Source organism: Ixodes scapularis, unplaced genomic scaffold, assembly GCF_016920785.2.
Source record: "Ixodes scapularis isolate PalLabHiFi unplaced genomic scaffold, ASM1692078v2 PGA_scaffold10__122_contigs__length_95168666, whole genome shotgun sequence".
Taxonomy (NCBI): domain Eukaryota; kingdom Metazoa; phylum Arthropoda; class Arachnida; order Ixodida; family Ixodidae; genus Ixodes; species Ixodes scapularis.
Genome location: NW_024609836.1, coordinates 37,458,695 through 37,567,569, shown reverse-complemented (window position 1 = coordinate 37,567,569; position 108,875 = coordinate 37,458,695). Strand labels below are relative to the sequence as shown.

The window sequence follows — 108,875 nt, the reverse complement described above, 5'->3', positions numbered from 1 at the left end:
GAACCCCGGAGCGGTCCACCAGCGAGGTCTGGAGCAAGACCGGTGGAAACGGCGAGCCCTGGCCATATGACCTGGGCTACGACGATCCCGGGGTGGTTCCGCAGCGAGCCTCGGGCTGGCTGTCCCGGGCGCTGCATAGCCCGGGACAGCCAGCCTACGCAGCGCTGGCGTGGGAAAGGCGATCCCTAGGCCTGGACAGGGACTCCGACTGTGAGCTCTGATCGACGGGTGACAACAAGGGTCGGCGTGCCTGGACTGCCGGCTCTCGACGACGGGCAACCGGGAGGTAGAGCAAACCCAATCGCTGTCTTCTCGTTGTGTTATGTCACTCCCTGGGTGACGAGCGGAGCGCATACCGATCGGGCGACGATTACTAGTAGAGGGATCTCTACAAAGAACCCCACAAACTATACCAAACAAAATGATCTCGGAAAAACTGCTCTCGGACAAAATAATCCCACATAAAATGGCCCTTGAAAGATTGTTTCCTAACAAACTTGCCCTGGACAAAAAGGCCCCAAACAAATTTGTTTCATCAAATACTCTGAAAAGAAAGATTCCGAAATAACTGTCCTGAAAAAATTCAGTTCCGGACAAAATAATCCCGAACAAATTTACCGTGACGAAATGGTTCCTGGACAACAACGTCCCGGACAAAGTGGTTCTGGTGAAAGTGACCCAGAACAAAATGTTCCTGGAAGAAATGGTCCACGCCAAAATTGTGTTTGACAAAATATTTTATCATAAAATGGCTCTGAGTTCATCGAACAAAACGGCCTGTTCTATAAAAGACAACATGAATTTCAAAGGAAGTTATCAACTGTCACCCAGGTATTCGAGGCAACTCATTATTTTGCATCTGTGTTGAATAAACGTGAGCAGGTAGATGTGATGTCAATTCAATTGATCTTTCTAAAGAATTTGACCGAGTCATGCACTCGAAGCTGCTAAAAAAAAGCTGTTGAATATAGGGATAAGTACACCCATTGTATGTTGGGTCAACTCTTACTTATCAAACAAATTTCAATGGGGGAAACTTCCACGTTACTGCCAGTCACTTCCGGTGTGCCTCAGGGCCCTGTTTTGGGGCCGATTCGGTTTCTTCCGTATATATATGATATTTCAACTATCTGTTGAAATCCTCCACTTTGCAGACGATTGTCTAATGTACATAGGAGTTAAATCACAAAGCGACCAAATGTTACTAAACGACTCGTTAATGGCAATGCACGACGGGTGAGAAATGGGATATGAATATACATCTTGAAGATACATTTGTCACAACCACAAAGAAGAGGTCGCCTAACAAACTTTTGTGTTCTCTTAATGGTGCACTTTTGCAATAATCCGAAACTTTTAAATACTTAAGGGTCACAATTTCTAATGATTTAGATTTGAAGGTACATATTGGAAATGTCTGTAGTGCGGATATATCAACTTGAGCGAGTAGATCAACTTTAGCGATAGATCAACTTGAGCGTATTCAGAGTTTCACCGAACGGAGTCGGTAAAAGAACTATTAAAAAAACGTAGGGCTGCCAACCTTGGGTCAGCGGCGTAAAATTAACCAGGTTAATAACCAGCTTCAAAGTCAAGCCGTATTTCCCAAATCTCGATGTTTTAAAATAGATAAATGGGCTAGTTGGCACATCATTGAATGGAAAGCGCCGAATGAACAATGACGAAGAAGGGGACAGAGACGAAACGCACTCACAACTGAAGGTTAATTGAAAACAACATTGACTGTTAACACCGCGAGAAATACACGAGGCATTCCGCATAAGAGAGCAAAGGGTCTGTGTATTAGTGCGCCGTCACTGCGCTTAACTGATAAAGAGTTTTTCTTTTTGAGCCAACACCCCAATAGACGGTATTAATAGTCAATGTTGTTTTCAATAAACCTTCAGTTGTGAGTTCGCTTCGTCTCTGTCCCCTTCTTCGTCCTTGTTCATTCGGCGCTTTCCATTCAATCTCGATGTTTTAAAGTACGCTTTTGTCGTTAAAACCGTTGAGGAGTGGAATGGTTTGGATAGAGACCTCTTTGTTGGGATTGGCAAAGCCGATCAGTTTAAAAGTGTATTAATTGTACTCAAATTGCTGTATTGTGGATTTTGTTTGTTCTATCGCTGTACACTCTTGAGACAGCTCGAAAGGGCTTTCAATATTGTAAATAAAAAAAATTAAAAAAATATTTTTAATTTAAAAAGTTTTACTATCTTCAGTTTTACAGGCATTTTGCAAAGGAATCTAAAAAAGCTATCGCACCGACCAAAATAATCCCTTCCTTCCTTTTTCAAAAGAATGCAACGGTTCCATATGACTGAATTGCTCTACTAGGCCTCCTTAGTTTGTGGAAATGCAGAATAATTGACAGGAATACCAAACCACAACGCACAACAAAGTCTATATCTGTGGAGCAGATGGCTTAACTTCGCAGCTTTTACACAACACCACCGGCTGACTGATTTCCACTATTGAACTCATGTATAGGTCTGCCTGATCTCTTATTGTTTTATTTTGTGTGTTTCTCTGTTTCAATCCCACATTTCTTGTGTAAATGCGTCTATCAAACTGAACGAATACCTTTGTTCTGAAAAGTATTATATTTTAAGGATTGTGTTTGTATTTGTATGCCACTACCTACAGAATCAATTGTCGAACTGGGAAATACACCGATTTACTGCCGAATGCATGTGTTTCTGTATAAAATCGTTTTAGAATGTATATATAGAAATACGTATGTCTCTATTGATGTGATATTTTGCGATATAAATTTCATGTAACAGTTTTTTTTTTTTGTACTGATTATTGAAAAATTACGCATGCGCGCCGCTTTTGTTGTGGAGATTGAGAATTTCTGGGTTCAAATCATTATCATTTATTTCTCCACTTCTATGTTTTATTACAATTCTAATCCACAATGATGTTCCACAACCGCATTCCAGAACGAATGCGAGCCACGGCGGGACGAGCAGCATAATTACGATGGTTAACAAACGATGGTTGCCAGTGGAAACCGATGGTTACCGAACAATGGTTACCAATGAAGGAACTCTATCGCAATCACGTGATGTATTGGTATCTAGCTAATACAGGAATACCAATAATAACCCAACGATTTGACGCTCCCAATTCAATATTTCAAGAATAAATGCCGCCGTAGGGTGCCGCATTGTCGTTTCAGGTAGTCCGAAAAACGCGATTTTTAAACACGGTTTACACAATGGAGAGGGAATATTTCGCCATAATACTTAGGAATCAGCGCCTTTGGAGTTTCATGAATTTAAAAAAATTTAAATATTCCAAATACATTTTCGTTCTCAACTATCGCAACTATGCTTTTATGAAACCATATTTGTGATATTTTTTCTCTGGCGCGTGCGAGTTTGAACTGTTTTTTTTTTTTTTGTGTGTGTGTGTTTTTTTTTTTTTTAAGCTCAGTAGTTCTAAATCCCGAATGTGGGGCTTTCAATGATCCATCCGGTTTCATTCGCATCAGACCAGATGCGCGCTGCTGCAGCGAGATCGCGGTCGGTCACGCAGCTGCCTGTACAGTGTCAGTGTTCTATGCTTTACCGCAAAGAGTAACGAAATAGATTACTCGTTTTTTGCAAATAAAAGGAACGCGTTCTCAACATACGTTATTACAAAATAAAAATAGCGCGTTACCGTTACCGCTAACAAGTAGCGCAGGTTACTTTTGCCTCACTCTTTCATCTATGAATTGAAACGTTTTCCTGTTTTGACGTTACATGTATGCATACGCGCAACATTTTCAGGAACACTATGTCCATGAATAAACTTAACAAAAACGTTCAGCCTTTCCATTCTCGTGAAGAAGAAAGACCAGCGGAGCTGTACTCGATACACTGTGTGCTTCTTCTTCGTCGTCGTCTGTTTTTCGCGCTGTTTCCTACGATGAAATCCCACCAACGCGCCCAACTATCCATTCTTCTATTATAGCTGAAAAGGTTGCCGCCATCTACGAGCGAAGGCGGAAACCATATTGGCTGAGTGCTTGCCGCCGTTGCTTATAGATGGCGGTAGCTGTCCAGGTAGGTTTGCGTCGACATACACGGACACGATCCTGGGGAACCTAGTCCTTAACAGCTCCGCTGTAATACCTTATATGTTCTTACGGTTCCACCTGAATATCCACGAAGAAAAACGCGAACGTGTATATTTAACTGATTTACGACACGTTCGCTCGGAACTTGGAAGACGAACCGGCCTCCCTGTTCTTCTGTCGTTTTTCGACACCTCCCAGTGTCAAAAAAGTGCGGCAGCGTTTTTTTGTTTTTTTCTATTTTATTTTAGTTTAAGTAATATATACCACATTAGATTGCAGGGACGCTGGGTGGGAGCAAAAATTGTATAAATACTCCTTTCCGATAGGGATTTTGAATTTCTACGCGAGCAACCTGATAGGATCTATAAATAGTATTATTTTTTTCTCTCAATAAAAACATTCATATGAAAAGCGAGCTTCGCGTTGGGCCTCTCTCCTTTAGCCCCTGTTTTACGGCGCATATTGTTTAAAAAGTCATGTACCACCTTGCCCATCTCTTCATTTTATGGCCGATGGATGCGGGATTATCTCCCGGCCGTTAAAATTTCCGCCAGGATTTTGACTCCACGTGGCCGACCCCGAAAGGAAAGAATGCCTCGCGTTCCAGCCGATTCCTGTGTAGCGGACGTAGCCTTTGCCTCTCGTTTCCTTTCGAGCTGGCACAACTGGCTTTTTTTATCTCACCGAAATGCCCAGCCACTGAAATTGGTACTAAAAATTTACCCAAACTGCTACGTTTTCTGTATAAAGATCAATAACCTGTTTTCCGACCGCAGGGGTGAGGTCAAACGTACGAAATTAAAGGAAGAAAAAAGTTAACGTCTGTAATGGCTGCGTCCATGCGCAGCTGTTGAAAAGCGTCAAATGTCAACGACGGACTCGGCACCACGGAATGAATTTTCCTGAAGATGTCGTTCTTCAGTATTGCTTCACAACTTAACAGATAGCACGAGGTGTCATAAAAGCCCCTAAGGAACCTGCAGCTATTGTAATTGTCGCTGACTTTAAATGAAACTGAGCAACGTTCATTCAAATCAGAAGATGCTAGTTTGTAGATGCGTCCCTTGTTTACACTAACATTATATACCCAAAGGTAAAATAATAGATTGATATCGTGTGTACAAAGAAACAGTATTTTTTTTTTCAAAGCTTAAACATAAAAAAGAGTAAGCGCGAAATTTTAGAAGCACATAACGATATGCAAACGAGCATATATCTAAGTTTGTCTGCCAGAAGTTCGGACACCTTGAGCTGACTTCAAACGGCGGTGCAGATGAACTACGCAGTATTGTTTCCCTATTTTTGCCACTTTCGTTCATTCTCAGGGCAGTCTTACACCAAACTTTGAGCAGCGATCTTGATGAAAGTCACTACACATTGGTTAGTTATACGTATCAATAACTGCTCAGACGTAAAAGTCAAGCAGTTGTCGAGGAAGTCGATCGCGTATTTCCTCTTATGAAGTCTATTTGACAAGAGATAGAGCTCTCAAAATAAATTGAAAACAAAAACAATGACCCAGGATAAGCAAAGCAAACTCTCCTTATCTACAAACCTACGAAAATGTAAACAAATCGCTCCACGTGTAAACTCTGCCTACATAAGCGAAGGCACAATCTCTATTCGGTCACGGCTGTCTCAAGGGCGGTGGAGCACAACACTCGGGACGTCAACCGGAGACTCAAGACGTCAACCGGAGACTCGTGTCGGTCTTTTTTTTTTTTTTTTTTTTCGTATCTGTTTTTGAACAAGGTCACCGAAGCAGAAAAGCTGAATGCTGCCCGACCAACATGTTAAATACAATCTGGGCCATGGAGAGAAAATCGCAAGTGAGACAGCCCAAGTACAGGGGCAAAGTAAAGAATTAAGGAACATTTATTTATACATTGCTCGCATCTGACCTTTGCTGGATTCGGATAGTATTTTCCACGGACTCCACTGGTGGTATCTGTCGACTTGTTTATATTTCCCCTCGAGTAATGTACAACAAACGTAAGCGAAGGTGTCTAGCCCGTTATTAGTCCCTTGGGCTCTAAAATCGAGATTTTAGCGAAATGAAATTTTCCTAAAGCTAAAATGCCAGAAGCTTTTCTCACGCAAACGTGCACCCTTGACAGGTTCCACATTTCCTTCTATTATTGCAGCATCTACCACTGGACAGTAGTGACAGCAGGAGAAACCGGTTTTGAAGATAACCGGTTATCCGGTTATTCGAATTAACGAATCATTCGAAGTTGAAAACCGGATAACCGGATATTCGAATAACCGAATAAGCTGCTCAGTTATTTGGTTCTGCAAATATCCGAATATTGTATTATTCAATATTCAGTAGTGGAATCGAGATTGTTCAGTTATTAAAATTATTTATCAAATTAGCTTTACGCCTTGAGGGTTTCCCTGTCTTCACAGTAGGATACCTATTGTGAAAATCAACGGGACTAAAATGAGAAAATAAGTGTTGCATTTCGGACAGGCTGGTTGTTCTCAGGTCAGTACTCAAAAGCTTAATCTTGGTCCCCGGTGAAAAAAAAAAGAAAAACTTTTACACCGGAGTGGTCCGTCCCCCGGTTTCTCAATGGCGCGAACATAAACAAAAATAAAGTTTCCCCGCTAAGTTTGACGGAAAACATAATGTCTGTGACCTGACATCACGGGACCTAATAATTCAGGTTCCCCACTAAATTTAGCGGAAAGCCTTACGTCAAGTGACCTATGCATTATTTCAGGTTCCTCGCTAAATTTATCGGAAAATAGACATCACGTTACCTATGCCCAAATTCAATTTCCCCGCTAAATATGGCGGAAAAATGAACGTCACGTGACCGGACGTCACGGGACTTACAGACTATTCAAGTCCCCCGCTAAATTTGGCGAAAAAATTGACGTCCCGTGACCTTTGCACTAATTCTGTTTCCCCGCTAAATATGGCGGAAAAATTAACGTCGCGTGACCTGACGTCACGGGACTTACAGAATATTCAAGTCCCCCGCTAAATTTGGCGGAAAAATTGACGTCCCGTGACCTTTGCACTAATTCTGTTTCCCCGCTAAATATGGCGGAAAATTTGATGTCACGTGACCTTACGTCACGGGACTTACAGACTATTCAAGTCCCCCGCTAAATTTGGCAGAAAAATTGACGTCCCGTGACCTTTGCACTAATTCTGTTTCCCCGCTAAATTTGGTGGAAAATTTATGTCACGTGACCTGACGTCACGGGACTATCAGAATATTCAAGTCCCCTGCTAAATTAGGCGGGAAAATTGACGTCCCGTGACCTTTGCACTAATTCTGTTTCCCCGCTAAATTTGGTGGAAAATTTATGTCACGTGACCTGACGTCACGGGACTATCAGAATATTCAAGTCCCCTGCTAAATTAGGCGGGAAAATTGACGTCCCGTGACCTTTGCACTAATTCTGTTTCCCCGCTAAATTTGGTAAAAAAATTGATGTCACATGACATGAAATCACGTGACCTTCAGAGAAATTCAGGTTCCCAGCTAAATTTATCGGAAAAATTGTCATCGCGTGACCTATGCATCAATTAAGTTTCCCCGCTAAATTTGGCGGACATATTAATGTCATGTGACCTGACGTCATGGGACTTACAGGATATTTAGGTCCCCGCTAAATTTGGCTAAATCAGTATCCACACTAAATTTAGCGGAAAGATCGACATCACGTGAGCTATGAGCCAATTCAGTTTTTCCGCTATATTTGGCGGGAAAACAGATCACGACATTAAAATCATTTAGTCATCAACAACGTATCGACACTAAATCAAGGCAACATCCTTTCAATATCAGATCACCGTATGACTCAGGATCGGCGCAATAAGAATCGATCGTCATCGACATATCGTCGCATAAGCAGCACAACTGACGTGCTGCTTATTATTCGGCTCGCCATTGGACTAGACGTTACAGCGTTGTGATGAACGAAAGTTATCGGCACATCTACCATATTTTATTATTCCGTGGGAAATTCACGTGTAAGAATTGTTTCGTGAACTGATATACGACACTGATATACAAACGCGACATCGGTGGTTTTTGTATCCTTAAAAACGATTTTGGATGACACTAAATATTTTGGTTTTGATTAAATCGCGAAGTCATTTCTTTTCACCACTCAAGTGAATTTAATAAAAGCCTTAATAAAAAGAAGAAAAGAGAAGATCCGGCGATTGATTGTTCGCGCTAACAATGTCGCGCTCTGTACATTTCGGAGTCACGCGGTTTAGAGAAGCTCGTTTTAGTAAATGCCCTTTTACCGACCCCAGTTTATCAAATTCGTTTATAGAGAAACCCAGTTTAGAGAAAATGTCGATGAGCCTCCTTTTAGCGGATTCGGCTGTCGCGAAGTGGCGTGTGTGGATAAGTCAGCTGAGTTAACATTTTTGTAATGAGCCGCCGCAGACTGCCGCCGCGAAGCGGCGGGAGCGCAGCGGGGGACTTGGGTTAACACGCGCGCCAGTGATACACGCGCGAAGTAGAAAACCCTTTTTTCATTAGCGTCCCCTTTTCGATAAACGGCATTTGTCTAAACTGAGACTCTGCTTTCTCTAAACTGTGCTTCGTTAAGACGTGCCCCTTCTCTAAAACGTGCTTCGACGAAATGGCATTTTATTAACCGTAGTAAACCGTACACTTGACATGGCAGCAGACGTGATTGTTTCAATTCTTTTTTTTCTACGGTGGCGACTCGATTATTTACGGCCGCAAAATGACTATACATTTCCAAGGGGAGTATCGATTGTCGACCGCTTGCCAGCAAAATCGCCTATGTTCAGAGGTCGTGCTTTTGTTCGATCGGATCACCTGCAAAATTAAATGTATAAAAGACTTTTTTTCTCCAATTCACTTAGCCCATTACGTGTAAGAGCTTCTCACTTATTTTTATTTTGTTTTCTTTTGCGAAATATGCATCGATGCACAAAATCCCCGCCCGTTCTTAGCAGTGTTAGTTGACGAGCGTCCGGTCTGCCGCGTTAGCAGACGAACTTCCGTTTCTTTGCTCGCGTTCGCAAACAAACCTCAATTTTTTTTTTTTTTTGCGTTAGCAGACGAATCCCAGTTATTTTTTTATCGCTTTAACAAAACAAAAACTCCGGGGTTTTTTTTTTTTTTTTTTCTCCGCGTTACCAGACGAAGTGTTGCTCTTCGCTCGAGCAGACGAATGCACGTTATTCGCTATTGTTAGCAGACGAACTCCCGTTTTTCGCTCGAGTTAGCAAACAAACCCCCGCATTTTATTCGCGTTATCAGACAAACCTCCGTTTTTTTTGCCCGCTTTAGCAGACAAAGCCCAATTTTTTTGCTCGTACTACTATGGTGCCTGGATCGCGTCTTTGACTGGTGTGTTTAGCGTCCTATCCCGCCCATACATCAAAAGTGGTCCCGATGTGGCAACAAATGACGCGATGTCATGCTGTTGCCTGTCGGGATCCTGGCGGTTGGCCTTAGAAATGCTGGCGAAAAGCACGAGCGAACGCGAGTGTCGCTGTCGTCATTGCGTCCCTTTAGGCGTCCCAACTCCGGCTGCTCTGGCTTCCGTGAACTGTCACAGTAGAAAGCGACCTGCAGCAGAACAGGCATTTGCCACATACACCACAGCTGTTGGAACGCCGCCAGGGTCGCGACCGGCGACAGCATGACACTTTTATGACGTCATCAGGCGGAAATCGAGGGACCACTTTTTTGGCCGCGGTAAACGCACCAGTCGGAGACGCGTTCCAGGCACCATAGTACTACCAGACGAACCCCCGCTCTTCAGTCCTGTTAGCAGACGAACGCCGGTTCTTCGGTGGCGTTGTCAGACAGACATCACCTGCCATTGGTATTCCAGCTCGTTTTGAGACAGCGAGTTTGAATTTTCGCTCTGACCAAAACCAAGCTTGGTCCCTGGTAGTGATGGGCAAATTGCGAAGCTGGATATGGCAACAGGCGACAAGATCTTTGGACGGCACAACGGCGCAGTTCAATATTTGTGACGAGATTTTTCAAACTAACATGTCTACGTCGTCCGTCGCAATGCACCTGTCAGAGGAGCATGGACTTCAAAAAACAACAACAAAACGTCAATTGTAAGTAACAAAACACTACTTGTGAACACAATTGTATATTGTTTCGAGGTGCATCTTTTAGGTTCTCATGAAATGCGACACGATCGAATCAGTAGCGTTAAAAAGAAACTGCTAATAAATGACCAACCGGTTTCGGGCGCGCAGTATTAACCTACACATCGCATAAAGGCGAAGTTACGCGAGAGTGACCAACTGGTGGTGATAAAATGCAAAAGTTTTAAAATTTCAGCTCATCACATTATCTAGATGAAAGGATGATACTGATCATCGAATTTTATTTATGGCCGAGCCCAGCTACACCCAGTAGTGCTTAAACCGTAAAATGGCATTCTTGGCGCTGGCAGCATTTATTTCAGTGAGAGAAGGTCTGAGAAAGAAAGAAAACAGTATTTACTTTTTTGCTAACATGATTTTTTTTTTAAAGTGTTAGTGAAGACCATGGTGTCCTTTCTTTGTTTGAAGAATAATAATTGGTGGGCGGCTGCCCATAAAGAAATGTTTAACGTAATTTATGCTTCAGACAACGCCATGACCTTAAACTTTCAATATTTCTAACCAGCGCTGGAATCACATTGGGAGCAAGTTCGATCTTTATGCGATGCACAGCTTATTATTGCGGGTCAAAAAACAATGTATCGATTTCTCGATCAGACTCAGTAGCTGCAATACTTAATAAACGAAACTACGCGGCGGGCTAATAAAAAGAGGAGGGAAGAAAATCTGTCTGCTTCTTGAACGCAGGATGCGGTGATGTCGGAGAGCTGAGCTCTCATTAAAAAGTAATGAGTGTGGACACGAAGGATGGCGGGCTTTCTATCTAGTATCGTCCGCTTCTCGTGCAGAGTGGTGTCAGGGTCAGGCGTTTGGGCGCCGAATGCCAGCTTCATCTGCTAGTCTTAACAATGGTTGCCTTCATTATTTTTGGCTTTCCGAAATCGCCGGCTCTTAACGGGCGAAGACCTAGTCTTCAAGAAAAGGAAGAAGAAATGCCGCGGAGAGTACGCTGCTTGCGTCGGCTAACAATTAACGGCCAGACGCGCTGCACAACGCTGAACCCACCGCGTAGTAAATGTCCTCTGGAGACCGAAAAGCAGCTGGTAGGCCGGAGCTTCGTCGCGCACGTGATTACTAACTCTAACCGTACCTTCTTTGCTACTCTGCATTACTTTCGCCGTGTAACTAACTTTTATTACCCGCAAGCTGAGTTATTCCTGAAGTAGGCTCTTGATTAACTATGTTTTGTTCGTCATCGGTAGTTAAATATGGACCTTACTTTTGATAGCATTAAGTTTACTATTAATAGGTGTGCACCACTTCTTGTAGATTTTTGGTAATTTATCAAATGAGACAAACATTCAAACAAGGTAGTCATAAAACAAGATTTGCATAAAACAAAATTACTTCTCGATGAGGCGTTTATGACAGCTACGAGCATCTCGAAGCTTGACTTTTTAGTCAAACTTCGGTTCTGTGGTTCTATCGGCGCTTGGTTCACTCGAAAGTAACTCGGTGACAACTTTAAAAAAGTTAGACGTGACGTGTTCATGCGAGTACTGTAATTTTGAGCCGAATATTCTTTTTTTTAATTTGCTTTTATTATTACCATAAGCGAAGTAATTTTCGGTTATTGAGCATTAAAAAAATGAACTGCTCGAAAAGTGCTGTACATGGCAGTAGACATGCGATCTCACTTCATAATTGCCAAGAAGAAGGTAATTGTCAATTCCTGATTCAGGTTCAAGTGAATGTGCTTAAAATATCCACCTGTCTCTATTAAGTATAAAATGCCACTGTGTAAATAAAGATCTTGCAAAACTGTGTACACAGGCACGACTTGACATGCTGACTTTGTTTCTTGTAGCCAGCCTACCCTGGATGAGAGAGACACCGACGAGTCTACTACTGATGACCCTCCTGGCGGCACCGAGGACACCAGACCTGCAACGTCTCAGTCATCAATCATGCATAAACCAAGAACAAAGCGAACAAGATGCACAGAGAGGCAGGAGAAGATTGACCAGGCGCTAGCAAAAAATGATAGCTGTCAAACTGTTGCCCCTGTCATTCACAACAAGTTCCGGATTCAGGAACTTTATGGAGGTGGTCGAGCCAAGTTATAAAGCACCTTCAATAACTACGTTAAAAAGCCGTATGAGCCTGCTGCATGAGCAACTAAAAGAGAAGGTGACGTTTCAACTCAACTCGGCATCTGCCGTAGCACTCACCTCTGACTGTTGGACGTCTAGGGCGCAGGACTCCTACATTACAGTGACTGCGCACACCTTGAACTATGACTGGAAACCGCAATCCTTTGCATTGGCAACAGAGGAGATGGATCAGCGACACACAGCAGAAAACCTTATGATGCGCATGCAACAAGTAATCTCGCATTGGAACGTGGACTGCAAGGTTACAGCTGTAGTCACAGATAACGCAGTCAATGGAACGAACGCGGTAGAAGGCCTTCCGAGCCTTTTAGAGTCGAGGGATTTGCCTTGTTCAGCACACAGTCTTCATCTAAGCGTGAACAAGGGCATGAATATCCACGAAATGGAATCCCTCTGCAGAAAGGCTATGAAATTGGTGGCTCACTTCAAGCACTCAACAAAAGCCAGTGACGGGCTCAGTAGAAGGCAGGAGCAGCTTGGATTACTCCCAGAGCGCTTAACACAAAGCTGCCCTACGAGATGGAACTCGACGTACCAAATGCTCACAAAACTGATCATAAATAGACCAGCAATTCAGAGCGTGCTTGTTGATCGCACAGTCGTAACAGCGAAAGTAGCACAGAATCTTGAAAATATCTGAGCAGGAATGGGACACCATCCGCGAACTGTGTGACGTTCTCGAGCCACTTTACTTAGCTACTACAGTACTGTGCAGCGACACCGCACCCCCAGTGTCCATGGTTCGCCCTGTGATGAAAGCACTCATGGTGAAACTCGAGCCCCAATTTACAGATGACCCCCTGCTAGGAAGGTTCAAGGAAGTTGTTCGGTTAGAGATCATTCGCCGATTTTCCATGGAGTGGGACCCACGGGAAAGCGCTGTGTGCGCTCGTCAGAGAGCTTCGTTTTTAGATCCCAGGTACAAAGACCTGCAGTGTGAGGAACCCAGTGCCAGGCAACAAATCCGTACTAACATTATGAACTTGTTGAGAGACACGACACCTTCGGTCGGCGAAGACGGGGCGAGCACGAGCCAACAGCAAGCAACTGCGCTCGACAGACTTTTTAACACCCAGCCGTCTTCCAGCGACCTTTCGGCCCAGTTCGAAGCTTACCTGTCCGAGCCACAGCTGGGGCACAACTTGGACGCTCTCAAATGGTGGAGAGACCACGAGTCCAAATTCCCAGCAGTCGCGCAACTTCGATGAAGTACATGTGCATCCCTGCCTCGTCCGCGAGCTTCGAGCGCGTATTTTCTACAGCCGGAAATATAGTTGCGGCTAAGAGAAGCTGCCTTCTGCCAGAAAACGTCAGTTCGCTGGTGTTTCTGTATCAAAATAGGTCGTACTTTGACAGCTAAAATGACGTACGGCTCTTAAAAATCTACAACATTGATGAAGAACCGCTAAGACTGTTTGAATACGTTTTTAATCATTTTTGTCGTAATATTCACGCAAGAAGATTTGCGTCCTTTTTAATAATTTTGTAAAATGCACAAGACATTTCATGAACGAAATAATTTGTTAAATTTGTTGTGAGTAAGATAAAGATGGCGTTATAAACGTTTGCTTACGACAAATCGGCACAGTTCATTCCGCATTCAGTCTAGCTATAAAGATGCAGGCGACTTCCAGCCGCTCTATGAGAGAAAGTACCCCATGTACGTCTTTTTATCAAAGGGATACTAATATTCAGCATTACGGAAAAAAACAACCTAGGAACCCACAAAGAACAGAAAAGGGTGACACAGTATGTGTTCTCTTCTCTGTCCTTTGTCGTGTTTTAGCGGTGTTTTTTTTTTTTTTTTTTTCATTTATAAGTTATAACCAACTCGCGCATCTTTCAACAGTGATTCAACTTAAACTGGCACTTGTGCATCAAGCTTTTTTTTTTTTTTGTACATATCGTAATTAACGCGATAATTACACAAGCTATATTCGTAGTGTAATTATGTTCATCTTAAGAGGTTGGATATCTGATTTTGTGTGTGTGTACGATATTGGGTCGATATTAAAAATTGAGAAAACACGGAAATGACGTACTGGGTGAATGTATAAAAAAATGGATGTTTTGTTTTCTATTTGAGCTTACCAAAAAGCTCTGTCAATAAATTTCCATCGCAATATCACCGTTCTCTCCAGGAACCTGAATGGTGTATTAGAGATATTCATGTTTCAGGTAGGCATGACTTTTTTTCAAAACTGGTGCAGAAAACGCGGCTGGGACACCGTTTTTTTATTGAACGGCACAGGGTAAACCGGAATATTATACAAACAAAACATAGCTCTTACTTGTTTTTTCTTGTGCAATTTTGAACGGCATGGAACAAAACTGGCAGTTAGCTCTACGGCCCGCTACCTGTATAATAGCCACGCCTTCGCAACTAATATCTGAAAGGCCATTTCGTAATCCCCAAAAGAGTTATGTAACCTCTAAGTTTTTTTAATGAATGGACGAACTTAAGGGCGATTTCTAGGACAACCTTCAGGGACTTGAACCATAGAGGTTGATGTGGGATCAAGTAATGTCAATTTTTCTACTAAATTAATCGGGGAAACTGAATTGGTATGTAGGTCCCGTGACGTCAGGTCACGTTGCATCGAATTTCCCGCTAAATTTAGCGGGGAAACTGAATTAGTACTTAGGTCATGTGACGTCAATTTTTCCGCTAGATTTAGCGGGGAAACTGAATATGTGTGTAGGTCCCGTGACGTCAGGTCACGTTGCATCAAATTTCCCGCTAAATTTAGCGGGGAAACTGAATTAGTGCTTAGGTCATGTGACGTCAATATTTCCGCTACATTTAGCGGGGAAACTGGATTGGTTTGTAGATCCCGTGGCGTCAGGTCCCGTGGCATCAAATTTCCCGCCAAATTTAGCGGAGAAACTGAATTAGTGCTTAGGTCATGTGACGTCAATATTTCCGCTACATTTAGCGGGGAAACTGAATTGGTGTGTAGGTCCCGTGGCGTCAGGTCACGTTGCATCGAATTTCCCGCTAAATTTAGCGGGGAAACTGAATTAGTACTTAGGTCATGTGACGTCAATTTTTCCGCTAGATTTAGCAGGGAAACTGAATTGGTGTGTAGGTCCCGTGACGTCAGGTCACGTTGCATCAAATTTCCCGCCAAATTTAGCGGAGAAACTGAATAAGTGCTTAGGTCATGTGACGTCAATATTTCCGCTACATTTAGCGGGGAAACTCAATTGGTGTGTAGGTCCCGTGACGTCAGGTCACGTTGCATCAAATTTCCCGCCAAATTTAGCGGAGAAACTGAATAAGTGCTTAGGTCATGTGACGTCAATATTTCCGCTACATTTAGCGGGGAAACTGAATTGGTGTGTAGGTCCCGTGACGTCAAGTCACGTTGCATCGAATTTCCCGCCAAATTTAGCGGGGAAACTGAATTAGTGCTTAGGTCATGTGACCTCAATTTTTCCGCTAGATTCAGTGGGGAAACTGAATTGGTTTGTAGGTCCCGTGACGTCAGGTCACGTTGCATCAAATTTCCCGCTAAATTTAGCGGGGAGACTGAATTAGTGCTTAGGTCATGTGACATCAATATTTCCGCTACATTTAGTGGGGAAACTGTATTGGTGTGTAGGTCCCGTGACGTCACGTCACGTTGCATCAAATTTCCCGCTAAATTTAGCGGGGAAACTGAATTCGTACTTAGGTCACGTGACGTCAATTTTTCCGCTAGATTTAGCGGGGAAACTGAATTGGTGTGTAGGTCCCGTGACGTCAGGTTACGTTGCATCAAATTTCCCGCTAAATTTAGCGGGGAAACTATAATTAGTACTTAGGTCATGTGACGTCAATTTTTCCGCTAGATTTAGCGGGGAAACTGAATTGGTGTGTAGGTCCCGTGACGTCAGGTCACGTTGCATCAAATTTCCCGTTAAATTTAGCGGGGAAACTGAATTAGTACTTAGGTCATGTGACGTCAATTTTTCCGCTAGATTTAGCGGGGAAACTGAATTGGTGTGTAGGTCCCGTGACGTCAGGTCACGTTGCATAAAATTTCCCGCTAAATTTAGCGGGGAAACTGAATTAGTACTTAGGTCATGTGACGTCAATTTTTCCGCTAGATTTAGCGGGGAAACTGAATTGGTGTGTAGGTCCCGTGACGTCAGGTCACGTTGCATAAAATTTCCCGCTAGATTTAGCGGGGAAACTGAATTAGTACTTAGGTCATGTGACGTCAAATTTCCCGCTAAATTTAGCGGGGAAACTGAATTAGTACTTAGATCATGTGACGTCATTTTTTCCACTAGATTTAGCGGGGAAACTGAATTGGCGTGTAGGTCCCGTGACGTCAGGTTACGTTGCATCAAATTTCCCGCTAAATTTAGCGGGGAAACTGAATTAGTACTTAGGTCACGTGACGTCAATTTTTCCGCTAGATTTAGCGGGGAAACTGAATTGGTGTGTAGGTCCCGTGACGTCAGGTCACGTTGCATCAAATTTCCCGCTAAATTTAGCGGGGAAACTGAATTAGTACTTAGGTCATGTGACGTCAATTTTTCCGCTAGATTTAGCGGGGAAACTGAATTGGTGTGTAGGTCCCGTGACGTCAGGTTACGTTGCATCAAATTTCCCGCTAAATTTAGCGGGGAAACTGAATTAGTACTTAGGTCATGTGACGTCAATTTTTCCGCTAGATTTAGCGGGGAAACTGAATTGGTGTGTAGGTCCCGTGACGTCACGTCACGTTGCATCAAATTTCCCGCCAAATTTAGCGGGGAAACTGAATTAGTACTTAGGTCATGTGACGTCAATTTTTCCGCTAGATTTAGCGGGGAAACTGAATTGGTGTGTAGGTCCCGTGGCGTCAGGTCCCGTTGCATCAAATTTCCCGCTAAATTTAGCGGGGAAACTGAATTAGTACTTAGGTCATATGACGTCAATTTGTCCACTAAATTTAGCAGACAAATTGAATTGGTTCGTAGGTCCTCCGACGTCAGGCAATACCACCTAGAAGACAAGGCCTGCGCATGACGTTTCGTTAGTAGATCCCCGACCCGCCCCAAGCGGCAAACACCCCGAAGCTTGACGAGAGTATATATGGGCCGCTTCAGAACTACGGCTGCGTTCCAAATCTTACCCAAACGGATCCGAGTTACTCCGACGGGTCGTGTCACGTGACAAGACAGATATTAAAAAACGCTGGACGCGAATAGGTTTTAGAACGCCAAGGTATAAGCACTTTGTCCTGGAGTAAGATCGAGTAAATTTTGGAACACGGCCAACTACGTCGCATTCACTTGCGGCCACAGCTGCGTGCGCGTCTGCTGAGCGCGAGCTGATAGCGACCTTGCAGGTCACTTGTAACGTGCATGCGAACACTCCCTCGGCCAGAAGCGCCGGCTAGCACGCGCTCCTGGCTTTGGGACGAGCATTTCTCGAGCGTGCGCTCGTTCTGCCGAAGAACGCTTAAAGCAGCCACCTCGAGCTCTCGTGCTTCTGGCATTGGCTGCGTTCTCTGCTTAGGAATGAACGGAGTAAGAACAGCGCCCTCAAAAATGGCGTCCAGTGCCAGCGTCCAGCGCCCAGCGGAGGGCTTTGCGGCCCTTCGCACAGCAGTAAGGCACTTTCACTCATGCATTTGACGCTTCACGTGAACGTCTAACTTCATCGTATGCTATAGCAAAAGACACTCGGCATGAGCATCTGTTTCATTATCTGCTAAACAAACCACTGAAGCAGTCAATGGAGCAGACGATGTTGCAGACGATGTAGCAGACGATGTTGCTCATCCGGGCTAGCTAGGGGGCGCTGAGGGGATCTACTAGTGATGATGTTTAGAGGAGGAAACGCGCAGGCCTTGTGTTCTAGGTGGTATTGCGTCAGGTCACGTGAAATAAAATTTGCCGCTAAATTTGGTGGGGAAACTGGATTAATATATAAATCACGCGGCTTCAAAATTTCCGCTAATTCTAGCGGGGAAACTGAATTGGTGCATGGGACTACAATTTTCCCCCTAAATTTAACGGGGAAACTGCGAATTAGGAGGCCGGAAAGGTCGGCCAGAAAGGTTCACGATATCGGGGGGGGGGGGGGGGGGGGGGGGGGGGGGGGGGGGGGGGGGAGGAGCTGAAAAATGTTATCGCATTAAAAAAATCGATCTGCTGAGTTTTCATTTACCAAAAATACAGGGCGCGAAATGCTGTTTCATGTACTGGTCATCAGGATACATGAAATAAAACCGATTAACCGAACAACCGGTTCGCCAAACCGGATATTCGAATTCGAAAATCCGGTTAACCGAATAACCGGCTTTCGTAACCGGATTCGCTCTCCTCCGGTTTAACCGGATAACCGGTTTGACGAATATTTTCATGCACTACTGGACAGCCGTTCCAACGCTTGCTGTTCCTCCTGCTTGCTGTACTGTCAGAGAGTCCAGCTGTAGGGAATTGGAGGCTGAGGAAGCTTTTGGGGACCTGCAGCAGTGTCTCTTTTAATTGGAAATGACAATTCAAACTAAACGGTGTATTTTCCGAGTACCCAGGGCTGGAATAAAGAAAGAATGCCAGGAAAAAGTATGAACATTCCAAATTGCAGTACTATTGCAGAACATTCCAAATTGCAGTACCTCCGTGTCAGTACCCGGTGACCTACACACCACTCCCACCAGAATAGAGGATAAAAAAGTGCTTAGGTACACCTAAGCACTTCTTATAAGTTGTGAATGCGAAAGCGTGGAAGCCGCTCGTCCGCTCCCTTATTTCGTCTGCTGCGTGCTTGTCGTCGCCGGTCAGCGCGCGCGCAGCGCCATGGAGTAGCTGGGAGCTGGCTTCACTTGGAGAAAGGATTTAAGGTGCCGTTTGGTGCGGCTCGATTCACGAGACAGTTAATGCTTTCGCATTAAAAACGATAGTGTCATTCATAATACTACCCCGTAGCAGTTCGCAGCACGGATAATTATATGCCTCTTTTCACAATTATAGCAACCCTCCCCCTTTTAAGGACCAATCTTTACGTGCAATTTTGTGCGTTATCAATTTCACAATCGCAAATACTATCGCTTAGCCATGTATTAGTTATCCTTAATACATCGGGTTCGAATTCGGTCGTTTTACTGTGTGTATGTTTTTTTGTTTCTTTTAGGTTCATTTTGCGAAGTTTCTTGTTTGTTGTACAGACGGCGCCTCTCACTGACACATTGACTGAAGGAACGAAATGTGAAATTTCTCGCGCAGACTGTCAGGTACGTTTCTGATGCGTATGAGCGTTGAGTGGAACCCTTGCATTAGCAGAATCGTCCCCAGATAAAGGCTTGCGCATTTACTTTAATTTTGTCAAAGGCAACAACCTTGTCTTCAATCTTTTTTTTTTTAATTCTTTAGCGCTGTTCCAAAGTGTTTATTTCCTTATCTGCTGTACACGTGGCGAGAAGTCTTCAGAAATGCTAAATATGGAACCTTTTACGCGCTTGCAATTTCTCAGTACTGCTCTCTTCTTCCTCTCTCTCTCTCTCTCTCTCTCGTCGAGAATCTTTAAAATAACTGGTATTTCAGGTCATCGGCCTTGCGACTTAGCCTGGGTATTCTTTCAATTCCAAAACTTTTTTATTCCGAGAATGTCTTCAAACATGTCATTTTTGACACACGCCTTCAGACAGTTTTTGCTTTGATCATCCAGTTTGTCGAGAAAGAAATTGACTTTTTTTTCGTGCAGACACGATATTCTCGTGGAAGGCTGCTACTAAAGATATCATATTGATATTTCAGATCTATCCTTTCTTTAATTGTTGCCGACCTAGAGTTTGCCTTTGCAATCAGAGCGTGCGCTGCTGTCTTGCATTTCTTTGTCTCCTTTGCATCAATTGCAATGGCCTAAAGCTGCGCCATTATAGCTTCAAGGGTGGATCCAGGGCTAGTTTCAACATCACCACTTAATGATAACAGGCTTAGCACACCATGGCAAGCTCATAGTGCTTTTCATAGTAACCGTAAAAACCGCGGGCACGGCAACTCAAATCGACATACTTTATTGCTTTGGTACGAGTAGGAATGGTTCTCACTTACCTGCACAAAAAAAAAACATAAGCGGGGTTTGGGCGACATTGCTCAGACAGAACGCCGTGTGCCCTTGAACGATTTTGCTTTTATTGCCTGTTCTGCCCGGGAAGTGACTGCCTGAACAATCGTGGCGTGGTCGTCGGATACACCACGATCGTTTGGTGATGCTGGAATACGGGGGATGACTTGACGCTTTTTCGTAGGTTCCGATGTTCTGCGCGCACTTGACAATGCTGGAATGGCCGAGCACACCATCAGGACCTGTACAAAAACCAGAGGCGGGTTTCTCAGCGACATAACTCGCACGGAGTTGCAGTGCCTACAGCTACTCTTTCCGAGCGCTGCTGATAGCCACCGTTAAATTGTTGACGGTATATCAGATCGTAGCATGATTGTGTTAGGGCTTTGCCTACAATAGCTCAATTGAGGCGGCAAGGAAATATCGAGGTTTCAGCAGAGCAGATGAAAAATTATCTTAGATTTGCTCGAGTTTAACTTTTGACAGGTTTGCAGGCATATCAACCTCTTGTAACTCTGATGTAAACCAACTATGCCACTTAATCCATGAAACACTAAAGACTTGTTTGGAGGACTTTAGGCGTGTTCGAAAAAAGAGGAATAGGTAGAGAAGCCATTGGGCGACGGGGGAGGTTTTACAACTAGAGCGCCAAGAATAAGACACAAAAAAGTCTAAAGATAAAACTAAGGTAGCCGTCCTGCGGAAGAAATTTAGATCTTTATTGAAAAAAAAATGTTTGGCATCAGTACTATAATATAAAAATAATCACCTTTCTTCTTAACGATCCAGCTAAGTTTGAAAGTACTTCTAGGTCCGGAGGCTACATTTAGTTAAGTTTGAGTACTGTGAAAGAGAGGTTGTCGAAAAAACAGTTATAGCAGAAGTTTTTCAAGTTGCTTTTCGTCCGTGTTCATAATTACTGACGGCTGTCTACCTGAGTACACTCAGGACGCAATAGGGGTACCAGACATGGAGGTGCCACTAGGAAGTATTCACAGGGCGCTCTTAAATCTAAACACGAAAAAGACCAGTGGTCCTAAAGATATACCAAACGCGTTTTTTTTTTTTTTTTTAAATATGCCTAATGGTGTTTTCAAACAACGTTATTAGAACCAACTCAGTTCTGGAACTCCACTCCGGAGAGGGGTCCCTTTGCGTGGCGCCTGTTAGAGGGCGCGCGCTCCGCATTAATACTCGCTATCATCATCATTGACGGCGCGCTTGTGGCCGTTGCCATAGGGATCGTACATGGCCGTTGCATCTGGCCTACTGAGCTTACGGATGTTAGTGGCGCTTTTTCTGACAGTAGCAGACGACTTTCAAATTGTTTCTGCTGCAGTTGGTAGTCGTCGGCACATCTACTATTACAGTATGTACAAACTTGCCCTGATTGTAGCCACCGGATTGTGGCGCCGACGAATTTGGGTTGTTCGAAACGCTTCGCGCTGTCAGCACAGCTGAGGCAGCAGCATTTTACAATTGAGGAGTTTCAGCGAATATAGGGGGCGCTCCGATCGATCCAACATGGCGGACAAGAGGGGGATAGATTTGCGACGCCCGTAGACCGGTAGCGTATAAATTAAACAAAGCGTGTCATTCTCTGTTTGTTGCCGCGCTCGAGATGATTATCACTTCAAGCCAGACCTACGGTGATGCTACAAAGGAAGTGTTCAAGCCAGTCGAAGCCAAGAAATCTTGCCATATTCAAGATATGTGTGCAAGTGTTTGACGTGGGCTTTCTCACCCTGGTGCTGGTGCATATTCAAGATATGTCTGCAAGTGTTCGACGTGGGCTTTCTCACGCTGGTGCAGCTGTCATCAAGTTGAACTGAAGGTACGCGGGTCCAAAGAAAGGCACATATCAACAATGTTGGCGAGTTGAAACTATGACGCGTACTTTATCTAAACCGTAATTTATCGGTCTGCGGCTACAAACATTGTTGTTGACATTGCTTAGATGATGTAACCATTCAGGCCTCGCAGTAAACGGTGTGGCGAACTCTTCGGTGTTGGTTCTGGTTAATTACGCTAAAAAGCTGTTGGATAAAAAGTCTGACAGCTACAGCATACAAGAGACGATCGAGGTCTTCATACTGCGTTCTGTGCCTAAAAGTCGGTATTCTTGGTGTTATATTGCGATCAGCTGGTCGCCGACCGTCCTGTTTTTACGCATAATGTAAACAAGCCCCGGAAGCGCCAAACACATTTCATTGTTTTTGTGCACTCCTGCAAGCCTCCTTCTGGCTCTCGTGGGAAGCTTTATCGCAATAGCAAGGGCCTCATCGGTCGTTCGAGTTGCATGTGCCACGGTGATATCTGCTGTGTATGACCTGCCGACAAACTAAAGTCTGTATTAAATGCTAGAAGAACAAAGGTAAAGATTTTTTTCTTTTTTTTTACTTTTTTTTTTTTACAAAACAGTGCAAAGCTGCTCAGACAAAAGCAACTTAAGCTGATATTTGAGCGTGCTCAAGAATGAATGGAAAAAGGTGGTTATGCTAAATGGTAGATGTGCACAGTTGATTTTCTTTTTGCCTCTGCATTATAAATTGGGAGATATGTATCAGCAGAAGACACATGTCCTTTTAAAAATGTCTTTTATTAGGGCAAAAATAGGTTTTCACACAAACACACACACTGAATATTAGAAACATGTCAGATAGTATATGTTCAAGGATTTTAGGTCTCTGTTATTCAAATGTATGCTTTTGTTACAGAGTGGACACACATCTAATTATATGAAGGTTAAATATAACTTCTAGACAAGTTTGGCAGAGTCGCGGGGTCAGGGAACCCACCACAGCATTTGTCCCGGGGTTATCTCCTTACTACCTGACCTTTTTATTTTGACAAGAAGTTGCTTTGTATAGGTTGTAGATTATAAACATCCCCTAAACATTTTTCCAATGCTTCTTTTGAAATGAAGATTCTCTCAAGAGAGGGGTTTTTCTTTTTGTGTGGAACAGACATAACATGAGGTAAAACTTGGCAACGGAATATATTGTGTTTGCAAAAGCTTTTGACTAGAAAAACCCACATAAACGGCACACTCAAAACTAAAACCAAGCCGACGTAATGGAGTGAATACCATTGCAAGTGAAGATGTCTCATACTTAGATCCACACGCAGCTTGAGTAAAAACCATTGCTGTCATGTACTACGGGAAGGTAATTTTGTAAATTGTGTGGTAAGGGGTTGAAGGGGTACTCCGGCGATATTTGCCTAACAATATTTTCGAAATCGCCATCTTTTGCTCTTTCCGGTATGCTATTTAGTACCGCGAAATTCAAAATAGTTATTGTGAAATCGGCAAATGAAGATGACGCCGAAACCAAGATTCGGATATACCTGCGCCTTTCATTGCCGTGACGTCACGGGATGGCAGGCTTGCGGTTCCAGCGGGCTGTCTAAAAATGAACTATGCCAAGCATTTGTTTTGCGCTGCTGCGTGGAAGCTGGAGCGACCTTCCAAAGCATTCATTTGATACCACGAAACTGCTTGTAATCAGTTGGGAACAAAGTCTACAGTCCAAAGAGTGAACCCCTGCCTTCCCATGAAGTCACTTTTTCAATGTTTCCAGGAGAGTTTTTTTGCTTTGAAAAACACGAGGACCAATATTGTAAATTCTATAATTTGGAGAAAAAAAGTCATTTTGGCCAAATATTTGGGTTACTATTTCAGCTATGTTTGTTGGTGTTTAGCAAATTTTTAAGCAAATCGGGGACTATGAAGAGAACGCCGGAGTACCTCTTTAAAAAAGCGGCAAAGCATTTTTAGAACTTGTTTTCAGCCAGTATGGGGGATGATAAGTTCACAATGCCTGCTGCAACTGTCATCACGTCACCCAAAACAGGCACCAGTGTCCATGGGACAGTCCCCTTAAGCAGGAGGTATATCTTTAAGCGAGCAATAACACGTTCCACGTGAACCCGTGCACAAGCGATGCTTACCGTCCTTGTGGCATCTTCTGCAGAAAATTGACTCCTATTGCGCAAGTAAGGAGGCTGTATAATTTCTATCCCTAACTTGTTACATTCGTCCTATATGTAAAAACCCTTATCAACCATGACGTCATCACTGAATGCATCGAGCTTTTCTAAGATGGTTGACTTTTGCACTGTAGCCTTATCTGATGATCTCCCGCCGAACCCATCACTCAAGAACGTGATCAGCCCTGTGGGAGAAACGCCAACTAGAAATTTTGCTGTGTGCCTTCCCTTGTAGTGTGAGTATGTCCATATTCTACAGGCCAGGCATGCTGCTTTTTCGATTTCGATCTCCGTGCCATCAAGGACGACACTTACATTTGCAAAATTTTGAAAACATCTGGGTAAGTTATTGACGACCTCGTCTTTGCTTGGCCATGGCAAGGCTGCTTTCATTATTTGACTGAGAATTTGCAGTATGGTGTGGAAGTACCGACTGCTGGATGCTTTGCTGATTTTGAAATTCATGGCTAAGCATGCGAAACTTAAATTTGTCTTAATTTTTGTAAGTACGAGGATCACCTTTTCTCTCATAGTGAGCTCAGACGTTTGCGAACGAATTTTCTCGGCACACCTTACAATGGCATTGAGTAAACCATTGACTCTACGCCAGTGTAAGCTCTGACAGACGCGTCAGTGGTTTGCAGGTCGGACAACCTCTGGTTTTGCACTGGGGCAGTAGAAGTGTCGATTTGCACTGCCTTGTCTTGGGCTACTTCTCTTTGAGCCAAGGGTTCTTGAACAGGTCTGAAGTAGAAGTAGCAGAATCTCTGCTACTTCTAAGTCTTCAAGTGTAGCTTTTGCACTGGTCTCCACTTCTGGAGAATTGCAGTCGCTGGATGATGGTGGTGGTGGTGGTGGTGAATTTGTAGCAAGTTCTACAAGTTAGAAATAGAATATCTTAACTATTGGCATGGAACTACATTGGTGCTTCAGCGAAACCTGAAGGAGAACATGCTATATAATAGATAGTGATTGCAAAGACTCACGAGGTACATCCTGTCGTGTTGCAGCCCTCCTCGCTCTGGCCTCTTGTGCTCTTAGCTGAGCAGCGCCAGCTCTTCTCTCATGGGTTCGTACTGGCAAGCACGTTGAAGGGACAGCTCCCTTTTTGAGCCGTTTTTTCTGGGGTGACTGAATCGCTGAAAATAGTAGTTTGATAGTTCCTAAAGTTCGCACTAAATGAAATCACGAGTGTCATGATGTGTATCATAAGAGAGCCACCAACCATTGGATATAATATTGAACATTGATTAATGCTTACATATTTCTTGAGTGTATTTGGCTAACCAGGCGGTCTTAATCATCGGAAAAACTAGCTCCTCACTGTCAACACTCCCTAGGCACATAGTGGCATGGATGTAGTTGAGCAACCCTTCTTATTTATGACAAGAGGTAGCTATAGCCTGCTGTTGTGACCTCATATTTGTTACACTGACAAGTGTGCTGAACTGGCATTACTTATCGATAGTGCTCCAAAAAAATCTGAGCGGGTGAAATGGCGGCTACACACGCGGATGGACGGTGTGATCGGCTTGCCGATCCGCAACTTAGTTTGCCAAACCTTCTTCAAGCGGGCGTCCGAAGGGAAGGAGTGAAGGCTTGTACTTCCTTTCAGAGCCCGGTTGTCACACTGTGGCACAGAGCACATCTTGTGGCTCCGAAACTTTACTTTCGCCATTCTTCACGCTTCTCCCGAGAAACCAGAACCTGCGGAAAGCGCGTAAATCGCTCTTTTCGCGCGCGGAGAACGCTACTGAAACCGACCGCTAGATGGCAGGGGCGTTGCGCAAGTTTTGAAACCTGTAAAAAGTGCATTAATTTTTTTGTATCCGCTAAATGTAAACCTCAATATAGATATTCTCAAAAAGCTAGTGCTCGATTATACAAACTTCAGAATCTTAAAGTGATAGCTATGAAGCTACTGATTTATATGCCGAGTTTCATGTCTCCGTCAGTAGATGGCAGTAAAAAAACACGCGGCCATTTCGGAGTTTCGGTATCGTTCTCCTGCAGTGTTGGTCGGCTTTTTATAAAGCATATTTGTGGAGATACATGTAATTAGTATATATTGATATAATGCAAATCGTTGGTATATTGATATATAATGCAAATCGTAAAACCTAAAGTTAAACTCCTAAAAACAATTGCCAACTAAAAAAAAGAAAAGAAAAAAAGTGCTAAAATGCGTTACATTTCCCGCTTTTCCCAAAAGACATGGCTCCGCCGTCTACTCTTGATTAGGTTGACATTTTAGCATATATTGGAGACCACAATGATGAACGCGAGGCACCACATCGCCGACGCTGTCTTGTGGAAGGCGAGGCTGTGCTGAATGCTAAACATCTGATGCGTTGCGGCATTGTGTCCCGCGACGACGCTGGCGTCAAATTATTCGCACTAAGCGTGCAGACAAGCCAGGTCAAAGCGAAACTTCATACAATCGACGTCAACCTTTCGGAAAAAATAAATGTAAGTCACTACTTCCACATTCTTAACATTTGCTGCATGTTCCTTCGAAAATAATTAGCTATATTTTGTAATGTACTAGGCTGACTGACATGTTGAGCGACTCTAACTACGCGAAGTAAAACAAGATATATTCTTGATTACGCACTCACACACCTTTATTTCAGGCAAAATGCTCTTGTAAGGCAGGCCTTTCAGGTACCTGCAAGCATGCTGTGGCTGCATTGCTGTTCATCAACAGGTATTTAACTTTTGTAGTTATGAAAGGCAGGCAACTTAATTAGTTTCACAATATTTTATTCACGAACTTGACAGATGTGGTGAGCATGGTGATCAATAATGCAATTTTGATCTTACTGTGCGTCATGTTAAACTAATGAAAGTGACTAATTTGACGTCTTCCTCTCTCTAGGACTGGTATCGATAACTTAGAGGGGCTGTCCTCAACAGATTCGACGCAGTGTTGGGGAAGGCATCACACTGCTAAGCTCTACGAGCCCAGGAAGCTTTCCGAACTCTGCCATGTGAAACTTCAGAAGCAACCTTCCCTTCTCAATGATCTGCTAGAGGAAGTACGTCTTGAACTAATCAATGCAGCACCCCAGTCGGCTTTGGCACGTCATAGTAGGGGAAGAGCTACCAAAAATTGTCAAACTGCACGAGTCATCACTGACCACAAAAATGATTGATTTGTACGACCATATCACACCCTGCTCTGGAGTGGTAGACTACATGGAGATGAAATGTTTCTACAAAGTAACAGTGTCAGATTCAAAAATACGGTTAGTTGCATTCTCGATGGACTCTCTGACTCCTGAGCAAAGACTATTCTTTGATACTCATATTGCAGTCACAAAGCAAGCAGCTATACAGCTGTGTCAAGTCACGGTGCTGCAAAATAACACACGCTGGCTTTTCGAAAGAAGGTTTCGCATAACGGGGAGCATTTGCCGTGGGCTGTTCACATTCGAGCCGTTGGATGAGGCAGAGTGGGAATTTAGGATAGAAAATCTTTTATCAGGTCGTAAATTTAAAGGTAACAAGCCTATGAGAAGGCGTCGGAGCCTGCAGCACTCGAGATGTATGAGGCGAGGACAGGCAATACACCAGAAAGGTTTGGCCTTGTTGTGAACCCTAGCATCCCATGGCTTGGTTACAGCCCGGATGGAGTTGTAATGAAGGATGGCACTCCTCTCATTTTAATCGAAATCAAGAGCCCTACTCGTGGTGAAACTGTATCCATCAGGAGGCTTGTCAAAAAGAAAAAGATCCCCTACCTCGTCATGAGGGGCAAGAAGCTTGCGCTGAAGGAGAATCAATCGTATTACTCGCAGTGCCAGCTGGGTCTCCGGCTATTGAACCTTGAGGTGTGTGACCTAATTGTGTTTTCAAAGGTACGGTCAGCTGTAATTCAAATAGAACGAAATGAGAGCCACATTACAAGTCTCGTGAGAAAGCTACATTACGTGTATTTCAAGCACATGCTGCCTTGACTGTGCGAGATGAATGACAGACACTAGGCAGTACATGTACAAGAGTACCGTAAATTCCGGCCTATAATCCGCAACAGGCGTATAGTTTACAGAAGCCAATTTGAGCCTAACATTTTTTTGTTTTGTTTTGATAGTTTACATTTGATGCATAATCTGCAGGGCCTGATTTCCGCACCCGGTGCATAGTCCGCCAAGCTGGTGAATTCTGTTTTCGTGCTTTTTTCCTGGGTGACATTTTCTTCAAAAGTTCTTCGGCGAATGCCCATATCCTCTCCCTCGTCTCATCATCCGCTGCCCTATTCGACTTGACCTCTTGTGCATACTATATTACACACACTTTAAAAGCTACGGTAAATGCTCTTTGTTTTTTCGGTGGAATCGCTACCGTATTCCAGAATGACTGCAGAGCCACTTATTTTTCTGAAACAACTTTTTTACAGTAAAAGCTATTGGCTGTTTGGGATTCCTTTTTTTTTCCCAATCACAAAGCTCCTACACAAGGTCATGCCTGTCCCCTTGGGGGCAATGTGTATGTCACCGCGGTCACCCATGAGTGCAGAAAGGTCAAGGGAAAGACAGTGCCTGCATGACCCTGTGTTACATTTGCAGGTCAAAACAGCGTTATTTCAGCGGTCCCACATGTCTGGTGATATTCGTAAGGTATAAACGATTCTGAAAAATAAGTCCACCCCTGTAAATAGTCCGCACAGCATAAAACTGAATGATTTTGAAAAACCATATCCATAGTCCACGCCTGTAGATAGTCTGCAGAGCCTATACTTTTAAACATGTATCGCCCGCGGACTATAGTCCGGAAAACATGGTAGTAGCATTGGACCAGAGTAAAGCAACTCAATTCCATGAACAAAAAAGTTTTTGCGATCCAAGGCTTTAATCTAATTAAGCATTGTATAAATCTAATTATGCATTGTATATCCACTGCTGTTTGTTGTGGCTTTAGACTGCCTTCCTGTAATGATGCAGAGGGGTCAACTAAACCTTGAAATAAACATATTTAAGCACATCTAGATGCAATGTCCCTTGAAGCCACATGGTCAGGGAAAAGGTGTGCCATTACCTCATTTGCAACAGCACACCAATGAGCACGATCAAAACCCACCAAGTCAATGGTCAGTTTTCCACCACAATATTTATTGCCGTGTAATCACCAATTCGGCTCATTAAAACCTTGAGGCTGTAGCCTATAGCACGCCCATTCTGAATCTGCATCATCACATGAACATGTTTCTTACCAATCTTAAACGTAAAACGCTAGTAATGCAACGAAATTCCCATATCGGCTCATTTTCAGCAAACTGAATGGTCCCACCTGTTACACTTTTAGCTTTGGAAGAAAAACAATTCACAATACCACCAGTTTAACTAGGGAAGCTAACCTAATCGATCCTGTTGATTAAAGCACCTAGATACGGGGGAAATTATAAATAAAGAGGTCACTCGAAAGGGAAGTTTTCTCGCTGAACATACATGGCTTTTTATTGGACGTTACGCAATGTAAGGCCGATGACATTGGGGAATTGTAGTAGACCGTTCCCGCAGCCCGCTAAGCACCCGGATAGCGCTCCGTAATCCGCCACAAGACCTTGAACTATGCAGACAAGGCTGGCGGCGCGCAGGCGCAGCTGCGGTATTTTCTTCAGGGATACCGTATCGGAGGAGAAAAACGGTCTACTACAATTCCTTATTCACTCCGTGATCGGTACAGCAGCACTTGCTTAGTAGACGGTCATGCGTGATAAAAACAACAAAAACAAAGGTGGATTAAAAACGCGATAGATTCGCCTTTGCACGGAGTACTTACGCTTAAAATCCTGTCAACCTAAATCGACTAAGGCCCACCTTGCTAGCAGCAATCTTAAAATTTACCTGTGTAGTCGTCCCACCCACCAACCGAGAGCGTTGCTGCAAGTCCCTCCGCCGTCAACCTTGAGTCGCTGTTGAGCCTGAAGAACTGCTCTATGAGGCCCATGTCCAGCCACTGAACACACACACAAGCACAGGAAATAAGTCGGTGCCATACACAACCGAAGAACCTGGGCGGAAAGCCCTGAATACCAAACGAGCAGCGTCGGGGACGGCGACTGACTGCGTAGTACACAGGTCGCGCTTCTTCGACGCCTCCATCGCTGCGGAGGGTGGTCGTAGCAGATCGTGTCACCTCCGTTGCTCATGAGTCGTACCAGAACACCAGAGCCGCGTAATATTCTTGCTGACAAAGTTTATAAGCCTACGTTCGCGGCCAACACACATTACGCAAAGCCAACGCCCAGCGAACCTATCCCCCTCGTTCTCTCTCGGCGACCGGCCGCCAGGGTGGTGACACCGTCGCTGAAACTCCTCAATAATGCAAAGCGTATGCCAAAACGATCGTAGCGCTTTTCATGCTCAAATTGTAATTTTTTACTGGCGAAAGGACAAAAATTAACCAAAAACCATGCTGAACCTCGAGAGGAGTCGGGACTCGCAAGCAGCCGCGGAGCAGTAGCAGACGAAAACGCGTGGAATAATGCGCCGGCAGCGCATTATTCCACGCGTTTTCGGACACGGTTTCGGACCCCTTCCAATGTGCAGCGTCTATGGGAAGTTCCATAACTGAGTTGATCTAGTAACGGTGGTTTTCAATTTCCCTTTTTGTTATATTTAATGAAGTAATGGAGCAGTTTATTGTACGTGACCAGGCGAAAAGGAAAAAAATGATAATCCGTTTATCAAACTGTTAATATACGTCAAGTGAGCAATTACAGACCCGTTTTCCTGCTTGGTTCATGCAGCAAAGTTCTTGGACAGCTTTTATGCCCGCATCTTATGACTTACCTAGGAGCCAATAAGTTAATATTTGATCGATATCATGGATTCCTGCGTAGTTTCTGGACGGTTACACAACATACCGTAAATGAGTTTGCGAAAGTCATGGAGAAGAGGGCGGGGGCACATTGATGTTATCTTTTTGGATTTTGGAAAGGAGTTTGATCGTGTATCACATTAAAAGTTCCTCATCAAACTAAGATTGTTACTGAGTAATGAAAACTTGTGCGGTGGTTCGATTCCTACCTGAGCAATCGTCATCAATTTGTTGAAACCGGAGGACTAAATTCCGCGACTGTCCCGGTTATGTCACGCAGATATCGATTATCTCAAAAATTCAGTAAGAGTACAGGGTCCTTCAGACAAATATAAGAAATCTTACTGACGACTGTGTGATGTCATCTTGGAAGAATGCAAAAGATACAAATAACAACGCGAGATCAGCCATTTTTCTGTTGCTATCCGAACTTGCCATCGTGCTCCTGAAACTGACCATGTCGAATAGCGCCATGGAGATAGTATTCGGAGGAAAAACTACAAAGACACTTAATTAAGACTGCTAATGTGGAGGAATGTGAAATCATTCCTATACATAGCGTATTCCTCCAAGCTGCGCACCGCGCTGAGCCCGGCCGGGCGACCTCTGCGTATGCTGCCCGGGTGGGCTTTGCGGCCGGCCACTCTGCACAGCCCAGCCAGGAGAATGCAGCTTGGCGGTTCAAACGAGTGTCGCTAGAGGCCGACAGCGTCTAATTTATCCCCTGGTGGCGGTTCCGCCCTCGATATTTACATGAAGGGTTCACGCATCCGCCGCTGCGCGCCAAAAGTCTGCGAAGGTGCTGAGGTCGCGCCGACTCTTGCCGCCGTTTCCGGCTTCCGGCGAGAGCGCGCGGGGCGTCTGGCGTCTGCTCGTCTGCTCCTCGTCCCTGCCAACGGCCCAACAATCATCGTGTGGCGCCCGTACTGTTTTGGTTGTCTGTTAAAACTAGGGTCGAACAATGCTTCGAGAAATGTAATTGAGCTTTCTAATGTGGATGCTTGGGCAAGTTGGTAATTCGTTCTTGGATGGAACAGCGTGGATGAACAGTCACACTCACATGCACACAAGAGGCAAACAGACTCGCAGCGCTGACTTTCAACTCCAGTTATATATTTCTTCTTCCTCAAATCTTCAACTTCTTCTCCTTTGCCGTTAATGAGAACAATTTAAATTTTTACACACCAGAGACCAAATAGCCAACACACCTTAATAAATAACTAATTAAATAAATGAAAAACAACTAAAAAAAATTAAAAATTAAATTAAAAATTAAATTTAAAAATTTAATAAAAATAAAGCGAAAAATTTCTCATCACTATTGGTGCTTTGATGATATCTCTAGATAATCCAATTTTTTCTTTGACAAAGTTAAGGATGATACACTAACTCATTGTTTGTCCCACCTGGCTATTTTTTCAGCTTCGATGATCTCTCGTGTAAGCTGATTACCACTTCTGGCAATGACAGTGCAATTACTCAGGTCCGCTGAACACCCGCAATCCCGGCAATGGATGCCTAGATTCCCTGATATTACTCTGTTTATGTTTTAATGATGCTCTCGTAACCGGCCATTGAGACACCTCCCGGTCTGCCCGACATACTGTTTTCCGCATGAGAGGGGAATGGCATAAACCACTCCTTCAGAGCATGGAACAAAACAGGAGTGGTGCTTTTTGGTACAACCTAAGGTCCTATCGGACAAAGAGTTGACTTTTTTTACATAAACTACAGAGCTTGCAGGGAGCAGAAAATACTACGTTAACGTTTACGCGGTTGCCTATCTTTTTAAGACCATGAGAAATATGGTGAATATAAGGCACAACCGCTGGCCTTTGGTTTCTGTCCCTCTTCTTACATTGGATTAAATTGGGATTTTTGATTTTCTGAGGGAGTTTTTCTGCGACAGATATTAATACGTGATTAGGGTACCCCCCTGATAGTAGCCTAGCTATCTGCGCGTCAAATCTGTTTTTTACTGTATGCGGGCATGACTTTGTGATGGCATTTTTAAGGCACAGGTTGACTACACCCCTCTTAACTAAGTTGGAGTGAGCCGATTGATAATGGAGGAGTGGCTTTTTCCCCCTCGGAGCGTATGTTCAACAAGTATGATGAGAAAGAAAACGCAGTCTGAGGTCTAAGAACCTTAGGGACTCTTCAACCGGAAGTTCGTGGCTTATGTCCAAAGAATTCAGAGTTCTTAAATATCGAGAGGACATTGGACACGGTACTTAAAGGGGCAGTCAAGTGGTTTTTGAGTTCGTGCTTTGATAATGACAGCTGAATTTAGACGCCTTAAGTATACCTAAAAACCAAAAAGTATGGTCATACGGTGATTATTTCTTTAATAAAAATGTAATTGAAGGCCGCCAAACCTCGGATCCATCCGAAAACGAAACCACTCTCATTGGTCGTCGCACGCTTATCAAAAGGATCTCGGGCCAATGGCGTTGGACGACGTTCCGTCGCGCAGTGATCCCGAGGTAGCCGCATCGGCCGAACCTCTTCGTCATTCGAGCTTCGATCATGGCGGAGTTCTCTACGCTCGAGGACCTGACGCCGTTAGAGGTTGAAGTTCTTCAGCGGACAGCCGACCTGGGGATGATTTCGTATGACGCCACTCCGACGTGCGATGTGGACGATAGCAGTGCTTCGGAGTCATGTTCGGGTTCCGAGGACGACGAAACGCAGACCTTTTCGGGCGTTCTTCGATTTGCGGTTGGGGCAAGTCGTAACCAAACCAACGTTTGACATCGCAGCGTTACCTCTGGTGCGTGATGTCAAACGATGTCGCCACGTTGACTTTCGCCTCGGGAGAACGTGGGGAAGGCTGGTTCAGACATGTGCATCGAGCGCGTACCTACGACGGCGTCCGTTGCAACCGGAGCGACCGGAACGACCGCACTGCGCCGCGCGTACACACACCTGTAACCACTACAACAAGCGCAGCGGGTCGTCAGCACGGCGACCGCTTCTGTACGTCGCCGTCAGCTGTGTCAGCGGCCCCTCTAAAAAAGGGGACGCACTGCTACTCAATGCCGTAACAGAATATAGACAGACAGTTTTCTAGTCTAAAGCTTTATTATTTTTTCTTGATAGGCTTGCAGGGTACAGCGAATGAAAATATAAAATAAAAAGATGCAGCGTCGTCTTGGACGATCACGACTCTAATACACGACATTGCAATAGTACAAATATCGCCACACGCCTTTTCTACGATTATAAAAGACAATGTAATCTTAGCAGCGAAATATAGCAACGTAGAAATATGATTTCGTGATCAGATAGACGTTGCGAGCGTTCAGGATTGCTAACACTAATCACTTTTCTCCGGTGATGAAAACGCGTGAAAATTCGCATCCTTCATACGGTACGCGCCAGTAATACCTTGAACTTGAGCACACGCATGAAATGCGCCAAATCAGAAATCCGGGCGATGTTCGAGGACACAAATGCTTAGAAAGCACCACTGTAGTCGAAGTAAACAAACACGACGGCACGGGCGTTTCTGCTGTCTTGAGAGTGCCGCCACGACATCGCCGCACGAGTAGGTGGATGTTCCCTTCTAGTACGTGCTGGGTTATCATAGCGAAACACGACGAAAATTCACAGTCAAGGATAGCGCTTTTACGCGGAACGATGAGCTTTCACCAGGCCGTCCATTCCGACGATCACCACCGACGCCACGTTTGCGGATAGAAGGAGCCGGCCGGCCCGCGACCGGCACGACCGGCCTGCAACGCGCGGAGATACGTGCGCTTCCGCGCATCCCTGGGGAACAGGAAATTCACCCCCCGCGGAGGAAGGCAAATAGAAAACGTAGTCCCTTGTTTGTGAAACGATAATTGCGCTATCGCGTATTCTAAACTAAAAATATTTTACGTCTTGTGAAATTATCATGCACAACATATTTAAATGAACTGAAAATTGTTTTTTTAACGAAACTTTAAAAAGACCGCCAAAATTTTCAAACATACGATAATTTCATTGGTCCTCGCAAGTACAGAAAAGAGTCCGCACGTATTTTATTCCTGCGTGATTAATAGGCGTTTCTGCCTTCTAAAACAGAAGATACTCATTCACTGACATATAATCGGCTCCAGATCACGTGGCCGCTTGTTCTGGCTGCGAGTTGAGGGGTGAACGTTGCTCGTTTTTTTTTTTTTTTTTTTTTTTCTGCGACTTCGATTGCGTGTGGTGAAAAACTAACGGGGGTTTCACATGTCATTAACGTCAGGGATACGTTCTAAGCGGTATTAGCGCAAAGTACAAAATCGTTACATCGTCCCTTTAAAAATTTAAAACATTCTCATTAACGGCGAAGTAGAAGAAGAGGACGATTTGAAAAAGAAGAAATATATCACTGAGTTCTTAGTCCGAGCTGCGAGTCTATATCCGCGCTGTTCCATCCAAATTGATGATGGCAGCAATGGAAGGCAGTGACGAAGGTTAGTGTTCTTTTTATATGTAGTGCTTCGAAATGGCGGAAAGCAGTGAACGGCAATTTCGGCGGGAAAGTGCCGGCGCGTAAACGAATGCTTCGAGCTCATCAACTGTGCAAAATTAGACTCGATAGCAAGGGCATCTTCCTCGCACGAACCGCAACCGCCACAACTGCCACAACCAACCTCGGCGGCGTGTTTTTCTCCTGACTCCGATAAAGTTGGATATGTGCCGTACCATAGTCCTAGTCCAGACAATGGAGAGGTCGACCTACCGCTTACAGCCTTTGGATTAGAAGACAATTCTCTGCTCCAACATGAGTGCACCAACGTTGGCGCCAACGATTGTGCAATAAGTGGTTGGGGATTCGATGACCAAGACTCTCTGCCGCTGATACGGCAGAGGCTGCAAACATGGGCAGTACAGTCTCGATCCTCTCACTCCGCGGTCACATCGCTTCTGGCAGTGCTGCGCAGCCACACATGCTTTTCTTCACTACCATCTTCTGCAAGAGCCTTGTTACAGACTCCAAAGAAGTCATCTGGTATTGTGAAGCTGTGGGGAGGCGAATACTGTCATTTCGGCGTTGAGGCGGGGCTTCGTCAAATCCTGAAAGACTGTGCGGAGTTACCGACTGAATTGAGCCTCAGTTTTAATATAGACGGCCTCCCTATATCCAAGAGCTCCAAGAACCAGTTCTGGCCTATTCTTGGGCGTATCAACAACTTTGAAGACGAGGCACCATTTGTTGTGGGTATTTTTTTTGGTGGTAGCAAACCTCAGGACGCGAATCAGTTCCTGCAGCAGTTCGTAGATGAACTCAAACTTCTGATCACTGCAGGCTTCATTACTGACACAGTGACAGTTCGTGTGAGAATTCATGCCATAATCTGTGATGCACCAGCTAAAGCCTTCATACTGTACATCAGAGGCCATACGGGCTATCACAGTTGCACAAAATGCACTGTTAAGGGTGTGTATTGGAAAGGCAGGGTGTGCTTTCCAGATATGACCAAGCAATTGCGAACCAATCAAAGTTTCCGCTGCAAGTCACAAAAGCAACACCACACTGGTCAAAGTATTCTAGAGGTACTTCCGATAGATCTCGTGAAGGATGTACCGTTAGATTATATGCATCTCGTTTGTTTGGGTGTAACACGCAAGCTGCTCCTTCTTTGGGCTCGTGGCCCAAAGGAAGTAAGACTTGGGAGCAACGTATTCAGTGAGATGTCGGAAAGAAATCAGAAGCTAGCACTGTTTGTTCCTTCTGATTTTAACAGAAAGCCACGAAGTCTGGCAGAGCTAGAACAATGGAAAGCTACTGAATTTCGTTTTTTCTTGTTGTATGGAGGACCTGTAGTGCTGTTGTCACTCCTTCCCTCACACATGTATGACAATTTTCTTGTCTTGCATGTGGCAATCAGCCTACTTGCAGCACCTGGGGCCACCACAACTGAAATTCAGTATGCGGGAGACCTGCTGAAGTGTTTTGTTAGTTGCTTTACTGAGATTTATGGCCAAGAGCATGTGACACACAATGTGCATGGACTGTCTCATCTTGCATCTGACGTTCAGCACCTGGGATGCTTGGATGATTGGAGTGCGTTTCCGTTTGAAAATTACGTGGCAACTTTGAAGAGGATGCTTCGAAAGCCAGAATATCCTCTTGAGCAGCTCTGTAATAGGCTGTCGGAGCAGGGAGTCGTTCTGGAACGGCAGCAGAAGGTGACACGTTACCCATTGTTTACTGCACCACACAACTCTGGGCCGCTTATTGAGGCCTGCCAATGCCCACAGTTTTTTAAAGTCACATTGTCAGCCAACGTTTCTCTTACAGTTGGCAACAAAAACAGCTGTTGCATACTTTCTGATGGGTCAGTGATCATAGTGAAGAACTTTGCTCATTTCCCATCTGGAGCTCCATGTGTTATTGGAAGGAAGTTTCTTCAACGGAGGGACCTGTATTCGTTGCCATGCCCATCAACGATGCTGAGGATTTGCACAGTTTCGCAACTTTCTTGTTTGCGGTCATGGCCACTGCACTGTATTGCTCAGAAGTGCGTCAAAATTATATTTAAAAGGGAGACCATTGTTTTCCCTCTTCTGCATGCTAATGTGTTGTAAGAGATGGCAGTGGCCAGTTGTTCTTGTAATTGTGAAGCACTCGTGTAAAATGGTATGCTCATAAAAATGTTTTCTTGCTTTTAAGGTGGTCTCTACGTCGTCGTTAAATTTCCTGAAGAAGATGACTCAGTGGCCATTGTTCATAAAAACTGGGTACATGAAGACTACTGCATGTGGCCTCCTGAAAGGAATAAAGTGCAGAGCCTGCTGAAAGCGGGAGCAACGCCAGGGCCTGACTGGATACCAGTGCCCTGCACTGCAGTAAAGGCATATGGTAATACAATTATGTACGTGGGCTTTCATGGTATCTTAGGCACCTGTTGCTGTCGATGTCAAACTACATTTATGCGATATTTAGATTAAGTAGATCAACAGAACTTTTTTCAGGTACATACGAAGAAGCACGACAAAGATTGAGAAGGGCGGAAGACACGGATGACTTACAAAGTGAAGTGGATCTCGGAAGGGGGAAACGAAAAAGAAAGACAAAACGAGTGTACAGCTCAGATGATGAGGACGACTTGCCATCCCCATCACCGCCGCGGTCCATTTTTAGAAGTATATTGTACATTCTTTCTGCACTTGCAACTTCCCGTTATATGTATTGGGTTAGGTAGGTAATTTTTTTAACTGGTATATTTATCCATACACTTGAATACTTGATGTCCCACAGACCATTCGAGAGACTACAGGTTGGGCACAAAAATGCCATTGGATTTGCTTCATTCCCAGCTGTCCAGACACAATGGTACGCTTCCCAAAAAGCTTTGTGAGGCATAAATATGACATATTTAGCATACATGAAAAATCTGCAGGACAAACAATGTAGCAGTCTATTTCTATGAAGAGCATGTTGCACGCTTATAGCCCTCTTGTATACACAGTTGTTCACAGTTCCATATATAGTGTTGCAGCATGTGTGTGTGTGTCGCTGTCACTAGCAGGGCAGCCACAGCATATGTAGAATTCTAATGCCTTTTCACTTCAGTGGTTGTTGACAATATGCACCCTTCCATTTGCGTTTCCCATAGTGTGTATTGATGTTACAACCAATGTTGGTCCACAGAGAGAGCCACATTATTTACCAATAAGCGAAATTATGAATTGGATTGGTCACTATTTGAAATGTCGCACACTTTTCTGCAGAAGGAAGTGGTCATGAGGGGTGGGAAGGCACCCATCACTCTAGAAGCCCTGGTCGTTCGATTCCAAGCCCACGTGAGTTGGACGAGACTTGTGTACAAGGCTATTTATCGATTTGCCACGTAAGTTATGGCGTGCATGCTTTCATTCTGTAATAGGATATCCAGAGTACCCTTCCAGCTGGCCACGACCGGGGTCCCGGCCTCCAAGTGTGCGAAGGGCACCACGTAAGTAGAGTGGTTTTGTCGCATTCTCAAAGCTTACTTTCAGAAGTGAAATTAACCGGCTTTGTTTTCAAATAGGCTCACAGCCTCATGGCAGCCGTGGGGTTCAGAACGCCACAATCTGTTCCCCACCCGTGACGCTGTCAAGGCCTGAGGCTAGTCATTTCCGGCCGGGTAAGCTTTTAAGAATGTGATTTTTGATTGGTTTATTTATGCCTTGATGACTTGCAGCACCCCAAGCAAGGTCTGACGAGAGGCTTCACACTTCATGCCCTTCAGCTGCCAGCACTTCCAGACTTTCTGGTAAGCATAGGGAAAGTTACTCTTAGTTGATACTTGAAAACTCTAATTTCTGGAAACTTGGTCCATTTTGTCTGTTTATTATTGCATGTTGCCTAAAAGAGGATGAATGACAACTTCATGTGATTCATATCTTAAATATGTTTTGTTCTTTACAAATCTTCAGAGTTTGAACAACAAGTCATGAGGACACTGCACACAATACAGATGAGGGTAGAACACCAAGGGAGGCAATTGGATGGTATCGCACGACTGCTATGCAATGGTGTCCCTCGGGCTTTAATTGCAGAGGAGGAAGTTTTGAAGAAGCCATTCGCCGACTTGGAGGCATTTCTGGAGTTTGACTCCAGTCTATCTTCGGATGAAAGGAAAAGAACGCTTCTGGTGTGAAGGATTCTCAATCTTGTTATATTTTCTAACCTTTGACTTTATAAGAGCGTCCATGTGATCCAATATATTCTTTTTAGCTGCATCAGTTCACTGGCCTTGGTGGCAGATCCATGGGGTCTGCTACCAGGAACATCTTGGAGGTCCTGCTTAGCCAGAAAGTGGCTGTAAATTTCAGCTGGTTAGGCCAAAAAGGCAAAGAAACGTTTCGGGATCTCAATGTGGCAGACATCATTTACAGTAAGACACTTTTGTTTGTCGTGTGCGAGTCATTTAATTTATTCACTAAACTAGTTATGTAAAGTATTGCACAGGGGCCTTGTCGGGTTCAGAGCTAGCGTCAAATGCAGATTGCATTGAATATCCTTTCCCTGATGGTAAAATTAAGTAAGACTGGTTTTACACGAAAACCGACAAACTAACCTGACTCGGGAGTGGGAGAATGATACAATTTTCTGAACATAGTTCTGTCTAAATAGGTGAAACTTTTGCTGTGTGGGTCAGATAGCTATGTATCGTTGTGCGTTAGCACTAAGGGACGTAATTTCTGAAACATCTATTTTTATTGACACTAATTGTGATATTTTTCTAGACCATCTTAGTTTTCTGCTGTGACTGTCATCACAAATCAATGTTTCAGGGGCAGTGAAATCAACTGTTGAGTCTGCAACCAAAGCTGACGTGGAGAGTATCATCAAAGTGTGGCTGCGCCACGCTGGAGAGAAGCTCAAAAAGCTGCAGTCAAAAGCCAGAGATGTTCAACATGATGGTATTAAGTTTCTCACATCACCTGCTTTTATTAATAATGCTTATGGAGTTGATTTTTTTTCTAGATCCCGCTGACTATTCAGACTAGAGCTGTCAAGATGCGAAGCCAAACTGCATGTCTGGTGCAGACATTGCAAAAAGTCATATGTATATAACATTTGCTCTCCAATAAAGTATTTCTTGAACAGTTACCTTTATTTGCAATAACGAATGGCATGATCACGCTCATAGTTACAGGCTAAGACCAGAGGGCAAGGAAAGATGCAGAGGAGAAAGCAGGCGGGATGCTGGAGAGAAGAGGTTTTCTTCTCTCCTCTTCAGCATTCCGTCAGCTTTCTTCCCCTTTTTCCTTGCCCTGTGTTCTTAGCCTCTCAATGACTAGTAATCTAGAATTAGTGTGTGAATTTGACTTTAAAATAGTACACAACAATGAATTAATTTCTGCAGGCAGCTCTTGCAGGTATGTTCAGGTACAAAATCCAGTTGGAGAAAAACTAGAAACAATAAAAATGAAAGCATCCTAAAGGTCCGTTCACACTCTTGCAACCGAGTGCGACCGAGAAAGACCAGACCGGTTTTTAAGCCTTTTGCGACCTCTTAGGACCAGCTCCGCTGCAGAGCATCCGGTCCTAAGAAGTCGCAAAAGGCTTAAAAACCGGTTTGGACTATCTCAGTCTCACTCGGTCGCAAGAGTGTGGACGGCGCTTAACAGCTCAGTGAACAGCTGCACCTGCAGTGCATTGTCCTAAAAATGTACTAGAAACATCCTTGTCTGCCCTTCTGAGGACGTTCTGAGGATGTCCTGAGGCTGGACAATAGGACGTTTTTAGGATGCTTCCAGGATCATTTGAGGACATCCTCAGGACATCATAATGTCCTCAAACAGCTGTCCTGAGGACATCCTGGGGATGTCCAAGCGTTGTCTGGGCACGTGCACTGGGTTGTGAAATGATTGCCCTTTTTTGGGAGTAACCGAACGAAGGTGGCGCAACGTGAGACCGCACAAAGTCTCGGTTGATCTTTTTGCGGTGGTCGAAAACTCACGCCATCTTCTTCTACCAATAGGAGGACTCACGTTTTCACACAATTGAAGGTAGAGGCATTCCTTGTAATGTCGGGTCTGTCTGTGTCACTCGGATTGCAGGATCTTGCATATCTTTTTTCCATGGCCCCAGGATGGAGCGAAGCCACCAAACAGGGCCAGAACTTCCGGTGGTAACAGCTTGACACGAGCGCAGTAACAGTAGGTCCGCGCTTGACAGATTGATATGGCGATCAGGGGTGCTATGTTGCGCTTTTTGGAGTCCCAGGAGACTAGGGAGAAGGAAGTGACGTCAACAACGCAGCAAATCCAGAATGGATGTTGATTTTGTTTTCTTCTGTCAACATCCAATCTGCGTTTGCTGTATCGTTGACGTCACTTCCTTCTCTCTAGTCTCATGGGAGTCCAAAACGTGCAACATAGCCCCCCAGGATGACAAGGAAGCTAGGATTCAAGGAAGAACTCTTAAATGGGCCCGATGTTCTAGAAATGAAGCTTGATAATGTGGATGCTTGGGCAAGTTGGTAATTCATGCTTGGATGGAACAGCGCGGACGAACAGTCGCACTCGCATGCACACAAGAAGCTAACAGACTCGCAGCGCTGACTTTCAACTTCAGTTCTATATTTCTTCTTTCTCAAATCTTCAACTTCTTCACCTTTGCCGTTAATGAGATTAACGGCAAAGGTGAATGAGTTGAAGATTTGAGAAAGAAGAAATATAGAACTGAGTTGAAAGTCAGCGCTGCGAGTCTGTTAGCTTCTTGTGTGCATGTGAGTGCGACTGTTCATCCGCGCTGTTCCATCCGAGCTCTCTAAAGGTTTGTGTAGATACTGTGCTGCAAAGTAGAGTGACAATTCCGGTTTAGCTTCTAACAGTGGCGCACCCACGACAGGGGGGGGGGGGGGGGGCCCATTCCCCCCCCCCCCCCTCCCAGGAGCTCCGCGAGAATTTGTTTTTTTTTTTTTTTTTTTCGCATTTTGACGATTTTTTGTAACGTAATGTTTGCAATGAGGACCTTCGAAGGTGAATCAATTAATCGCCCCCTCCCCTCCTCCTCTCCCCCTTCCCCTCTCGCCGTGGCACTGGTGATGTACACGGCACGAGCGAGTCCTTTCCGTAATATGCAATCTTATATTGACAGAGGACGCACTATTACCAAAATTACCTATGCGACCGAGTTAGTACGAAGGAGTCAGTTCTAGATTTTCTATTCGTACATTGACAAATTACGTTATTCTCGCAATTACTTTTGTGGTAAGACGGGCTCAGCTCAGGCCCCAACTTAGGTGTTAAAATTTTGCGCCCTCGACACGCCGTTTGAGCAAAATGCAAAAGCCGCCGGTGTCGCCGCGGTGTGTACATTCTTATATTTGATTTTCCTCGAATTTCTCCATCTAGTGTAGGAGATATAATATCATTGTTAATTCTATGTTCGGACATGTTTCGTATTTGAAGAAATAAACACCCCCAAAAGACGAAGCGGTTCCAGTAGTTAACCGCGTTGTGTCGTTTTTGAATCGCGTTCTGTCCCCAACTGTTAGAGAAAAAGCCTCGACTCTTTAGGTTATTTTAACGCTTTCTCGTTTTTGTGTAGCGCGGGCAGTCTGGATTGTTGTATAAGAGCTGAGATATGCCTTACACACGAAATTTCAGACTTGTTTCCAAAAAGGTTTTCAGAATGATTCCATATGAATTGATTGCATGGACTGCGTGCGCCTTCGCATTTCGAACCATCTAGGATCGTGTTTTACATTTACTGTGTATTTTTGCGAGAAATATTCTTGAAGGTGGTAAGTTCAGTTCAACACGCTGATAAAAGCGTTTTTCCCCCTTGTATTTTGAGATCAAATAAAAATAAAATGACGGACATTATGACACCCTTAGTTCATGCTTCGTGCTGTGCGATATTTCATTTATTCTTTTGTCTCAAAGTCTCAGACGATGTCGCCTCGAATAACGACCTCGTCACGGTCGGCTCCACGGAAAGGTGAGGCGGTAAGAAACTTTTAGTTTCTGCAGCAACTCACCCAAATGACTTGGGGATCTACGTAAGAAAGTCGGTAAGTTTGACAAGATTTTTTGTTTTTTTTCGAATCCTTATTATTCTGGTTTTTACATACATAACATCCAAAATTGTATGCGGCATCTAACTAATCAAGTGAGCTGAAAGTTGAAATTAACAATTTTAAGTTCGGGATTGATTTATTCTAACTTTTTTGCGAATTTTAAAAGCGACCTTGCTTTTTTCATCTTTTTCTTGCCTAATTTTTTTTCTTTTTTTTTTTTTGTTTTTGTTTTGTAGATGTTAGGCAGGGACCGGACTGTCCGCAAAATCAGTTTGTTTTGTTCGTTTTGCAGAGGGGGCGCGTGTGGCCTTCGCCGACTTACGAGCGTCTCGGGGGGGTGATGTCTTTTCTACTGTGGGCCTGCTTTGTGAAGGGGTGTCCAAACAGGACACTACAAAACTCACGCCGGACTGCGGCAAATCGTGCCGCGCTCTGCCGCGATCCGCTTCCGGCCGTCGGAGGGAAATTTCCCTCCGTCAATTCTTTCCGGGGCCTCCGTCAAATCTCCCTTTCGGTTCTTCCACGGCGGCCTAGGCCGCCTCATTGATGCGCCAGCCAAATTCTGTTCTAAAATACTATATTTCCCTAAAAAAAAAAAAAAAAAAAAAAAAGAAGTCGCGATTTGGAGTCAACGGATGCATCACCATCGGAATGTATGACTCCCAGCATCGAGAAGTCGATCATTCATTAGACGTTATCATCCTCACCGGATTCCTCTGTGCGATCCGTCTCTGCCCAGCATCTTCCAGTTTCTGCTGCGACTCACCCAAAAGACTTGGGGATCTACGTTGGAAAGTCGATAAGTGTGACTAGATTTTTTTTTTTTTTTGTGAATCTTTGTTATTTTTTTTTATTGACATAAGGTACAAAATTGTATGCTGCATTTAACTAATAAAATGACCTTAAAGTTGAAATCAACAATGTTGAGTTTGGGATATATTTATTCTAACTTTTAGCGAATTTTAGAAATGACCTCGGTTTTTGGATGTCTTTCTTGCTTGGTTTTTCTTTCTTGTTCAAGTAATTTAAGAGTTTCTGTGTTTCAAGTTTTTAAGAAAACGCGACCGCACGAGTCAAAGAAAAGTCGCAATGTGTTCATTCGCAACAAACATCTTTTTTTTTTCGATTTCCGGAAATTTTATCATTCCTTCGCGAGTTCACTAACAAGAAGAGCAAAGCCTTAATCGTTTTATGACTCTTCTTTGAGACTATTTAAGCGAATATGGTTTGCATATATTACTTAACTGTATCGCCGGAACCTATTATTTCTTAGATTTACGTGTATTTACTCAGACTAGTGCTGAGATTCACTCTATTACGTTTGTTAAAATTGGCACACTAAATAAAACAACCAGCCGTAATAATCACGTTACACAAAGAGAAAATGAAAATAAAGGGTTTCTTTTGGATCGACGTTCAATTATATTTCATGTGAAGTAATCAAATAATCTACTGCGTACATTTGGAGTGGCAGTGGCTATAGTGGTAAATCTTGTTTTCGTAATTTTCGTAGCTCGCACATAATAATGGATTCAGGACAGGTTCCATGCCACGGGTTCGGGCACGTTTTTTTCCTCCCGTTGTCCTGTGACTGGTCCCTATGCGTTGCCGCTGTTCGGGTGGCTTGCACACAGGTCGTGCCTTATTGGCACTACGGGTAACCTCGTTCCACTGGTGCAACGTTCAACAACAAAGTTTTGCATGGTTTCATGCATCCTCCATGGTGAAGCTCGCTTGACACGTGCGCAAGCAGTGGTTTTTGTTCGTTCGCTTGGTGGGATGAGCCCGTGTAAACCTAGCCGTTTTCCTCTACCTGCAACGGTGATGATGGTTAATCAGAATAGTTATCAGAATAGCCCGGAGGTATCGTTACAAGGTTGAACCCTACTTATAAACGTCATTTCCATTTTGTGCAAGTTACGGACTTTAAGAAAAAAGAGCTGCTGACAAGTGCCTGGACGCCGAGCCCCACCTTCCCTTTCAAGCCAACGGGAAAAGGGAACCTCAAGCTTCAGTATAAGTGGTTGTACCGATGAAACTGTCTCGTCTTCTGCAACGCCGAGAACGGCGCCTTTTTGTAAGTACTGCGTCCTTTTTGCTTCATCTGGGGTGGGCGAGAGAGGATTGCCGGCTGGCAAACTTGTGCTGTCGAAATTCGACAAATGGAAGAATGCAGTTGAAGATTTTAAGGACCATGAAACAAAAACATTCCATAAGAACAGCATCCTTGATGCCGGCCAGTTTCTGGAGATATCAGAGGAGAGAAAGAATCCTATTGACCAGGACATCGGCTCCGGGTTAAAGGAGCAAATAGCTAAAAACAGGAAATGTCTGACTCCTGTCATCACAACGGTAGTCTGGTGCGGAAGACAAGGAGTTGCTCTGCGTGGCCATAGAGACGCCGGGAAAATGGATCCATCCAATGAGCCGGAAGAAAACAAAGGGAATTTCAAGGCGCTTCTAAGGTTGCGTGTGTCTACCGGCGATGAGGCTCTCAAAAAGCATTCAGAGTGATGCAGTGCTAATGCGACCTACACTAGCTGGAGGACCCAAAATGAGATTAGATCGGCATTGTTTTGCAAAGGCTTCTCTCAAAGGTGAATGCTGCAAAGTGCTTTGCAGTCATGGCTGATGAGACAACGGACATCGCGGGTGTAGAACAGCTCTCGCTGTGTGCGCGCTATGTGAACATGGAGCGGATTGTTATAAAAGAAGAGTTCCTGCAGTTTGTTCCTGTGACTGATATGACAGGGAAAGGTCTGGCCAGCACGATAGTGGAAACTTTGAACGACATTGGTGTTGCAACGGAGTACTTGAGAGCTAAAGCGTATGACGGTGCGGCCTCAATGAGTAGGGCTTACAATGGGGTTCAGGCAATCAATCGACAACACTTTCCGAAGGCTGTTTATTTACCTGTGGATCACACAGCATTAACTTGAGCCTGTCGAGTGCATGTTCTGTGCCTCAGATTAGAAACTGCATGGGAATAGTAGCTAAGGTCGGCGAGTTCTTTCACACTCCGAAACGCCAAGCTGCTCTCGGCGACCAGATTGAGAAGCTGGTGCTCAAGCCTCGCGTAACGCGCTTAAAGTCGCTTTGTCCAACCCGATGGGTTCAGAGACATGACGCTCTCAACGTTTTCGTAGAACTCCTAGAGCCTGTTCTGGTCACTCCTCAGGATATCGCGACTAACTGGAACGACAGGGAATCATCGTCAAATGCTCAACTCCTACTGAGCGCACTCCAGAGGAACGAATTTTCGGTCTCTCTTTTTGTGCAGAGAAAGTTATCAGTTTCAGTCTACCTCTGAGCAAGTACTTGCAAACGGTAAACCTTAATCTTTCCTCCGCTGTTGAGTTGGCTGAGGATGTCTTGGGAAATGTGCGGAGTATACGGTGCAGAGCTCACAAAGAATTTCAAAAGCTCTTTGATCACATTTTTAAAAACTGCAAATCTTGGCTTAAGCATAGAAGTGCCGAGGGTCGTTGGTCGACAAACGACGCGCTCGAATCTGGAGCCTGCAAATTCAGAAGAGTACTTCCGTCGTTACATATTTATTCCATTCCTGGAAGCTTTCGCGGAGAAAATGGACGAACGATTTGTGAAGCACAAGAGCATTCTTGCTCAATTTCAAGTGCTTCTTCCTTCGCAGTCAAGCCCACTACGAATTCCAATGACGAGGGCGCGTACCACGCCCTCGTCATTAGAAGGCCCCTTGTGTGAGCGCTACCATACCAATGTTGCGGACGGAACCTTCTCGGTTGTCGGAGAGCTACACCTCTGGTGTAAGATGCTCCAGAGGCTAGGCAAATATCCCACGGGTCCATTAAAGGCACTTGAAACATGTGTTTCCCGTAATGTTTCCCGTAATCCAAAAGCTGCTTCAAATTATGGCTACTCTTCCAGTAACGACATCGACAAGTGAGGGGTCTTTTTCAACCCTGAGACGCTTGAAAGCCTACCTCCGCAATACGACTGGGGCGCTAAGATTAAACGGACTAGCATTGCTAAATGTTCACCGCGAAGTTTTCGTATCTACGGTTGAGATTCTAGACGAACTGACAACAAAGCCACGGCGGTTGAACTTTAAGCTGTAGTGTCTGAAGTCGAACGGCTTCTTCTGAAATCGTAATTTTGTTCTTTTTTCGAAAACGATGAACTGTCTTTGATTACTTTATGGAGTCACGGTGATAGATTCAGGGTTCTGTAGCAAAATGAATTGACGTATCAAGGGATAGGTGTCGCAACCTAATGCCCGTAAAAAACAGTACAACCACTACCGTTGTCTCTGGAATGGCAGGGAATGCCCGTGCTAAAAGCAAGAAGGGCTTCCCTTGTCATTCTCCAGCGTGTGAGGGCAGTATACTTTAGCTGTTCAAATTTAAAGCATCTGCTAGGCCAAGTTACCGCTCGATTGATATTGTTCAACGTATTCGTACATCGACACGACCAGAATAGGAGTGTGTCACGATCTTTCTAGAACGTGGACGAAGGGGGCCGAAGAACCCGCCGAAAGGAGACGACACGCAGCCTGGTTGTGACGGTGGACGATGACTGGCCGGAGCGGCGTGCGCTCAACGGCGTTTATTGGGCGCGGTGAACAATGTTGCCCGCCGAGCCTGGCGGCCGCAGACGGGCGGACTGGAGGGGGGCGCCACTAACTTGTCACACTCTCCCCCCCCCCCCCCCCCCAGTTTGTTTGTTCTAAAACAAAATACCTGAATAAACACACACGGCCGACACCATCTCGGCGTCTGGTCATGCAAAGTCCCGGCCTGTCGACGATGAAGGTCACCCCGGCGAGAAGCGGTCAGGTGGCCTCCGCTGCCGTGCACTCCGCCTGGGCACTGGTGTCGACGGGCCAGGTGTGGCAACGCCGGGCGCTGCCTGAATTTGTCGCGCTCCACCCGGTGGAGCTGCAGGGACCGGATTCTGTTGTGGCACCGGTGCAACTGGTGCCACAGGAGTGGCGACGCTTGTCGCCTCTGGGGTGGGTGGCGCTCCGCTGGCCACGACTGGTGCTGTTGGGCCCCCTGCAGGCTGGTCCTCTGAAGCGACGGCCGAGGGTGCAAGCCAGGTCCCGGAGCGAGGCCTGACATGGTCGGCGTGCCGGTGCCAGGTGGTCCCGTCGGGCATGCGGACGAGCAGCGACGACGCACTCGCTGGTGAAACCACACGCCCGGCAGACCATGGTGGGCCAGGACGGAAGTTCCTGGCGTACACCGACGCTCCCGGCTCCGGCAAAGGCCCCGGACGGCACCCTCGGTCAGCAGCCAGCTTCTGCTTCAGCTGCTTCAGGAGCGCCGAGGACCGGAGGTCTGGGTGCAAGACGTCCAAGGGTGTCTTGACCATACGGCCCAGCGGAAGCTCGCAGGGGGTACGGCCAGTGACCTCATGCGGTGTGGTCCGGTACTGAAACAGTACCCGGGCCACCTGAGTACGGAAATCCCCGGGCTGGCTCTTCTTGAGCTTGTCCTTGATGGTCTGTACCACCCGCTCTGCTGCACCATTGGAAGCGGGGTGGTACGGCGGAACCAGCATCCGGCGGATTCCATTCCTCTGCAGCCAGTCGAAGTACTCGGCGCTGGCGAAAGCGGGACCATTGACGGACACAATAATGTCCGGCAATCCCTGCGCCGCGAAGACCTGCCGCAGAGCCGCAATGGTCGCGCTTGCCGAGGGACTGGTGACTGGCAGTGCCTCCACCCACTCGGAGAAGGCGTCCACTACCACGAGGAAGTAGTGGCCCTTGAAGGGTCCCGCATAGTCCACGTGCAAGCGGGACCACGGCCTCTGTGGGAACGGCCAGGGGGTGATCTCCACGTGGCGCGAGGCTCGCTGGTTTTCCTGGCAGACCTGGCAGCCTTGCACCTGGTGCACGATGTCCTGGTCCAAGCCAGGCCACCAAACGTGCGACCGTGCCACCATCTTGGTCTTTTCAATGCCAGGGTGCCCCGCGTGCAGCAGCTGCAGCACCTTGGCCCGCAGACTTTGTGGAATCACCACCCTGGAACCCCACAGGAGACAGCCCTGCTCCAAGCTCAGCTCGGCGGTCTTGTGGCTGTAGGCCTGGTGACGCAGCTCCTCCCCTCGGGCAACCGCCTTGACCACCTGAGACAGGACCGGGTCCCGGCTGGTCGCCTGCGCCACTACAGTGCTGGTAAGCACCCCCGGGTAGGCCCGCTCCAGCAGGAACACGTCAGCTGGCTCTGGAACGGCAGCAGGCACCTCCGGCAGGGGCAGGCGGCTCAAGGCATCGGCAGGTCCCAGGTCCTTCCCAGGGCGGTAGACCATCTTGTACCTGTAGGCTGCCAGCGTCAAGGCCCAGCGTACCTACCACACGAGGCAATGCTTGCACTGGGACTGCCTTGTCAGGCCCCAGCAGCTCCAGCAGCGGCTTGTGGTCCGTGACTGCCTCGAACTGCCGGCCCCACAGGTACTGATGGAAGCGCTGGACCCCGAAGATGAGGGCCAAGCCTTTTTTGCCGAGCTGGCTGTAGCGTTGCTCTGCCGCATGGAGACGACGAGATGCAAACGCCACAGGGCGTTCCTGACCATCCTGACCCCGGTGCGACAGGACGGCTCCTACCCCGTACGGCGACGCATCCACGGTGAGGACCACAGGCTTGGCCGGATCGAAGTGCACCAGCACTGGAGCCTTAACGACGAGCTCCTTGCTGCGCTGGAAGGCCAAGTCCTGCTCCTTCTTCCAGGCCCACTGCTGACCATCACGAAGCAGGCGATGCAGCGGCTCCAGATGCGTCGACAGATTGGGCAAGAACCTCCTGTAGAAGTTGACGAGGCCGAGGTAGCTCTGAAGCTCCTTCTTGCTCTTGCGCTTCGGCGCCTTGAGCACTGCCTCAATCTTGCGGGGTGCCGGGGCCAGGCCAGCCTGGGAGATGACGTGTCCCAGGTACTCCACGCTGGGGGTCAGGAACACGCACTTGTCCAGCCTCAGCTTGAGACCGGCGTCCTGCAATCGTGTCAGGACTTTGCGCGGGTTCTGCAGGTGGTCCCCGTCGTCGGTACCGGTAACCAGGATGTCGTCCAAGTACACCGCCACATGCCTCATGCCCCTGAAGAGGTTATCCATCTCTCTCTGGAAGATGGCTGGGGCTGAGGCCACGCCGAACGGTAGGCGCGTGTACTGGAAGAGTCCCATGGTAGTCGAAATGGTGACATACTTCGGGGCGGCATCCTGGAGCACCAGCTGCTAGTAGGCATCTCGAAGGTCGCGAGCTTGGAGAACTTCTGTCCCCCGGACAGAGCCGACCAGAGATCTTCTACCCGAGGCAGCGGGTACTTCTCGACAGTAGCGACGGGGTTGATGGTGACCTTGAAGTCCCCGCAGATCCTGACGCGGCCGTCTTGCTTGAGGACTGGCACAATCGGTGCGGCCCACTCGGAAGGCTTGACGGGCACCAGGATTCCCTCTCGTTGCAGCCGTTGCAGCTCCTGGGTGACCCCGTCCTTCAGGGCGAACGGCAGCGGACGCGGCTTGAAGAACCGAGGCCGGGCTCCCTCGGGAACGTGGATGCCGACCGTCGTGCCGGCGAAGGTGCCCACCCCTGGCTGGAACAGGGACTGGAAGTCGGTCAGGAGGCTCGGGACGTCCTTCACCACGTGCAGCGCAGCTTCTTGGTACTCCGGCAGCCGAACACCCAGCGAGTGAATCCAGTTCCGGCCCAGCAGCGTCGGCGACGACCCCTTGGTTAAGTAAAGGGGAAGGATTGCCTCCCTGTCGCCAAGGCGAACGCTGACTTGGGCCCGACCCTGGACCTGGGAAAGCTGCCCGGAGTAGCTGCGCAGCATGACGTCAGGCGCCTCGATGGACACGCCGGGAAAGGTCCGCTTGAACAGCTTCCCGGGCATGATCGACACGCTGGCCCCTGTGTCCAGCTCCATGGTGATGGGGTGGCAGCAGATTTCGACGGACACCAAGTAAGGTGGCACAGACGATGAAAGTCTATTGGTGTGCAACACGTCAAAAATCTGCGGTTCCTCGGCCACGACGTGGACCCTGGCTGAGGAGGTACCCGGACCTGGTGCCGCTCGTCCCCGCCGCGTTCTCTTGCGACGACCACCCTGGCCGCGGGCTTGGCTGGAACCCGGGCTGGAACCCGGGCTTGAATTAGGCTGCTGCTGCTGCTGCTGGCCGCCGCTCGTCCTCCCCCCTCGGCAGACACGTGCGAGGTGCCCAGTTCTCCCGCACGTGAAGCACTGTGCTTGGACGAACTGGCACTGTGAGGGGGAGTGGGCAGCACCGCAGCGGCTGCAGGCACCGCTCCTTGTCGCCATCTTGTTCACCGCCGCTTCCGTCGACGGTGAGCCGGCCGCACGCGCTATCTCGCTGGCGTCCTTAGCTGCTGCCATACCTCGGCAAACCTCACTCATGAGGGCCCTCACTCACCCTCACTCACCCTCATCTTCACAGGCGAGGTGAGGGTGAGTGAGTTTCTGAACCAGGAAAATTCATGAGTGTGAGGGTGAGTAAGGGCCGTGAGGGCCGTGAGGGCCCTCACTCACCCTCACTCACTCACCCCCCTAAACGCCGTTGAGCGCACGCCGCTCCGGCCAGTCATCGTCCACCCTCACAACCAGGCTGCGTGTCGTCTCTCCTCGGCGGGTGCTTCGGCCCCCTTCGTCCACGTTCTAGAAAGATCGTGACACTGGCGACGAGGAACCGTGGCACTGGAGGCCACCAACGCGCACGGTTCGGCCCACGCCGCCGAGAGAGTCGCAACACCGCCCCCCGCTCCTGTCGCCATGCCGCTGTACGGGAGGCTCGAGCCGTTCGAGGGAGATGGGTCCGTCTGGCCTGTCTACAAAGAACAAGTCCACGTGTTCTTCCGGGCGAACGACACGCCCGAGGCGAAACAGCGGGACATCTTGGCCAGCTGCGGGACCCGCGTCTTCAGCCTCCTGCTCGACCTCCTCAAGCCGGCCACGCCGCACGTCAAAACGCTTTTCGCGATTTTCGAGATGCCTACCAGCAGCTGGTGCTCCAGGATGCCGTCCGGAAGTATGTCACCATTTCAACAACCATGGGACTCTTCCAGTACACGCGCCTACCGTTCGGCGTGGCCTCAGCCCCAGCCATCTTCCAGAGGGAGATGGACAACCTCTTCAGGGGCATGAGGCACGTGGCGGTGTACTTGGACGACATCCTGGTTACCGGTACCGACGACGGGGACCACCTGCAGAACCTGCGCAAAGTCCTGACACGACTACAGGACGCCGGTCTCAAGCTGAGGCTGGACAAGTGCGTGTTCCTGACCCCCAGGGTGGAGTACCTGGGACACATCATCTCCCAGGCTGGCCTGGCCCCGGCACCCCGCAAGATTGAGGCCGTGCTCAAGGCGCCGAAGCCCAAGAGCAAGAAGGAGCTTCAGAGCTACCTCGGCCTCATCAACTTCTACAGGAGGTTCCTGCCCAACCTGTCGACGCATCTAGAGCCGCTGCATCGGCTGCTTCGTGATGGGCAGCAGTGGGCCTGGAAGAAGGAGCAGGACTTGGCCTTCCAGCGCAGCAAGGAGATGGTCGTTAAGGCTCCAGTGCTTGTGCACTTCGATCCGGCCAAGCCTGTGGTCCTCACCGTGGATGCGTCGCCGTACGGGGTAGGAGCCGTCCTGTCGCACCGGGGTCAGGATGGTCAGGAACGCCCTGTGGCGTTTGCTTCTCGTCGACTACATGCGGCAGAGCAACGCTACAGCCGGCTCGACAAGGAAGGCTTGGCCCTCATCTTCGGGGTCCAGGGCTTCCATCAGTACCTGTGGGGCCGGCAATTCGAGGCAGTCACGGACCACAAGCCGTTGCTGGGGCTGCTGGGACCTGACAAGGCAGTCCCAGTGCAAGCATCGCCTCGTGTGGTACGCTGGGCCTTGACGCTGGCAGCCTACAGGTACAAGCTGGTCTACCGCCCTGGGAAGGACCTGGGACCTGCCGATGCCCTGAGCCGCCTGCCCCTGCCGGAGGTGCCTGCTGCCGTTCCAGAGCCAGCTGACGTGTTCCTGCTGGAGCGGGCCTACCCGGGGGTGCTTACCAGGACTGCGGTGGCGCAGGCCACCAGCCGGGACCCGGTCCTGTCTCAGGTGGTCAAGGCGGTTGCCCGAGGGGAGGAGCTGCGTCACCAGGCGTACAGCCACAAGACCGCCGAGCTGAGCTTGGAGCAGGGCTGCCTCCTGTGGGGTTCCAGGGTGGTGATTCCACCAAGTCTGCGGGCCAAGGTGCTGCAGTTGCTGCACGCGGGCCACCCTGGCATTGAAAAGACCAAGATGGTGGCACGGTCGCACGTTTGGTGGCTTGGCTTGGACCAGGACATCGTGCACCAGGTGCAAGGCTGTCAGGTCTGCCAGGAGAACCAGCGAGCCTCGCGCCACGTGGAGATCACCCCCTGGCCGTTCCCACAGAGGCCGTGGTCCCGCTTGCACGTGGACTATGCGGGACCCTTCAAGGGCCACTACTTCCTGGTGGTAGTGGACGCCTTCTCCAAGTGGGTGGAGGCACTGCCAGTAACCAGTCCATCGGCAAGCGCGACCATTGCGGCGCTGCGGCAAGTCTTCGCGGCGCAGGGATTTCCGGACATTATTGTGTCCGACAATGGTCCCGCTTTCGCCAGCGCCGAGTACTTGGACTGGCTGCAGAGGAATGGAATCCGCCGGACGCTGGTTCCGCCGTACCACCCCGCTTCCAATGGTGCAGCAGAGCGGGTGGTACAGACCATCAAGGACAAGCTCAAGAAGAGCCAGCCCGGGGATTTCCGTACTCAGGTGGCCCGGGTACTGTTTCAGTACCGGACCACACCGCATGAGGTCACTGGCCGTGCCCCCTGCGAGCTTCTGCTGGGCCGGATGGTCAAGACCCCCCCTGGACGTCTTGCATCCAGACCTCCGGTCCACGGCGCTCCTGAAGCAGCTGAAGCAGAAGCTGGCTGCTGACCGAGGGTGCCGTCCCGGGCCTTTGCCGGAGCCGGGAGCGTCGGTCTACGCCAGGAACTTCCGTCCTGGCCCACCCTGGTCTGCCGGGCGTGTGGTTTGACCAGCGAGTGCCTCGTCGCTGCTCGTCCGCATGCCCGACGGGACCACCTGGCACCGGCACGCCGACCATGTCAGGCCTCGCCTCGGGACCTGGCTTCCACCCTCAGCCGTCGCTTCGGAGGACCAGCCTGCAGGGGGCCCATCAACAGCATCAGTAGCGGCCAGCGGAGTGCCACCCACCCCGGAGGCGACAAGCGTCGCCACTCCTGTGGCACCAGTTGCACCGGTGCCGCTCACAAATCCGGTCCCTGCAGCTCCACCGGGTGGAGCGCGACCAATTCAGGCAGCGCCCGGCGTTGCCACACGCGGCCCGTCGACACCAGCGACCAGGCGGGGTACACGGCAGCGAAGGCCCCCTGACCGCTACTCGCCGGGGTAACCTTCGTCGTCGACCGTCCAGGACTTGACACGACTTGACGCCTAGTTGGTGTCGGCCGTGTGTGTTTATTCATTTATTTTGTTTTAGAAGAAACAAACTGGGGGGGAGGGATGTAACAAGTATGTAGCACCCCCTCCAGTCCGCCCGTCTGCGGCCGCCAGGCTCGGCGGGCAACATTGGTCACCGCGCCAATAAACGCCGTTGAGCACACGCTGCTCAGGTTAGACATCGTCCACCCTCACAACCAGGCTGCGTGTCGTCTCTCCTCGGCGGGTGCTTCGGCCCCCTTCGTTCACGTTCTAGAAAGATCGTGACAGGGGGAACGAGAGATACATTTTAGTTATATAAAAAAAAACTAGCGCAGGGCGCGAGCCGTCGCTCGATTCAAAGTGCTCAGATGTATACTAATCCACATCTATCCACCCAAAGGACACCCCTACCGGCAGTCGGTCGTATGCAGAACAGGTTCAAAAAAAGCATGACGAGGCTATAGGCCGGAGTGCTCCCTCGCCCAAGCTGTTAGTATTGATTTATACAATATTAACACAAACGGCATAGAGGAATTCGGGTGGTACTGAAAATAAAATAAATAATACGAATAATACAGTTCTACATAAAGCTTCCTGATTTTGTTTTGAGCAAAGTGGTCCTGGACTTACTGGGAAGTAGCTTCGGTTATACCTAGTATGATTTTACTATTTTTATCTCGATTTGTCAGTTAAAATTTCTCGTTCGTTGAGACGACGAATTTACATTCAAGAGCATTCTACCACAATTCCGCCCAACAGGGTTTTTCCGCCCTTCCGTTGGCACTTGATTGGGCTTCCTTGACTGATAAATCGTGTCTGTTCCCCTTTGTTTCGGCTTACTTCGTGCTGCGCCCATGACGTTCTTTCTAGGAGTTATCGTTTTTTTTTATTTTTGGTGTTTTGGTTTTTCGTTGCTTTGTTGCGTGTTCGGCGCGGTGTTTTTTTTGTTTTTTTTTTTTTTTTGTTTATGCTTGCAGACATGGAGCCCACGACATGGTCGGAAACCGCAACGGAAACATCAACGGTTGATGAGGGCGTTGTAGCCTCGCTGCTGTGCCTGATACGCATGGTCATCACCAGAGTCTCGATGGCAGCAGCCCGATATTCGGTCACGCATGACCGTTCCAGCATCCACCGGCTGACGTCAATCGTCTGGCTGACTTCCTGGGTGCAGATCCGCTAGTCAAGATGATATGTGTATCAACCGCATCCATGAGACTCCAGAAAAGCCAGCCCGTACGATGCCAGCGTTTTCCGAGCAAAACTACAAAACGTCTGCCACAACAAGCTACGGGAAAAAGGACGGCGATCGCACCCAGAAACCTCATACCGCAAGAATTTTCCTGACTTCTCGTCACGTCAAGTCACCTCATACCAGCATCTTGAAACAATCCACATATCCACTACTGAGCTGGGGAGCGCCCGGCGGCGCCACATCTGTGCCGGCCGCCAGGTGCACACCCGAGACGCGCGATCGTTTGAGGCCTGTACCGACGACCGTCTCTGGACTCACTAGTGCTAGCTACGGCTATTCCCAGCATTGGGTTATTTGTCCGTCGACGTTGTAATAAATACAGTTATTCATTTATTGAAACAGAAACTTTGTTGTAGTGCTTTCAGGTGGTGCATGCTGCAATGAAAGCCTACGACAGGATGTCAGAGTTCTCAGCACAGTGGTTCTTGAAAATTTGAAAATAAATTGTATAAACACATAAAATGACCTTTCAAACACTTAACCCTTTAAGTGCCGCGCCTGATCATACGTGGGTGCGGTGGTGGAAAATTCACATTTCACTGCACTCTGTGAATGTAAAACGACAGTTTTTGATAAATAAATATACATACCAAGGAATGCGATCGTGTCGATGGGATTGAAATGAGTTCGCGCAGTATAAATAAAATCTCGCAACGGCGCGTACAAGAAAAAAAAGGCCATAAAAAAATTACCCCCCTTTCCCCCCCCCCCTCCCCCCCCCCCCCCCCCGAGCCCTCTCTCCTCCGATTCGTCGTCAAATATTCCACCCCCCCCCCCCCCCCCCCACCCCCAAACAAAAATTCTGGATGTGCTAATGGCTTCTAAACTTTTGCTCTTTCGTTTCCCAGCGGTATGTTCCGATACGGAGGATGATTCCTCGTGTGGATATGCATGTTTTTGGGAATGATCAGTGGATCTCGAAGCACACCAGGATTCATTCAAGACTCGGATGAAACAATTTGCAGAAAGGGATTTGCGTGTCTCATTTTGGAGCCGGTCATCTTCACGAGCTAAAAAGAAACCGTCTCAGGTAGAATACCCGTGTCACGATTCTTTTTGATGTCATGTTAGCCTTTGAAGTTTAGCTATCGTATTTGTTAAGATGCATAATGTTTTTTTTTTGTTTTTTTTGCCTCTTATTGAAATTGATTTTCTAAACCTTGCGTTCATAAACGTTATAGTCTGAGAGTTGTTTGTTTTTCTCCTATTTTCGTTTGAAACTTGTTCATTGATTCATACTTGTGTGATTCACCTTTCTTTGTGGGCACGTAAGAAAGGCCTTCAGAACGCACTCCTTTCAAGAATTGGCGAAAAGACAAGTGAACCAGAGTTCGTTCTGAAGGACTTTTACCATGCCCTAAAACGGTGTACATATTTTTTGTTGTACTTTAAGTGCCAATAAAGACAACAAGGTTCTTTTTGAAACATATTTTTGATGCGCTTAGTTTAATTACGAATATACATAAATACTCATAACTCGGCAAACGGCGCTAAATGACGCGAGATAAATCAAGTAGCACGCGTTTGGACGAGCCCGCGTCGCGCGTGTCAGGGGCAGCTAGCGCCATCTATCGAGCTTTTTCTTTCTAAAGCGCCTGCGACGTTCCTTTCGGAGCGACCGCCCTGATGCAAAAGGGTTTTGGTGCAACTGAATACTCAATACTAAGGTAAAACAAAGCACAAGGTGTCATAAAAAGAAATGTACACGTTTTTTTGTTTTTTTTTTTGCAAGAATAAACTAGGCATCGCTGAACGCTCACTCTCCGCCCAAAGGTAGCGCTAGAGGTCCCAACCATATGCCACAGTTTCAGCCCGATCCGATACTTCATTCAAAAGTTATTAATGGTTTTCTGAAAATTAAAATGGGAAAATGGCGGCCGACGGAGTTTTCGAATACATGGGCCTCTATGGCACCAGAAACCGAAAACGGGCTCCATTTTTCCTCTGCAGTTTTCAGAAAATCGCATAACTTTTGAATAAGGTATCGGATCCGGCTGAAACTTTGGCATCTGGTTGTGACCTCTAGCGCTACCTTCGCGTGGGGAATGAGCGTTCGGCGATGCCTAGTTTATTTTTGCGGTAAAAAAAACAACAAAACAGGTGGTCACTGTAAAAGTTGACCACCCGTTAAACTTGTTACGAAGGGGACAGCCACAAGAATCATCATCATCATTATCAAGCATATCCGGTGAGCTTGTAGTATCCCATCAGAGGGCGCCACAGTTAGTTCAAGGCTTCAGCCACTGGCTTCAGCGCAGGAGGCTTAGAAGAAAAAGAAAGACGAAAAGCATGCCGAGGTTTCCAGCAGCTCAACACAGCCAGGAAAAGACAGCTTTGAGCGAGGACAATGTCCTCAGGACTGCCGTCCTCTCAGCGGTTCATGAAGTCGCCGACGAGGACATCATTTCTGAGAAACCCACGCCTATCTCCTCCCTTCTGGGCGAACCCTTGCAGAAGCAATCCAAGCTAAAAACCTGGGGCTCTCGATACATGGGCTTCAACCGCCCTTCGTCGCTCTACTCGCAGTCCTTCGCGGGATCGGTGCAGCGTTTCCCAAGCCGCCCTAAGCTCCTCACCACCCTCTGCTACAGCGTCGTCGGACTGGGACTCTGTGCCATAGTCGTGGCCAGCGTAACCATCGGCAGGGGAACTCGGCTGGTTGTGAGAACTCTCCACCAGGAGGAAGGCCCACAAACAGCGCCCGCGGGTCCTTCGCACCGTGGAACGATGGTGGCGCATGCCGATATTTTGGAGGCGCCTCACGCGAAGAGGCCGGAAGACTTGAACAAAAGGGACATTCCGGAAGGGACGGAACTCCAGAGATAAGCTCCTTTAGATGGGCTCTGTGAGGTCCGCTAACATTGGAACGTAAAAGATGTATCGTTATGGAGGCTCCAGAAAAAAAGAAAAAAGAATATGCATTGGAATTATAGCTTTTTATGCATAATAATAGCGCTCGTATTCGGGGCAGAGGCAATTTATAAACCAGGAGAATGATTCTGCCTCCAAATGGTGTAGCCACGCCTGCTCGATTCTGCTTTCCGCTGGGAACCGCCTGCCGAATGAATTGTTTTGCCGGGAAAAACGAAAGTTCTCACAGTTAGACCTTTTCATCTCAGTAGTTGCCTGGCAGGCGGATAGAGGGCGCTGACGCACTCGCCGCCATTATGTTGCTTTAATTAGGTGGGTTTTGGTTTTAACGTGAACGCGGCTGTGTTGCTGTTTTATGTAGTTTTTGCTTTAATTTTTTTGTACAATTGTTTCCCTTGTAGCACATAACCAATGAAACAGTGGTAGTGAACCACTTTGAGGACTGCGATGTGTTGTTGAGTCTAAATTGCGTGCCTTTTTTCCTTTGATGTATCTGATTATGGTCGGTTGCGAAACGCCAGATCCGATGACACTAGTTTTCAAAAATATAAACTAATGAAGAAACTAGCACATGAGTGTAAAGAAATCTGGCACAACAGATGGGCACGCGGGTTCACTACTCACTGTTTGGTTCTTGTGGACATCCAACTTTTAGTGAACTTCGCAGACTAGAAGTTCCCGGTATAATGGCGCAGATAATTCGTATAAACAAGTCATTTCGACCTGTTTTATTTATTTATATTTAATTAAGTGCTCGAGAAATAATTTGACAGTGCAACGTAGACCGAGTATGAAAGTTCTTAAATCATCAACCCTGCTAAAGTATCCAGATGAAGCATTTCACAATGTTGGCCCTAAGGTATAAATTACTTTTATATGAAGATTTGCTTAGTCAAGATATATGAGTGACAGGCCCGTCAAATTAAGTATGGCATTTGTCTTCCCTAAAAGTGACAAACGTGTCAAATTAGGTCTGACATTAACCTTCCGTAAAAATGACCAAAAACAATTAAGCCCGCAGGAGAAGTACCTCGGAATGTTTAGCTGAAGTCTAGCGCTTGGCACCACTTCATGGACCTGTGTGAACAAGTCTGCATTTGTTTGAACAGATTCGCTTTGTAAATTTCGGCGCCGCCAGCCACACAAAGTAAACTTTATTCGCCATCCACAACCCTGGGGACTCTGATGATTGCTATGCAGACGGCTTTTTTTCGGCGTCAAATACTACGGACCCCAGATAGCTGCGAGAGTTAAAACAGCGTATAAATACGTGCGTACGCAAAAAAAGCGGGTTGTATGAGAACTTTTTGTGTCCACTAAACATATATGAATCATACAAGATATATAAGAACATATAAGAACCATATTGTAACTATATAAGAACTATATAAGATATATAAGAACATATAAGAAACTTGTGACAAGTTTCTTATAGCCTTTTTTATGGTTCTTATATGTTCTTATATATCTTTTATAGTCCTTATATAGTTCTTATGTGGTTCTTATATATATTGTACGATTCATATGTGTTTATTGGACACAAAACATTTATCATATAAATTCCTTTTTCATTGGGGCGTCGTCATCATTGCGCTTGCGCCCAGCAGAAACCGCGTTTTGGATTGGTTAATAAATACGACGTGTACGCTATTCTAAAACTCGCTGTCTCTGGCAGTTTCTTACGCGGGAAGTCCGAATATTTGTGTTAAAATAAATTAAATGGATTGAACTGGTTTTCTGAAGAAAATCAGTAAATTACTTGAAGGACTGCCGAAATGAGACCTAGCACGGTATACAATTTCTTAAACGTCATAAGTAAGCGGACAAACCGAACGATTACGTTGCAAAAAAAAACAGATTGATAATCTTGTACACACGTAGGTGTGATACTATGAACAAACAAATCGCTTGATGTTGACGTTCCATTATTTCTAGCATCAGGTAAAATACCTACCCCACAAGTTCCCTCACATAATCAACAGAAATTGTTTTCGATATATTATCGATACAAAGGACAATACTTTCAGGAAACACAGATAGTCTGCTTACGCTGACTATTCTTGACACGTTCCGATCCTAAATGCGGGATATAAATATACGCGTTTGTTATTGTGAACGTTTTGTCGCTGTTAGTAAACAAACTTCACTCGTCATAATGAATTCACCCTTGAACCATCGTGACGTTTTAGTCATCTACATAATCAATGTGGCTAAGTGCTAACGCTGATTCCTCTGCCTCATCTCAGACGCATTGGTACGCCAACGGTGCAAATAGCCAAGTCGTGCTGCAACGTTAACAGCAGAAGTTGTGCACATTATGATGTAATGCAATTAGGTAGTAGACGTAAGTATCAAACTACACCTTACAAAGTAAGGCTAGAAAGTGCGATGAAGCGCGACGATAAACACGAATACAACGCATCCGGCAAAGCGCAGAAGGGGAGAGCGGAGTAACAAGTTGAAGCAACCAAATGGCGGCGGCGTTACGTGATTCTAAGATGGCAGCGCCCGTGCGACGGAGGATGAAAAGATACAAAGCCTGGCAGTTTGACGACGGAGCCATAGAGTGCCCGGTCGCAGAATTGGAGCGGGAGGATCTGGTAGCAGTGAGCATTTCTGGTATTCAGCACAGAGCTTCTGCAGCGGCGAGGACTCGAAACATGGTTTTCAAACCCGAAGAGAAAAGAAGCGGTAGCGCGAAGAACGCGAGGAGCACGAGCGGACATCCATCGCTCGGGACAAGTGTGTTTCGGCGTCTCGCCGCAGCGGGGCGCCCGTTGCATACCTCTCCTCTCATCCGTTGTTTACCGCTCTACCCTTTCACTTTCTACCCTTTCACTTTCGGCGGCCGCATCTCGTGGCGATCTGCCAGGTTTTGTCAGTAGAGGAGGCTATGGTGGTACTCAACTTGGTAGGGATAAAGCCACTGTATAAAATCCACGCTCGGCGTTTCTTACAAGTACTAACAACCACCGTCGTGCAAACGCGCAAAACACGTGTCTCGAGCGAGTTCTGCGCCGCCATTCGCTTCCGAGCTTGGCCGCTCATTTCAGTGATGTGCCGCCATTTGCATCCAAGGGTCGCACGAGGCACGGTGACACGGCCCTCGACCCTTAGCGCATTTGACGTTACCTGTAAGACAAACGCAAACACGTCAAGGGGGCTTAGGTTAGAGCAGCGCTTCGGCAAAGCAAATTGTTGTGTATATGTTTATACAGCCGGAATCTAGTCTGCCTTAGTGGGCGTCTGGTGTCACAGCTGTAGATGGGCAATTTAGCCAAGGCGGTACAAACGCTAGCCTGGTGTCCTTAACGTGCACCGTGCAGTAGTGATACACGACCGCACGCCGGTAAGATGCCTATCTAGATCGAAACGGGCAGGGGTGGGGCTAGAACCCAGGATCCCTGGGTTCTGCAGCGCGAGCTTTCGCTCCACGCACGTCGAGCTGGGTGCGCGCTTTAGCCCACTCGGCTACCAATCCTGTTTTTTTTTGTTTGTTTTTTTCTTTATTGCATGGAAGTAGGTAAGGTGAGTATACAGAATACCTTTTTTGGTTAACATCTTGTAACATCATTGTTTTTACATCAAAATTTTTTTATATGTTGGAGAGTATTAAATAAAGATACCCATTCAGGTACAACAGTCATGGGTTTCATAAACACTTTTGATGCGGGTAACAAGTTCAATGAAATGAAGTCTTACAGTCTTAGGGTGTAAGTTCTCGTTTCTAAAGTCCATACGGGACTTCCACATGCTCTATAATAAAAGCAGCATTATAAGGTCATAAGGGAAGGCGTCTCTAGAGGACACGGGTAGAAAACGAATGGTAAACAAAGTGATATCGATATCTTTTTTTAAAGTGCGTTGCAGAACATCCCAGAAAAATACAGCATCCCAGCAGTGGATGAAAACGCGCTCAACTGTTTCTGGCGATTTACATAACGTACAATTTTCTGACCATGGAACAAATAAACCTTATTCTCTGAGCCATGATTTTGTAGGTAATACTAAACAATGTAGTTTAAAAAAGAAAGTTTTTGCTACGGGTGGGATGCACATATTTTTAACTCGGCATAGGACATCGCAACTGGATCCACCGTGAGCCACCGTTCGGTAAATTGGCAGAGGAAACAAAATACTTAAAAGATCTCTTGTCAACTTCTACCGCGTTACACTCGTTAGGTAGTTTCTAGTAAATTTTACCAATAAGAACTGAAATGCCTCGACCACCTCTTTTAAATATCCAACGAGTACAGTTTCTTGGTATCCACCCGAAGATACAATATAGTCAGTAAGAGAGCTTGCCAGACTATTCTGTAGTATTTCTCGAAGAAAGGGATGCTCTTGGTCTCTTAGAAAAAGAAAGCGGGAAACCAATTGGCGAACAAGCATATGCGGAAGTCCGATCCCTCCGTCAGGTACCCGGTGAAACAAGTTATCTCGACGCATTGGTTCCCAAACAGATTTCCATACAGAAACGGCGAACACCCTTGCAGTCTTTGTATATTTGCCTGGGCACGATGCAGTACCTGTAGAACGTACCACAGTTTAGCCGCCAAAAATACGTTACAGACTGTGGAACGGGCGAAAATTAACAAATTTTTGTGGGACCAGCCTTTCGTTCGCTTTTCCAAATCGTTCGCCACTCCAGACCAGTAGGTCCTGCTGTTCCGGAAGTGTCTTAAGGGCACTCCGAGATAGTCGCAAGGAATACAACTCCAATGTATGTCTTCGTATTGTTCAGGCGTCGTGGCCCACGCTCCATGCCAGAATCCTCTGCACTTTTCTAAATTCACTAAAGCCCCAGTAACCTCACAAAAGTTACGTGTGAGTTCAACTGCCTTGGTCGCACTTTTCTTGTCTTTGCAAAAGTAGGCAATATCGTCTGCATAAGCCAGGACGTTAATTTCGGTTTTGCATAGAGTGAAACCGTAGATGTCTTTACTTCGAATTATACTTTGGCATAGGGGTTCCAAATACAAAGTAAACAATAAAGGAGAAAGGGGGCAGCCCTGGCGAACTGAAGAACACACTGGGATGCTCTCTGTGACACTGTTATTTATGATTAAACTTGTGGAACAGTTGCGGTAAGACATTTGAACACCCTGAAAAACAATATATCCAATATCAACGTGCGACAAAATCATGAACAGAACGGTATAACAAACACGGTCAAATGCTTTCGCTAGATCAACTTGGAACATCGCAATTTGGTCGTTATTACTCGTGACGCACTCTAGTACACTTCTCGCAATGTGAACTTTGGTCTGTATAGCCCTCCCACGAATCCCACAAGTCTGGTGATCCCCGACTAAATCACAAATAACATGTAATCTGTTGGTCAAAATTTTTGCGAAGACCTTATAATCTACATTGCATAACGTGATGGGCCGATAACCACTCATGTGCAGAAGTTTGGTTTTGTCGTCAATCTTTGGTATGATAATAGTATGAGTATGCAAAAAAGAGGGGGGTAACGTGTTTGCCGTGTAAGCCCCTTGAAAGATCACTAACAAAATGGGAGCTAAAGCAGTTTTACGCAGTTTATAAAATTCCCCTGTGATACCATCCGGACCAGGAGTTTTTCCTTTCGGAAGGTCATCAATGGCTTTTTCTATTTCTTGTAAGCTGATGGGTTCCTCCAGCCCCTTTCTGCACTCCTCATCTAATTGCGGCAATAAAGCTACCAGTTCTTTAAAGTAGTCGTTACCTACCGATGAAACTCTTTTCCCAAACATCTTCCGGTAATGTTCAACAAAGACGTGGGCTATGGTTTCCTTACCTGTGATTATCAAGTTATTATCCTCTATTTCCGTAATTTCTTTAGTTATGGCACACCTCCTCCTCCATAGCTCTCTTTGCAGGCTGTTCTCCCATAAGATACTTTTCTGTGCGCGTGCGAACAACAGCGCCTTGGTAACGATCCTGGTACAATGTATCTAATTCGTCTTTCATGCAAGTTATGTCTTCAAATTCTTGTCCGGGGTTTCTACATTCAAGTTCGACCAAGACGCGCAAATTACGTAACAGTGCTTTTTCTGTTTCTGACTTCTCAAATTTCAGAATACTGCTCCTCTCAATTGCTAACTGTTTTAAATCTTGCTTATATATTTCCCACTTCACAAAAATGTGCTCAGTCATTTCTACTACTTGTTTTTGGAGATCTTTAGAAGTGGCCAAAAAATTTCGTGTTTTAGTAGTTGGCAGTTGAGTTTCCATAGCTTCCAGTTTATTTCCTTTTTTCTTATCTTCTTCCCTACTGTTAACGAGACCACACAGTGATCAGTGAAAAATACTGAATCCACCGTATAACTCCCTAGACAGTTGATAAGGTCTACAGAACAATAAATTCTATCTAAGCGTGCGTGAGAGGAGTTCTGAAAATGCGTAAACTGCAGTTGCTTTCCTCCTTATTGAAATGAGGCTGCGTCAACAATATTGCTCTCGTCAACCATATTCAGCAGTATTTGTGCACTTTTGTCAATGCGCGATTTAGTAGGCGTCCTGTCTGCTTCCTCACAAACACAGTTGAAATCTCCTAGAAGAACTACCAATTTGTTAAAAATTAAATAGGGTCGTAGACAGTCTTGTACACGTTACTAAAAAAAAGTAATCGATTACAATTACTATTACTCTTGGCTAAAAAGTATTCGATTAGATTACTTGATTACTCGACGGCAAAAGTAATTGGACATTACTTAAAGAAGTAATCGTTACTTTTCCGATTACTTTATTGTGTGAAGACACATCTTTAGCGCTCATAACAATGAACTACTTCCAACCTATATTTCACATTTGCACAAGTATTGAAGAAGAAAAACTGGCTCCCTCTTCGTGGTCGTTGCACCTTCACAATGCGGACACAAGCATAGAATTCGTTTGAAGACGTTTAATGATTTGGGCGTTCGCCAGTGTGTGTGTGTGTGTGTGGGGGGGGGGGGGGGGGGGGGAAGCGGAGGGAGCTCGAGATCTTGTTAAGCTTGAGCAAGGGTTGTCGCTCAAAGTTTGCGTCGCTCATTTTATTATTCACATGTGGATGAGCTCGCATGTTATACAAAAGAGCAGCAGCTCCAGGATTTGAAACGGATCACGTGTAGTATCCATTAGCGGAAGAGATCGCCCCGACCACTTCTCAACTCGAAACATTGCTTGTCACAAAGACCACGTAGGGGAAATGGGGAAATATTTCAGCTGCCTTAGTTATATTTTGCCTCCGCTTTAGACATTCTTCGGTTCTTGTTCTCCTACGGGCTGCGAGTAGGTACCCTAAGCAGGATTTTTTAATTTTTTTTATTTATGTGTGTGTGTGCGTGAGGGGGCTAGTTTGAACGAAGGACTCACAAAGCTACATTCTGCTTCCTCAAACTTCGCCCTGAATGGCCTTTGTCACGCACTGTGGCTTTCCTGGGGCTTCCCACTCCCAGTCCCCAGCTCGAAAAATAAAAAAAACGGACATTCCACAGAAACTGTACATAGAAAAAGATTGACCTCGTTTCCTACAGCTCCGCAAAAATCTTTATTTTTTTCCGTTCGAAAAAAAAAAAAGCAAATTTCATTTTTGTCAGTTTATAAAAAAAAGGCGTGTGCCGGGGGGGGGGGGGGGGGGGGGGGGGTGTCCCGTGGACAAATTGTAACGGTTACAAGTAATTTTATTACTTCAAAAAGTAATCAGATTACTCTTGTGATTACTGCCTAATAAAAGTAATAAACTGATTACAAAATTACTCCAAAAAGTAATCGATTACAAGTAATTTGATTACTTGTAATGCGTACGGTACAAGTCTGGTCGTAGATGATGAAAGAATGCTACTCTTTGATTAACGTCATTTAGTGCGTAAACACATACTACACGCCAATATACGTCAGTAACTCGAAAGTCGCACATAATGAAGCGCCCGCAAATATCTGTCGTGACCATTAATTCAGATAACTGAAAAGACTTCTTAATAAACAGCATGACACCGCCAGAGAAACCAACAGCATGGCTAACACAGATTTCATATTGATGGAGGAAAATATTCAAGGCATCTTCTACCTGTTCCTCTGTTGAAAATTTTGTTTCTTGCAGTGCCACAAAGTCAAAATCCTTATCGTCAAGGAGGCGCTTTAAATGATATTGCTTTTTGCGGGAACTGAAACCTCTAACATTCAAGGTCATAAAACGAATGCCCTTGTGAGAAGGAGAAGGGGAGGAGGTAGGGGAGGTATACGGGTGAGGGGGTGGGGGTGGGGAGGAGGGGTTATATTGTCGTCTAGCGCGCAAGTGATACTTCCCACTTACTCGCGATGGTGTCTGGCGGTACCTCTTATTTTTCCTTTGCTCTCATTAGTGTCCTTTGATGTGCTGTGGGTCGTGTCCATGGTGGCTTCAGGGTCATCTTCGTTGTCGTAATCCGTAGGCTTGCCTGCGGGGTCCGCCGACTGCCTCGGTGCTTCCGTTGGTTGCAGAGTTCTCTCGTCCTTACACTCCTGTGTAGATGGAGCTTCACCTTTCGTCGGTGCGCCAATTTGAGGCGGCTCGATGTTCTTCTCAGCCGGCGCCTGGCACTAGTTGGGACTTGGGGGCGTGTGTTCTGCAGATACCCCTTGGGTGGGAAGGATGCCTCCACTGGCATCCACAACCTCTGAGATGTCCATCAACAGCTCGGAGTTAGAATCTGCTTCAGCGCCGGGGCCTCGAAGTATGCTTGCGTAGCTGGAATAACACTCGTGGCTTTGGTGTCAGAAGGCGCCATCGGCTCGACAAAGTAAGAAGGCGTACTGTTTAGCGACTGAGGCCTATTGCTCGCCTTCATCGCTCCTGACCAACGCCTGCGACTCTGGGTTAGTACACTGTTATTCTCTTGGTGCCGAATGTGTTAATAAGTACAAAAAAAACAGTAAGCTTGTGAACTGCGTCACGGCATAATTTTTTAAACGTTGTGGAGTGCCGTCGGTTGGAGCTGACTCTGCCCTCGGGGGAGAACAGCTGTCGCGCCGGTAATCGTGGATTTGCCAAACCCTGGCTTAAAGGCTGCTTTTTCGCTGTCAGATTTCTAAATACGATGTTCTTGTGAGTATTCGCCATAGTTTAGAGGAGCGGTAAAGACTCTGAACACATCTGCGGCAATACGAATGAGAGGCCGCGAAATCAAGTTGGCGCCGCTAAAGCCACACTCGGCGTTCGCAACATATCGTCACTATTCTGTTTTGCCGTAGTCGAGATCAAACATCTTGTTCGTGCGATGGACCTAGGCAAGCAATGTAATCGAACGCGGTGTCGGACTAAATAACGCTATCGGCATTGAAATCATTGCGAGAGCTGAGCGCAAGCAAGTGATCGGTTAGAAGATTTTTCAAGCAATCTTCACCAACGTAGGATCTCGTTCTCACAAACCGTTGCTAAGCACGAGTAAAGAAGGTTCTAAGCTGTTCTAAGTTGATTTTTGTTTTCTTCTATTTTTAGTGATGCAAAGGACTGTTTGGTGTTTTATGCTGGTCATTGTTCACTGTTTGCATGCATTTTTTGAACTCCCATTCGCGCAATCACCTCATTTCGTCTCGCATTCTGGTGCCTTATCTACCATGAGCGTTGCCTCTACCATTTTTTATATTACATCGTGAAAGCTGTGCGCCTCTGCAAGCATCTATAGGAATATCCTCCAGCACTACGGAATGATTTCCCGTACAAGCCGCAAATCGGTCTTTTAAACTATATTGAAAAGGGCAATCTCTTTGCATCACGTTCCCAGACGGGGTCTGGTCCACGTCCGTTTCACCTGCTTTCGGAGCCAGAAAAAGTAGGCCGGCCCTACAACGTGCGTCTTAGGCTTCAAACTGACAGTGGTGCACCCTCCGACACTGCATGCGAGTGCCCAGCAGGAAGCAGTGGAGCCTGCAGTCACATCCTAGCAGCCCTTCGCCTTCTCATTCTTTTGAAGACAAAAGGGTTCAAGGAGGCACCACCAGAAGTGGCCTGTACTGAGCTGCCACAGCAGTGGTGTTGCCCCAGGCAGCAAGGCATCAAACCAGCCAGTGTTCAAGACGTCGACTGGAGGTCTCCAGTTGAAGGCGGTTTGTGCCTGCCGACGCCAATGCGTTTGTTCGATGCACGAGGAAAGCTTGAAGAGGAAAGGAAACAAGTGGCAGCAACGCAGGCTCTTGGCAGCGCAATGGGGGACTCGGCAATAGCCTGTGGGACTCTTTTCTGTTGGTCTCTTTTCTGTTGGCCGCACAAACACCATTCGTCGAAACGAAGACTGGATTAGCACCAATGGATTCTCCAATGGACTACCAGCAAGCGTACAAGCCCCATGGCTTCAAGACGTGGCTGTCTGCCACCATAGCCCCCGGAAGAGGTGCTGCATGTCCTGTTCCCGAGCTGCGGCTTTTTGATGATACCTCAGAGCACACGTTTTCTGACATCTTCTCACCTGAAGAGCAACGCGTTTTGATGGTATGCTTATCACTAACTGTTTTCGTATTTGTCTCAGATATGCAAACATTTTATAGTTATGTCGATCATTATCTTCAAAGCAGCCTTAAAATGTCTTCTATATTTCCTATGTAGTATACCATATGTGTTCTGTGCACCGGCATTGAATGTATACATGACCACTGGTAGCTGGTCATGTAACCACTGGTGGGATCGGCAGTGTGTTAATGCTTTTTTTTTTATTCACACTTTAGGAGCTTGGGCTTACGGCTGAAGAAGCAAGGCAGCTGGAGTCAAACACAAGACAGCAGTCACTTAGCAAGCAATGGCACTCCGCCCGAGAGCACCGACTGACAGCGTCTTCGTTCGGGGCAGTCAACAAGCGAGAGCAGTTGACCGAAAAGGGCCTGAGGAATCTTTTTGAGCCAAGAGACCTTTCACATGTCCGCGCCACTGAGTATGGCCGAAAAAATGAGCCTTTGACTGCAGAACGCTATCCGTCTGTATTGAAAAGTGCAGTACATGCCGTTTCTTTGCAGCACAGTGGTCTTGTCGTCAACCCCGGCTGTCCTAGGTTGGGTGTTAGCCCCGACAGATTTGTTTATGATCCAGAAGAGAGGAGCTACGGCACCTTGGAGATAAAGTGCCCCTATTCTCTAAAAGATAGTGAGCCCAGTATTGCAAGCTCTAGCGACTTCTTTTTAACAATCAACAGTGATGAGCCGCACCTCGACAGAGATAGCGAGTATTATTGTCAGGTGTTAGGTCAAATGGCCCTTACAGAGTGTCAGTGGGCCGATTTTGTTGTGTGGTCCGAAAGCTGGATTGCAATAGAGCGTATTCATTTTGACAAGACTGAGTGGGCCAGGGTCAAAGTGAGGCTGGACAATTTTTTTTTTCGACACTGCACTGTCCTATTATGTTGATCATCGCACTTTGGCCTCTGCAGTTTAAAACAAGTATGGAAGACTTTGGAGCCACTTTAACGCTATAAAGATATGTTGACTTTGTTTTATGTGTGTCCTGTGAGCAACACAGAGGGCCTTTGTTTATAATTTTTTTTTTTCATTTATTAACTTGCGAGCCATCTACTTTCCACAGTAGTGTGTAGGTATGTAAAGCTGGCCAAAAGCTGCACTGCTTCATTGAAATGCTTGCTTTTTTGTACTTCCAGTGCAATGCTGTTTGAAATCAAACCGTGTCTCCTGTTTGTGTACTTTTTTCATGAAAATAAGTGTGCCAAAAAAGATGTTGACAAGCATTTTCTTCTGCTACAGTCAAGTAAATAGTTTCACATTTTCCAGATAGTACTGAATGTTGAACATGAGTTGAACAGCAGAACATAGGGTATATACAGTGTAATACATCAGTTGTCCCTTACAAGAAAACAATAAAAGGCGTTCATTTACACTTAACCAGGACATAAATGGAGCAGTTGGTGACAGCTAGGGCCTGTTAAATAAACGCCACTGTTGTTAGGGTCTCCGCACTGCACTTAGTGGTGACCTAAGTGGCATTTTCACTACTGTTGCACAGAGGACTTTGGAATTTTGTCAGTATTGCTGCCACGGTCCACATCTGATTGATCACGGGAGCCAGTTTCAGTGGGGTGATACGATCAAAAATGTGGAACGACTTGATTCGTCTTATTCTTCGTTCTACGTGTATCCTCAAAGAGGCAATCTCTTTCGTTTCTTTTACCTCCTCTTCCGAAAACTCCCTACTGTGAAGAAAGGGAGGGATGCTTAGCTTCACACCCTTCTTCTCCAGTAGGTCCCCAACCACAAAACCCTTGTCTGCCATGACGGCGTCATACTGATCAAAACTTAGACCTAAAAACCCGCTTCTGATCACACACTGTCTGTCTGAAATGGAGCCTGTAAACAGCTCCGAGACGAAAGTGACTAAGCCGTTTGGAGCTATTCCAATGAGACCCTTGAATGTGTTGGCAGATTTGTACGCAGAGTACGAGCTGGACTGCAACGAGAGAGATGACGTTGTCGGATACTTTTCAGTGAAGACGCCTGGCATTGTTGCATCAATAGCTTCCCGTGGTGCCCAGAGCGGCAGAGTGGACAACTTGAGGTACATGAAGTTAATCCACGACGCGCATATACGAGAAACTGTCGATTGTGCAATACAAAACATGTGTGCCACGTCGTGTTCGAAAAGACCTAGGCGTAGTCTAACGAGTACCAGGAAAAGTTAATTCTCCATCGTTAGCTTCCTCTTCCGACCACTGCTTGCTCTTGCCCCACCAACACATTCAGTCCGTAGCACATTGCAGCCACCATCTTCAGGATCCAGAAAAGCTGTCAGTGCTGCAAAGTGCTGATAGCTTGGGAGACCTGTGTACGCTGCGAAGTTCTCGTCACAATCCTTAAAACGCTCAATGCAAAAGTTTGCAGTTTTTGCTTGTTCCTGCTCAAGAAGTTCCGTGATACGGTTATTTTCCTTTTGCAGTTGGTGGACCTTCGTCTCTGTCGCAGACAGCTCTCCCTTGAGGAATTCGCACTGATTATTGAGTCTGAGTATTTGAATGGCCTGCTCGGCAACTACGCGCTTCAGGCGTTCCAGATCTTCTAAGGAGAGGTCCTCCGCAATCTGCCCGTCTTCTCCTAAACAGGCCATTTCTGCATCAGCTTGTGGAAGGGGTTGCTCTTCACTCTTGTTTTCTGCACTGGATTCTGGAGCTGTAACAGAGGCTGTTGCACAGGCCTGAGAGTGGTCTATTCGTGTGCATCGTTGCACTGTTCGCTGTCTTGGTGCTTTACGACATTTCGGCTGGTTTCCGAAGTTGAACACAGTGGGGAATGCTGTGTCACGAAGCAGGCTGCTGCCGCTTGCTACACCGGGGATGAAGTCGGATGGCCCAAGCACACTTTTGTGCACTTGGTCACTTTGAAATATGGCCCTTCATCACGCCTAATAGCTACAATCCACTTCTTGTGCGTGGCAAGAAACGCGGACGTCCAGATCTGTTCGCATTTTCACCGATTTTTATCATTAATGCTGCGCCTACGGTAATATACAAGCACACAAACATAAAGCTGAAACTTACCTTATTCCCGCTAGGATCGATGCTTCCTCGCTGATTACAAAGGGGAACACAGCAATGCGTCGGCATCACACCTTTCGCGCAAAACGTGGCCGTCTGTTTACGTGTGCTCTTCGCCACGCCGGTCGTAGGTTTCGGTTTCTCGCTGCTACAATCATGGCAGCCGTTGTTCCCAGCGCGCCACGAGATGGCGCTCCACATTTCGCATGTGGTCTATTTATAGTGGGACCGCATCAGTCCACTGCTAGACCAGTAAGACATTTTCTAAAGAAACGGATTGAAGGGAGCATTAAGAAATTCAATAAGTGTGCTGTTGACATAAGCTTCGCTTTCTCGGACCACACCCGGAATGAGTGACAACATTTCTCTATGCTACGCACAGTTCCAAACACAAGAACAGGTAAAGCAAGCACAACTAGTTAAAAAAAAATTAGCTTAACAAGCAAAAGTGTGCCGAAAAAATAGGGAGTTTTAGAATTACGGGTGCCACTTTATCTCGCGTTACGGACGGCAAAAGCGTTTCTCTGCCGGGGACCCAAAACGCAAGCATCTCGCACTTAAAGGGGCCCTGCAGTGACTTTTTGATTGGTTTTTAATTTGCACTGAACTTGAGCGTACTGAACGTAGTAACTTAATCCAACTTTTCTTTTCTCAAATTTCGCTTTATATTAAAAGTTATAGGCAAATTAGAATTACAAAAACAAGCAAAAAATAACCTCCTTCGTGACGTCGTAGGTCCTGCCTTGAGTGGCCTTGAACTAGAGGAGGAGAAGTGAGCTCATCGAGCGCACACGGCTGCCGCACTCCGTGTCGACGGCTCGAGAGGGCGCCACTGAAGCACGTGTTGGATAGGCTGTATCAAGCGGGCGGCCAGGGCAGCTCGTATTGCATTTGCAGCGCGACTAAGCACTAATTCGGCATAACATTTCATTGGCCACAAACGAAAGCAAACACGGGGTAAAGATCAGTTCAGAACGGGAGCCACTTCGCGCTGACGCACCGCCAAATGGCCAAATCGCCAACAGGGCCCGCGCCGAAGGCCTTCGGAACGCTCGGAACCGGTCGGATTCTTCAGCCGGTATACGACCACAGCGCCGCTGCGTACATCCGGGACCTTTCTACGCTCCTCGTTTGTCATAGCCTCATCCACTGATCTCTATGACAATTGCTGGATCGCGCTTCCCCGCTTGTTCGCTGCAGCGCAAGTGAAGCCACCGGGCTTCACTCGCTTGGGATACGATTTGCCGTTTTTGCTAGCCTTTGCTGCGGTTATCCAGCGTGCTGACGACACGTTTTCTACTCGTTCGTCGTCATTCGCCGAAGAAGTTTTTTGAAGGCTCTGTGTATTGTTGAGACTTGCCGTTGTGAACACGTGGAAATTTTACGAAAGTGCAGTGTCGCAGGAAAAAGGCACAACGCGTCGAAAGGAAGGGCTGGCGGCGTGTTCAAAGCTTCCTTGGCACGCCGAAGTGCCGTGTCTCTGTGCCTTCGCACGCTTGGATACCGACCAAGAACCGACGCCGTGTGTATGTGTTTAGCGAGTGCAATGTGCGTGAAGCTGTTCGTGCCTCTGGATCAGCGTCTTTTCCCCTCGCGGTTTAGGAACGAGCTTAATCCAGCGTCCACTAGCGACGGAAGATGGGGAGAAGGTACGTCTTTTTTTCGTCCTTAGACGATTTACACAATACCGTGCACAACAGCTCCTCATCACTGATCAGTGCTGGCTTATTATCAACCTACTTAATTGCACTTGACGTTTGAGCGCGGCTCGCCTAATTGTAATTGGTCAACAGATTGCACACGACCATATCGGCCGCGCTTCAAAGATTTTCATTCTCGCCGTCTTGTACTTTTGCTTTCGAAAACCCCCCTGGCTCCACAACGTTGCCCTATTCGTGCTCCCACGGAATCTATTAGAGTAGATTTGGGACATAGCCATGGTTAATGTAGTACATAAGAACACGTACAGATCTCCCCCTTTTATTGATAGCAACTCACCGGAACAGCTGGACGATCCAGAACTCCGTGGCCGATATATATAAATGATCTAAAGGCATCTACGCGCGACACACGTTCAGAACTTTGGCGCGGCGTCAATTCTTGACCGGTATCCAAGCGTGCGAAGGCACAAAGATGCATCACTCGGCGTACCAAGGAAGCTTTGATCACGCCGCGACACCAGCGACACGTTTTCGACGAGTTGTACCTTTTGATACGGCTTCACGCACATTGCACTCGCTAAACACATTCACACGGCGTCGGATCTTGGTCGGTATCCAAGCGCGCGAAGGCACAGAGACACGGCACTTCGGCGTGCCAAGGAAGCTTTGAACACGCCGCCAGCCCTTCCTTTCGACGCGTTATGCCTTTTTCCTGCGACACTGCACTTTCGTAAAATTTTCCACGTGTTCACAACGGCAAGTCTCAACAATACACAGAGTCTTCAAAAAACTTCTTCGGCGAATGACGACGAACGAGTAGAAAACGTGTCGTCAGCACGCTGGAAAACCGCAGCAAAGGCTAGCAAAAACGGCAAATCGTATCCCAAGCGAGTGAAGCCCGGTGGCTTCACTTGCGGGAGCGGCAAGCGCGATCCAGCAATTGTCATTGAGATCAGTGGCCTCATCCCACTAGCCTGTTCTAGTATGCGCCGTTTTTTTCCGCCGCTTGGTGGCGGGTATGTCGACGGGTCATTTCTCGTTTCCGTACTTTCTAAACTGCATTTGTTTCTTTTCTGATCTAAAACAGTGAACAAAAACTACTTTTATACATAATTGAAACGGTTCGCGACACTTATATTTTGTATCTCGACTAAAAAAAAGCTCTTAGGGGCTTTGACCAGTGGCAAGGCCAGGACCATTTTGCGCGCTTTCGGTACCGCGGGTCGCCCTCGTCGGTGGAGAAGGTTTCCGCGTCGTCCGGTTAAAATATGACGCACTGATATTTAGTTACTCTCTCCGTGCCCGCTGGCTTGCCCCAACCCCAAGAGACGTGGAAACTGCAAAAAAGGTAGACGCTTAAATATGACTGCAGGGCCCCTTTAAAGCGCCACCAAGATGTTGCGATAGCTTTTATTTTGAAGTTAGAATGTTATATCTTTCAAACTAAACAGGCTTTTCGTCTGGAATAACTTTTTAATAGTTGTTTTATATTCAATGCCGCGTGTTTCTGTCACTGCCAAGCTGCTCTGCTGTACTTCCGAGGCCAGACGATCCACTACCCCGGCACGTTTACATTTCTGCCGCGATCGTAAGTACACGCGCTTTGATAGCTTTGAGCTCTGAATCCAGCGGTATGTGACAATTTCAATATGCTTTGACTATACCAAACGCGGGCGCCGCCAAGCGGGCGGCGGGCGTCGAAGACGCGATGAACGGAGATGTTGTGGGCGCCGCCATTCGCGGTACCCACGCTATTTCCGAGAAATAACGGGGCCCAAAGCCCAAGCCCCAATGCTCGTTTTGGTCTGCGCCTTCGCACTAGCGACGACGTTATTTATTTGAGGTTGCGGACGTCATTCTAAAACTTTCTAGTGTTCATAACTTTCACGCGTCTACAATGGAAACAAAGACCAAAAGAAGCATGCTTACCAACTGTGTTGAGTTGCTCGCTAGACTGTCGCGTCGTGGGTCGTCCACGCTCTTCTTGAACACAATCGAAATAAGAGGAAACTTCCCAGATAGATAAAAACTTGAATAAATCAACACGGTTCCATGTCTAAAAGCATTTCCGTCCCGCGCCCAGGTCCGGTGCAAATTAATTCGGTGCACATGTTATAATTGTTTCTCTGTATGTTTTTCATGTTCAGCTTGGCGCCATTCACACGCAATTAAAAACCAGTCAAAAAGTCGTTGCAGGGCCCCTCAAATTATTGATTGGGTAGTCTTCTGACACCATAATGAATAGCATAGCAAAACAAATAATAACGTGTTTTTTTTTTTTGGAGGGGGGGGGGGGGGGGCCCTCCAAAAAAAAAAAACGTTATTATTTGTTTTGCTATGCTATTCATTATGGTGTCAGAAGACTACCCAATCAATAATTTGCTCCAGCGTCACGTATATTTTTAATAAAGTAAAAAAAAATTACACCATCTTCCCGAGGGGAACTATGGGGTGATGCGGAGCATCGCGGATCGTTATTAACGGTGTTAGTAACGTTGTTAGTAACGTTGTTAACTTGCGTGTTATTACGTTGTTAACTTGCGTTGGTTACCACATATCGCGTGAACGTTGTTGGAAACTCCGCGATGCTCCGCATCACCCCATGGTTCCCCTCGGGAAGATGGTGTAATTTGCGCTTAGCGTCGCGTGCCCTTCGCTGCGCAGCTTTGTCTTCAGTGGACGTAGCGTTGCTGTTAGTTTGTGGGGTGGTGCTGACGCTTGCTTGCGCCAACCCACTAACTGACGCGACTATTGCTTCCATCACACTTCATCGGAAGAACGGAGTGAAGTGGAGTCAACAGCGGGTGAACTGAACGCGCGCAAAAAAATTGGTTTGTTCTTTATGTTTATACAGCCTTGATGGAGATGCGCCTCAACGGGTAATCGGTCTCTTAGCTGTAGATGAGAAATTTAGCCAGTGCGGTACAACCGCTAACCTGGGATTTTTAACGTGCGTCACGCAGTAGTGATCACACGAAGGCGTGCCGGTACGAAACTCATCCAGATCGAAACGGGCGGGGGCGGCGGGGATCGAACCCAGGAGGTTCCCAGCGCAGGCTTTCGCTCCACGCTCCGAGCTGAAGGCCCATACGCACATTCGCGTTTGAGCGCGGTGCGTTCCGTAGCGGAAAGCGGACGCGTTGCGTTGCGAAGAGCGTTTGCGCTAAACTTGTACGCACAGTTGTGTTGACACGCAGTCAACCGCAGTCAAGAGCCAATAAGAACGCGCTATCGTAGCTAGCGGCTCACCAATAGTAAGCGAAATCCAAGCCTACATGGCGGCGCACAGCGACAGCCTCGAAGTGTTCGACCTTGGGACAATCCCGCTGGCTTCCCCGAGGTTTTGTCAAGCTTGAACCATTGCAGCCTTGAAGAATACACTTCTTACCTCTCCCCAAAACGAAAAAGCAAGTTCTGCGAGCGGAGAACCGGATACGTCTCGCCGAGTCGGCCGAGTGGCGCAAAAAGACACGTCACCCTCCTCTCCTCTCTCGGATTCTGATTGGTCGCACGCACCCAAACGCACCGCAAAGCTTCGGAAAGTTGAGCGAGTCTCTACTCGCTTGCGCCGCGCTACGGAGCGTTGCAGGAAGGCGCGCGTCGCGAATGTGCGTATGGACCTTGAGACGCGTTAGCCCACTCGGCCACTTCCTCCCTTGAACGCGCGCAGCGCGCTACCGCTGCTTGAAGGAGAGGAGACTAGAGGAGGAGAGTTCCGCATGCGCGCGCGGTGTAAGTAGAAGCGAACGCACGCGAAGTGCACGCAGCTGGTAGAGAGAGAGCGCGGAGAGAGTAACGCGCAGCTGTTGGAGAGAGGAAAGGAGGAGAGTTGCGCATGCGTAGTGTGACTGCGGACTACGGCGCCGACGCCGCGGGACATAGACCCGAGCAAGAGATGCTCCGCATCTAAAAAGGCTCGAAACCGAAACTGGACAGGGGAGGAAGAAGAAATATAGAGTAGGAGAGAGGTGGCGGAGGTGACTGTGACACTTTTTTCCTTCAAACAACGCATTTTCAGCTTTTTATAAGTCAGAAAACATGGGGGTGCCCACGTGGCCTCGGAGAAGAGAGTGAGCGCAACTCAAACAGGCCAGTTCTCGGTCGGCTGTTTTCGGTCGGAAAGAAAACGAATTTCGAGCCATGAACTGTTTTCTGGGTAGCTGGGCTCTCATATGTAATGTACAAATAAAAACCTTAGCGAGCATAAATACCCTGTCAGCCTGTCAGTGTCCCTTTAAAGGGACACTGACCCACCCCCTCCCCTCCCGAAGATTTTTTTTTTTTTTGGCAGGCGATTTATTTTTGTTTAGCCCTATTTTGCTACTGCGTCACGCATATTTTTAATAAAGTACAAAATGCAATTGTTCGAAACCAAAACTGAAACTGGACTGGGGAGGAAGGAGCACACCAACTCATGTTTACAAACAAACGGACGTCACCAAGCGGACGCCACCGGCGCCGCGCATGCGCGGTGGATGGTGGGCAAGAAGCCCGCCGTCGCCCATAAACAAACCATTGAATTGCGTTGTTGTCGGCGTCGGTGGGAGTCCCCTTGCTCTTTTTCGCGTTGGAATTGTTGATTCTACGTCCTTCTAACAATGTCCGACTACTTGAGCGGCTTCAGCAAAACTGACGAGGCAAAACTTTGCGTGAATAATGTGACGTGCGGCGATTCATTTCACGTGGACGCCGCAGAATGGGCGTTAAAGCCTGACTCCCGCGATGAGATTCTGCTCGCTATTTTCAGTCGCGACGTCGCTCGGACTGCAAAAGCGTGGACCGTAGCTGCGATGGTGGACGTCGATACTGAAAACAGCAAGTAGAATCGGGCATTACAAGTCGGTGATGGCCACTGGTAACAATGATCAACACCTTCCTGTATCTGTTTACACTTAGCCTACTCACCCCAACCAACCTTCAAAAGTGTTTTGAGGCCTGCACTTAGTTCTTATCGCAATTACCGGGTCAACGTTTGGTTTACGGGCCGCTGTCGTTTAACGAGCTGACGACAAAAAGCAGCCAAGTTTGAAAGAGCTAGCAGACGACAGTTCGAACGGATACGCAATGCAGTGCGGGCAAGAAGCACCGCCGTCCCGCGTCAACAAACCATTCGAATGTCACGTTGTCGGCGTCTGTGTAAGCCTGTATACTCTTTTTCGCGTTGGAATTGTCGATTTTACGTCCTCATCGCAATTTCTTACCACTTTAATCGCCTGAGCGAAATTATCAAGGCTCGTTTTGCCGCTAAACTTTGCGTAAATAATTTGACGTGCGGCGATTCATTCGCGTGAACGGCGCAGAATGGACGCCGAAACCATGATGAGATTCTCCTAGATATTCTCGGTCGCGACGTCGCTCGTGCTGCAAAAGTGTAGAAGGTAACGGCGATGATCGACGTCGATACTAAAAATCGGAAGCGGGAACAGACCAAGCGTAACAAGTCGGTGATGGCCACCGGTATCAATGATCAAAATCTTGTATCTACTGTTTACACCGAGCCTACTTAAGTCTTTTGAGGCCTGCAATTACTTCTTATTGCAATCACCGGGTCAAAGTTTGGTCGACGGGCCGCTTTTGTTTGAACGAGCAGACGACAAAAAGCAAACAAGTTTGAAAGAGCAGACGAAAGTTCGAACGATCGGGCGGCCGTGTGAATTTGAAGACGCACTGAACCCGTGGTTGGTCCTGACGACTTGGCGGTTTTCTCTCGTTCATGTTGGAGCAAAGCAAACACATCTGGCGACCACAAAGTGTTGCCCTCACACGCAATCGTAGTTCGACAGCGTCTGGTTTGCCCCTTTCACAGCTACTATCCACGTCCTCGGACGAACGGAGGGTGCAAAAACACATGAAAACTGATCTTCAAACCTTCCCACACTCTCTTGGTACAGCCCCCGTCGCAACATTTTGACGAGAAAGCAGGTTTTTTGTCTCGTATCTTCCAAAGGAACACAGAAATGCATGTCTGGCACGGCGACTTCTGCCCACCGCCCCAGACCGGAAGTGCGCCCGCCGCGCCACCACCGCGGCGTGACGTAGGAGAGTTGAGTTGGTGTATACCGTAAATCACGTAGCTGTGCAACCTTTTTTTTTTTCTTTCTTTTTTTTTTTTAGTCGACGTATTTGCAGATTTCTAGAAACCACAAAAAATGGGTATAACGTTTTTTGTCCACTTCTAGTATTGAGTGTGTGCCTTCAATGACCCACGACCTTGGTTATCTTTGGTGGTTGTGTCTAAACCGTATAAAACGGCACGTGACCACGGAGAGGAGGGTGAGCGCGACTAAAGCCGGCCAGTTCTCGATCAGCGGCTTGCTGGCGGGTAGAAATCGAATTTTGAGCCGCAAATTGTGTTCTGGGTAGCTGGAATCTCATATCTCATGTACAAATAAAAACCTTGGCGAGCATAAATACCCTGTCAGTGTCCCTTTAAGGTTGCGCTTAAGAACATTGCTTTCTTGGGCGAAGACGGGAAACGAATACCAGAGCTGGAAAATGAGCTGTGGTCATGTAATTTGGGATTCCTCATAAATACCTCAAGTCATCTGAAGGTGCTCAGCACAGCTCTTCTTAGGAAAATGACAATCTCATTTTGGACATGGTGAGTACGATCTTCGCATTTCAAGGAAAGTAATGCGGGAGCGTACAGGGGACACATTATTTTTCATTATTCGAAATTTCCACATCAAAATTTGTCCACACTCCAACTTTAAAGTGGAAATTCAGCACACTTTTCAAACTGTCAGAAACTCTTTTCCCTCGGAGAAAACCAGAAGTCGGTGACTGCGACCTACTCACCCCTTCAAATTCAAGCAACCATTCAAGGCATTTGAAGACGAGGAGCCGTTCTGAGATTCCTTTTTTTGAGGCCCCGGACTCCGATTCGACGGTACAAATGAAGCTCATTGACCTCCAGTGTTTGCCAGCACCGAAGAGTAGCATCGCAAGCCTTAGCTGCTCGAATCATACAAAAACCTTGACAAAACAAGCACGAAAACCCGGTAGACTCCACCTTGAAACCGGAATCATGTTTTGGGAGCACGCATGTTTTTGAGCAGACCTTGCTCATGAGTCGACAAGAACCACCTTCGACGTGCCACGAAGGACACGACATTGCAAAGCGTGAAACCATATTTCGCAAGGTAGAAAAATCATATGCCCCTCGCGCCCTCCTCTTTTCACCCTCTCCCAAAAATCACGTGACAGCAGAGGCTTCTTTTGTGTCGGCTTTTTCTGAAGGGATAATCCTCAAAAAGCGCGAAATGAGCGGCTAGCTGCGAGCGCCACAACGACCTTGAGATGTCCAGGTGTCTTCCCTCGTTGACGCGGGCACGCTCAATCCACGAGATTGAGGACGCCAGCGCGACCGAACGCTCATTAGCTGCAGGTCCGAGGCCACTCGGTCGGTGGAGATCGAGGGGTCGTGGTATGCTGGGTTCGTTCCAGCAGCCGCTCTCTGGCATCGCGCGGCTGCTGAAACCATTCCCGTGTCTGCACAAGGATTGGCTTGCGTAATGTGGATGCTTGGGCTAGTTGGTAATTCATGCTTCGATGGAACAGCATGTGCGATAGCGTCAGGTCCTAAAAAAAAAAATGAGGGCCAAACCTGGCATATGAAACTCTCCAACAAGTGTCAGGCAGTTCAGAACCACGCCTACTACGCAATTGCCACGCTGTGCGGGCCACGCATCGAAACTTCGAAAGTCCTTGGTGAATTGCGTGAGGCACAATTTAGCGGAGAACATCAGGAGTGTTGCGTGGATTCCCCTTGCAAAGAGAACAGACATGTCCCAACAACTCTACTGGTCAAGGACCCTGTGGCGTTGGAACTCCTGACACAATTCCTGAGGTCAACGACATTGTACAAAAATGCGGAAGATTTTGTTCTATCCAAAGACACGTTTTACGTCGAGTCTTTTAACAACACCACTCTCATCTACCTAGACAAGAGGATCCATTATCAAGATGCGACCTACGAAATGCGGCAGACCTTAGCCATGTTAGACTGGAACGAGCACGTTGGAAGAGGACACACGTCTCTCTACCGCAAACAGGACTGCCCGCACCCGGACAGACAGGGAGGAAAAAAGAAGTACATCAAGAAAACCTAAAGGTAGATTAGCGCTTTAGGTTATTCTCGTTTACAGCTCATTGTCTGCTTGTTTTCTTTCAGTTTTGTTTGAAAGATTGTGGAGCTGATTCTCCTTACGTCTTCCTTTCCTGATGCCACGTGATTGCAGATGAATAAAGCTTGCAGTTTAGGTATGCTTTTTCTTTATTTAAATATAAGTTCTTGTTCACACCCCCATAACCCAGCTTTTACATGTCAATAGTTTTTGGTCCCAATACAGGATATTTAAAATTGTTTCTTCTTTCCCAGCCTTGTCATGGACACCACTCACAGCCTTCTCGGGGGACAACCGAGCCGCTCCCTGCTCAATAAATGGTACCCCGACAAGTACAAGCTAAACTGCAAGCTCTGCGGCGGCCACGCCAACCTCCGACACATGGTGTGGGAGTGCAGCAGGATCGACCGCAAGTCTCACCCCCTACTGGAGAAGATCGACAACCAGGAGAGCTGGGAAACCCTACTCCTCTGCTCCGACCCCTCAGTGCAGAACCAACTAGTCCAGCTGGCCGAAGACGCCGCCAAAACCCAGAGGGTTCAGGCCGCCGTCTGAGGGGTGGCTGGCGGGGCGACCCTAGGGGTCTCCCGTTCAGTCATTAACCCATGCTTGGGCAAATAAATATTGTTTACTACTACTACTACTACTCGGGGGACAAGGCGACGACGTAGACCTGGATTTTCTATTTTTTAACGCTCGGAATTATAAGGCAAATAAACAACGTTCCCATTCAACATCAATTTCTTTTCTTTCTTTCTGGGAGACATTTCCGGTGTCAAAACGACTCCAGATAAGGAGTCGAAAACATGATAATCATCGAATGGGAGTGGACGTAGACACATAATGATCCGGTACAAAGTTTCGCTTGATTCCCAAACGAATAATGGCGGCGTCCAAGTATACCTTCATATCAAATTGTTAGACAGAATTGTAGAGAAGATTGTGTGTTTTCTTTAAAAAGATTTCGACCCCCTCCTATCCGGTCCGCTTTTCTCATATGCCTGAAATAACGCGGGCGAATCTTTCCTTTTGTCGAATTTCCACTTCTCCGCTTCCGTAAATTATGAATGTTGCACGTTGGTCCAGTGGCTTAGAGCTCACGTTTTGAAAGGAACCGAAAATAAAAACGGACCAGTACAAGCTGAACGCAAGACGCTTGAAGACAGCCGGTCGTAATGGAAATGAACTGCTCTAATGTGGCAAGTCGGGTCAATCGGTTCATAATTTTTCATCCCCTTTTGAAAGGCTCCGGAAAAACAAGAAACCAGGAAAAGCTGAGTGACGCAAGGCGCCTCGTATTGTTCAGGTTGTCCGGCTTTTTAATGTACTTTCGGCGCTCCTCAAAACGCACAGTGTTCGGTTTCTAAACGCTGTTTTTATTTTCGCACAGAAATAAAACAAAAATGCGTAATAATTTCTCACACCAGTGCGATGCTTCCATTTTCAGCAAGCTGCTTTCCGCCATGCTTCCATGTCATCCTCTAGGCCGCGAATGTTTGTGCACCGTGATTAAACTATTTACATCTAAATTGACATGCACTATAAATCAGGTATTCTCTTTTAAAAGCAGCATGTTAGTGCACATGAATTCTCCCCACGTCTTGCCTTCTAATCGCGTGGAAGGAAAATGGAAATATCCCGGGCATGATTTGTGCAGAAGGCTAGGCTCAATGGTCCTCTATTATTTCTACAAACTCCCTGGCAGATTCACTACCATATAGCGTGTCCTTTCTCCAAGAACCGAGGTTTTGATAGAATTTCGTTGCTCGGCCGCTATTCGCGACTCCAGCGACCTATAGGGTGCGCCATCTCCAAACAAAGATGGCGGCTGAGTCCAGGTCCCGTCGGCTCGGCCGGGCCGCCTGAACGGGTGGCGCATTCAATTAAACGATTTTCTTTTGTTTCATGCCCAACTTTATAGTTATTTGAACTGAGGCGGTTAAATGCAGCCGGTGCACATAAGCTTTCAGAGAATAGTTTTGTTTCCCGGTGTCTTTTGTTCTTTTTATGTCAAACTATCGTTTCGGAGATCTCGTTCAGAATAGAGTCTATTACCGCCTCTCCGGGCTCCGGAGAGGCGGTAATAGACTCTGATCAATTTTTGATCAGCTAAGGAAAGCGGCGATGACTACAGAATAGTTCCACCGAGAGTAATTTTCAGCTAACTCGCATGCCTCGACCATGCGACTTGTCTGTCCGCGAAATCGAGCTTTCGTGTGTATCCGCGTTTCCCAGTCGTCTGCTCGGTCAACAACACAAGCTGCAGGAAAATTACGAAAATTAAGCAAGCGCTTCTTGAGCCAAGAAGCATGTTAACCCGCGGGCGCCCGACTAAGCAGCTAATACTCGTATTTCAATTCAGGTTTTAATAGCAACCGGGAAGTCATTTTGACGAGCGGGTTATGCATTGTATTATGTATTATGTCCCACTAAAGCGATATTAGTATATTCTTCGGGTTGAAATATAAGCTTAGTTGACTAGCTATTAGGTGAACTGCTGAATAAAAGTATATTTGACAGACAGAGAGCTACTACTTAAACTTAGCCAAAGCGTTCCAGCCGGTAGCACGTAGACGATTGCGGACAAACTGAAGAAAGTCTTCATCGGAGACTCACGCAGAACTTCTCTGCATTGAACTTGACTTCGAATCGTGAACGGAGAAAAGGAGTATTTTTTTGTGGCCGATCAACCTGAGCAATGTAGACGTACATTGCTGCTTTCTTCGATGGAGGTATAATATAAATATTGGAGGCGCGATAGATCATAACGCCGTGACAGCTTCTTACTTTGCGAGACGCGACACTCACCTTTTGAAATCAGATAATTTCCCTCATTAATTATATGCAGCGAGCAGGTTTTCCTGAATCAAGTAAAGCAAGATCAGCCCAACTCCTTTAGTGTAGTCCAGAGGCTTTTTCGGCGAAAGGCAGCCAAGATGAATAGCCAAAGCACAGACCGGCGTGGGCGGCTCAAACTTGAAGCTAATCGAACACAACCAAACTCAAGAAAAGCAGTTATCGCACGTTCCCATTCGCTTGACTGCAACATTGGTGTTCCCTCCAGTGAAACACCTCGTCTGTCATCCTATCTACTGTTCTACATCCTTATAAAGAAACCACTTATCAGTTACCAAGTAGTCGTCACTTTGAATGTGATTCGAGACTGACAAGAAATCAAAACGTTTTTCCGTGATTCCTCCCTATCCAAGAAATTGAAAGCACGCGACCGGCGACCGTGTGTTGTGGAGTGAACGGGCTTTCAAACACGTGATAGAAGGAAACAATCTACTGAGGCTTCACCACACTAATGAACACTCAGGCAAAATAAATATTCGGACCTTCGTCAAATTACATTGTTCGCCACCGCGCCGACAACACGTGTCCGCGAAAGCCACCAGAGATGCGGAACAGCGCGGAGCGACCTAGTCCGGCTGGTTCCCGGTTTTCCCGCTTGGTGGCCTCCGTTTTGCTGGAGTCGCAAATTTTTTGTAGTAGCGCGAAAAAAAAAAAAAAAAAGAGAGAGAGAGAGAGAAACAACGGTTTTCGCAAGCTGATTTCTTTTTTTCTTTTTCTTTTTTTTTGCAGTTGCGATATTTTGTTGTTTTTATGTATGCTTTTGTGGTGTAAACAATTTTACGCACTTCCCACAAATATTTCATCGTCAACGACAGTTGTAAAGCATTACGCACTGCCTCGGGTGCTTTGACCTTACGCACTAGAGCGTCACAGGAGCGAGTATTTCCGCAAAATAAATACGAGGACCTATTTCTCCCTTTGAATCGATCACTTTTGTGGCATCACGACGAACACACTTTCCCCATGAAATCGTAACAAATATTGATTGATGATGAAATTGATTGGGTCCCAACAGTAGAGCCACATTATTTAGGTTGCCAATAAACTGGGCGTCGTTCATATGATGATGGGTTTACTTCCACGTTCGAATGTGTTGAGAATGAGTAGCCGAAAAGCGCAGTCTGCAGGCTGCTTCCTGGAGTGGTCTGATATCTCCCCAGCTTGGCAAAGGGCGGGGGGGGGGGGGGGGGGGGAGAGAGAGAGAGAGAGAGAGAGAGAGAGAGAGAGAAAGGGGTGGATGGTTGTGGGAAGGTGATAATATTTATTCTCACTCAGGAGAGTCGCCGGTCGTTAAAAAGTCGACTCGCTGATAACGGGAAAGACCGTTTTATCGTGGGTAGCGCCATTTTGAGAGCGAGAGAGAAAAGGGAAAAGGGCTACCGGCGCTTTCCCCCTTTCTGATTGTGTAGAAAGAGTAAAAGTCCCGGATGAGAGGCTTGGCCGGTGTTGGGTGTCTGCTGTGCCCCAACTTCTTTCGCGCTTTCTTTTCTGTTTTAGACTCACAAACTTAATTAGAGCCACGGGCTTCGATGGCAACAGTCCCCCGGTCATCGGGACACCATTGCTCGGTCATAGGGTGCACGAATAACGACAGAAAGCGTCGAATACCGCCCAAGGACCTCGTAGCTTGCATGGAATTCGGCAAGGCACGTGCGGCTGCAATGTTTTGAAGCTCCACCGCTTTCCGCGTCACTGGAAATGATGAACCATTCATAAATTTTTGTTTGCAATAGGCCCATTTCAACGCAGCCGTTTTTAGTAATGAACAAGCGATACACGAAACGGGAACCTCCATTAACTTTTGTAAACACCCGGAGCTGCTACATATCGTTTTGCTGCGCTGCTTTTATTTTGCGTGTCCGTGTTCTCACATTTCATTGTGGATGAACGACGAAGACGTTCTAGATGTGCTTATATCGAACCGCAGAAAGCGTCAAAGCAGCCACGAATTATTTTACTATTTGATGCAATATTTTGAGTACTCACCTCCAATTTCTATCACTGACATGTTCGCTGCCGCTGTTCCCCCCGTTGCCGCACTGGCGGATGCCATGGCTAGAACAAAGAAACGTACACACTGGGCTCGAAGACGCAGATCGCAACACACGAGTCGTACCCTGGAGCGACTATCCAGCGCTTCAAAGCGCCCAATCAACGAAAACTACCCAAAAAACCCACCAGCGGCACTACAAGGAGCGCAGGGGATCGCTATTCAGGAAAACCGATAGAACTACCTTTTCAACAATATAGCCTCACCCGGCGGCGGAAATAGGCCTTCAACTAAGTGTTGGAAATGATGAAATCGGGTCAGTCACAACTCCAAATTATCCATATTAAGATAAATTCAGTCACAAAATTTTACAAGCTGAAACAGCAATTATCACGAGAAAACTGGCATGCACCTTGCGAGCGTACTCCATGTTCATCGGCGGTACAACGTTGGGTGCGCGCTCCATTCACAAGCTGTTCCGAGCACAGTCGAGAAGATGGGGTTGAGGAAATGTTTTTTCGGTTTACGAACGCAACCCACTGCCGCCAAGACCGGGGTCATGTGGAAAGCGATGGACCTTAAAGGAGCTGTGCAACGATATTCAATTGGAATGTTTTTCTCTCTACACTAGCTTACTGGCACACCTCGGACTCAAGGATACTCACACGCAACACCATTGGCCAAGAAACTCCTTTGTTGTGGTGTAATTTCAAGGACAAAAGCGATCATTTTCATTCAATCTCTCCTTTGCAAAATTTGATGACGTAACTCGGGGATCGCAGTACACCCAAGTGACGATATTTGAATGCGGTTCATAGATTGGACCCGAGCATTGCGTGGGCACTCGACTTGGGCTCGTGACAATTGCTAGCTCGAGAAGCATTCGGGTTGTGACCCGTGTCCAATCGCTGCAACGACGACAACAGCCGAGCCATAACAATGTCTGGAACTCAGCGCGTGTCCTGCGCTTTGCCAACCCCTGCGCGTGGCTATGATCAACACTGGCGGCATATAATCGGCTCCAGATCACGTGGCCGCTTGTTCTGGCTGCGAGTTGAGGGGGTGAACGCCGCTCGTTTTTCTTGAATTTTTTTCTGGGACTTCTATTGCGTGGGGTGAAAAACGAACGCGTGTTTCATAGGTCATTAACGTTAGGGATCCGATTTAAGCGGTATTTGTGCACAGTACAAAAATTGTTGCATCGCTCCTTTAAAGACATTGCAGCCGCTCTCGCCTTGCCGGATTCATTGCAAGCTACATAGGTCCTCGGATAGTATTCTATGCTTTCTGTTTTTATTCGTGCACCCTATGACCGAGCAATGGTGTCCCGATGACCGGGGAACTGTTGCCATCGAAGCCCGTTACTCTAATTAAGTTTGCGAGTTCAAAACAGAAAAGAAAGCGCGAACGAAGTTGGGGCACAGCAGACACCCAACACCGACCAAGCCTCTCATCCGGGACTTTTACTCTTTCTACACAATCAGAAAGGGGGAAGGCGCCAGTAGCCCTTTCCCCTTTTCTCTCTCGCCCTCTTTCAGTAAAACGGTCTATAGTAACCATGAGTAAAATGTAGTATACAGCTATGTTACTGAGAAGTTGCGATAGTGCAAACGATGGGGCGTTGTGGAGGCAAGTGAAGCAAAGACCAATCTTACGATTGTGCCGTCTTCATTGGAAGCAAGAATTTCGGTTTACTTGTTCAACCCCTCCTGACGCCAATCTTTCCAATTTTGGATAAATCCGGGACAGCGTTGATCGCGCAAGCCCGCGCCAATATTTAAAGGTTACAAAACAGCCATCAAGCAGAGGTAAGGACGAATAGGTGCCTTGCAAGTGACGTCACCCTAGGGAACATCTAGGGAAGGACGAGGCTCCGCACCATACTGGTGGTTGACTTCACACCGCGCGGATGCGCTTACCAAGGCGTAGCATACTGCTAACGGCCCGGACATAAGTTAACATGCACCATATTTTCAACAAAGGTACCGTGAACTTAGAAAAACGTGCTGAGCTTACGATGATGACGTTTATCCAGTACGTGCGGAATTTTTCGACATTGGTGCGATTGCGCTACGAGCAGAAAGTTTCGAAATGCCGCCGGCGAAGTTCTGACGCAAAGGGATATGCCGTGTCGCCAAAAAAAGAAAAAAAGCTTAATTGCGCGCTTCATAATTTGACGAGGGGCTCTAGGAGTCGCTTGTAGAAAAATTGTTTCGATTTTGGGAAATAATGGTAAACAACGCAATGTTACCGTCATAATCTTAACCCTGAGACAGGGCTAAATCAAATAACGGACAAGAAATTCTCATTGTCTCAGGGTTTATATTATTATGTTTCCTAGCCACTCGCCTGCATACTTTTGCTCCTTGCAAAGGTTATCGTATCGAGGACGGCACAAACCGATGACCCGGCGGCTCGGCGAGCTTGCACATGGGGGCCGCCGATCGCCGTCGGGCCGGGCTCGCGGCGCGACACTCGCCCGGATTCGGCCGGGAGCCCTGAAGGTGCGCTCGAAGCGTGAAAACGGCGTTATGCAACGAAAGTTAAAGGGTATATACACCACGAACGAGCAAAATCCGATGCAAAGGCGTGCGCGAACGTAAACAACGGTAGAAAAGTGCCGCCTGCTATGAAATGCGTCCCGCAAACTCGATAATCCGCGGCCGCATCTTTTTCCTGCCGCTCGTAGTTTCTCTAACTTGACGTCTACTCCGCCTCGCGGGGCATGCCGACGAAACGATCGGACGATCGCTGGGATACTGGGTAATTGCTACAGCCGAGCGCAGCGCAGTTTACCATTGCTCTCGTTGCGAAGGGCCGTCGAGTCAACCACCAGCATGGTAGATACCGGTGTTCGACGTCATGATGTGACGCAGGTGCAAGGCATGAAAGAGTCCAAAATGGGATGAACAACCTATGAGAGGAGATGTGTTTCAGTAATGAAGAGATTAGGGAAAGCCACTTGATTTATATATCTCGGAAAGAAATGTATTATCGACGACCTGAATCCTTTATTGCGCAAGCCAATCCTTGTGCAGACACGGGAATGGTTCCAGCAGCCGCGCGATGCCAGAAAGCGGCTGCACGACCCCTCGATCTCCACCGACCGAGCGGCCTCGGACCTGCAGCCCACGGAAAAAAGCGTTCGGTCGCGCTGGCTTCCTCAATCTCGCGGATTGAGCGTGCCCGCGTCAACGAGGGAAGACACCTGGACGTCTCAAGGTCGTTGTGGCGCTCGCAGCTAGCCGCTCATTTAGCGCTTTTCGAGGGTTATCCCTACAGAAAAGCCGACACGAAAGAAGCCCCTGCCGTCACGTGATTTTTGGGAGGGTGAAAAGAGGAGGGCGCGAGGGGCATTTTCCTACCTTGCAGAATATGCATGTTTCGTTGATCGGTCTTTAAAGGGCAACTCCACTCCATTTTTACAATTTTTGGGTTATGATCTGTTTAGTCGAAGCCGGCGACCCTGAATCACGAGATATAATTTGTTTTTCGGTAGTGTGTATAGTTTTGTAGATATCGCGAATGCAAGAATCGGTCCGGTGGTTCGGCGAAACCGAAACTACCGGTTGAAGCAGCTTGGCAACACTGATACTGACACCCTGTACAATAAGTGACATGGGTGTAGACTGCATCCTTAAGGTACACCAAAGATACAGGCGGTTCTTTTAGCCTAAACCACCAAGAGATGGGAACACGTCCCTTACAGCTCGAAACATGAAAGCCGACGCGCCGACAAGGTCAGCTCAGTCGCACGTGGAGTTTCAAAACAGAAGGTTAGATGCACATTTTCTTTTTTAACCGCTTCACCATAGAGTAATATAGTAAACGTAAAGAGAGGACACAGGAGCCGATTCGCGGCCTAGATAGTGCGTTTAATACCCTCCGCTACGTGGCGCTTTTCTGCAATTTGGTTAAAATTAATTAAAACTCTTTCTGTGAAAAGTATTTATTTATTAAATGGCAATGCTTTAAAATTGTTTAAAGTACTTAAATCGACTAAATAGTTTAAATCAAATACGTCACAAAAACCACGTGATGAATGGCGCCTGCCATGGCCTGCCCCTGCCTGCCTGCACGCCGTCGCCTCTGCATCTTTCTGCAATGCCTCTGCTCGTCCCTGCGTCGTTCGTCTGTGCCGTGCGTGCCGTCCATCTGTGCTTTCTGCTGCATCATGTTCGGTCGACTTTGCATCAATCAAGGTGACGCATGACCGCCCGCGTGCTCGCATGCTCGGCGTGAATTCGTGGAGCCGATCGGTTCGAGCTTCTCGCGCTGTTGTTTCTGCCGGGCTGTCTGGCTGCACTTGAACGTGTGTGCATGTTGATTTTCGATGAGATTGTTTTAAAAAAATAATTTAACTTACGACCATGCACACGACATTGTCCATGAGTTTACAGATGACTGTGTTGAACGAACCTTTAACATTGCAGATAGGGCCTTGGTTGTTATGCTGTCTGAAATTTCCAGGAGGTGCGTTTAGCCCCTTGCATACACTGTTGTGCACACTCCAGCAACGTCTTCTGTTTAACGCAGTCTCCTCATTTTTCTCATTCGGGAGCTTAAAGGGGCGGTGCAACGCTATTCAATTGGACTGTTTTTCACTTTACACGAGCTTACTGGCTCGAGTGGGACTCAATGATACTTGCACGCAACGCCACTGACCAAGAAACTCCTTTGTTGCGCTGTAATTTCGAGGACAAAAACGAGCGTTTTCATTCAATCTCTCCTTCGAGAAACCTGATGACATAGCTGGGCGGTAGCAGTACCGCCCAGTGACGATATTTGAATACGGCTCATAGATTGGACGCGAGCATGGCGTGGACACTCGATTTGGGCTCGTGATAATCGATAGCTCGAGAAACATTCGGGTAGTGTCCTGTGTCCAATCGCTGCAATGACGACAACAGCCGAACCATTACAATGTCTGGAACCCAGCGCGTGTCCTGTGCCTTGCCAACCCAAGCGCATGGCTATGATCAACATTGCCGGCATATGATCGGCTCCAGATCACGGGGCCGCTTGTTCTGGCTGCGAGTTGAGGGGGTGAACTCTGCTCGATTTTCTTTATTTTTTTTCTGCGACTTCGATTGCGTGTGGTGAAAACGGACGGGTATTTCACAGATCATTAACGTCAGGGATTCGTTCTAAGCGGTATTTGCGCAAAAGACAAATATCAGTGCATCGCCCCTTTAAGACTGTTGGCTTCACAGTAAAGGCTGTGGTCTGTGGTTAGGGGGCTTCAAACGTAAGCTTGGTGCGTGTGGTGATAAGCCATTTGTTGAAGTTGACAACGAACACGTTTACTTTGTCTTTGATGTTCCGCACCTTCCCAAAACAACCAAGAGCAATCTCCAAGCCCACAAACTTTGCATGGGAAATGAGGTCATTGAGTGGTCTTCTATGTTGAACTTTATTGTTCTATCCATGAGATGATGTTGCAATTGGCTCGGAAGCTTACTGAGAGACACATGTTTTCAAGAACCTTTCTTTAAAATGGAAGAAAATTGTGCCCAACAGGTACTGAGTGCCTCACTCTTTCTTGCAATCATATCCCTTGTTTATGCCAAGGAACTTCCTGAGGCAGCCATGGCTACAGCCTATTTCTGTGATAGGATGTGCATACTTTTTGACTGTCTAAATAGCTAAAAAAATTCAAGAAGACAGGGCAGAAGTTGCGTCATGCCATTCTGAAGGGGGAATCTGAAATACTTGATTTTCTCCACCAGTAACTCGGATGGATTTCAGCATGGCAGTTCCAAAGCAGGAGGCAGCCATAAGCCATCATTGGGTGGCAAGTTGCTATAAAAAGTGTCCTCATGCTCTGGGATGAGCTTTCAAGCAGCCATGACTTTAGGTTCTTACTTACATGACGCCTGCAGCAAGAGACACTTAAGAACGTTTTTGGAGCTATATACGACAAATGATGGGCTGCAACACAAACCCAAATGTGCATCAGTTCGCCTCAGGACTAAAACACCTCTGGATAAAGAAACTGTTCAAACTGTCGGACAATGAAAACGTAGAGGATGACAAGGCTGACCGCCTAAAAAAGTTGCAAATATCTTCGCACCATGAAAGTTTAATTTCAGACATTGTGGAATATCGTCCAATTGATAACTTCCCGCCACTAGAGGATATTTCTGAGCTGGCATCAGACATCAGGTCTAACATAATTGATGACTCGTCCACTTTTTTATTACGTTTGGGGCTATTTGATCAAGCTTTTGCTTGAACAGACAACTTACAGCTCTGGCTGTTCTCAGCTGGTATCGGAGTAGTGTAATAACTTGACCGGGCCTCACCAGTATTGTTTTGTTCCTAAAGCATACCACGTGCCTGGAAAATTCTTCGGGAACTTAGTAGTACCATCACAGGCTGCCTTTCATTTCATTCAGCAACTAGAAAATCACTTTCTTCCCATAATAGAGAGTGTGACACATGTTCGAGGAGTGTGTGCCGCCTTGTATAGCACACTTCGAGGTCTGGGTGTTTTTAGCCTTTGCCCAGAGGAGTATCACAAAGGGTTTTTAAAATTGTTTTGCAGAATACGCTTGTGCTGACATGTTTGATTTCTTAACCGGAATTTGGACAAAGTTCGGTTGCACTCTTCAGTGGGTAGTAAGAACGAGACAGGTTTAACTGTTAACAGTGTATTAACAGAGGCGGTTGACAAACCAAAAACAAAAAAGTGCTTATTAAGTGGGCGGTGCAGCTTGCTCTCCAAATATTTATTTCCCCTTTTTCCAGCGAATGTGTATCACGGCTCCCTAACAAAAATATTTGTCCACCTTCTACAAAATTTTGATAGAAAATAGTGTATAGAGGCTAAAAATATTTGAAAGAAAATGTATCTACTTTTGTATCCACTGTCCATAGTTTTTTAGCCGCTTTTTTTTTTGAAGCCATATTTCTTTTCTGAACGATTTCGGGGAATGTTTAGGGACGTTGAATCTTGTCAGATTTCGAATAGAGTTCTCATTGTTTGGTAATGGCTCGCCCACAGTGAGTTTGAGGCTATGCAAATTGGTGTTTTTTTATATTTGCCGGAAATCGGGAATTAGTACTATCCGGCGTGTGCTTCGCACTGTTATCATACTCTTATGACTGGTACTGATAGCGATGTCTTATTTATTTTTGCACTTACTTCCCGTACCCAAGTCGGCGTGAAAGTGAATGTATCATACAGCATGTTCTCCGCGGAAAGGTTTTGTTAACTTGGTTCCGCTAAGAATCTATTACGAAGCGTACGATATGCCGAAGTCCTTCATATTCATTTATTTTTGTGAGTATCGATCTCTTTTCGTATCAAACACACAGAGCTTCTGAAGTAAATCATGTATACATGAATGTGGTCCAATAAAATGTGTTCGAACCACTTACTGTTGTTGACCCCAAAATGCTCCACCAGCCAGGAGTCAATGGGCGCGTTCAGTACTGCCTCCCTTGCCTCCGAACGGAGTGATTCGAGTCGGAGTCATTGGAGCGCCTACTGAACGGCAAAAAAACTAGCGGCTCCAAACCTGCTTCTACGCAACTTCCGCTTCCTCCCCTGTACCAGACGGTCTCCGAATAAACTGGAAGCAGACGATGGCGAGCACGATCGCTTTTATTTGACGATGATATTGAAGACGTCTTTACAAGGTCGTTGAAGAAAAAGCGGGTGATTGTACACATCAGCGCTGCTGTTCGAAGCGATGCAACGCGATCGAGCCCTTCACTTGGCGGTGCAAAGGCAGCTACTGTTATAAAAGCCGACAAAAAACGTCGTCGGCACACGCAAAATACAGAGCTCAGCGAATCTACCCCACCGGTTGCGATACTTTTATACGGCCATAAGTTTGTTCTGCCCTTCGTAACGAACTTCCTATAAAATGTATTCGTATACACACGGGAAGTTCGGCCGCGCTCGGCGATCAAGGTTTTGTCGGCCGAAACGAGCCTCAGCCAACGTGCACCCAGATTTAGCTACGCAGACAAAACATTAATCGGTATCATGCTCTGCGCGAGCGTCTAACCGGCTTCTAAAGTCGCGTTCATACCCTGTTTTGCTCTGTTGAGCGCGGACAGGACTATCGTCAATATTACCGAGTTTCCGTGCAACGGCGATCAAGACACGGCGTCAAATGAACGTTTGCGTCGTTTATTAGCATATTTAAACCAAACAAAATACGGTCCGATGCATCTTCCAAAAGAGCCTTATCTGAAAAAGATATTCGAACGCGTTATTCGTTTTACCTTGAGCACTTTCCATTAACAAAAGCGAGCAAACCGCGCACCCGCGACAGAACCGAAGCAGCTTATCCCGCCATATTGTTTGTTTTTTCCTCTTTTAGCGCCGGAAATCGTCACCAGTCAGGAGATGACGTCATTTTAGCTCCTTTGACTCTACGTGCACCGTCTCCGGACTCGGTGCTTCGGAGCTTGACTCCGAAGCCCCGGAGTTACGTGCACCGGAAGTGACTTTTGGCCGTCCAGTGGAAGGAGTCAGTGACTCCTTGACTCCGGGGCCGCTACTGAACGCGCCCAATGCGGTGATTGTGTAACTTTAGTGCTTTACAATAGAAAAAGAACAAGAAATATATATACTTCTGCTTTGTGAAGTAAGTTCAAATATTGTTTGACACATTTTGCACGGACTCTATCGTAAAAAATAAAACAAAAGTGCGTCAGTATTTAAAAAAAAAAAAAAAAAAAAAAAACTAAAACCAACAGCGGCTTTGGGAGTCAAGGAGCTCCCGAGAGCCGAGCGAGGCGGGGAGGAAAAAGGGAGAGAGAAGTGTACCGGAGAACCCGAGCAGAAACGCCCAAACCGAAACCGAAACTAACTTGACCGGAAACGGAATCAGATTATACTTAATACCGCCCGCTAGGAGCGCTACCTGTCACTGGTCTATCTGGGCCGCTGGGGCCAGTAGTAAGTTTTAGTGTGTATTTATAAATTTGCCGGCCGAAAAGCGAATCCGACTGCTATAACTATGACGCGGTCGGTGCCGACGCAGCGTGACTGTATTTGTTTCTTGCGCGCGGACCGAGAAAACGAAATAATGGGAGATAGATGGACAGATCTATCCACAAGTGGTCTAAGTTGTTAAAGCCAAGGTGCCTTTATGTGCACGCTAGTTAGATCAGCCGCGACCTGCTGCGTCCGGCCGATCGTGCTGGAGCAGCCGGCGGACGGTACGCGAACAGCAACGGCACCGCATCGTTCTTCAAAGACGCCTGTTTCGTGGTGAAACCCGCAACAGTCAGCAGCCGCAGATACCGTGTGTAGGTGTCTGACGTAAAGTGCTGGGAGCAGAGCTTCGCGTTGGAGCTCGGAGTCAACGGTCTTCCGAAGTCTATCCGGCGAACGGCACCGACCCACACCTTGTGCCTCCTCCGGTCTCTTGGGAACTGGTGGAACCGCAGCTCCGGGTTGCGCACTCGGTTGTTGGTGCAACCCACAGCACTACAAATCCTGCTCGACATTGCCCAACGCGAGACCGGCGAATCTCTCCGGCTCCTCGACGCGCGCGTGAGCGAGCAGCACCGCTTTGCTCTCTTCCGCGCTGTCGCGAAAGCAATGCTGGAATTAAAGCAACTGCCTGGACGCTAATAAAAATAGGAGAACACAGGATAACGTGGTAAGCACCTTTTGCCGTCAGCAGAATCGCAGAATGCCACGGGAAACGAAGCGTTCGCGGCGTCCGTACGAGAGCGTAGGACTAGACCTACGTCATTGCCCAGTGTTGCTTCACTAGCTGATCACCCGGTGCCAGCGTTGCTCACCCGCTTTCGGGCCGCTAACCGAGCCGGGAGAACATTTCTAATATTGGTATTAATCGGTAACGCGGCGTCGGTTTGACGTGATATTTTGGGTATGACCGTATTTTGACCTCCTAAAGCGATATCAGTCATTTCGATAGGGTCGACTTTTTGAGTGGAGTTGCCCTTTAAGGCGGCGACGAGTGCTACGACGCATGGTATTGGAAAACTGACTGGTGCTGGAAGGTGCAACACATCTCACCAAGTGCTGGCCGCAGTTTTTGAGAAACATACTTTGGCTCGTTTCATTCGTTAAATGTGCACTCCTGCTAAACCTTCCCAAGGGGGATCGGTGGTCAAGTGGGCTAGCGCACAGCAACTCCGAGCACGTGGAGCGAAAGCTCGCGCTGCAGAACCCAGCATCCCGGGTTCAATCCCTGCCCCTGCCGGTTCCCATCTGGATGAGCATCGTACCGGGTACGGTCGTGTATCACTACTGCAGAGTGCACGTTAAAGACCCCAAGCTAGCGGTTGTACTGCATTGGCTAAATTGCTCATCTTCAGCTGGGAGACTCGTCGCCCGTTGAGGCAGACAAAGTTCTAGGCTAAATAAGCATACACACCCAACCAAATTTCTTTCAAACCTTCCTTCTTTCAGGCATCAAGAATTTCAAATTGCATCCTTCCGTTTTATCCAACCCAAGGGCTAAACAAAAATCGACAGCAAACTACACAAATAATGGTACGTATATACTACTTATTTTTTCCTAAAAAAACCATGGTAAAAAAGACCAGCACCTTGCAGGGCATCACTAATTTGCCCCTTTGCACGTAAAAAAAATATATATGTAGGTGCATTTCAGATTGAAGTATATATATATTATCTTACCAACATGTACTCCTTTCAAATGCCAAAAGCATCGCTTGTTTCTCTGACAACCAAGTCTTGTAAGAACCACTTCGCGCGGCATGTGAACAATGCACAAAACTCACTTTCTTTTTGAGGTGAAAACGAGTATAGTAGAAAATCCTCAGACTAATGGGGTTCAATGCCAAGCAAAGGTAGCAACAGCTTTTATTGGGAAACAAAAATACACAGGACGGACTGAAAAACAGTATATTTATTCAATCATCCCTATTACACATATGTACAACATTCCTAAGTTTTTGTGGGGTCTCATCAATATTTCAGTTATCAAAGGGAATGCAATTGGGAAGGTGGGGCATTTATGTGTAATCATGGCGACGGTTCCTACAGTTCACTAGTGATCTGTGATTTCGACCAATTCTATGCTTACACACGGCATCATCATGAACAAGCATTGTGTAGATTCCAGAGATCTGCCATATCACTGTCAATGTCAGCGTTGTTGATATAGTGCAGGCAATCCACCCTTCAACCTGGCTGAGCTCAATGTTGTCGAATCATGGGAAATTTCCATCCTTGTGTGGAAAGCCTAACGCCAAGGGGTAAAATAATTTGAACGCATGTAAAACATGACGTTTAAAAATAAGAAATCTCTTATTTTACATGTGTTCGAGTTTAGTATCCCCTCGCCCCCTAGAGCTATGTTTGTGAGAAATTTTCCACGATTCAGCAACGAAGGCTAAGCTGCACAAATCTCTTACATTATCATCATTCTTGTACAGCTTCAAAGATGCTGATATTTACTAGATACGCTAAAAATGCTATAAACAGCCCCGCTGACTCGGAACTAAATCTTGGTGGCGGTTATTGTGAATTTTCTGCCTTTTTAGGCAATTCCTGCTAAAGGGAAAGAATCACGAGAATGATAATACTGCAAGAGATTTCTGCAACTCGGACAGGTAAAAGGGTGCATTGCATGCAGAGTGAAAAACGCGTACATTGGCGAGAAATTTTAAAAATGGCAAGACAGGTCTCTGCAATCTACACGGCGCATATTAGGATGACTTTGGATTACAGTTAAAAGTGTGTAAGCCTCGAATTGGTCGAAACTATCAATCACTAGGGAACTGAAGGAAAACCGGTCCCATGATTCCTCGAGAGTGCACCGGGCCGCTTGGTGTATTGCTTTTTGCCCATGTGAGTAGTCTGTAACAAACACGGGTCCAGTTTCTGTATGAATGTTTCCCTACAGCTTTCGCATTTTTAGGCATTTTCACATTTAGAGTCTTGTGAAGACCGATGCTCAATTTCAAAGAAAACACTTTTGGGCATTTGAAGTATAAAAATGACTTAAGGCAAATATCAGTAGTGGTGGTATCTTGAAGCTCAATATCTGTGACCTCATTGGAGGTTGCAGTACGTTCAAATAGATAATGGTGTCATTCGCATGTTTCACATTGACCGGTCATTATGCTGTTCTTAACTGTTTCATGGTAATTTCAGCTAGTTTTCTTAGATGTCTCATCAACGTAAAGCTTTTATGGGCAGTCAACTGGCCCCGGGGGTCTTTCCCACCTGCGAGTCATTTCATGATCAGACAGGTGCCTCTTTGTTTGAAAACTTTGAGCAGGGCACTTGGGGCATTTCAAGGCTTCCTTTGGGTGAGTTTCCTTTTCATGATTTGTCAATCGCCACTTCACTTTAAAGGCTCTAGGGCAGGTGGGGCACTGAAAGCAATTTTCGTTTGTGTGAACTTTTTGATGAACAGCCAAGTTACTTTTTGTTCGAAAGCTGTTATGGCAGACGGCACATTTAAAGGGCCTTTCACCCGTGTGGACCCTTTCATGATTTGTCAAGCAACTCAGCTTTCGAAACTTTTTAGGGCAGGTGGGGCATGTGAAGGGCCTTTCGGTCGAGTGTGTCTTTTCGTGACTTGACAATCGCCACTTAGTTGCAAAGGCTTTAGGGCAGTTGGGGCATTTAAAGCAATTTTTATCTGTGTGTGTCCTTTCATGTTCATCCAGATTGCATTTTCTTCTGAACTTTTTAGGGCAGGCAGAGCATTTAAAGGGCCTTTCTTCCACGTGAGACACTGCATGAACTTTCAATTTCCACTTTGTAAAAAACGCTTTAGGGCAAGTGGGGCATTTAAAGCGCCTTTCACTCATTTTGACACTCGCAAGAGTAGTCGAGAAACACTTTGTTCCAAATTTTTTATGTTCACCCGTGTGAATCCTTTGGTGAAGACACAGGTCACTTTCCTGCAGAAATACTTGCGGGCAAGCGGAGCATCTGAAGTGTGCCCTGCTCCTGTGACAGTGCGCGTGAATGTTTAAACCGCGCTCGCTGATGAACTCCTTTTGGCAGACGTTGCAACTGAAAGGCTGCTCTCCCAGGTGTGTCTTTTCGTGCTGGGTGATGCAGATTTTCGAGACACTGGATAAAGGGCAGAAGCGGCACTTATGCCTGGACTTCTCTCGTATATTGCGCCGTATCTGGTTGAATTGTTCTTCAGAAGAGGACGAGTTGCTGCTCTCCTCACTGCATGAGCTATCCCAGTCTGCATTGGCCAACTCTGTTAGGAAGACACAGAAAGTAACATTCGTTTTCCCACAATAAACAAGGCATAGGAAAGAAGTCATATTCCTTATAGGTTATTAATCAATTGTAATGAAATAGGCATAGAAAAAAAGTCATATTCCTAACAGGGGAAACAGTTACAAGGATGTCCAGTCGACAGCGCTAATATGGGACTGCGGGTGTACAGTATTTAGCAAACATTTGAGATGAATCTTGGGATAAAAGTCTCCAAATATCTCACCAAAATGTTGAAGGTATGATGTTTAGCATTTTTTTTATATCTGGCCTCGAACAAAACAAATAGACCTGTATTATATATTAATATATGAAGAAAAAAAAACTGTGCAAGCGCTTTCACCCTTACCTGTTTATAACAACCAACAGAACTAGGTGTAAACATCAAGCAACGGAAATAGTATTTCATCTTGCTCTATTTTTTAAAAACATCTTAGAGCAGCTTTGCTCCTTACGGAAATCATGCTGTTTAGGTAAATTAAAATACCGTGTTTGCACAATTGTAGCGCACACTTTTTTTCCGCTAAAATCGGTGCCCAAAAATACATGCACGTTACAATCAAAACCAAAAGCCAAAACTCAAAAAGAAAAATGCAATACCCGCTACAAGGTGGCTAACCCCATTGCCACCGTGATTGTTTATTTACATTCACCATTTTGGTATCCGTATCATGCTCATTCTGTCATGTCTAGGACTCATGTCTGCCGTCTTAAGATGGAAAAAGAAAAAACAAGTAGACTAGGAGGCATTATTTAAACGAAACGCCATCACGCTGGTGGGAAAAGATAACGGAGCAGCACTGCATGGCCTTGCAATCCCAGCTACCCGACGAGCTTGCAAGGTTGTTGTGAAGACAACCTTCCCAGGGACGACGGTCACGCACTCGTACAAGGGCAAGAAGCGCGGAACCTAAAATGCTTTAGACGACAGCAAGAATTACCTATGTGGACAGCGAAAAACCATCGTCGAGCCCCGACAACAGTGACTAGTGCATGGTATTTATTTTTGCGTTGGCGTGCATTTCATAAAATTTATTCTATGAAGTATGTGTTCAACCTCCCTCTTTTTACCTGCATGGTACAATCGGCATCAAGTTATTTTCAGAATATTTGAGTTCTAAATATACCTCCGCGTTACAATCGGGGGCACGATAGAATCGTGCAAACACGGTGCCTACCCCGAGACCCGAGGCGTGTTTGATCTGAAATAAAACCACTCATGTAATACCGGGGAAAAATTAAATGCGGACAGAGGAGCACGTGGCTTGCGGTACAAACTGTGCCGCCTGGAAGTAAGCCCAGAATGAGGGTGCATGGCTTACTCCAATGTGTGTATGCCCTTTGCTCGGCGCTCCCCAACCTTCGGCATTCCACCTTTTAGTACGCTGAAAGCTATCACCCCTATCTTTGCTCGCTCGGCGCGTGCGGCGCGACGACGCCCGCCTTTAAAGCCCGCGCTCCTTTTTTTTTTTTTTTGCGGAGGGGGGGTTAGCTTAGCGCGTGCTTTAGCTGCTACTAGTGGCGAGCTTCTTCGCGCCGCACGCGCCAAGTGAGGAAGAAGCAACAGTTGTAAAAAGTGAAATTTCGCTATTGGGCTGTTGGCATATCAAAAAATATTTGCTTTACCCTCAGGACTCTAATATCTCACAAAAACGTTTTGAAGGAAAATATCAGGTTTTAATTGTCACAGGCAAACAAGGAATTTTTGAATTGTGATTTTCTTCAACAACTTCAATGTTTAAGAAAACTCGCATATTAAACATAACATACCCCAGGTGCGTGAAACCGACTTTATTTGTATTAAATTGAAACTAACTCGTACTCTTGCAAGGGGCCAAGAAATAAGTAATTATTAAGAAACAATGTTACAACCTAGCTTTGCACCTTGAAATACAGCTTCAAATATATAGCTTTTTAAGTACAAACTATACATGACATTTCATTTTTATCGTATATTTGAGACCGCACCAAACCCTCTTTATACAAGAAAAGAAATAAAATTAAAGTTGTTGCAAGTTGATGTTGATATTTGTGCTTTACTTCAAAATTGTTTTTGGCTTAGATAACTTTAACTGACAATAATAATATTGTACTTGTTGAACAGACATATTTCCTTTGTCCTATAATTTATGCCATAATGTTGACCGTAACAAGTTATCAGTATCCAAACTAAATGAATTACCGTCGAAGAGAATAGGTCCAGAATTCTTTTTCGAATCATGATTAAAAATAAAAACACATTTTTTTGGCCATTTGAGGAATTTTGAAAACCAATGTACAAGGCTTCCTGGTTGTGCAAAAATCTATCCGAGCTTAAGAAACACCAGAATGCACGATCTATGATGATCACTGAAATCCTAAAATTCGTCTTTGGTTATCTCAGAGTAAAAAACTTGATAACTAAAAATTTGTAGCAGAAGCGGTTTTCAGTTCTTTTTAGCATATACAGAAAGTTCAACTTTAAATCAGACAGATTTTTTTTAAAAAATAGGGGGTGAGAGTTAAAACAAGTTCTGTCTTTGCTGTGTATTCGTCAGGATCGACAGACGTTAGATGAGGGGATAATCACCCTGGTAAGTTCAGTAATTAGCTAAAATCTCTAACCTTTTAATTATTTTTTTTTAAAGTCATGTTAGAATTGCAGTATTGATGGCAATTACTGTTAGAGCCCAGACCAGTTTACAGAGTTTAAGGTGATGGTTTTTAAGATATTAAGAAATGTTCACATTTCTTTTCTCGATTCAAAAATTGTGCTAAAAAAGAGCGCCGCGAGCCTTGCCTATAATCACGCTTTGGGGAGTGATGACATTGTTTCAATCGTGTCGTCACTACCTTGGCAGCATGTCCTTGGTGGGTGCGCCGACAACACAAGTGATGACGTAACCTAAACTACTATGTCACTCTTCTAAGCATCATTGTGGGCAGGGCTTGATGAACTCTTTTTGAGCGCAAAATCTTCGGTCCACTGATACTGTAGAAACGTTTTACCGTAAAATACTGGGCAAATGTCCACTCAAAATTTAGAGATAATCGCAAAAAACTGGGGGATGGGCGCTTGTTTGGTCATTAATTTTACATATAAATGTACTCTGCATATTTTACCGTATCTTAGAAATTTGGATATGGGCACTTAATCTGAGATGGGCGGATGCGCGGTATTATTTTCGGTCCACTGATACTGTAGAAAAGGTAAGGTTCGAGCAGTTTGAACACATTTTTCCCAATTCCACATTTTGGCGTAATTTTCACCTTAATTAAACTGTCGTTCCAGTATGAAACAATCGAGAACTTAATATTTGCGGCTTATATGCCGAAATTTTATGGAACCGGGTACTATGAACTTAGATTTTGCATTTTCATGTGCCTTTATAATCAAAATTTTTCAAATGCAAAACTTGGTAAATATAAAAAGAATAATCTTAAATTGTTTATTTAGGAAATTCATATTTTTAAAATTTTCTTTTTATAGTAACTGGCGACAGGTAGCCCAGTATGCATTTCACCAGGAAAATATGTGGTTATCAACACCATTTCTCAACGATAGATTCATTGAGCAGATTCCATGCAGAGCTATGCGTTACTTTTTTCTGGGGGTATGCTACCTCATGAAATTGGTTCAGGGGGCGGAAGCTTTCCATGCCGTTCTTCTGTACGGCTAGAAGCACACCTGCAAATATCACGCCAATTGAGGGAGCGGTTCAAAAGTTGACATTCCCAGGTAATGTCCCCCTTTAATATCTTTCAAACCATTACCTTTCACAAATTCTTTAAGTTGGCCTGGCGCCTAGAGTACTTGCCGTCAACACTGAAATTTAAACATTGCACCTAAAACCAATAATTAGGAACCTTGTCAAAACTGCAGCTTGAGGGAGGTGGTTGAACATGTTACCCACTTAAGAGCGCACAATTAGCATGCACACAAAACACAACATATATACCGCACTTAACTCGCAACTCAATTTTGTATTTCAGCTTTGTTTTCGTCCATGTCTGTTAAACCAATACACAAAATTGTGTGCAGTGAAGTCGGTTACAAAAGTAAGGAAGTTATTTAAGAGATTTGAGTTAATTAGTCAACTTATGACGATTATCCACTCATCTCCTATTTTTATGAAATCTGCTCGAATTAAAATCAAACACCCTGCATATATTTTTCTAATTGTTTTCAATAGTCACCCCTTTTTCCTGTATGATGCAGAATAAAATCGCCCAGACATGACTACTCACAACCAAAGGTTTGGGTTTGGTTTAAAGGTTAAAACCAATACTAGGAACAAGTAGTCTGAATGACACTGACAGTTTCTTCTCGAAGGCGCCTCGTCCTATCACTATCTCGTTGTTGTCGATGGAAAGCCCCATCCCCGTCGTTCTCTGCTTCTTTTTGGGGTCCACATTCTTTCGTTTGTTCCAAGAGCAACATGTCTGAATCAAAGACTCGCTGAGATCTATCCTCCAAAAAATTTTCCCCAGCAGGTTCTGCCACCCTAAGCAGCTGTGAGGTGTCCCCGAAAAAAACTTACGATAATGTTTTATTAATTGCAAAACTAAAATATGCATCGTCGATTGCTCTGCTTGAGCCCTAAACTAGTGCTAGCAGTTCAAACCCAATGCCAAAGTTTCATATTGAACCATCATCTTGTTCAAAAGTTAAAAGCGATTTTCAAAAAAAATTTATGTTAAAATGGTGATTGACAAAGCCACAAATACACGGGCTGAATGGTGCAAACTACCGAAAAGCATTCTCGCAATTGAAAGTATAAAAAAATTGCTTGCATCCTTCAACTAAAACAGCGTTTAAGGTGCATTTTTAGAAACAATCGAAAAGGAAATCTTGGATTTCCATTGGCTTTTCACTTTTGCTATGCCCTCGAGTGCGGTAAATTTATGTGGCCTCGGCTCGCATTATAATAGTAATATCTTTTTTTTTTCTTTTTGAGGACACTAAAACTTACCCCCGTGTTATATTTGTGGTCGCGTTATACTCGTGCAAATTCGGTATATATCAGAGGTGGCCAAGCTGCAGCTCGCGAGCCGCATGCGGCTCTTCGCATGTTAAAGTATGGCTCGTGGCTCCCTCCCCCCCCTCCCTCCCTTCTAGGCCACACGAACACTACCCCAAAAAGAGATATGGAACGCATTTTAAATTGAAAGACAGGTTGCGGTTTGATAGTCTTGTGCTACTGCTACCTTATGTACAGTCGGACAGCTTTTGACTCGGATAGATTGAAAGTAGTTCAAGTTTCGTTTCTTGCTCTGAACAAAAGTTTGCCCCCCCTTCCCCCGCAGCTCTTAGAAGTTTCGCTGTTTTGTTTGCGGCTCTTAGGCCGGGTGCCCCCCATGGTATACATAATCATTGCTGTCGTCCATTCTCCAAAGACGGTTGTCTCTGAGTGCATATGCAATCACGAAGGCAAGCCAACACCAATCGTGTGAAGCAGACGAATAAAAAATTATTGCGTTTCATCGACAAACACGAGGTACCTCGAGACAACGCCGTTGTCCAAAGGCCCGCCGTGGCCGCCTCGTTTCTTTCGATGGTGACGGCAATTAAAACACAATTTTTTTTTCTCTGTGCGATCGCACCTTTACATTTTAAACTTTGCCATTCGGTCTGGACTGCTAGTGTTGCAACGGGGCAGGGATTGAGCATTCGGCGATACACACTCTATTTTTTGGGCAAAAACAAAACAACACCGTTTTTTTTCTGGGGGGGGGGACATACTCTGGCCTTGGTAAGTCTGCCCATTCAAACACCACAAGAGTTGCATTATAAGTACAGTGTCCGGAACATGTCTCCGACCGGTGCATGGAGTAGAAAGGTTCCTGAGGCGAGGCGACGCAACGCCGCCAGAGGTGAAGCCGGGGGAGACCTCCGGTTCAGAAGGACGAGTTCCCCGAAAACCACCAAAAACGAACGAGACCAAAAGACGCCTTTATGAACGGAGATAGGATCGCGACGTGTGACGGCATGACACTCCGGCTTCTGTGACGTCATTCACTGTCGCTTCGGGATCACTTTCCACGCATGGGCGGAACCGGACGCTAGACATACTGGTCGGACAGACACGTTTCGGGCACTGTACTAGACGGGACTGGGCTTCGTTCAGCTTCGAGCCATGGGAGACCGTCGAACAAGACCTACGAGGCCCCCGGAGAGGGGCCGCGAGAACAACTTGCCTTCCTTCACGACGGGAGTGGCAGTCTGGACTTCTTTCTTGGGCTGATGGGAAACAAAGAGGCTGACGGCGTCCCCGCCGTCCGGGCCCTCGGCGGTCGAACCGGCAGGCTCTTCATCCGCTTCTGTCGAAACAAATGCGCAAGAAATACGTCCATGAAACGGGCAAGGCTATCCGAAACATGAAACGCAGAAGCTAAGCCATCATATCCACAAGCTCGTTTGCTTCTAATTTTATTGCTTCGAGCTGTCTCGTAGCAGGAAGACGTCCCTTTTGAACCTTTTCTGTTATAGGACGACCTCCCCTCACGTATTGTATTCTGGGCAAATCCAACCCCCTTTCACAACGCCCTCTGTTCTCACTTCCGTTAATTTTCGTTGTGGTGTCTTACTCGTCTCGTGTTTACCGATTGTGCCACGTACCGTAATGTTTCATCCCCCTTCCGACCGTGGCAATGGCCGCATTGTCTTTCAACGTCCCATGTATTCACTTATGATGTTGTTACTGTCTTATGCTCTTGTGTCATGTACCCCCCTCCCCTTTGTGTTATGCCCTCAAATGAGGGCCCTTAAAGCCCGACGCGCAGAAAATAATTCTTCCCGGCAAAAGATTTCTTTCTCCCTTGTTTCCCCCTCCAATTTTCTTCTCACATCTTTACGTCCTTCTAGCATGCTAAGCATCTGAGCAACTTATAACCCCCAAACCTGAACGACAGGAATTAGTCACACGAAATGAGCACCGAAAGGGGCTGCTGCTATCGCTTGGCTAGGATTCGTAGATCACCTTTTGGGCTATTCTGCAAGCAGGCTCATGGGTTTCTTTTCAAGGAGGACCATACTCCTTTCATTTTTAAACTGACAGTACGGTGGAAGCTGTGTGCTCGTCGGACCAGTCCTATACCTATCTCTAGCCACGGGATTACTCTTCAGTCGATGCACACATGCAGGGGGTGGGATCAAGTGATGAAAAGAGGGCGAGAGTGAAACTTTCAAAGCATTGTCAGCTCAGGGGTCAACAAAATTTTTTTTTATATGGTTAATGGTGCTATGCTGCTGGTTGTGTGTCCTTTTTTTTCTTCTTTTCATTACGCATTAGGCCAAGTTTTGGACGCACGGTGTATGTTCAAGAGCGCGGATATGTCACTAACAAATGACGACGACTCGCGTGTCGTTGTAAGTCGTTCTTCCGTGTATTGAGGGGTTGTGCGAGGATACCGAGGTATCTCAAAGAGGCACAGCAGAGCTTTTGTGGTTGCGGCACTTGGTAAATCACATGTTCATTTTCAATGTTTACTTTTAAAAGAGGGTCAAACGTATTGCCGTGCAAACCTCGGCCGGGAATGTTAAGCTGACGCTCTGTTGCAGTCTTCTCCAACACATGCATTCTTCTAGGCCATCGTCCCAAATTCTTTTCTTCGAGAAGAACATTCAATAAAAGCTCGAGACCTTGGCATTTGTTGTACCGTAAACAACTTTATTTTTGCGGTCACCTAATTTCGTGGATTTAGCTAAGTCTGAATTTCCGGAATATTTAGTGGGCGCAACATTTCCCTCAATGTTTTTATATTGTGAAGTTGGTCGAAATTAGTTCTTCGCAAAATTAGTACATTTTAGTATTTGATGCAGTTGTTGGAAAGTAAAGAACCATATTTTGTTCTCTAACAAAAAAAGCTAACAAAAAAAAAGTAAAATATTTAAAATTAAAAATTTAGTAAAAAAGAAAATTCTGCTTGAATAAAGAAAGTGGTCGTTGATGTTTTCTTGTTGGTAAAATGCTTTCTAGACAGTTGTTGAAATGAACAAAGCACGTGAGGAACTTGATGTGGCAAGCAGATGCCAGCATGCAGGAAGAACGGCGGCTTGGCTTTCTTCAGTTTCTGTTTATACTCTGCTCAGCTCAAAGCTGACGGTGCGGTGGGAGCTACCTGCTGGCCGAACACCCCCCCCCCCCCCCCCATTCAACTGCTTCCTTTCTTCGCCTTACCCCGCTCTCTGCACATATGTATGGCCAGAAGCGTAACTATGTGTGGAAAAATGGCCGTATCACTGGTCTGACGGGCACGTAGCATCCACCGCACTGTCAGTACGACGAGTCAAGGTGAAGGGTAGCGTCAAGAAAGGGAGGTGGGAA

General features: G+C 46.4%; 2 protein-coding genes and 1 pseudogene across 2 annotated transcripts; 2 read left to right on the top strand and 1 right to left on the bottom strand.

The window, feature by feature from the left end:
• Positions 1-26,435: 26,435 nt before the first annotated feature.
• Positions 26,436-27,514, top strand: LOC115328118. Its single transcript, XM_040500838.1, has 4 exons — positions 26,436-26,444; positions 26,601-26,828; positions 26,993-27,066; positions 27,238-27,514. Exons 1-4 carry the CDS (start codon positions 26,436-26,438, stop codon positions 27,512-27,514), a joined length of 588 nt encoding a protein of 195 aa, XP_040356772.1.
• Positions 27,515-46,428: 18,914 nt separating this feature from the next.
• LOC115314612 lies at positions 46,429-70,594 on the top strand (annotated as a pseudogene).
• A 27,615-nt stretch (positions 70,595-98,209) lies between these two features.
• Positions 98,210-102,116, bottom strand: LOC120839752 (oocyte zinc finger protein XlCOF6.1-like). The gene has a single exon (XM_040210115.3). It carries the CDS (start codon positions 100,614-100,616, stop codon positions 99,513-99,515), a length of 1,104 nt encoding a protein of 367 aa, XP_040066049.3. The 5' UTR covers positions 100,617-102,116; the 3' UTR covers positions 98,210-99,512.
• Positions 102,117-108,875: the final 6,759 nt, after the last annotated feature.

Bases quoted from the DNA above. Each gene is read 5' to 3' on its own strand.
- LOC115328118 (XM_040500838.1), top strand. The intron at 26,829-26,992 runs GTAAGTCACTAC...CCTTTATTTCAG, and splicing joins ACCTTTCGGAAAAAATAAAT to GCAAAATGCTCTTGTAAGGC. The intron at 27,067-27,237 runs GTATTTAACTTT...TCCTCTCTCTAG, and splicing joins GCATTGCTGTTCATCAACAG to GACTGGTATCGATAACTTAG.
- LOC120839752 (XM_040210115.3), bottom strand. From the start codon at position 100,616: ATGACTTCTTTCCTATGCCTTGTTTATTGTGGGAAAACGAATGTTACT.